Source organism: Rana temporaria, chromosome 5, assembly GCF_905171775.1.
Source record: "Rana temporaria chromosome 5, aRanTem1.1, whole genome shotgun sequence".
Classification (NCBI taxonomy): domain Eukaryota; kingdom Metazoa; phylum Chordata; class Amphibia; order Anura; family Ranidae; genus Rana; species Rana temporaria.
The window spans coordinates 322,835,287-322,957,182 of NC_053493.1; the positions used below are offsets into that span (position 1 = coordinate 322,835,287).

At 42.9% G+C, this 121,896-nt stretch overlaps 2 protein-coding genes and 1 long non-coding RNA gene across 10 annotated transcripts; 1 reads left to right on the plus strand and 2 right to left on the minus strand.

Moving 5' to 3' along the window:
* Positions 1-12,412: 12,412 nt before the first annotated feature.
* On the minus strand, positions 12,413-42,901 carry TMEM68 (transmembrane protein 68). 5 transcript variants are annotated; one of them, XM_040354218.1, is made up of 8 exons: positions 42,742-42,830; positions 34,612-34,758; positions 31,828-32,205; positions 27,628-27,795; positions 24,318-24,511; positions 21,263-21,323; positions 17,981-18,120; positions 12,413-12,818 (listed from the first exon to the last, which is right to left on the minus strand). In XM_040354218.1, exons 3-8 carry the CDS (start codon positions 32,150-32,152, stop codon positions 12,714-12,716), a joined length of 993 nt encoding a protein of 330 aa, XP_040210152.1. In that variant the 5' UTR covers positions 32,153-32,205; positions 34,612-34,758; positions 42,742-42,830; the 3' UTR covers positions 12,413-12,713. The 5 variants fall into 5 exon arrangements, with proteins under 5 accessions (XP_040210152.1, XP_040210153.1, XP_040210154.1 ...); XM_040354219.1 differs by lacking the exon at positions 42,742-42,830 and adding an exon at positions 40,671-40,698; XM_040354220.1 differs by lacking the exon at positions 34,612-34,758.
* Positions 42,902-42,974: 73 nt separating this feature from the next.
* Positions 42,975-117,390, plus strand: TGS1 (trimethylguanosine synthase 1). 4 transcript variants are annotated; one of them, XM_040354214.1, is made up of 15 exons: positions 42,975-43,397; positions 49,379-49,473; positions 53,599-53,706; positions 57,369-57,433; positions 61,858-62,033; positions 68,442-69,201; positions 71,223-71,337; positions 71,459-71,545; positions 79,602-79,773; positions 82,417-82,834; positions 85,593-85,763; positions 87,813-87,956; positions 94,625-94,841; positions 97,246-97,324; positions 115,799-117,390. In XM_040354214.1, the coding sequence occupies exons 3-15, from the start codon at positions 53,603-53,605 to the stop codon at positions 115,907-115,909; spliced, it is 2,619 nt and encodes an 872-aa protein (XP_040210148.1). In that variant the 5' UTR covers positions 42,975-43,397; positions 49,379-49,473; positions 53,599-53,602; the 3' UTR covers positions 115,910-117,390. The 4 variants fall into 4 exon arrangements, with proteins under 4 accessions (XP_040210148.1, XP_040210149.1, XP_040210150.1 ...); XM_040354215.1 differs by having other exon boundaries at positions 49,379-49,449; XM_040354216.1 differs by having other exon boundaries at positions 42,975-43,208.
* On the minus strand, positions 88,741-89,640 carry LOC120941006. Its single transcript, XR_005749503.1, has 3 exons — positions 89,578-89,640; positions 89,144-89,326; positions 88,741-89,052 (listed from the first exon to the last, which is right to left on the minus strand). It is a non-coding gene; the product is annotated as an uncharacterized LOC120941006 (long non-coding RNA).
* Positions 117,391-121,896: the final 4,506 nt, after the last annotated feature.

A 121,896-nucleotide genomic window follows, 5' to 3' on the forward strand; every position in this document is an offset into this window, starting at 1 on the left:
CTGGAGGGCGCCTAAACTTCTCCCTGCAGTACAGCTGGTTTACTGAAACAGTGTCTCAGACGTGGGACGCTTGCATGTTCACCCAGGGAGAGCGTCCTTTCTGATAGGCTGATCCACCCTGTGTCTCCAGCAGTCACATTTATCGGGTCTGTGAAGCTTCCATACCCGCATAGGAGAGAGCTTAGGATCCCGGACATTGTTACATCAGCCAGGAGAAGGACATTCGATCGATGTGTACATCTGGCTGGGTAATGTACTGTGCTCACCATTTGCACTAATGATGTCTTGCTAGACAGCCCACAAACTAAAACCGCAAGCTTTAACCATTTGAAGTCTGAAGAGGGTGCTGGTCTGATGCAGACATTTGGAAAGTTTTTTTTATACTTTTTTTATTATATTGTGTACATTGTGGAAACTTTCCCTTTTTTAACCATATAAAGGACTGGATCTTCCGAAAATTAAAGTGTTAATGTATGTTTTTTTCTTCACAAACATTAAGTGGATTTATAATTGGTGAACTTTCAGGAGCGCAGAGTTTTCCTTTTTGGTGTATTCAGCAGAGGAAACTTGAGCTTGCTCATCAAAAAAAAGAGTGAGAATACAACATCGCTGGTTACCTAATCTGCCTTCTTTCAGAGTTTAGAGGCCCAGGCAACTATATACTGTATGATACTTTGGCATCATGCATTGCCAAGTTCTACAATTGCAGTTCAAAATAGATGTTGCATTGATTCACAAAACAGTGGTAGGCCTAGGGATCTGCCAAGATGCATAGCAGGGGAGATAGATGTAGTATGGAGGCTGCGTAAAAATCAGACAGATGTAGAGCATTTACAGCATAGACAGTAGTCAACCTCACTTGCTAATATCTTTTGTAGAATCCAAAATAAAAATCCAAAATAAAGACTGGCATCAGTATGTATTTCTATTGCAAGCAAATAATATAGTGGAGAGGGACAAAGCAGATCAGATTTTGATTCAAGTGCTCACCAGTAAAGATGTAACGGAATATAGGTGACAAGTGTAAAGTTAAACAAACACACAATTTTAAAGAAAACTTGCATTTTGCCTATTTAGGCTTGGTTCACACTATTGCGAATTGGATGTGGTATCACCGCATCCAATCCGCAATAGCAGGAGATTGTGAATGGCTCTCTGTGGAGCTGGTTCACATTACTCCGATGTGGCTCCGGTGCGAATTTGCACAGAAGCCCTGTGTGTCTTTTTGTCAATTTTAGGTCCGAATTCAGCCCAAAATTCGGGCTGAAATCGCACCTAAAATGGTGAACCAGGATGCACAGGACCCCTTGCTGGGAGCCACATGGGCATGCAGTGTGAACCGAGCCTCAGAGAAAAGTAATAGTCATGCTTAAGAGCAGAAAGGGTATGGTGTACAGGCTTTATTTGGACTTTTATATTTTGCCTTTTTCACCTGCTAGAGCCCCCCACCAAAAAAAATTACTTTGCGAGTTCAGACGCACAGAGCTGGACTAGAGCTTACACAAGGCTAGGAACAATGCCCCCATGTGACGGCTCTTGGCGAATCTAGGAGGCACATCTCTCTATATCTGAAAGTAGCATGTATATATTTTGCTGCAATTGGTGACCAGATCAACAGGGGAGAAAATATAAAAAGTAAGTACTCTTTACCATACCTACTCTAAAGTGGACCTGTTGCTATGCCTGAGTTAGCAAATCACAGGTTTGCCTTAAAGCGGAGCTCCACCCTAAAGTGGAACTCCCGCTGATCGGAACCCTCCCCCCCTTCGGGTTTCACATTTGACACCTTTCAGGGGGGAGGGGGGTGAAGATACTTGTCTAAAGACAGGTATTTGCACCCACTTCCGGCCACACAGTCTCATGCAGACTGCGGGCATGACGTCACCTCTCGTCTCCCCCCCCCCCCGTTTGTGTTCTGGGAACACTCGGCTCCCAGTACACAGCTGGAGCCAATCGGCAGGCATAGCGCGAACGGAACCGGGCAGTGAACCCAGAGTGCTTCACTTCCTGGTTCCCTCACAGAGGATGGCGGGGGGGGGGGGGTAGCAGAGTGACGAGCGATCGCTCGTCCTCTGCTGCGGACGGCGCTGGACTCCAGGACAGGTAAGTGTCCTAATATTAAAAGTCAGCAGCTGCAGTATTTGTAGCTGCTGGCTTTTAATATTTTTTTTCAGCGCACATCCGCTTTAAGCATTATCAGATCTTTGCAACATCTTAAGTAAAACATTCCCTCAAAAGACTAAAACTTATAGTGACAATGTTCTAAAAGTATGAATTCAAATCCAGTGAGAACTACTTTAAAAAGTAAGCCTTTTCGTAGGTTATTTTCCTCCACTGAGAAGTTTTCTCTGTTTGGGTTTACAATTAAAACTTCAAAAGACACACTGCTCATGAAGATTACAGTCTAATATAAAGAATTCTGCTCTTTAAAGCTTACAATGCAATATCACAAAGGCAACCTTGTCCAACAGAGACTGGATTTTGTTCAGAGCAAATCTACCTGCAAGAACAAACAGTCCTTTCCATGCAGGGAATCCTTGCTTATAACAGCAATCTTTTGAAACATACATAATCACTGATATCTTGCTAATGTGTTTACAGTCGAATGAAATGTATTCTACTATCAAAGCTGTCAATCTTCTCACATAAAGAAAAACTTCATGCAAGGGAGAACAGAAAACTAAATTTACTGGAACATCGTACGATTCTGATCACTACAGGTTAACTAATTAGAATCTGGTGGGTCTGTTGATCCAGGGGTATCCCCAAAATCCTTAGCACTAACAATTTTTGTTGCTGCCATGGCAACTTATCATACTTCAAACAACAGTTAACAAACTGACAGATAAAAAGAAGCTGCTTTACGCAGGGCTTCAATTGGTGGGTGGGGCCAAATTCCACTAGCAGTGGGAGGGTTTTCAATACTATGAGTGTGTTATGCACAGAGTGCAGAGTTAAGGAGTGCATCATGTACATAATGTAGGGTTTAGAAGTGCACCACATACAGAGTGCATTGCACACAAGTGCACTACATACAGAGTGCAGAGTTCAGGAGTGCGCTACGTACAGAGTGCGGGGTTTGGAAGTGCCCTACATATAGACTGCAGAGTTCAAGAGTGGGCTATGTAGGTTGCAGGGTTCAGCATTGTGCTATGCACAAAATGCAGGGTTATAGGGATGCATAATGTACACAGTGCAGGGTTCAGAAGTGCACTACATACATAGTGCAGGTTTCAGAAGTGCAGAGTGCAGAATTCAGGGGGTGTGCTATGCACATAGTGCAGAGTTCATGGGTGCACTAGACAGAGTGCAGAGTACAGGGGTTTGCTACATATAAAGTGCAGAGTTCAGGGGTGCGCTACACACAAAGTCCAGAGTTCAGAAGTGAACTAAACACAGAAAGCAGTTCAGGGGTGCACTGCACACTGAGTGCAGTGTTCAAGGGTGGGCTACGCAGAGTGTAGGGTTCAGGATTGTGCTACGCACAAAGTGCAAGGTTCAGGAGTGTGCTATGCACAAAATGCAAGGTTAAAGGGATGCATAATGTACAGAGTGCAGGGTTCAGAAGGGTGCAACATACAAAGTGTGGAGTTCAGAAGTGGACTACATACAGAGTGCAGGGTTAAGGAATGTGCTGTGCACAGAGTGTAGGGTCCAGGAGTGCATTGCATTTAGAGTGCAGAATTCTGGGGTGTGCTGTACACAGTGTGCAGAGTTCATAAGGGCACTACACACAGAGTGCAGAGTTCAGGGGTGAGCTACACACAGAGTGCAGAGCTCAGGGTGAAGGCTCACACACAGTGCAGCATTCAGGGGTGCGCTAAAAACAGAATACAGAGTTTGGGGATGCACTACACACAGAGCGCAGAGTTCAGGGGCACACTACATACAGAAAGTTAGGTATAAATAAAGTGTAAATAATAAATGGAAGTCCATTTATCTTCCAGAAAGGACCCTAATCTTCCTAGTGAATGACTATGCAGGGGGCATGTCAGCACAAATCTTGGCCATTGAAGAACAGAGAGGCTGAGCTGCCAGCACAGCCGGAAAACTGACCACACTGGGAAAGCACTGTTTCTATGCCTGGTGTTGTCAATATGAAATAGGTAAGCAGGGTGACTGGCAGGATTACTGGCTTCTGTGTTTACAAGTGAAAGTGGTGAGCAGGGAGCAGAGGACCAAAGTGTGTGGTGTACCCAAGTTCTACTATGTTTCAGCTGAAAAAGCCCTGGCTTTAGGTGGGTATGGACAATAATTGTGCAGCAATTTCCATGTCTTCTATCTGTTGCCAACTAGCTTTTTATCTTTCTTTATTTTTCACCATCCTGACAAAGTCTGTGGGGGTCAGAAGTAAAAGTATAAAGTCTATGCATGCAGGAAGCACCTGTGGATTGTCATGATATCCTTGACTGCAGTGTCATTGATGCACCATAGATCTTCGGCACTGAATATCAGTAGGCTAAGGGCTTTCCTCTGGATTGGAGTTTGAGTTTATGAAGTACCCAGAGTATTCACCTGGAGCCTCTGCTAGTAGGTATGGAGTTAGCCAAGATATTTCCATGATTTTGTGTCTCCAGTTTGTCCCTCTTGACGGTGACAGGGATACAGGCAGGGAGAACTTGCAGCAATGAAACATGCCAAAAAGTCACGGCAGGCAGCGCAACTGTTGGAGAGGCTACGCAATCCAAAATTCATGAAGAAAAGGTATAATTAGAAATAGGCAGCAAGCAAGAATGTAGGACAGATAAGGCTTATTTATAGCAACTGATTTTCAGGCCCTGACTCATTCATAAACAAGTAATATACATGAAGATACGGTGTGTAGCATAATGTGTAAAGTAAAATAGAGACTCAAAAAGGTTATAGCAGGCAGTGGAAAACTAGGAGGAAGTTATACAAAAAGAGAGAGTGATTACTAATTCATAATTAGAAGGAAGTTGGCAGCAGACAGGCCAGCTTGAAGTGGGAGTAAACTCTCTTGTATGATTTATACCTATAGGTAAGCCTATAATAAGGCTTACCTATAGGTACAGTAAATATCTCCTAAAAGTGCACCGTTTAAGAGATATTTACTTTAGATGCAGCCGATGACATCACTAGCACAATATGACCTAAACTGATCGTTACATTTTTTTTTTAATGTGGTTTACTACCGCTTTAAAAAGGTAGAATTCTCAACGCATTTTGGCTTAGGTACTGTTTCTGTGGAAGTTCAAAAAAATTGCACATACTTGATATGCCCATATACAAAACTAGCTAAAGTATATAATGTGCAAGAAATAAGACTATGAACATGATGATGAATCAGTAAGCTACTTCCTACTGAAAAAATAAAATATTAGTTTTGGGTAAACAGTTAAGAATGATTAGTGTAGATTCTCTGTCATCTGCTAGATGTGTGTTTTATAAGGCTCGATTCACAATAGCAGTTCACTAAATGTGCAAAAAACATGTGTTATTCTTGCAGTGGCATTTATTGTTAATGGCATCCCAAACGCGGTGATTAGATGTTCATTTTTTCACACAGAAAAGCACTTCGTTAAAAAAACAAGTAAAGTTTGAAGCTCGGAAAGGTGCATGGGCTATTTTACTATGTTTTTTACGTGTGGGGCAGCCCATTAAAATTAATGGGCTGCCCTATGCGCGTAGCGTGCATATGTGCAATATCTGACATTGCACTTTCTAATGTGAATTGGGCCTAAAAATAATTACGTTTTTGGCCCACTGTGTAAAAATCTAATTTATTGATCCCCCCATTCATGCCACTGGCACCAATGGACAGGCTGCAAGAGTGAATAACTGAATTGTCAGGAAAGGCAAAAGCATAATTTGTGAGCAAGCATAGTTTAGGTTGGGTGGTTTTGGGGTAGTCATATCGCAGGCATTCAGACTATAAAACAGGACAACCCCCTGCATCGACTACTAAGAAACATTCTAGCTGCCTATATTTTGCATGAACTGGAATAGCATGGTGCACTAACACATAGGGGATTCACACTTATCCAAAACAAATTAAAATCTCATATGTGTGTATGAAATCAGCAAACTGGGAGAATAATAAGTCACCCAATCAATTTACAACTAGCTACAGTGTTAAACAATCAGGACTAAAGCAAGTACACTATTTAAAATAAAATGTCTAATTTATTAAGAGAACAGGTCTACTTTTCGTACATTTAAAAATATATGTGGAGTCAAGACAAGACACCAGTTCTTTAAACACTCATTGAGTATGCAAATGAAAGTACAAGCTCTTTCCAAAACCGTCGATCTCCTGCCAGGTCTTTACACAGTTGGACAAAAAGCAGGCGGTAGCACTGACCTGAATCTTCCGTGTAGGGAAACTGAGACATGTGCCTATTATTCCAAGTCACAAAGTAATTGATGAACCCAACCAACCAACTATTGCCTGAACTGGATGGACTTGTTTATTTTTTCAACCAGACAAACTATGTAACCCCAGTATGTGTAGGAGACACATAAAGCTTCAAGAGCCATTAAAATAGTATATTAGAAATGTGTAATTCACATAAAAGAAGTGTTACAAGGAAATCAGGTTTTTCTTTTTTAAATGTAGGGGTTTTCTTTTCCATATTTTTTTTCCATTTGCAATGTCCCTTGGTATAAACATTCCCTAGTACTTACATTTGCTAGTACTTCTCCCCCTATATTAACTTTTATACAGCTTTCAGGGGTGGAATGAAAGGGGGATACTAGAGTATCATTTGTATGGCAGCTCTGAGCCTGGGGCTGCTATATTCAATAATTATATTATATTCAATAATTCACTGTCACATATATCTGAAATAACTTGAAAAGATCATACAGAAGGGATTTGGACAGGGAATATTGAATAAAAAAAGAACAACTATACTTGATTCCCAAGGCACACGTACACTAATCATATACTATCTACCTAAAATTCCATTACGTCCCGGGTGGGCAGGTATATCGATATTTATTTACAGCCACTGGTATTAAAGATGCCCTCCCACATCAAAGATTCCCGCCATGTGATCAATCTTCTTTCAGAATATACCCCTAGGGAAGGTATGTGGCTGGTAACAGTAGATGTCACATCCCTCTATACCGCACGATATGGGGTTATTTGAGGCGTGATCTGATGCACTTAAATTATTATGGAGTTATTAGAGTTTGAAGCCTTACATAATTACTTCTGCCAGTTCTTTCGCCAGGACAGGGGGTGGCCATGGGGGCCAAATATACCCCCAGTTTGGACAACTTGTTCATTGCCCTATGGGAGGAGGATGTCATCTATGCCCACCATAGACCCCAGTTGGTCTTGTGGGCACAGTACATAGGCGACATCCTCCTCCTCTGGGATGGTGACCATTCTGACCTACAACTCTTCATAGAGGACCTGAATGACAATACTAGAGGCATTTTTTTGAATTATGAGGCTAGGCAGAGATAAACTTTTTAGACCTCAAGATTTCAGTGCATTTGAAGCACAACTGTACCGATAGGGAAGGGTTCTTGTTGCAGGCTGAAACTCTAACAAAAGAGGTTTGAAAAAGGTTATTCTACTGACTTTCTGAAAAATACACTTGAGGAAATTACACTCATGGACAGAGTGGACCTACTTGGGGAAAAGCCCCCATGAGAAAACAGTGTCTACTGTTCCTTTTGTTACCACCTACTCTGTACAACACATGAATGTAAAGAACCGATTAAAGAAACATTGAGTAATGATCAGGTATTAAATACTATCTTGCCAGATAGACCTCAGATTATTTAAAAGAGAGCTTCTTCTCTCAAAGACAGAGCGGAACCGAACATCCTTAACCCTCCATCGATCAAGAGGGGGTTCTTTCAGAACCTCACTGGTTTTTACCCATGTAGGAGATGCTGTGTGTGCTCCTTGAATGGATGCACACACAGAAGAACCCAAAAGTTAATTTCATCTAGTACTTCTATGGAACATGAGATAGAGCCCTTTATTACATGTTCCAATGAGGGAGTCGTATATCTGCTCCAGTGCCCTTGTGGGCTCCAATATGTGGGTAGGACTAAGTGTCCCCTTTCAGTGAGACTGAATGAACATATTACAAACATCAAAAATGGCTTCCGTAAATTCGGTTTTCGAAACATTATCTAGAGGCCATAATAGAAATCCCTCAAAGACTATATTCCTAGGAATAGATAAGTACCGCCCTCGTGAGAAGCATATCTAGGCTGGAAATGTCCCGGATACACAGGATCAGATGTTATGCCCCATTTGGACTCAATGTGGACGTTGACGTGAATGCATTCATTGAGAACTCTTAGAGATGTTTATATTCATCGGCAACTCATAGAGGTGCTTTTCATTGAATAATTTCATTTTGTGATGTGAACTCGTAAATCTGTGGTGACAACATCTTTGTCAAGATCAACCCACATTTTGTGCTAATTTATTCCGCCCCTTTGTTCTTGTTACTATTAGTTAGATTATGCTCTCCTTTATTCTTTGTTCCAATATGTCCATATCTTGATCATCGAGATCTAGGGTCCATTATGTAGGGATGTGTATGTGAATATTAGTTATTTTGAGGTAATTAGTACATTTACCACTAGGGGCATAGAGGAGTTATGCTCTGTTGTCCCCAAGCCTTGATTGCAGCCCATGTCTGGGAGGCAGCAAATGGCATTAGTTGGTGCCGATTCTTCCAGATGTGGGCTTGGCAATGATGGTTATGTCCCACAGGGTCCCTTATGATAGGCAGACTCGTTATTAATCTAAATATATTTAGAATCTTTATACTTATAAAAAAAAATTGTCTAGATTGCTGTGACCAATATGCAAATGTTGGCCACGTCTGGTGTAATACTATATTCCCCTCACCGGGGGCACTGACGGGCTGCCTCAGATTGCTGTGACTAATATGTTGATAAGTTAATATTGGTCACATTTGATGCAGTACCTTTTTTCTCCACCGGAGCATGGATGGGTTGCCTCTCCATGTCCCTGATGGCCACAAGTGGATACACACCAGGGAGTTGGTCCTTTCTTCTCCTTTGTTTTTTTGGTGGCAACAATCAGTGTTGAGTACTGGTTTTTACCTTTTGTTTGGTCTCCAGTGTTTTTTGTAACATTCCTGTCCCATTTGACCTCTAACATTAGTGTTTATAATTGTTGCCAGTCTTCAATATGGAAGATTAGGTTTTGCCACTCAGACTCAGATCGGGGCGTGGCTTTTTCTTGCAACCTACATAGCGCGATGAGTCAGTGCGTCGCATCCTCCCCGCCCATTGATTACAAAACTATAGAGGAAGGGCTATGGGGGGGTTATTATAAAAGATGTTTGCTTCACATGTAAATGAATCACTTCATTGGGAGCATGGGATCTGAGGGGCAGGACTCTGTTCACATTGGTCAGCATATATAACTGAGCAGTAGAGCTGCACGATTCTGGCTTAGAAGATAAATCATGATTCTTGCAGCGTAACATTATCTTTCACATTAAAACAAAAAAAAAAAATTGGGCTAACTTTACTGTTTCGTTTATTTTTTTATTCATTGAAGTGTATTTTTTCACCAAAAAAACTATTTGAAAGACTGCTGGGCAAATAGAGTGTGACATGAAATACTGCAGCAATTTCCATTTTATTCCCTAGGGTCGCTGCTAAAATATACATAATGTTTGGGGGTTCCAAGTAATTTTCTAGCAAAAAAGATTGATTTTAACTTAAGAAAGTGTCAGAAAAAGATTGTGACTTTAAGTGGTTAAAGTTTGCTCTAAGAAGGAAGTTAGTTACAATGTTTCATGCTGTTACAAACTTGGCAGACTGCCACACACACACACAGAAGTTTATCCCTTTGATCTAAGAAGGAAGCATTAGTTGCTTAGACTTAGACTGCCCAGTTATTTTCTTTTGACAGTGAGTGAGCAGATAAAGTGTCTCCACTTGTTATCAGAAAGAATCGGCAAACTCTACATTGGAGATCGTCAGGGGGGTTTAATCGAGATCACGATTAATTGTGCAGCTCTACTGAGCAGGATTAAATTCTAATCGTGATCCATTCCATCCTGCCTAGCAAAAGCACAGCTAACTATCATAACAGGCTGTGTATGAAGGAGTTTCCTTTTTGAAGAATGCTGTGAGGTAGGACTTGAGCGGTCTGAACTCTTGCTGTAGGTGTGACTGAAATGCCAATTAGGATGTATTCAATCCCACCCACCATCAGAGCTGTGAAGCAAGTTACATACAGACTCTAGCTGCTGCAGGAAGTGGCTGTGAAAGGGGAGAGTCTATCAGCAGGATATAAAGTGTTACATGATGCAAAGCCACAACTAAACCCAGAATATCAGGGGATTTGCAGACAACAAAGCAACATGGTACAGAGGTGTTCTCTATGCTGGGATTAATCATTCCATTCAGTTTTCGTGAAAATAAAGTTGGAATTCAGCTTTAAGAACACATACTGACATACTGCAGCCCTTTTCAAACACATTGTTGAAAAAAAAAAATCACCATTTAAATCATTAATAATCCTGCCACAGGGACACGGCGATTCTTTTCATTTTTTTTTTCTTTTCATTTTTTTTGTTAACAGACCAAAAAAAAAAAAAAAACTAAAAAAAAAAGGTACAGCATATAAAAAAAAAAAAAAAAAGGTACAGCCTCAAAAACCTGACCATTAAGGCTGAACCTTTGGCCCTTTTGATCATTCTTGGTGCTACCAAACACGATTTCTATTGGCTCATTACTAAATTGGGCCGCCTCACTGCCAATAAGAATGCTCAGGATACAGAAAGGGGTGAGCGAGCAAGCAAGCTTTAATGTTCTCAGGAAGTGCTTGAGATTTCCTGTTAGAATAGCCTGGGATTCAGTCATTACTGAACAGTTTTGGAGATTTGTTTGTACCGACAGTGTCTCTAAGTTTAGCTGTTTTTGAGTTACATTTTTAGGCTAGGTTCACGCTATACCGGTTGCCCTGCTGGGCAGAATAGTTAAGACTAGTGACCTTTTCTCTACCACATTTAGGAAATCCAGCTAGGTTGTTTTTCTGCCTCCAGCACGTAATTAGAAATAAAAGAGCAACTGCATACTGATGAGCTCATCCTTGTTCTCTTTTCAACTGTCAGCAAGTTCCTTGTCAGTAACTGTGTGCGGCACACCCAATTGAAAAGCTGAGATCGAAGCCCCCGTAGCCTCCCTAATTTTCAGGTCTGAGGAACTCCTGCTAAAACCAATTGAGGGTCAGTGGGAAAAAGGTCTCTTGGTGGCCTGTGGAAAGAATGCCTCCCATTCAAGGGCCACCCTTACACATCTTTGGTGTCCTGCATCTGGCTCTCCCAATCATCGTTGTCCCCAGAACTATGGAGACACCATCTAATTTAATGGTCAGCCACCCACAACTCCAGCAACCGCTAGCAACCTCTGGAGGAACCCTAGATGGAAATATTTGGTGTTAATGTTTTTTTTTTCTGTATTAGCCAACTTGTATAAATATGTATATGGACAATTTTAAGGGTTAGTTCATCTTTCTCACGTTAAAATTTCTGCTGCAATTTTACTTCAATAGGTGTCAATCAAAATGTACAAACTAATTTATCTTAAAAACATGCTTACCCCTTAAAGTGGTTGTAAACCTTACAGAACACTTATACCTACAGGTAAGCCTAGATTGAGGCTTACCTGTAGGTGCAACAAATATCTCCTAAACCTACACAGTTCAGGAGATAATTTTCAAAAAAGAAAGCACCTATGTCTACGGCACATGTGCGTCGTAGACAACCGCGCAGGTGCACGGAGATTGCCGTCAATGAATAGGGTCATGCCGTTAGTGACGGCATGCGTGGCAGTGATGTCATCGTGGTTCCGGCAAGTCACAGCGCTGGAGCCACGATACCTGGAAGTCACTCCGGGAGACATGACGGCAACAGAGGAGGTGAACGAGGGAGGCTACGGGGGCTTCGATCTCAGGTAAGCACTTTATAATGAGCTAGTATGCTATGCATACTAGCTCATTATGCCATTTTCTTACAGGGTGCATTTGTTTTTTTTAAGGAGGCTTTACTTCCTCTTTAATTTTGTAATACTGTTTTTCAGGCCTCTTCAAAAGATGCAACCCACAGCTACATTTCTGGGTTTGCATATGTTTCTGACTTTGAACATGCATTGAATTGTGCATCATGTAATCCAATCATCAGTCACTAATGTTCAATGCTAAACAACACAACTGGATGAGCCAGACATATGACTGGATTATAGCATTTGTTTTCACCCCTCAATGTTATGTGTGTCCTAGTTGAATTGTAGGAGAGTGTAAGTAGGCTGACTGCAACTTTTATGACAAGGAATTGCTGAAGGTGTGGCTGACCAGGTAGGCATTTTTGTTTAAAATGTCATCAGCACAACGAGTTAACTTCCTGAGCAAGTTTTAATATAAACATGAACTAACCCATTTATTCCACATGAACCTGAACTGATTTTATTGTCTGTACATAAGCGGATAAACATTTTCTACTTAGAAACAGGAAAAAAATACGGCAATGACTCAACTTCTTAGAAACCTGATAAGAAAACATTTCAAGAAATCTTGAAGATAAGTATAATTTCCATGCTTGTGTTACATGAAAAAATTTGTTTCAGTAATCACATAAGAAGAAGTCCATAGAAAAAAAAAAGTAAGGTTAATAAAATTAAGTTAAAATCTATAAAACAGACAACATTGTGCTTCTGAAGGTCTAAATACAAATTGCACTTTAATCTTCTTTATTTCTTCTGTGAAACCTTTCCAGCAGGGCACGAAAAATATTTCCAGGGATCTTTTGGTGCGTGTCTATTAGTGACTGAATGCCACATTTTGTCTGAAAGAAAGACAAAGGTTTACTAGTAAGCACAAATGCCACGTTTATGACACTGTGTACAAATAAATCATTTTGCCATACATAGCCATTTATTTAGCTAAAGTTTTGTTTGTAATCAACCTTTACAGAAATCAGTTTATACCCGTCAGGAGCGTGTAGAGCTCCCGTTTCATGACAGCAGCTATTCTCATTCCAGCCTCCTGGTTTTGGCTGTGATGCATTCTCCCAGTCTGTCTACCTACAAGGCGATTGATGTAACCAGTCTGGGTGGGGACCAAACCAGAATTTAAGCCAGCCAAGCCTGCAGTCTCATGCTTGTAAAAGTGTGTTTAACACGTGCTTCACGCTCCCTGTTTGTCTGCCCTGCTCTGCTGTTTGGATTCCCCCGTTTATGACCTTGGATTGGAACTTGGATGATACTCTGAACTCTACCTGCCTTGGACTATGGATTTGACCCTGACTATCCTGAACCTTGCCTGTCTTGTACCTGAACTGCCATTGAACCACTCTGTCTGCCAATGGCAAGTAGCTGTTTGCTGTGCGAAGTTTGTGTCTGCCCCGACATGGTAGCCAGGCACTATAGCATTGTGTATAAGACATGGGCAAGGCTGGTGCAAGGATTTTTGACACCCTAGGCGAAACTTCATTCTGCCCCCCCCCCCCCTTTGGCTCCAACCCTAACTGCACCCCATTTGTCCTGCCCATGTATACCCCACCTTTCTTAGATTGCTACCATGTTGTTGTTTTTTTGGGGGGGGGGGGGCAGTCACTGAACCTGGAGGTGGTGGGTGGCATCAGTACGGCACCCCTGACTGATGTGTGCTCTAGGCCGGCGATATGGAGTGCCACCTCCATCAGTGCAGCTTATCAGTGGGAACTCCTCATTATGGGCACAGCAGGTGTACGGACCCAGGAACTCAGCACAGGGATGGTGGGAACCCCTCACAATTGGCACAGTGGGTGTACAGACCCCAGAACTCAGCACAGGGATGGTGGGAACCTCTTATAATGGGCACAGCAGGTGTACAGACCCAGGAACTCAGCACAGGGATGGTGGGAACCCCTAATGGGCACAGCGGTTGTAAAAATACAGCCCACTTCTAGTAAATGCTGCACCCCCAGGCTGCACTAGTATCAGCAGTAACCAGGGCAGCAGCCTGATCTGTAGGCAATGTCTTCCATGGGTGATCACCAGCAGAAGAAAGAAACATAAAGAGACCCAACACACTGACCGCCCTGCACATCACTAATATCAGTAATAACATGTGTAGCTGGACAATAATCACTCACCCACCCACATCCTCTGCTTCCAAAACCTGCCATGCTGTGACCTGTGCAATGTGACCAGGGGAGGGGGTGGAACACTCCAAGGGGCTTGGGGTTATCAAGATAAAGAGCTGAACTGAAGACTGGTGTTAACCCTTTCCCCGTCAGTGACATTTATACAGTAATCAGTGGCTACTTATAGTACCGATCGCTGAATAAATGTCAGTGGTCCCAAAAAAAAAAAAAAAGTGACAAAAAAAAAGTGTCCTATCTGTTCGCCGCAATATCACAGACCCGCTAAAAATCGCAGATCGCCACCATTACTATTGAAAAAAAAAAAAAAAAATAATAAAAATGCAATAAATCTACCCCCTAGTTTGTAGACACTATAAAACGTTTGCGGAAACCAATCAATATACGCCTATTGCAATTTTTTTTTTTTTTTAACCAAAAATATGTAGAATACATATTGGCCTAAACTGTTGAATACATTTTTATATACATTTTTTGGGATATGTATTATAGTAAAAAAACAAATTATATATCTATATCTATATCTATATATCTATCTATCTATCTATCTATCTATCTATCTATCTATCTATCTATCTATCTATCTATCTATCTATCTATCTATCTATCTATCTATCTATCTATCTATCTATCTATCTATCTATATCTATATATATATCTATATATATCTATATCTATATATATCTATATCTATATATATCTATATCTATATCTTTTTTTTTTTTTAAATTGTCGCTCTTTGTTTATAGCGCAAACAAAATAAATAAAACAAATGCAAAGGTGATCAAATACCACCAAAAGAAAGCTCTTTTGTTTGGGTACAACGTTGCATACTCGCGCGATTATCATTTAAAAAGGTTAATATATAAATAAATAATGGGCTGTGTGTTCCCATCCACACAGCAAGCCTACTTTTAATTAAAAAATATTTCTTAACTTTAGCGGTTTCTCCTGAAGAGGTGCCATGGCTGACTGCAAGGTGCTCTGAACAATGTTAAGCTGGATACACATGGGCGAATGTCGGGACACATTTGACGGTTAAAAAAAAGGCCCAAAAAATGTCCGACATTCTGCCTGTGTGTATGTGGGTCTGTACGGCAGAAGCCCGCACATGCTGGAAAACCAGCAGCTGACAGACTCCCGATCAGCGCTCTCAGCCAATGGCAGAGAGTGCTGATCAGTCTTTCTGCCAAAACACAACAGCTCAGCGAGGGAGCTGGACTAACCTTGCATTGTTCGTACAGTATCTCTGATCGGAGTGGACAGAAAAAAAAAAACACAACACACACAATCAGGAGATATCCATTACCATTTACCACCAAATTAAAGCCCAATTTATCCCGAAAAAAAAAGGTATAATCCATCTGCATGCACAAAGTAGTTGTGATATGTACAGGTTTACTAACACATTTCAAAGTTGCAAAATTGGGCTTGGGCATTAGGATTTGTTTTACCCCTAGGTGCAAAGGGGTTAAAAAGGTATGTCCACCTAAAATGTTGTTTTGTAGTTCACTGGCTAGAGAACACTTTAATCTCCCACATGGAGATATGCTTTACATTTATTACTTTGCCATTTGCAGAACCATTCCATCACCAGTCACTGCTATACTCTCCAAATGAGTTCTCGGTGTACTCAACAAGGTCCAGTTCACATCATAAATCACAAAAAAGTGAAATGTTCTGAACAATAATTTGGCTGCAGTAAAAAATATATGTCAGGATTTCAAGATTGGGAGTACCCCCATAAGGGTTTCCTGGAATTTTCCAAACTGTGTGTGATAAAATCCTTTAGAAACCCATCAAAACAAAGTGCAACTAAAAGCAAAAAAACTTTATTTATTTTTTAGTGTTGGAAAGATTGGAGAGGCATTAGAACACCTGTCATTTTTTTTTTTTTTATTGCTGTCTGTGCCCCTGTTGGGGAGATTCAGCCTTTGTATTTGTCCTGTTTACCATAATTACCAAAAATGAAGGCAAGGCCCCTTTTTCACACTACTGCAACTTCAAAGTCGCGCGATTTTAACGCAATTCCGCGGCTGCGATTTTGCCTTGATTGGCAGTCACGATTTCAGGGAATGCCTGCTTAACTGGCATCAAAGTTGGACCAAAGTAGTGCAGGGACTACTTTAAAGTCGGAATGACTTGAAGTTGTACCAATATGAATGGTTGTCATTGGAAAACATGGGGAACGACTTGTCATACTACGTTGCAGTCACAAATCATGGGACAAGTTGTACGAGTGTGAAAGGGGCTTAAAAGAAAATCCCCAAATTTTGAGTTGTTCCCAAAACAGGGACAATCAGGGATTCCCCACTTTAGATATATTTCCTCTCGGTTCCTGTGTTGTCTATGGGACGGGAAGGGAAGTGGAGGGTAATTTCCCCAATGGAACACAGATGGAGGCTTATAACACCTGTAAGGTTTTATTTTTACCCCAACTCTATCCAAAAATGGGAAAAAAAAAAACGTGTTGCCTTTAGTTCTACTTTAAGAAATCCATTTGGACTACCAGTCACCGACAGATTTTACTCTAAGTCTCTGTGACAAATACATGTGCCAATGCCCATGAACACAGAACTGAAAGACAGGAGTGCATGCAGCTTTGCTGGTGACCTTTTCATTAATAAAATGTATTGATGCATACTACCAACATTCACTATAAAACCAGTGTTTCCAACTGTCAGTATTTTTAATGGTAGCCAGTAACTGGCACTTTTCTCCTGCCATTAAATGCCAGTGACAGGAAAAGGTTGCCAGTAAAAAATATGGCAGCGACGCTCAGCTCAGAACTGTGCATGAGCAGTTACAGTCCGGAACTGTCCGAAACCATCTGAGTGCCTGCTACAGTGTGTTCAGGTGGCGCCAGCGGGGGGTGGGTCTGCCGGAGGCAGTGCCTAAGCGTGCCGTGTGATGTCATGGTGCAAGGGAGCCAAATGGAGCGGCAAGAGTCTTGTGTGCAGGACTGTCAGTACTGTTGGGACCAGCTGGCGTAAGGAGAGACTGTCACTGTGACTCAGAAGGGCACGTGTTGTGTCAGTCATCTGTGCTGCTGCACACTGCTGTCAGTGTCACTGTGAGTCAGTTTCAGGTGTGCGTGCCTGCCCATTCTAATTTCTTAGAGAAATAGAGTTACCGCTCCAGGTAGATGTGTAAAACAACATTCTGAGTGCACTTTTCTATATGGTAGCTATGACCAAGCACTAACTAATAGTGTGAAACGCGTCAGCTGCATCCCCCATTTTGCTGTGATTTGTGGTGTTTACTGGTCTTTTTTTTACCAATAAAGGCAACCAAAAGGTTTTTCTGGAGTGCAGCTGTCCATACATTCTTCCCATTCTAATTTCTTGCCCTCCTGAGTCCTGTCCCTGAGCTACTTCCATATCAAAAATAAAATAGGAAATGTTTTTTGCCCTAATATTTACCATAAATGACTTTGCCAATTGCATACTGTACTTGTTTGTAGCCTAAATACTGAACTTTGCACTTAAAACTGTAATTTTGTAGCTTTTGTAAATGCCAGTAAAAATGTGGCACGTCAGTAAATTTTATTCTGGTAGGTTGGCAACACCCTTTATAAAAGACGTACTGTATAATCATGGTGTGTACGTGGTGAAAGAATTGCTTCCTCTTGAATAAACTGGGTGAAGCTATAAACTATCTTCTACACACAGACAGCATGTCTCATAATGTTTTTAGCTTATTAAATCATTTGAACTGTACATTAACACCAGATAAACATAAAATGCAGTACATAAAAAGGCAGCAGATTTGAGGAAGGAAACTAAATCGCTTTAGATGGTGCAGCTTAGCGAGGCATAATCTTCTGTGGAATGTCTTGTATAACAAGCTCAGAAGATTCTTACCTTCTCAGCCAGTTCACTGGCTGTTATACTGGGATCATAGTGGATGGGATCACCAAGATAAGTGCGAAATTTCACTGGAAAACCACCATAAATAGGAACCAGAGGAATTTTAAATTTCTCATATATCCATCGAAAAATTGCTGGTAAATAAGAAAAAGAAAAAACAGCACATGTAACATCTGCAATAATGAAGAATGTATGGTACATCAAAGCATGCAATGCTCTCGTGTATAATGGCTCAATTTGCTGGAATAGGAGGCTGGACAACCAAGGGGAAATTTTACGTGGGTTGAGCCACGCTTCACTAAAAATAAACTCGGCTTAGGGTAATAAATGGTAAAATTTTCAGCAAACAGAATATCAAAAAGACTTTATACAATTGTTGACGTCTCTTTACAAAAACCGACATACGGGAAAGTTCCCCTTTGGTTGAACTATGGAACGCTTTTCTTGCAGCTTTAGGGCTACACGGAGTTGTGAAATAATTTCATGTCAGATTTAGATCAGTTCACGCTTTACATTCATTCCTCTATAGAAGTCACCGAGTACATGATCCTGAACTGAATCACTAGTCTATGAGCTTGTTTGAGGGTGGAAGTGACAGCAGAGGAGTTTTAACCAATTCAATGGAGCCAATTGGAAGGAGAGATTTATTGATAAAGCCCATGGATCTTTGAGGAGTAAATCTGGAGAGCACATCACCTGTGGTGGAACTGTGCTATCTGCTAGGTGTTTGGTGTGCTCCTGCACCTTTAAGGAGGGGTGGCTCCCCTTCAGTCCACTGCCCTCATCTATCCATCAGAATGCATGTGCCTCCATTGTGGTGACACTCATATTTTAGTGTTAAGACCACAGATTACAGGGTGCCTTGGTGTGGCTCTTGCATGCGTTTGCAAATGCGTGCAGACAAAACCTCTGTTTTTAACGCATACTGTTAGAGGTTATTTGGTTGTTCTGCGAGCTGGTCGGTAAGTAGGCTTGGTTTTTCCCTGGGCATTCCCCAGGCTTTGTTGTTACCTGTGGTGGAACGCCTAACTGTAATATTGGTTATACACATTATAATAGATTTGAATGTGAGAAGTGGTGGATCTGAAGTTTTTTTTACATTTTTAAAAAGGGATATTAAAATGGTTGTAAACCTTTTACAATAACTTTTTGACTACAGGCAATAAGGCTTACCTGTAGCTACTGTGTATTTCTCCTAAACTTTCATAGTTTAGGAGATATTCACTGTACACGCATGTGCCGATGTCAATGGCACATGCGCACTGAAGAGATGGCTCGTACATGCCGTTTCTTCAGCTGGTGCGCCAGTACCGGAAGCTCCTGCGCGCATGCGCGGGATTGACATCATCGCAGCTCAGGCCAATCACGGCGCCGGAGCCTGCGATACCGGGCAGTAACTCCGGAAGACATGTCACCGGCCAAAACGGGGCGCCGGGATCGCTGCCAGGCTTCGATCTAAGGCAAGTATATCATAATGAGCTAGTATGCATACTAGCTCATTATGCCTTTGTCTTGCTGTTGTTTTTTTTTTGCCTGGGTTTACAACCACAACTATATTAGGTTTTTGTTTTTTTCTGGGAATTTTCTACATTCACTTTGGAGCGGGTGAGGAAGAATACCCAACTGTGTGAACACAAAAGGAATGATTCTACAATTGTATTCACACTGAAGGCTTCTTTATGAAGTTGGAGGATAAGTATATAGGAAGAGATCACATGGGTGGATTTGTAAGGAAGGATTTATTTTTAGTGGAACATACTGCACTAAAACATATATATAAAAAATTGGAGATTTTTCACCTGGAGAAAGCGGGATCAGCCTTTAAATTGATACTTCATGATATAATTAAAGGAAATAAAAAAAAAAAAAAGCACTAGACTTTGAGATTTCACATTTGTACTTTATTGGACATGGGATTGTTTGAGCAATATTTTGAACACTTCCGAGGATAAAATATGTGCCTGCAAGTGCTTGTTATGAATATACAGTAAACTAACAACTCATCATTTTGTAGTGTGGCTGACTAGTTGGCATTCTTGCCTTTAAGCTCTGGGTTATGGGTTCAAACCCCACCTAGGGCAAGCTCTGCATATTGTTTTGTGTGGGTTTTCCAAAACGATCTAAAAACATACTAGCAGGTTTGCAGGCTTCCGCTAAACTGCCAGAGTGGGTGGGGTAGTTGTGAGCTCTTTTGGGGATAGACTGTTGTGAATTTTTGTACTATGGAATATGTTGGCACCTTATAAAAATTAACTACTTTCCACCCACATGACGTCATATAACTTGAAGTGTCCATGTCTGGATGATGACTGCAGCTACAGTTATCATCCAGATATCTTTTATTTATTTTTTTCAGCTACAGATTCCCTACACTGTAAAAGCCATCCTAGTGGCGGAATAGCCGCTGGATTGCTTTTACAGGCAGCGGAAGGCGATGTCCCCCCTCACGCTGACCATCTGCACCTCCCCAGTTCGATCGGGAAGCCAGAGATCTGATCCAGTGATGGCGTCCAGTTACCACAGAGTTGACAGAGGACCCGGATGGTCATGATGTCACTTACAGTTCTGGCCTTTAAACAAAAAAAAGTTTAAAAGCACCCCTATCCCCTTGCGCTCGCATATGGAAACAATGTTTGCACCACACATGTACTAGCAGGAGCAATAAATTGTAGCACTAGACCCCCTCTGCAACTGTAAACTGGTAACCTGTAAAAATGTTTAAACCATCGCCTTTGGAGATTTTTGAAAACCGTAGTTTGGCGCCATTCCACAAGTGTGTGCCTAACATCATCTTTCATATTTAAAAAAAAATTATATAAATGTGTTTTGTTGTATTAAAATTCCAAAGTTTACATTTTCAGAAAAAAATGTAATACAATTGCTGCGTAAATACCGTGTGACATAAATTACAATGACCACTATTTTATTCTCTAGGGTCTCTGATAAAAATAAAACACATATAATGTTTGGGGGTTCTGAGTAATTTTCTAGCAAAAATAAAAATAAATACAGATATTTACATGTAGGAGGGAAATGTCCGAATTTGCGTGGGTGGAAAGTAGTTAAAGAACAGTATGCACACACAAGTGGAGGAAGAAGAGATTAACAATATGCTTGGGTATAGAGTTTTGCATGCTAGAATAATCACTCCTGATGCTAGTTGCAATAAAAAGCACCTATTCTCCTAAATTGGTTTTATATCAGTTCAAGCACAACTACATGCAAATAGGCTACATAAACTGCCCCATAATATTATGCCAAAATACTACATCTTACGTAGGCATCCAAGAGACCGGAATCCTTCCCGGACATTTTGTGTAAACATTGGAATGATGGGCTAAAATAAAACAAAATTGTGATCATTTATTACAGGAATCAGTTTCAAACTCTGAGAGGAATATAAAGTGCTTTTATAAATTTTTCCTTACTTTATCATGGTCCCAACTAAATATAAAAAAATAGTAACTTGTTAGGTCAGATAACTATGGAATCTTGCATATTTATATTTTATATGTAAAGCTAGGAGTCGCTGGAGTCAAAGCTTACACAGAACTGGGGACAATCCATGTGACAGCATTGAGTGGGCCAGCACTGTCACATGTTATTCCATATCTGTAAGTGAAAGAATATTTCTTTATCGTACATAACTACATAGCACGCCACCTATAGATCAATCAGAACAATCAAACAGGAAGTCCTCCCCTATATAACCCCTCCTACACAGGAAGCAGTTCAGTTTTTTTGCCAGTGTCTGTAAGGTAGTGGTCACTGATGTGATACACGTGCTTTTGGAGTATACTTGGAGGTCTGTACACATGATCAGTTCATCCGATGAAAACGGTCTGATGGATTTTTTCATCACATATCCGATGAAGCTGACTTTCATCAGTCTTGCCTACACACCATCAGTTAAAAAACGATCGTGTCAGAACGCGGTGACGTAAAACACAACGACGTGCTGAGAAAAATGAAGTTCAATGCTTCCGAGCATGAGTCGACTTGATTCTGAGCATGCGTTTATTTTTAACCGATGGATTTCCCCACAGACAATCGTTTTTTTCCCCATCGGTTTTTTATGGTTCAGATAAATTTTAAAAACAGGGTCTACGTTTTTTCACCGATGGGAAAAAAAACTGATGGGGCCCACACACGATCGGTTCGTCACGATCGGTCCATCAGACCGGTTACTACTGAGCATCAAGGACTTTAAATCAGATCCATTTGAAAAAGCTGCCAGCCAAAATGGATGGTACCCGAGCCTCATAGGAAGGAGAGAAGATTCCTCAAGGCTTGCCTGTAATGCAGCCTTACGGCGCTGGACCCCTCGTAATGGAACCCTGTGCAGTGCTTTTTCTGACCAAGGTGCTTTCCTGCAGGGTGCTGTACAGGTCCAGGGGAGTGAACCCCACATTAAGGGGGACCAAGTCCCTGAAGGTCTTTTATGACAAAGCCTGCCGTGATGGGTGAAGATTGGACTCCTGTTATGCTCAGAGTCCTGCAGCAGGAATGTTAAGTCTGCAATTTTTTTCAGTTTCTCTTTTTATTAATCTGGTACCAAATGGAGCAAAAGAAAGTACACACTGCTTGGAAAAGGGGAGGAAATGCAAATGTATTGCTTTGCCTGTATTGGCAGCCATCAGAATTAAAGCTGACCTTCAGCTTTTTTGATCCAATTAATAATATCAGAATACCGCTTAAAGCAGCCATAAATGGTTTGAACCTCAGTCAGTTCAGTCACCTATGGGCAGGCCATGTACCAAAGTTGATTTATTGATTGGATAGCTCAGGACAGTGCTTGAGCTTGGAGAGGGTAAGTGATGCTCAGGAACTTTTTTTCCCCTATTGTAGAGTTTTATTTAATCTAAAAAGTCATTTTTTCTTTACTCATCAAAACGATCAGTTCACAGACAAATGTTGCATATGTGTGCATTTTTTTAATTAGTTTCAACTGTCTATTTTGTGAAGTGATATTATCTTTTTCATAAACTTTATTTTAGCACCACCTCAACTGACTTCCTATCTGCTTTCATGAACAGACACACAACATTTAAAGCCAAATTTGAATCAAGCTAAAATTTTATGGACACAACCTATGCAATCATTTTTATAAAAATCTACCTTTACATCCAACATATGCCACAAGGTAACCACTTTCCCACCTGGACGTCGTCATATGACTTTTGAGTGGTGGTATCTGAATGATGCCTGCAGGCATCATTGAGATATCGCCTTTTACAACTGCCGATTCCCGTCACCGTAAAAACAATCATAGCGCAACGTCATAACATCGCGCCCCGCCTCCGAAAGGCCTTAGATTTCCGGGGACCATCTGGCCTGCAGGATTCTCTGTGGCCAAATTCCTGCTTCCTACAGTTTGCAGATCTCATGGGCAAGCAACTAGAAGCACTGGAGGGTGGCGGTAGATGTCCCCTTCTGCTGCCTGTAAAAACTATACAGTGGCGTCACTAGCACAACTGCCCCTACCCTGGCGGTGTGGCACCAACACTAACAGCAAATCCCCCCCCCCCACTGTCTGCCGGTCAGTCCTTACCCTGGATGCGGGCAATAAGAGCAGTTGGGTCTTTATGGAGTGTGGAGCTGATGTAGCCATCTCCCAGGGTGGTCACCCCTGTCCTTAAGCGTGGCGGGCTCGGGGAAAGCTGCTCTGGTGTCCTTTCCTGGAGCAGCTTCCGTGGTACGTCTCCTCTCTGCTCCTCCCGGCGCCAGGCATCCAATAGGTTCGCTTGACGTTTTGGCCAATCGGGACACAGGTTTCATATCCGCTTCCCGATTGGCCAGGAGGAGGATCAGTGTTTCAACAGCGAATTTTAATTCGCTGCTGCAACACACCTGGGTAAGCTTGGGATGCAATGCTCTGCGCCATGAGCCCACCCTATTTTGAAGCCCATTAGAGCCTCGGCCTCTAATCAGGTACTTTGAAATACACACCCCCTGCCTATTTCCGCAATTGTAAATGATGCACCCGATGTCCTGAAAGGAGGCGGACGCAAAATTAGGGAGGGCGAAGGCATGTTAGGTATCTATTTACATCTTTCACATTATACAAAAAAAAAAAATTGGGCTACCTTTAGTGTTTTTTTTTTAAATGCATGAAAGTTCTTAAAAACACATTAAAAAAATTACTGCGCAAATACCGTGCAGGACAATAAAATTGCAACAACCACCATTTTATTTCCTAGGATCTTTTTACATGTAGGAGAGAAGTTTCAGAATTGGCCTGGTAGGCAAGTGGCTAATGAAACATGAAATATGGGATACATTTACCTGATCCATGCAATAGAAAGTGGATTACAGTCATATTCAAACTCACCACTTGCGCATCAATTGCAACCTCTGCAAATCCTATACGATTCCCCCACATGATGGTGTAGCTTTCATCACTAAACAAGGCCTCCCGTACCCCTCCTGGGGAAATAGCCAGTAGGTGGCCATTCCTGAGTGCTTTCACACATTCTTGCTTTGGTCCATGAATGACACTAAATACTTCAAGGAGTGGTTTAAAACCTGAACGAAATAAAGAGATTGCAAATCAAATTACATGAAATAACTAGGGATGAGATCAGGTGTGTTTGGATACTAGTCTGAAACCACCTAAACAGTCCCGCCAGGAAGCTTTCATTGAAGATTGCCAATCATAAGTGACTGAGGCATTCCATGCCCCACATATACACGCCCCTTGTACATGTGAGAATGCAGGACGGGGGAATGCTTTGGTCACTTATGATTGGCAGTCACCAGCGACAGCTTCCTGGTGGGATAGCTCAGACAGGTTCAGGCTAGTATAGCCAAAACACACCTGAGCTCATCCCTAGTTATTTCATGCAAGCTCATCTAGTAATAATTTTGAAATTATTGCATTAAACTTTTTAAATAATTAAATCTGAAATTATAAACAAATTATTAAAAAGCTGCGTCTGCCCGGAAACAACCCCCACTATGGGGGCAGACATGCAGGTTCAATACCGAACCAGGCCGTGTGCGTTCATTGACATACACAGTGCAGCATGGGCTCACCACCTGCTTGTGAGCGCAGGAAAAGGAGAGAAGACAAGCAGATGGACATGGCGCTGGATCGATACAGGACTCAGGTAGGTATTTAGGGGGAGTGATGCAAATGGCAAAACATTTTTTTACCTCAATTTGGGCAGTGCATTAAGATAAAAAAAAATAAAAAACACACACACACACACACACACACACACACACACACACACACCCCTTTAGAACCACTTTTAAATGCAGATATTATAAAGCTGAATGTGACCCGATTCCAACTTCTTGTAATTTCCTGTATAGCAGCACTGGTGGGAGAAAGAGGGGCAGCACTTGCATGCAAATCTGCTGATGAGCAACATGCCGATAGAAGGATCTGGGCGTCTTGTCTGAACAGACACACAGAGCTGTGACTCGGCTCGAGTGCCCCCATAGCAAGCTGCTTGCTGTGGGGGCACTGAACAAGAGGGAGGGGCCAGGATAACAGAAGAGGGACCTGAGAAGAGGAGGACCTGGGCTGTTCTGTGCAAAACCAACTGCAACAGAGCAAACATGTTTTTTTTTTTTTTTACAAAGAGAGACTTTAAATCACTAACTGTAGCAGAGAAAAATAAGGTCATCAGGCCGACTGTGCCATCTGGCAGCGCTGTGTAAATCCCATGACCAAAATACAACTCTTTTGGGAGGTATAAATGTATATTTAGCAGTTTTCTGGTGTTCAGCTTCAAATGGCACTTTGCTTTTTAAAAAAACTGTTTAAGAACTGATGTTTTGTGCCCAGCTGGAACTTGTTTTTTTTAGGCAAACTGGGAGGAATAAGGGAGTAGTTAGGTGATCGCCCAAAGAGGAAAAGTGGATTGAGTTAAGTGAGGCATACACAGGTGCTTCAGAAATTTCTGAGCTCACCTCAGGAGGTACATGTAGGTCAATTAAGAGGTACCATCTAACTAAAAAATAATCCAGACAAGCCATCTGTTTAAGTGGCAGGCTCGAAAAAAAAAATCAGGTTGTGCATATTTGCAGTCTTATGGCTTCTACTAAAGGCCCTATGGTCTCTAGTGACCAGACACGCCCTGAAGAAGAGAGAAGTGTTAAACAAAAAAAACAAAATTGTATATGTATGAAGAAAATTGTTCTCAATACAGAAGACACTGAAAAACTTTTAGCTGCTACGTGAGCCATCTTGGACGTTGTTAATCTTCCAGAAAAATAAAATAAAAAATAAAAACGTATACTATTAGGGGCGAGATACTGGAGGTCAAGGTATTCCCAGTTGATTAGAAGCATCACAAGGCAATTGGGCATAAAGGGACCCTGGGCCTACATTTTGAGTTCTGCTTTAAAGTAAACTGGCTCTAAGGCCCCTTTCACACTTGGGCAGTATGTGCGGTGGTTTTCACATTAAAAATGCTGGGGCAGGAGTATTTCAGGCGTTATTTATGCGCCATTTTTAGCGCTAAAACATCTGAAATACGCCTCAGTGTGAAAGGGGCCTTACTTGCCAATTACATACAGGCATTAGTCATTGTATTACAAGATAGAGGCAATAAGGTGGACCTAGTATCCACCACAGGAAATGAAGACAAGGCTGGAGTAGAAGGTGAGTGTTGACCCCTTATGCTGTATGCCATCAGCTGCTGTTTTTATTACAGCCAAATGTTTGCTTTAAAGTTACACAATGAACAGGTAATTTGGTTCTTTACCTGCAATAAAGTACATGTTTCTATGAAGAGCTACTAAAGGCAGTTATTTAGTGCAGGGTTTGACAAATTTGCTTGGAATCTAGGAGCCAGCTAAAAAAGTTAGGAGCCAGAAAACGCACCCCGTCCCGACGAGCTTGCGCGCAGAAGCGAACACATAGGTGAGCAGCGCCCGCATATGGAGGTGTTCAAACCACACATGTGAGGTATCGCCGCGATTGGTAGAGCGAGAGCAATAATTCTAGCCCTATTCCTTCTCTGTAACTCAAAACATGCAACCTGTAGATTTTTTTTAAACGTCGCCTATGAAGATTTTAAAGGGTAAAAGTTTGTCGGCATTCCACGAGCGGACGCAATTTTGAAGCGTGACATGTTGGGTATGAATTTACTCGGCATAACATTATCTTTCATAATATAAAAAAAATAAAATGGGGATAACTTTACTGTTGTCTTATTTTTTAATTAAAAAAAGTGTAATTTTTTCCCAAAAAAGTGTGCTTGTAAGACCGCTGCGCAAATACGGTGTGACAGAAAGTATTGCAACGATCGCCATTTTATTCTCTAGGGTGTTAGGATAAAAAAATATATATATATATATATATATATATATATATATATATATATATATATATATATAATGTTTGGGGGTTCTAATTAGAGGGAAGAAGATGGCAGTGAAAAATAGTGAAACATGACATTAGAATTGCTGTTTAACTTGTAATGCTTAACTTGTAATACCAACGGCTCACCACCAGATGGCACCAGCTAACAAAAAAAAAAAAAAAAAAAAAAAAAAGAAGAAGAAGAAGATGGCCCACCTTCCAAGCCAAGTCGCCAGGACACCATTTCTAGTCGCCACCTGGCACCCGAGATTTGCCGAGCCCTGATTTAGTGGATCATGCTTAGATGCAGCATGTGAATATTTACCTGGTATTTTGAAGAGAAAGTGGTCCCCGACTGAGTGACACATTCTGCCTTTTAGAAGAATGACCTTTGCTACAAAGTAATAGTAGTCTACTGGAAGAGCGCCATGATAGTACACAATTAATGCAGGGCCGCTATCGGGGATCTTTTCCAAACCATGAATTTCATAACCTGCGCAGAAAGGAACACAACACAGGCATTAAGGTATTAACACACCATGCAGCTCTATAAATGCATTATAAATATATGTACCATAAATATATGCATTTAAACCACCCAGAGATATAAAATAATCCCCCCCCCCCAGCCAGTTAACATGAAGGGTACCTAAGAAAACAAACTTTAAAGCCATTGTCACAACTACTGTTCTGCATTCAAAGTTTACAAAGTTTCCTGCCGAGAGAGCATGAGCTTTACCGACTGCAGAGCAGCAGTTGCCCCTGCTCTCATCTTCAACCTGCTGGTCATACATTATACAATTTTCTTATTTAATTTCCTTTAGATTTATCTTTAACAATGTAGTGCAAGGGCCTGCCCGATTGCATACAATTTGAAATGCAGCAGTTTTGCCAGCAAAGAAACTGTTGTAATATTCCTGCATGTTTCTTAAAGTTAGGAGGTACAGATAACATAAAATAATGGGGTGGATTTACTAAAGGAAAATAGACTGTCCACTTTGCAAGTGCAGTTGCTCTCATTTTCCCCAGAGCTTAGTGAATGTGGTAAAACTCTGCCGATTTCCACAATCAAAAAATGTGCAAGCAAAAATGCCTGGTTTACCACATTCACTTAGCTCTGGGGAAAATTAGCGCAACAGCACTTGGGAAGTGGACAGTTTATTTGCCTTCAGTAAATCTACCCCAATGTCTTTATTTTGTTGGCCTTAATTTCCCAGCAAACACATTGAGATGACCATATTCAAGCTCCATGGATCAACTAGTAATCCTAATGCCGCGCACACACGATCGGTCAAACCGATGATAACGGACTGATGTACCGGTTTTATCGGACCAAACTGATCGTGTGTAGGCCCCATCGGTTATTTATCCATTAAATTTAACCGATGGATACCTAACCGATAGAAAAAAAACGATCGTTTGTAGGCACGTCCATCGGTTTAAAATCCATGCATGCTCAGAATCAAGTCAAGTCGACGCATGCTTGGAAGCACTGAACTTCGTTTTTTTTCAGCACGTCGTTGTGTTTTACGTCACCGCGTTCTGACACGATCGTTTTTTTAACTGATGGTGTGTAAGCACGACTGACCGGTCAGCTTCATCGGTTAACCGATGAAAACGGTCCATCAGACTGTTCTCATCGGATGGACCGATCGTGTGTACAGGGCTTTATAGTAGCCTTAAGAACTGTAAACAATGCTCTCTGAATCTTTCAGCCCAGAAAACACCTGCTGTGCCAAGTCTAGAGCTTCAAACGGGCTAGCTTTAGAACTCTAGAAAAAAAAAAAAATTGAGGTTTCAGGGAACCCCTTTCAAAACAGATTCATCTGAAAAAAAAAAATCACAACATATCATTAATCAGTGAGAAAACAGCCCCCATTATAGTGGTGGCCAGAATGCTACTCTTACAGACAGCTAAAAAGATCATTGGTGCCATGCCATTGGTTCCTCTAGGTGGCAGAAGAACTATGCTGGCACTATCAGATAGGAGGTCATTCAGTCACAGCTCAAGGACTTCCCATCAACATATGGAGGAACCCTGGTTGAGAATGACCAATCTACTCTTTTCACTTTGCAAAACTGATTAGAACTGTAAAGCAGGCAACCTGTCTCAAATATGTCTTCTAAAATGGGCATATGACTAACCTAAAAAAAAAAAAAAAAAAAAAAAAAAAAATTCTCTCTCTCTTATGACATTTTAAAGTTGTTTTGAGCAATTATTTTATCTAGTTTGCAGTAGATGCAACTGCAAGATAGTAAGCAAACACTGTACATTCATAGGAACATCAAAAAATGTTTTCTAGCATCCAAACAATGAGAGTTTTAGCACATACCCTCATAAGTCCCCTGAACTGGTATTTTTTTCCTCTTTTGGTAGATATACTAACAAAAAAATCCAATGGTGGATTAGCTTTATGCATTCTTATTTTGAAAAAGATTTTAACTATAATACCAAAACTTGTTTGTACTGGAAAACAAACTGACTGCACGGGATTTGCCACTGTCAGGTGGTGAACAGTGCAGTCAGATACAAGATAGAGGGGGAAAAAAAAAAACATTAAAAACTGGAACTGCAGGGAACCATCAGACTCACGTGTGCTGTATTGGTCACCTCTTAGTCAGAAAACAACAACTGAGGTAGTCACGCATTATCAATCACAGCAAAAAATAAAATAGACATGATACCCCAATGAGTTGTAAAAACTATATCCAACTAATCAAGTTCCTTCGTCCTGAAGAACTAGGGTTAACCCGCGAAACGCAACGACAGACTGAACTTTGGCTTTGTGTATATTCAGACCTTATATTTTGTACTCTTCTCTATGGATCTTTATACGTGTCAGCAGTATAGCCAATGATGAAGTTTGTTCTGGTCTCACCCCAAGCCATATTATTATGTTACATAGATGTGCTGATGGTTTTTACGATGGTACACGTTCGGGAACTCACACACAGTTTGTCTATTTTGTATAAATAAATATAACATTATTTTATGCCCCCCCCTTTTTTTTCTGGGTGCTGCGATTGATAATACATGATTGCCAGAGTAGTTCTACTGTTTTCTGAACAAGAAGAGAAAATGTATTTAGGTTTTATATGGTCACTGTCTCAGTTTGCTGTACAGTTTAGGCCGATCATTCAGCGGTAAATTCCTCATGCAGGAAAAAGAACAACAGAGGGCCAGATTCTGGTAGATTCTGCGGCGGCATAGCGTAAGCCATTTACACCACGCCGCCGCAACTTATTGGAGCAAGTGCCTTATTCTCCAAGCACTTGGTCCGTAATTTGCGGTGGCGTAGTGTAATTGGCCCGGCGTATGGCCGCGGAATTCAAAGGGGGCGGCTTGTATTCAAATTAAGCGCGCCCCCGTGCCGATTGAACTGCGCATGCGCCAGGCTGAAAAATAGCCCAGTGCGCATGCTCCAGCTCACGACGGAAAACGTCAATGACGCCGACGTGTGCGTCATTGACGTAAAGTCGTATTCAAGAACGACTTAGGAAAACGACGTAACCAACGGAAAAAGACGACGCGGACCCGACGCCATACTTAACATGGCATACGACGGACTGGCGTAAGGTTACCCCTCATATAGCAGGGGTAACCTTACGCTTACGGAAACGACGAGTACGCAACGCAAATTCCTTCGGGATTCGGCGTATCAGGCTCATTTGCATAGTCAAATAAGACCTGAACGTAAACACCACCTAGCAGCAGGCGTTGCATTACATCTAAGATCCAACGGTGCAAGTGACTTACACCTGTCGGATCTTGGCCGTATCTATGCGAAAATTATTCTAGGAATCACTCGCATAGATACTCGGGCTCAGAAACAGAGATACGACGGTGTTTCCTGAGATACACCATCGTAACTCTTCTGAGAAACTGGCCCTTAATTTGTACTGCAAACTATATTGTATCTTAAAAAAAAAAAATGCGCACACACACACACACCTCATAAAATTTACTTTTTGATGATAGTCTAATTTCAGTAATCATCGCATCTGTTTACAATATGAATTTCACCAGTTAAAATAGTTAATTTCAGTAATTAAATTCATGAGGTGTGTGTGTGTGTGTATATAAAATACACACACACCCCCCTCATAAAATTAGAATATCAAAAAGTTAATTTCAGTAATTAAATTCAACCGGTGAAATTCATATTTTAAACAGATGCAATAATTACTGAAATTAGAATATCATCAAAAAGTTAATTTTATGAGGTGTAGGCATATATATTATACAAACACACACTGCTTCTGACCCCTCTGTCTGCCAACATGAAAGATGATCTCTGATATGCACCTTGTACACTGTTGTCTAAAGATGTCCATTCATATTTTCCTGTTAATAAATCTCAAGGAATAAGCCGCAATATCAGGTTTCTCATACAACAGCACTGTGTGTGAAACCTGACCTTGTGGTTTAAAGCCCAACAAAATAAAATGATTGTACTGATACACAGAGGAGCCTATAGAAGGGCTCCAGGGGGTAACAGAAGTAGCACTTCTAACAATGTTTTACCATGCCATATTGTAGCATGCCCATCCCACAGTGTTGCCAATGTTTTCCGGGCGCCATCCCATATACTGTTGGAATAAGCTTCTTTCAGTTCATTTTTGCGCTTGTATACGTGGAGGAAGAGGATGGAGAGGTAGAGAAAAATGACAATGAGGAAGGGTAGTATGAATACTATTATCAGTGGCGTGAAGACCCACATGAGGTAGTCTAAGTAGTTCAGGTAATCTTCCAAATTCTCAAGTCCTAGCCAATCCAGAAACATCTGCACGAGGCAGGTCAGGTAGGTCACAGAAGGGCCTGCAATGCATGTCTCATTTTCAGCTGTCATCTTCAGTGCACAGCCTCAAGCACAAGATCCCCTATAGGTTTGTACCTTCCATCCTATGGCAAAAACCAAAGTGTAAAAGATTAGATTACAACCAAACACAAACAGCAATAGATTCAGAATATGAATTCGCTTACTTTAAATGTGGACTGCTAATGCGCCCAAGTGCATAACCCAGGGAAATCTGACAAAACAGCTAGCTCAATTTATTTATGCTTAAAGCGGTGGTTCACCCTAAAAACGACTTTCCCCTATTACACTGCCCCCCCACATTACAATACTATTATGCCTATAATTTTTTTTTTGCTGCTGTACATACCTGGGTACAGCTATTCACCCGTGTCCTCCGGGTTGCGAGTCCCGCGGAAGTGGGCGTTCCTAACATGGCGGTGATTGACGTTTTGACAAAAAAACGAGCTCCCCGTCGCGTAATTCGCGTCACGATTGGCGAAAGGAGCCGAACGGCGAGTCGGCGCTATACTGCGCATCGCCGTTCGGCTCCTTTCGCCAATCGTGACGCGGCATACGCGACGGGGGGGGCAGGGGGGGGGCGCTCGTTTTTTTGTCAAAACGTCAATCACCGCCATGTTAGGAACGCCCACTCCCGCGGGACTCGCAACCCGGAGGACACGGGTGAATAGCTGTACCCAGGTATGTACAGCAGCAAAAAAAAAAATAATTAGAGGCATAATCGTATTGTAATGTGGGGGGGCAGTGTAATAGGGGGAAGTCGTTTTTAGGGTGAACCACCGCTTTAATGCAACGTTCTGTTTTGATTTCATTTTTAGACATTTAAAAAAATGTGTTCAGGGTTAGAAGCAGAGCTTTTTTTTCTCAGAAAATAGGTGCAGGAACTCAACCACGACCCCGTTCAGTTTTCACAAACAGTAGAAGGGTCTTAAAGGGGCATTAAATACCAGGATTGCATTACATACAGAATGCAGAGTTCAGGGGGTTACACACAGAGTGTAGAGCTGTCACTTGTAAACACAAAAACCGGACTTCTGTGTTTACAAGTGATTGTGGTGAGCAGGTACCACGGCTCAGTGTCTGAATGGACACAGGGAGCTGTGGCTCGGCTTGGGTGCCCCCATAGAAAGCTGGTTGCTGAGGGGGCACTCAACAGGAGGGAGGGGCCAGAAGCACCAAAGAGGGACCAAGGAGAGGATAATAAACAGTGGATTTGCACAGAGCAGACAAGTATAACATGTTTATTTTTTTAGCTAAAAATAACACCACACACTAGCCTTTACAAATCACTTTAACCACTTCCCACCTTGCGGCCGACTATATACAGCCGCAAGGTGTCTCTCATCTGCCGGGAGGCCGTCTATATATGGGCTACGGCCGCACGCCACTGCGTCATTCAGGTGCCGATGCGCGTGCCTGGCGGCCACAAAGTCCGCCAGGCACCTGCGATCGGCAATCACAGAGCCAGGGACGTGGAGCTCTGTGTGTAAACACAGAGCTCCACCTCCTGTCAGGGAGAGGAGACCGATGCTGTGTCCCTTGTACATAGGGACAACCATCAGTCACCTCCCCCAGTCAGTCCCCCTCCCCCCACAGTAAGAATCACTCCCAGGGTACATATTTAACCCCTTGATGCCCCCTAGTGTTAACCCCATCCCTGCCAGTCACATTTATACAGTAATCAGTGCATTTTTATAGCACTGTTCGCTGTATAAATGTGAATGGTCCCAAAAATGTGTCAAAATTGTCCGATGTGTCTGCCATAATATCGCAGTCGTGACAAAAATTGCAGATCGCCGCCATTACTAGGCTATGAGTAAGCACTGAGTATCAGTGCGAAACGTCAGCTGTGTATCCCGTTTTCACCTTTTTGCTGTGAATTGTAGTGTATTCCATTTTACCATTAAAGGACAATTCAGGAATCTTTTCCAGGAGTGCGGCTGTCCAAATATTTTATTTTTTGTTTTCAACCATTTAAGCAGCCAGAATGTGAAGTTCTCAGCTCCTTTTCACATTTTCTGCTTTTCCCTATCACTTATTGTAAAAAGCCAGTTATCTACAGAGATCAATAGCTCAGCCTGAAATGTACACAAGTGAATGAGTCAGAGGAGTGATTCACCCAAAAGATTCATCTGAGATTTCAATGAGAAACACCAGGCCTGAAAAAAGTAAATGTGTGCACGCCGTCTCTTTGGCTAACCCATAGGGATCTGGGAATCCTTTGTCATGTTTTAAATGTTTAATTGTGAATTTACAGCATAATAAAAAAAAAAAAAAACAGATATAAGCCACTGGTTTAAAAAACAGATCCAAACTAAAATGTACTCCAAACCATTATAATTTCCCTCCAAGTTACTGTACTAGATTTATCCATCCTTTTGGTTGTGTGTGTATAAAATGTTATTTATTTTTGTTAGGAGTTACTTCCTACTATGTTATATATGAAAATCTAGTGATTTGTAGCTGTAGATGAATATTGAGGCAATACCTACCAAAGTGCACTTGAGGGGCTCATGTGTGCCCAGTCGAAACCCCATACACAGCTAGGCCATTTTCAGTACCGTGACACAGCACTGCAGCTTTGGGCGAACATCTCTGGTAGGAGGCGACATCACAAGCCAGTATAAGACATACCTAGTCTAAAACAGAAAATGTTTTTTTTTTTAACTGCAAAATCAAACAAACACATACAACACACACACACACACACTATAAAACTCAAACCTCACTCAGAACAAACAACAATAATGCAATTTTTAGTGAGGAACATTACATACACAAATCCACTTAAAGGGTCACTAAAGGAAAACATTTTTTTTTAGCTAAATAGCTTCCTTTACCTTACTGCAGTACTGGTTTCATGTCCTCATTGTTCGTTTTTGCTTTGATGTTGCTGTAAAACTGCTCTGATCTCCACACTTCCTGGTTGTCTGGCTCCTTATAACCATCATACTGGGAGATTTTCACGATGGTCTAAGCTGTCATTACTGTGTGTCTAAAACTTAACAGAACCAATCAGATTCATTTTAAAAACAAAACACTGCCCTGGATTTGTTTGTTTTTGTTCTGTGTGTCTCTTTACTTCACATAAACATGAAACCAGTTTAAAAACGAAAGTGAAACTACAGGCACATTATATAATTGAATTTAATCTATTTTTAATCATTTTTAAAAAGGAATCAGTTAACTTTTATGTCTCTATACCCTGTAAACAGTCATTTCAGCAAAAAAAATGTTTTCCTTTAGTGATCCTTTAATGTTCTAATTCTGATACTAATCTCTCGCTGAAGCAATGAAAAGACGCAATGACAGGGCAGTGAATAGGAAACCAGGTTCAATCCCCAAAACACATTGGCCTGGATTCACATACATCGGCGCATATTTATGCCGCCGTAGCGTATCTTCTTTACGCTACGCCGACGCAGCGCAGAGGGGTAAGCCCCGAATTCACAAAGCACTTGCCACCAAATCTGTGCTGGGTTTCTTAGGTGCAAGTCCTCGTAAGTGGAAGTGGGAGTGAGCCATGCAAATGAGGCGTGACCCCATGCAAGTGATGGGCCGAGCGCCATAAAGATACGAATAATGAACGGCGCATGCGCAGTCCCGTGGATGCATCCCAGTGCGCATGCTCAGAATCACGTCGGAACTACTCCCTAAGATACGACGGATCACTGCCTACGACGTTAACGTAACCTACGCCTAGTCATATTCAGGTACTACGTAAACGACATAAGATACGACGGCTTGTGTTCCCTGGTCCATACCTTTGCATGGGTTGCGCCTCATCTATGGGAATAACTTTAGGCCGGAAGTACGACTTACGCAAACCGCGTATATTATGCGCCGGGCGCAAGTACGTTCGTGAATCGACGTATCTCCCTCATTTCCATATTTAAATAGGAAATCAATGGGAGCGCCACCTACGTCCAGCGTAAATATGCGCCCACGATACGCCGGCGTAGGAAAGTTACGTCGGTCGGATGAAGCCTATTTTCAGGCGTATCTTGGTTTCAGAGTCCGGCGCATAGATACAACGGAGCATATTTACACTTACGTGGCGTATCTCGAGATACGTCGGCGTAAGTGCTTTGTGAATCCGGGCCATTGTTTTTCCTATCAAATAATGGAAAAGCCAAAAGGTTTACTAGATGTAATCATGCTTTGTGGTGTTCCCATCCCAATACTCTACAGACTTCTCCAGGGACATTCTGGAATATCCCAGGGTCCCTGGGGAGCAGCTTCTAAATCGAAGATTTTGACTTCCGATTATTTGTCAACTCTAGAATCAAACACCTCATTACCACATACTAGAACTAGGGGTGTAACGGATCGTCATTGATCCGTGATCCGCACGGATCAATGACTTCGGATCGGCACACACGTGATCCGTGGCGTGCCGCGGGACTGCAGAGCAAAGCGGTAAAAAAACACATTGAAATTGTCTCCGCTGTTTGCACACAGCCCCGCCTGCTCCTAACCACGCTGTGATAGACAGAATGCGTGTCCAATGCGCTGATGTGTTTTGTCTATTGCAGCGTGGGCTTAGGAGGAGGTGGGGCTGTGTGTGAGCAGGAGTGGAGACGTTTAAACATACGGGCGGTGAGTTCAGTTGGTTTCTAGCAGAGAATGTTCTGCTGCCGTCCATCCGTTCCCCCCACACTTCTCCCTGCTGGCTCTGATAACCCCCCCCTCCCGTCCGTCCGTTCCCCCCCCCCCCCTAGCTGCAGTCCGTTCCCCCCCTCCCTCCCCCCAGCTGCCGTCCGTCCGTTACCCCCCCCCCCCTCCAGCTGCAGTCCGTCCGTTCCCCCTCCCCCCTTCCCCTCCAGCTGCAGTCCGTCCGTTCGTTCCTCCTCCAGCTGACGAGTCTCCTGTCCTTGCTGCAAATAGCACACAGTGAGATGGGTAAGCTATGCTCTTCCCATCTCAACTGTGAGGACTGTTTTTGGAGCTGACAGGGTTAACAAAGAGAACCTGTCACCTTCAATTGCTATGACACAGGGAATTGTTTTCTCTTGTGTAATAGCAATAAAGTTAAATGTAAAAAAAAAAAGAAATAATTCAATTAATAAAAAAATAAGTAATTAAAAAGTAAAGAAGAAGAAGAAAAATATTAAAAATAAGAAAATTATACAAAAATTAAAAAAGTAAAAACGACAAGCTACAAAAAAAAAAAAAAAGTGATAATGTAATAAAAAAAAAAAAAAGAAGAAACAAAAAAATATTTGAACTAACCGTGCCGCCCCTGCCATCCAACTGCTATTCTCCGGGGGGTGGTTCGGTTGGTGGGGAGGGGGTGCATTGCAAAACCTGGCCTTGGGGTGGCAGGGAAAGGAAATCCAGCCCTGCTGGCTGCCCTCTCACTTCTTCCACCCTGGCGAGGCGGCAATTTGGGGCACAGTGAGGCGGCAATTTGGGGCACAGTGAGGCGGCAATTTGGGGCACAGTGAGGCGGCAATTTGGGGCACAGTGAGGCGGCAATTTGGGGCACAGGAAGGCGGCAATTTAAAGCACATGGAGGCTGCAAATTTTTTTTTTTGCCGATCCGAAAAATGATCCGATCCGTGACTCCTGATCCGAGGAACGATCCGAACCGTGAGTTTTTTGATCCGTTGCACCCCTAACTAGAACCAAAACAAAGTGACAGTAGGGCAAACTCTCACTATACCCTGCTAGAAGTTCAGTTCTAGGTGAACTGAACCTTTGAAATTGACATTGTTGCAAGGACAGCAACAATGAGGACCCCTCTGGATTGCAGGGCATCAATTTGGAACCATGCGCTAATGACCGTCAGCGACACCATAAGTTCAGTTTACAAAGCTGACACAGCATGATAAAGACACTTCTGTTCAAAAAGTGACAGTAATGCCGCATACACAACAAATGTTCGATGTGAGCTTTTGGTCGGATATTCCGACCTTGTGTATGCCCCATCAGACATTTGTAGTCAGAATTTCCGACAACAAATGTTTGAGAGCTGGTTCTCAATTTTTCCCAATTAGTCGGAAATTGCGATCGTCTGTATGCAATTCCGACGCACGAAAATTCTACGCATGCTCGGAATCATTGAACTTCATTTTTCTCGGCTCGTCGTAAGTGTTGTACGTCACCGCGTTCTTGATGTTCGGAATTTCAGACATTTGTTGGTGTTGGACAGCTGAGTCCCGCCCACCCCGACATCAGTCCAACAGCTCCATTCTCTATCTCCTTAGTGTTTCACACACACACACACACACACACACGGCACTGCTCTGCAGACAATGTGGAGAAGGGAGGGGGAACCCCATGTTCCTCCTTCCTTCTCCACACTCTGCTGATGCAGATCTGCTAAATATCGGCCACATTTGGATAATAATCGGCCGATGCCGATTTCTCCAAAATAACTGAATATCGGCCCGATATATCGGTCGACCTCTAGACAGCACTACAAGTCACAGCAAAATAAAATAAAACCTTGACCCTGACGCGTTTCGCACTGAAACTAGTGCTATGACTATGCACTAGTTTCAGTGCGAAACGCGTCAGTCAAGGTTTTATTTTATTGTGACTTGTAGTGCTGTCCTTTTAATAAAAGTCTACAATTTGTTCAGAGTGCGGCTGTCCAGAGACAATCTTTGTTCCCGCATTGCCTGCACCTGAGTTATCTGCAACGGAGGATATTCATCTGGGTTCCCACCTGGAGCGGCTACTCCCTTTCCCCTTACTACAAATGTTTACAGCTAAATTCTGGGATAAGCAAATAGTGTCTGAAGACAAGAGTCAAGTGAATATCACTTGAATCTTGGCTTGCTTTGTGTCTTCTCTCAGAACTGTGCAGTACTCCAGTGTGAAATTTTGCCACTACGAAGGATCTTCCTGTAAGGCCTCGTTCACTAGAACATACACCTTACAGAGGGGGATACACAGTAGTTTCATACACCCCTGTGCAGGTAGTCCAATTCAATAGGGACACAGCCGCTGCTCCCAATTTGATAGCCGCTGCTCCCAAATGCACACTGTTTATGTTCAAGGACGTGCATCTGCATTGCTGCTGAATTGGAAGCACTGGCTGTGTCCCTGCAGTCACTACGTCCTAATTGAATGCGACTGCCTGCATGGGGGTGCACAAAACACATAGGGGTTGATTTACTAAAGCTGGAGAGTGAAAAATCAGGCTCACTTTAGCATAGAAACTCCGCTTCCAGGTTTTATTTCCAAAGTTTAATTGGACAAGCTGAGGTTAGAAGGTGATTGGCTACTCTACACAATGCACCAGATTCTAAGTGCTCCAGCATTAGTAAATCTACCCCATAGTGTACCTCTGTGAACAGGACCTAATAAAGACCGGTCACTGCTGCTCTCTCTCCCCTTGTGCAGGGTGACTGCTCTTGTTTCTGCCATCTCCTCTAGAGAGCCTGTAGTGGGTGGAGCAGCGAGGCCCCTCCCACAGGCCACAAACCGCACAGTGATGAGGTCACTACTACATTTACAAAGTAATATCAGGATTTGCAAAGGCATTTGATGCACATATAGTGGATTTATATCATTTGTGGTTTTAAAGGAATATAGTTAAAGCCTTTCCTGTGCCCAGAATTCAGCTTTAAAGTGGATGCTTTTTTAAACTACTGCCATAGTGCTGACCTATAAGGATATAGATGCCTCCTGCATGTATCCTTACCTGTCAAATGTTTCCCCTCTGTCTGTTATTAGACCCAAAAAACTGCAGATTCTGTGGGTGTGTCTGTTGTCTGGAGCTTGGTGGGTGGAGTCGTGATGTCAGTAGACTCCCCGCCCTCCTCTACACTCCCCTTGTCAACATGCATTTTCTCTTGTGTATTCCTTACACTGAATTCTGCTATGATCACTAACATCCAGTCAAAATCCAGAAAAATAACCACATAACTTCAGAAAAGGAGTGGGGGTGGGAATTAAAAAATAATGCCCGTCTCCAGGCTAGTGTATGAGATATGTAAATAACCTGATGTTGCAACTGTGATCAGGTGACTTTAGACACACACCCTGCAATATAACAATCAGATCACTCAAGCTTCTCCTCTGCCCAGCTCTCACTAGATACATCTAACCTAAATCAGATCACGTGTCTGTGTAGATACTGCTTTCTGTTCTGTATTTTCACTGCAATATACATGCATTTCCTCGTCACACTGAACTGTGGATCACACCCCATGATGAGAAACATCCAGTCAAAACACGGTAAATGCAGCCAATCCTGGGAGGGGGATGTGAATTGTGAACTTTTTACACAGGATTTGCCTCTGTCTCAGGCTAGTGCATGAGATATGTAAATAACCTGTCACTCACAGCAAGGGGGCGGAACGGACTAAGGTTTTTCTCTGTAAGTCCGTTTTATTTCACTGAACAGTAAAAGAGGATTGCTCAGAGCTGGATTAACTGTGTGGCAAGACTGGGCACAGATGATAGGAAATCTTATACCCTACATTGTGACATCAAAAAAAAAAAAAAAAAAAGCTGAAGTGGTTCTAAAGGCAGAAGGTTTTCTAACTTAAAGGGTCACTAAAGGAAAAAAATGTTTTTGCTAAATAGCTTCCTTTACCTTACTGCAGTCCTGGTTTCATGTCCTCATTGTTCATTTTTGCTTTGATGTTGCTGTAATTCCTCTCTGTTCTGGACACTTCCTGGTTGTCTGTTTCCTGATAACCACAGTACTGGGAGCTTTCTCACTGTGGTGACTAATCAAGGAGCTGTGATTACTGTGTGTCTAAAACCCCACAGCACCAATCCAATTTCGTTTTACAAACCATCACTGCCCTCTATTGTCTCTGTGGCTCTGTACATCAGAGAGACAGGAAACAGCAAAAAACGAAACTAGAACTGTAGGTACAATATATGATTGATTTTTATCTATTTTTAATATTTTTTAAAAGGAATCAGTTAACTATTATGTCTCTATACCCTGTAAACAGTCATTTCAGCAAAAAAAATTAATTTCCTTTACAACTCCTTTAATGCATTCTACGCATTAAGGTAAAAAACCTTCTGGTTGTAGCTCCCCAGCCCCTCTATTTACTTACCTGAGCCCCCATCTCGATCCAGCGCTGTGCACGAGAGCAGCGGCTCTCCCAGGTCCTCCTCTCCTCAGCGTGGGACGCGATGCGAGTGGCTGGTGTTTGCGTGCACGAGAGCCAGCACCGGGTGTGTGTGTGTGTGTGTGTGTGTGTGTGTGTATAAAAACACAAATCCCTGTTCTGTTAGGGCAGAGTAGACATGTCGTTTTTGTTCCTACCAAGTAGAAACAACGATATGTCTCCTCTCCTAGTCAGTCCCCCTCACCCCCAAAGTTGGAACACACATTTAACCCCTTGATCGCTCCCTAGTATTAACCCCTTCCATGCCAGTGACATTTACACAGTGATCAGTTCATACTTATAGCACCGATTTCTGTATAAATGTCAATGGCCCCCGAAAACGTGTAAAAAAGTGTCCGATCTGTCAGTCGCAATAGCGTTAAAAAAAAAAAAAAAAAAAAAAAAAAAATCGCAGATCACTGCCATTAATAGTAAAGAATTTTTTATTTTTATAAAAATGCCAAAAATCTTTTTCCATAGTTTGTAGACACTATAACGTTTGCGCAAACCACTCAATATGCGCTTATTGCGATTTTTTCTTTTACCAAAAACATGTAGAAGAATATATATATTGGCCTAAACTGTTAAAGAAAAAAAACCTTGGGGATATTTATTATAGCAAAAAAATTAAGTTTATTTTCAAAACGTTGTTTTTTTTTGTTTATAGTACGAAACATAAAAACCGCAGAGGTGATCAAATACCACCAAAAGAAAGCTCTATTTATGGGGGGGGACACAAATTTTGCATGGGTACAATGTCGCACGACTGCGCAATTGTAAGTTAAAGCGGCGCAGCGCCGTATTGCAAAAAGCGGTCAGGAAGGAGGTAAAATCTTCCAGGGGCTGAAGTTGTTAAAGACTGCGAGCAGGCCAGCTCTTTATTACAGAAGAGACAGACACGGTCCCTTCTGCAATAAAATAAATCTTACTACCTACCTGCTCGCTGTCTTTCTTAGAAGACTTTGTGATCCTGTGTGCAGCGATAACGTCATCCTGCGACAGCCAATGAAAACACCCGCAGCCCGGGAGAAGCTGGGTAGATGATGATGATGTCAGCGAGAGTCATTGTTGGACTGTTGAAGGAGAAATAAACATGGTGGAGTTTAGTTTGGCTTTAACCCACACAGTGCTGGAAGTTCCCTGCTGTGAGGAGGGCCCGGTATGACTGATGGAGGGTTTCCCCAGTAACCTATAGGAGGGAGGAGGACACACGTCATTAGAGGGAAGTGCTGTCTACACAAGAACTGGTTTCTTCCTCAACTATGAGCATTGTGAAATGAGTAGAAGACGTCCTATCCGGTGACATGATGTACAGGGAATGTGATCACTTTCCACACACTGACAGACTCCTCTCACAGCACAGCCCAGGGTATTACACGTATACATGTGCTGGGTGAGCCTGGATACACCTCCACCATACACTCTCCATGTCTCAGAACACCAGTACCTGACACTCTGTGTGTGGAGGGGAAGAAATACACAGGTCAGAGAGGGAACAATATGGCTTCATTATCAATACTAGGAGTACTGTCAGCTCACCTCCCCACACCAATGTCACAGCCAAGTCCCCTGGAGCTCTGCAAGAGAAAACTACATTCCCCGACCTGCACTCCTCCGCCTTCCTAGGGTCAGTCACATGACCATATACAGGTCCCGCCTTCCTTGTACAGTCACATGACAACATACAAGTCCCGCCTCGCTGTTACAGTCACATGACCACATACAGTTCCCGCCTTCCTGGGGGACAGTCACATGGTTGCATGAGTGACTGTAAACAAGTCTTGCCTGGGGACAGGCACGTGGTGTCATGCATGTCTCGCCTTCCTCGGTACAGTCACATGACTGCATTCACATGAGTCACATGACTCCCCCCTTCCATCCATGTGGAGGAATTGTGTGACGTACCCCGAGCAAATGACGGGAAGTGTAGTTTCGGGCCCAGCACCGGGAACTCGTACTCCTTAACTCCGTGTTGGTGTATGTGTGGCACGGATCGGGACGGTGTGGTGAGCCAGGAACTGTACAGGCCGGGGGCATGTGTCCCCAGTGTTTACACACCACGAGGGCGGGCGGAAGCGCAGAGCATGCCGGGAGTTGTAGTAGTGTGAGGTGTAGGAGGAGAAGGTGGTGTGAGCAGCACGTCTTCCTGATGGAGCCCTGAATGAGGATAGGAGCCCTGGCAGTGTTGTATGGAGGTGAGGGGGAACTTCAGGAGGTGTCATATAGTCCAGTGCTGGCAGTGTCGGGCCATGTGCGGGCTCTGCCTCATAGTACCAGCACAGGACATGGGGGGAGGAGAGGGTCTTAAACTGCACTAGGCTGCAGTTCTCCATCATTCAGACACCTGGAGTCAGTATGCAGAATATGGTGACACCAGTCTATACACACACAGGGGGCAGGCACTAAACTGACCTATCAGTCTTGTGCCATGTAGATGGCATTTGCTCCCCTTACATTGTGGGCACGCTCCCTCTGTGTCTGGGGCGGCTGGCGCCCAGGGTGACTGGCTCCCTGTGTGCCTGGGATGTCTGGTGTCCAGGGCGACTGGCTCCCTGTGTGCCCGGGGTCGCTGGCTCCCTGTGTGCCCGGGGTCGCTGGCTCCCTGTGTGCCCGGGGTCGCTGGCTCCCTGTGTGCCTGGGGCGGCTGGCTCCCTGTGTGCCTGGGATGTCTGGTGTCCAGGGCGACTGGCTCCCTGTGTGCCCGGGGTCGCTGGCTCCCTGTGTGCCCGGGGCGGCTGGCGCCCAGGGTGACTGGCTCCCTGTGTGCCCGGGGGTGTCTGGCGTCCAGGACGACTGGCTCCCTGTGTGGCTGGCGCCCAGTGTGACTGGCTCCCTGTGTGCCTGGGATGTCTGGTGTCCAGGGCGACTGGCTCCCTGTGTGCCCGGGGGTGTCTGGCGTCCAGGATGACTGGCTCCCTGTGTGGCTGGCGCCCAGTGTGACTGGCTCCCTGTGTGCCTGGGATGTCTGGTGTCCAGGGCGACTGGCTCCCTGTGTGCCCGGGGGTGTCTGGCGTCCAGGATGACTGGCTCCCTGTGTGGCTGGCGCCCAGTGTGACTGGCTCCCTGTGTGCCTGGGATGTCTGGTGTCCAGGGCGACTGGCTCCCTGTGTGCCCGGGGGTGTCTGGCGTCCAGGATGACTGGCTCCCTGTGTGGCTGGCGCCCAGTGTGACTGGCTCCCTGTGTGCCTGGGATGTCTGGTGTCTAGGGCGACTGGCTCCCTGTGTGCCCGGGGTGGCTGGTTCCCTGTGTGCCAATGGAGAAGTCTAAAGACCGGCACCCAGAGAGACCATGTCGGCAATGTGAGGTGGTGGGCAAATGCCGTCTACATGCTGCAGAAGTTGGTGACCAAGTAGGTGAATTTTATTGCAGAAGAGACATTGCACATGTAGGGGCTGCTAAGCGATGTGGCCCATCTGTCACACTGCCCAGCCCGGCATTCACTTCCCAGTCACTTGAGACAATGAACAGTCCATGTGCTTGTTTTATTGAGGGAATTTAACTTGGATGGGGTGAGGGAAATATGGGATGCCCGGTGAATTGTAAAACAATCAATTGGTGGATTGTATATTAATTGGGACAACTATATACACTTCTCTGTACAAGTTTCTACTTCACTCTCCTGCAGCACTTTTCTTGCTTGCAGACTATTCTTCCTGCTGCACAATTCTTTACTCCGAGGACCAGCTAGCACATTTAAAGTTAGGCCTGACACTGGCTCAGCCAGGCCTTAGCAATTGCCCTTTGCAGGCAGGGACTGCGGGCCCCTATGGTGTAGCAGGAAGTGAAAAGCCTTTAGTGCTAGCTGACCTACTGGTGGACTACTGCTCCCAGTCAGCCCTCTTCGGCCCTGCCAGCCTTTCTGGCTGCAGCTGCCCAACTCACTGCCCATGACATTGCAGTCCTCACTACTGGCTCTGCACCCATCTCTGACTGCATGCTTCCAGTCCTCTCTTGCATGCCTCCCCAGTCATCCTGACTGCACATGTCGCTCACCAGCCCTCCTGGCTGCAACTGGTGGTTCCCTCCTGAAGACTTGCCTGGCTGTCCAGAACCTTAACGCTCACCCCCCCCCCCCCCCCCTCAAGTTTTTCCACCCAACAACTTCTCCCCAGCAGGGCTGACTCTAGGTATTTAAAGCGGAGGTTCACCCAAAAAACAAGTATATTACATTCTGTATACCTCAAACATGTACAGTATGCTGTTTTTTTTTTGTTTTTTTTTTGGGGGGGGGTGTACATATGGTATTATTGCTATTTTTCACCTGGCTTCCGGGTACTAGCTCCCGCAGGAGTAGGCATTCCTATGCAGTGGCGCAATCTCCTCTGGGACTTCGCCCAGATGATTGACGTGCCTGACAAAACCCCCCCGGCAGATAAGGCGCGTCACGAGTTTCCGAAACTAGCCGAACTGCGAGTCAGCTCTATACGGTGCCTGCGCACCGACTAGGAACCGTGTAGAGCTGACTGCGCAGGCACCGTAAAGAGCCGACTCACAGTTCGGCTAGTTACGGAAACTCGTAATGCTCCTTATCCGCTGGGGGGAAGTTTTTGTCAGGCACGTCAATCATCTGGGCGAAGTCCCAGAGGACATTGTGCCACTGCATAGGAACGCCTACTCCTGCGGGAGCTAGTACCCGGAAGCCAGGTGAAAAATAGCGATAATACCATATGTACACCCCCCCCCCCCCAAAAAAAAACAGCATACTGTACATGTTTGAGGTATACAGAATGTAATGTTATATACTTGTTTTTTGGGTGAACCTCCGCTTTAAGGAGGCCTGCCAATCCAGGTTGGGGATCGGTCAGGGCTCCCTAGAACACCCCAGGCAGCTCCACCTCCCTACTCCTCCTAGAAAGAGGGAGGTCTCAGTGAAGCTTCCTGTGAGTCACTAGCTGCTAAACTCTGAGCCACTCTCAGCCCACACAAACCAAAACAAACAGGCCTGCCTAAATTTACCTACATTACAGAACAAAAATCCTAATTTAGAACCTACCTATGTAAAGGGTGCTACACACATCTTTAGCCTGCCTGCTCGCAGTCTTTAACCACTTCAGTAATGGGCACTTTTTGTTCAATCTTATTTTCTTGAGCAACCAATTATAACATACATAAGAGTTAACACAATAAAACAGAATCATCAATCAAATAAAATACGAAAATGACAAATCCACAGAGGTCAGGATGGCCTTTGTTTTTGGTTAAACAGGTTACAAAGTGTAACAGGGAAAGGTATAAACACATTAATAGTTGGCACATAAAGACATCAGTATCATAAGTGTTATCAGAATGTATTGTTAACCACTTCTAAACCGCCGTACGTCTTTATACGGCCTAACTTTAAAGATTGATATCTCGGTAACGGCAGCAGCTGCTGCCACAACCGAGGTATCAATCTTTAGTGTCAGCGGTTCTCTTAACGATAACGGCGGTCTCCGCGGCGGATTCGCCACGAGATCGCCGTTATCGGCGGTGGGAGAGGGCCCCCCCCCTTCCGCCGCTTACCGTAGCGGCGGAGGCGATCGGGACCGTTCGGCTGGTGACTGGGGACGAGACTGAAGGAAAAATCTCCTTCGCCCGTCCCCATAGCTCTGCTGGGCGGAAGTGACGTCAAAACGTCAGTCCCGCCCAGCCTCTTAAAGAAACATTTTTTTTTTTGTCATTTGAAAAAATGACAGTTTCAAATTTTTTTTTTTTTTTTTTTTGCATTTTAGTCTAAATATGAGATCTGATGTCTTTTTAACCCCAGATCTCATATTTAAGAGGATCTGTCATGCTTTTTTTCTATTACGAGGGATGTTTACATTCCTTGTAATAGGAATAAAAGTGATAATTTTTTTTTTCCAGTGTAAAAAATAATAAAATAAACCTATAGAATTTTTTAAACGTCGCCTATCGAGATTTTTAAGGGTAAAAGTTTGACGCCATGCCACGACCGGGCGCAATTTGTAAGCGTGACATGTTGGGTACTATTTTACTCGGCGTAACATTATCTTTCACAATATATAAAAAAATTGGGCCAAATTTATTGTTGTCTTATTTTTTAATTAAAAAAGTGATTTTTTTCCAAAAAAAGTGCGCTTGTAGGACCGCTGCGCAAATATGGTGTGACAAAAAGTATTGAAATGATCGCCATTTTATTCTCTAGGGTGTTAGAAAAAAATAAATATATAATGTTTGTGGGTTTTAAGTAATTTTCTAGCAAAAAAAACTGTTTTAGTCTTGTAAACGCCGAATCTGAAAAACACCCAAAGTAGAGAAGTGGTTAAACAATAAAGTAATGTGTATGGTAGGGAGAAACTGATGCAGAAAGCAAATGCCAGAAGGATCCCGTATTGCACTGTAGGGAGGGGAAGCCTTACATAGCATATGTTCAATACTGGGCACTTTTACCCCCTTCCTGCCCAGGCCAGCTTTCAGCGCTATCGCTCTTTGAATGATAATTGAACAACCATGCAACACCATATCCATATCAAATGAACATTTTTTGACACAGATAGAGCTTTCTTTTGGTGTTTTTCTTAATCAGCACTGAGTTTTTACCTTTTTTTTTTTTGCCAAATAAACAAAAAAAAAAAAACGTTTTTCTTAGTTTCTGTTATAAAATAAAGCAAATAAGTAATTTTTCTTCACTGATGGCCGCTGATAGGCTGTTCTGATAATCGGGGGAATGATAATCTGTGTAAACAATGTACTGACAGGCTTGCCAGGTAACGGCTCTCCTTTTCTCCCACAGACACAACGTGTTAGGAAAGGAATGCAGATAACTGGCAAGTCTGTTTGCATGAGATCAGCTGTGATTGGACACAGCTGATCACATGGTAAAGGGCCACTGTTATCTGTAATCAGCTGTGTCCAAAGGACAGAGTGGTCACAGAGCGCACCCAATGCATGCCGTAGGTGCCTGGCGACTTGGCTTGGAAGGGGGGCAGCTTGGCTTTTTGTGAGCTGGCGCCATCTGGTGGTGAGCCGTTGGTATTACAAGTTGTTACCACCAGATGTGTAAGCTGTCGCCATCTGGTGGTGGCCGTTGGTATTACAAGTTAAGCATTACAAGTTAAACAGCAATTCTAATGTAATTTTTCACTGCCATCTTCTTCCCTCTAATTAGAACCCCCAAACATTATATATATTTTTTATCCTAACACCCTAGAGAATAAAATGGCGATCGTTGCAATACTTTCTGTCATGCTGTATTTGCGCAGCGGTCTTACAAGCGCACTTTTTTGTGAAAAAATTACACTTTTTTAAATTAAAAAATAAGACAACAGTAAAGTTATCCTCATTTTTTTTTAATATTATGAAAGATAATGTTACGCCAAGTAAATTCATACCCATCATGTCACGCTTCAAAATTGCGTCCGCTCGTGGAATGCCGACAAACTTTTACCCTTTAAAATCTTCATAGGCGACATTTAAAAAAATCTACAGGTCGCATGTTTTGAGTTACAGAGGAGGTCTAGGGCTAGAATTATTGCTCTCGCTCTACCAATCGCCGTGATACCTCACATGTGTGGTTTGAACACCGTTTACATATGCGGGCGCTACTCACGTATGTGTTCGCTTCTGCACGCAAGCTCGTCGAGATGGGGCGCGTTTTCTGGCTCCTAACTTTTTTAGCTGGCTCCTAGATTCCAAGCAAATTTGTCAAACCCTGGTGTATATACATAAAGACAAATGTTTTGAAACATTGTCATTAGTGCCCTTTCACACAGACTTTTTCCAATCGGGTCCCCCTGTCAGTTTTTCAAGCAGACCTGATCAGAAGCTCCAGGCAGCTCTATGGACATGCGGATGTAAACAGATGTTGTGACGCTTGCCTACTTGTCTATCCAGGTCTGGAAAAAAGAAGAGGACTATGTCTTTTTCCAGACCTAAATGTGACGAACTGGAGGTAGCCTGATGTAAACGGACACAAGTCTGTTTACATCCGGTTGCCCACATTTTCGCCGGATCCAAACTGAATGGACATGGATGTAAACAATCTGATAGCAGGGGATTTGCTCATGAATCTGCTGCTGAGCGGAGCAGCACCGTGTAAAAGAGCCCTTGCCTAGCTGCCTTTGTTTACCATTTCAGTTATTCAAAAAAATTTATAAAATTATTGACTTTTCTGAGCGAACAGTGCAAAATAATCTGTGCTATCAGGACTAATGTTGGCTTTTTTTTATATTTTAGAACTCGGAGCTCTGAAATCACCATAACCAAGAAGGCTCACTCTCCTGTCTAAGGAATCTGTCATTCTACAGGTAACGGCTGGAAGTTCAAGGACTGTGAGTATAGAAAGTACATATAAATCCATGTATACACTGTCAGATTTATTTATTTATCTGATGACGGCAAGAAAAACAAATAACAGCCAGTGTGTTGGGGAAAATTATTGTGCAGGTAAAAAAGAAGAATAAATACACACAAATTGTGTGAAAACATATAAAACAAATTGCTGCTCTTTACAAACAATAATGAAATAGTGAAAGAAAATTAAGTATAAAACAACAGTCTATAAGGTGTTTCTATATGTGGATAAGTAGTAAATACAGTGTATGGAAAGAAATTCTTGAAGACGTGTCCAAGAGAAAATGAATGAACATTCACCTGACTGCACCCTCACTGTAGTTGTGTAAGATGTACGCTTACCAGATCCCTGGACTTCACATTATAATGTCTAGATAGGCATGGAATTACGAATCGTCAATCATGGCAAATCCTTCCATTTGAATAAGGTGGCATTAGTATCATGACAGACCTGCAGATCCCAAATCGCTCTCATGGATCTTCCATAAAGAAGAGAAAAGTATCCACATACTGTAAAACCGTATGGTGATTTATTAAGAAAAAGATCTGCTAAAAACTTACACGGATCCAATAAAAAGGCAGCATATACCGGTAGATACAAAGATTCCCGGGCTGGGATCCACTGGTACAGACATCAAACTTGCGTAGTGTTGACAGACATATACTCCGCCCTACATGGGCTTAGTGAAATAGTGGTATTTCAACTGTCAACACCTGAACAGGTGTGCTGACAGTTCCCGCATCCCTATTCTTCACTAATTTACTAAGCCCAAATAAAGGGTGATATTTAGGGACCCGGAACATAGTGGCTATTTTTTATTTTCATCACTGTCATCAGATGAACAATTAAAAACTTTGGACTCTCAAGGCTTTTGTAGGGCTGTCTTATTGACCTGACCTACACATAGGCTTCTCAGTTTGGGTGATGCCACCCCCTTCCTCCCAAAGGGGCCCCTGTTTTTAGTTGCCAAACCCAAGCCATTGCATTCAGGCAAAAAGCCACTCGCTACCTTTTTGGAAATATCTGTTTCTTACAGCAAAGCAGGTGATCACACAGAAATGCATCAGGATTTAACTTCAATAAAGGAATGGGGGGGGGGGGGGGGGCTATTCTTTTAGGTATCGCAAGTTCTCACATTTCTGAAATGAAATTGGAAATATTAAAGTGGTTCTAAAGCCAATACATTTTTTACCTTAAAGCATTGCCTGCATTAAGATAAAAAAATGTCCTGGTAGTTGTATTGCTGCCTCACCTCCCTATCTACTTCCTATCGGTCCAGTTTTGACTTGACACACTTTTAAGATCCTATGTGCAAACCCCTAGGAGCAACTTGCTGATGCATTTTTATTTTTGCATTGTCCACTTCTTTTATTTGGTAGCATAAAGTTTTTAATTTTAAAACAATTGTTTGTATGTATTACAATCTTTCTGTTTACTTACATTAATAGTAAACGATCCCATTATAAAACAACCTATTCAGTTTAAAATAGAAATAAAAGGCAAACATTTTTGTATAGATAAAAAAAATAAAAAAATATCATGTGCAGCGGGGGCATATCAGGTCAAGTCTGATCATTGCAGGAGAGCAGGCTGAGTTCCCAGCATACTGTAGATGGGGAACTGCACATGATGAACTCTTCTACTTAATGTGGTCAGTTTTTAGTAGGAAAGCAGAGGGATCACATAAAGGAAGCAAATGCTTTAACCACTTTTTCCTAGAGTAGTTCTGAAATTTCTTACATATATTTAAAAATCAGCATTTTTGCTAGAAAATTCCTCCCAAACATTATAGGGGAAAGGGGAGCTTTAAATTTGTTTTATTTCTGTTTATTTTTTTACAATGTACATTTTTTTTTTTTTTTTTTTAATATAAACTTTATTGCTATCACAAGGGAACATCATCCCTGATAGCATGGACCATGATGGCTTCTCCTTATGGAAAAATCTGGGGTCTTTTTGACCCCAGATCTCTCCTCTGGCCTCTGGAAATAAACAAACTGAAATCCTAAGTGACTAAATCCTTGTTACTTTCAGTTTGCGACATCACCGAGGTGGAGGAACAACATCAGTCCCTCTGTCTATGCAGTGCAGCCAATGCCGGCAGTCAGCTCAGTCCTAGGCTCCCCGGTTCCGTCCGTCGCCTGTAAAAGTGATCGAGCAGCTTTTTTGCCACTTGGGTCACCTTTTCCTGATGGGGAATTGCTGGCTGAAGAAAATAGTACCAGGATCATCTTTGTCATCTCAAACACGATCGCGGTTTAACCACCCCAATACTAGGCTATATATATCCAAAACTAGAAATATAATTTTTTCAAATAGAGTTTTGAATCTATATCAGGGATATGCAATTAGCGGACCTCCAGCTGTTGCAGAACTACAAATCCCATGAGGCATAGCGAGACCCTGACAGCCACAAGCATGACACCCAGGGGCAGAGGCATGATGGGACTTGTAGTTTTGCAACAGCTGGAGGTCCGCTAATTGCATATCCCTGATCTATATTATATGTTACATATACGCTTGTTCCAAACATATTATGAGGTAAAAAACTATAGGAAGGCATATCTGAAGGCATGTTAAATTCAGGATAAGCAGACCACATTGGAGTGCTTAGGCTAATAATTGGACATTCTCAGTTGAGAGAAAAAAAGGTGGAAGAGAGACACAAAAAAATAAAGGGGGGGAGGGAGATGGGGTTTTGTAGAAAAGAGGAATATCACAATATTTGTTAAAGTGGATGTAAACCCACTCATCCATTCTAAACTACTGCCATAGTGCTGATCTATAAGGATATACATGCCTCCTGCATGTATCCTTGCCTGTCAAGTGTTTCCCCTGTCTGTTATAAGACCTGAAAAGCTGCAGATTCTGTGGGTGGGTCTGTTGTCTGGAGCTCGGTGGGTGGAGTCGTGATGTCAGTAGACTCTCCGCCCTCCTCTACACTCCCCTTGTCAACATGCGCTAAACACAACACTAAATTCTGCTATGATCACCAACATCCAGACAAATTCCAGAAAAGTAACCACATGACTTTAGAAAAGGAGTGGGGGTGGGAATTAAAAAAAAATGCCTGTCTCCAGGCTAGTGCTTGAGATATGTAAATAACCTGTCACTCACTGCAAGGGGGCGGAACGGACTAAGGTTTTTCTCTGTGACTTGCAGTCCCACTTTCATCTCTTCAGCCCAGCAACCGGATTTGAATGCAACTTACCTGTTCTCCATGTGAGTGGATGTTGTTGTTTATTAAATTACTCTTACGATGCATACTCAGAGGCGCCCCTCTTCTTGACTTTTAATAATCAGACACTCACCTGTCCCACGGTCCAGCAATGCGGGTGCAGAAAGCCTCACTCCTCTCCAAGGCATCGGCATTCTAACTGTGGGCGCCTGGCTTTGGCCTCAAAGCTGGGCGCGCAGGCCACGCTGCACAGGCCGCCCTGCGCACTGTGAATGGCTGGGCAATCTTCCGGGACCTGTGACGTGCCCAAGAAGATTGCAGGGGGGGGGTGAACTTCCGGCACTGCCGGGCCAGGGGAGGAAGTGAGAGCTGGGTGCCTGTAAAAACTGGGTACCCACTCCTCCCCCCAAAAAATGTGGCACTTAAAGCGGAAGTTCAATTTTTGGGTGGAACTCTGCTTTAATAAGGTTAACCTTGCTGACTGGGGTAAGGGAAAGTGTTTTCCAGGACACATATCTGGGAAAAGAGCATAAGTAAAGGAGATTTGTTAAGTCGCCAGGGAACTACCCATTTCTATCCCAAGATATTTAAACTTGTCCACCCAGCAGAGCAGGGAATGCTTTTCTGGTTTGGTGTTCGAAGTACTGAGCGTGAAGTTTGGAGATTTCTCCCAATTAACTCTTATTTGAGAGAAGGTGCTAAACGTGTAAATTATCTGTAAAGCAGCTCACTTAGGGTGCTAAGTGAGTAAGACATGTCTTTAAGATATAGGAGCATATTGTCGGCATACAAGGACAATTTGTCTTCAATTCTACCCTCCTCAATCACCTTTACTGAGTCTATATATAGCATATATTTAGCACACACAAAGCAGACAGTGTTTTGCTATTCATGTTGTATGTTGATTGATTTTCCCTTTCCTAGGATTATGCTGTGTGTAGAATGGAATCCAGTGGCAGAGATGTGCCTTTACCCGGATGATCTGAGTGAAGAAAGTAGAATATTATGTCTTTGCTCCAGAGCTTTTGTTAAGTAAGTCCCTATGTACAGATTTATTCTTTCATTATACTAATTTTAATATACACCCAGTCAGCCAAGAATACAATGCTGTTATTTAATAAAAGCTAGAAGTAAGAGAGAATACGGTTGTTACCTTTTATGCTTTTGGCTTTTTATGTTTATAGAAACAAAAAACTGCTGCCACCAGGTAGAACGACTCTTTAATCCACAATAGCAGAGGTGGTCGAGTTTTCCAGGCCTTGCCTGGTCTTTCACCTCAAGTACAAAAATCAGCAAAGAGGTCCACAGTGCTTACTGTTGATCTGAGATTTGTTAATCTGATGAAAGGCAGTAGCAGCACAACATCCCATGAAAGCCTTAACTTGTTTTGGAATGATGTTTTTTATTCATACGTTCAACTTATTGAGTAAGCAAAGCACCTGAAGGCTTTCTTGTGATGTTCTGTTGCAAGTACCTTCCATATGGTAATAGCTCTTTGATCCGCAGCAAGGAACATGGACCTGCATGAATGAATGAATGAATAACTTGTATAGTGCGGCACATGCGACCTGTGGTAATTTATTTTGTGCTGGTTTAGTGTGCATTGTCTTCAGTTTATCAATACAGGAGGTCTTTCCTGTTAACTTACAGTGAGGTTTTTACTAGAGGTCGACCGATATGGGTTTTTCTCTGGCCGATATGTTAGGCCGATTCCCCCCCCCCCCCCCCCCTTCATCTCATAAAATTTCACACTGGCGCGTTTTCAGGCGCTTTTGGGCTAAAAATAGCACCTGTAAAGTGCCTGCAAAACTGCTCCCCTGCAGTCTCAGTCTGAAAGCCCGAGTGCTTTGACATTGAGGCGGTGCGCTGGCAGGACGTTAAAAAAAAAAAGTCCTGCAAGCAGCATCTTTGGAGCGGTGTATACCGCTCCTCCACCACTCATGCCTATTGAGATTCACGCCTGCAAAGCGCTTCTGCAGTGGCGTTACATGGGAGCATTGAACCCCTTAATCGGCCGCTAGCTGGGATATAAGTGCCCCGCTAGCAGCCAAATAGCGCTGCTAGAATGATGGTCCAGTGTTTAGGCAGCGGAGTTCTGCGGAAAAAAAATTAAAAGTCAACAGCTACAAATACTGCAGCTGTTGACTTTTAATATATGGCCACTTACCTGGCCTGGGTGCCCGCAATGCTGGCACCCGAAGCCGATGTCTCCCTCGGGTGCTGCCGCCACCATGTTCGGTAAGGGAATCAGGAAGTGTGAAGCCTTGCGGCTTCACTTCCTGGTTCCCTACTGTGCATGCGCGAGTCGCGCTGCGTGATCCCACTGGTCCCTGCTGTCTTCTGGGACATGTGCATCTCCCAGAAGAAAGCTGGGGGCGGATTAAGCTCCAGATGTGGTGTAGGTCACCACAGTCACTGCAGTGATCTATGCTCAGAAGAGGGAGCAAATACCTGGGATTACACAGGTATCTGCTCCCCCCTACCCCTGAAAGGTACCAAATGTGACACCAGAGGGGGGGAGGATTCTGAAAAGCGGAAGTTCCATTATTGCTCTCCTAAGTAATACAGAACATTTCTTGCATTTAAACACAACAAGCAAACACACAAAAAAAACAGTAAAGTTAGCCCATATTTATTTATTTTTTGTCCAAAAGTTTTCATTACCTGTTTTTGTGTATTAGATTTTATATATATATATATATATATATATTGCACAAAAACAGGTAATGAAAACTTTTGGACGGAAAAAAAAATATGGGCTAACTTTACTGTTTAGTTTTTTTTTTTTTTTTTTGTTAAAGCATATTTTTTCCCAAAAAAATGTGTTTGAAAGACCGCTGCGCAAATACCGTGTAACATTAAATATTGCACCAATCGCTATTTTATTTCCTAGGGTCTCTGCTAAAAAAAAATATATATAATGTTTGGGGGTTCCAAGTGATTTTCAAGTGTCAAAAAAGATTTAGCCTTTAAATGGTTAAACTGAGAACTCTCCTACACGGAGTTCAGTTCATTGATAAGTAGCAACATTGTATTCTTTTCTCAAAACTTGGCAGGCTGCCCAGGAGAGAGAAGTCTTCTACAGGAAACTTCAGGTAACTTGCATTGACTTCTATTACAGAAGCTTTTTGCAAGTTGCGGTGCTGAAGTTTAAATCGTTTTTTTTTACAGCACAAATCAGCCGATGCCGATTAATTAAAAAACGCCAAATATCGGCCGATATATCCGCCAGCCGATATACCGGTCGACCTCTAGTTTTTACAAGGGTTGTCCCGATACCGGTATCGGGACCGATACCAAGCATTTCCCAGAGTACTTGTACTCTGGGAAAATGCTGCGATACTTTACCGATACCTGACTTTCCCTGTATCCTCCTCCAGTTCCCCCATCCGTTCTGCTCTCTCCCTTCATGCTCCTGTGTCCCCCCCCTCTGTGCCGCTGCCGTTCTGCTCTCCCCCTTTATGCTCCTGTGTCCCCCCTCCGTGCCGCTGCCGTCCTTTGTTCTCCCCATGCTCCTGTGTCCCCCCTCCGTGCCGCTGCTGTTCTGCTCTCTCCCTCCATGCTCCTGTGTCCCCCCTCCGTGCCGCTGCTGTCCTGCTCCCCTCCGTGCCCCTGCCGTTCTGCTCCCCCCCTCCGTGCCGCTGCCGTTCTGCTCCCCCCATCCGTGCCGCTGCCGTTCTGCTCCCCCCCTCCGTGCCGCTGCCATTCTCCTCCCCCCCTCCGTGCCGCTGCCGTTCTGCTTGACCCCCCTCCATGCCGCTGCTGTCCTCCGTTCTGCTCTCCCCCCTCCATGCTTCGTGTCCCCCCTCCGTAATGCTGCCGTTCTGCTCTTCCCCTCCGTGCCGCTGCCGTTCTGCTCTCCCCCTCCGTGCCGCTGCTGTCCTCCCTTCTGCTCTCCCCCTCCATGTCCTCCTCCGCCCCCTCTGTCAGGATGGAGAGCGGCGGTAGGAGCCGCTAAGTCCGGCTCCTACCTTTTTCGAATGAACAGAGTCAGTGATCACAGACTCTGTCCATTCACATAACTGAGCATTGTAAACTGTGTCTCCTGTCCATTCATTTCCAGTGCAGCTGAGAAAGGGGCTGGGGAATCTGTGTCCTTAGTCCCTTTCTCTGTCTCAAAGGTGAGATGTCAGGGGTCTGTTTTGACCCCTGATATCTCACCAAAGACCCCCAACAGGGCTAAAAAAAAAAAATTGTAAAAAATAATACATATTAAAATAAAAAACACACAGACACATCCATCCCCCCCCAAGAAAGCATTGTAAAAAAAAACAACAAAAAATTGTGAAAAAATTAAAATTGTAAAATTAAAAAAAAATACGGACACATGACAAAAAAAAAAAAAAAAAAGTATCGGTACTTGTACTCGGTCTTAAAGTGGTATCGGGACAACCCTAGTTTTTACTCATTGTACTTGTGGCTGCTGGGGGCCGGGGGTTTTGAATATGGACTGAAGTACTGTAAATGACATGGGTCTACAAAGGAGTAGACAGCCCTGTATACGTTAGGGACACTATACATGGGGACTGTAGAAGCTTGAACTCTGTGCCAGCTAAACTGAGCATAGTAAGCACTAAGCATAGAAAGTGAGAGATGAAGGTTCAGAAGAGCACTGCTATTGTAATTACTAGTCTTATACCTTGCTTCTGTCATTCTTTGCTAACAAGTGTCTCTTATCTTTTTTTCCTTTCTAGTGATCGACATTTGTACTGTTTAGGTCTAAGGGGAGTTTATAGGACTAAAACGAATAATGAAAGAGGTAATGTGAGTGCGTGTGATCCTCTATATTTGCATCTCTTCCTCTATATTTACGTGATCAGGTTAAACTGTACTTATAGTCACTGACTGTGGAAAACTATCCGCTGATTGCTTTAGCGGTAATCTCCAGGGCCTGCACCTAAGGGCACTTGGTCTTCTAAGAATATACAAACCCATGTATATTGTGCTCATTGAGGAAGACATCAAAAAGTTTTTTATTTGTCAACATTCCCAGCTGATACCACTACTTGAGAAAGGGAGGTCCCTCATTTTTTTAAATCTCTACCCATAAAGAACCTTCTACGGAATTCCAAGCGGTGTCTCCTTTCTTCCAGTCTCAAATAGTGGACAAGTCGATCTTGGGTTACACAACTTTTTGTTATCACTACAGTCATCGGGCCAGATTCTCAAAGGGCTTACGACGGCGCAACGCCATTTGCGCCGTCGCAAGTCCTAATCTGGCCCGGCGTATCTATGCGACTGATTCTTAGAATCAGTTACGCATAGATATCCATTAGATCTGACAGGCGTAAGGCTCTTACGCTGTCGGATCTTAGATGCAATTTTTTTTCCCGCCGATAGGTGTCGCCGACGTTGTTTTTCCCGTCGTCTATGCAAATTTTGCTATTTACGCGAGATTCATGAACGTACGCGCGGTCGACGCAGTGAATTTACGAAGTTTCCGTAGCATTTGCGACACGTAAAGTTGCCCCTGCTATATGAGGGGCAACCAATGTTAAGTATGGCCATCGTTCCCGCGTCAAAATTTAAAAATGTACGTCGTTTGCGTAAGTCGTCCGTGAATGGCGCTGGACGCCATTTACGTTAACTTCGAAACCAATGACGTCCTTGCGACGTCATTTAGCGCAATGCACGTCGGGAAATTTTAGGGACGGCGCATGTGCAGTACGATCGGCGCGGAAACGCGCCTAATTGAAATGATCCACGCCCCCTACCTGGATCATTTGAATTAGGCGGGCTTGCGCCACGCGCTACGCCGCCGCAACTTTACAGGCAAGTGCTTTGTGAATCAAGCACTTGCCCGTAAAACTTGCGGCCGCGTAGCGTAAACGAGATGCGTTACGCCCGCATAGTTTTACGCCAGGATACGAGAATCTGGCCCACCGTTTATTCATTTGTAGATCGTGATCATATGTCCTCTTTAGCGCCTTATCTCTAAGAAGGCATATCATTTGCTTAGTCGTTCCTCATGAAGATGAGGCCTAACCAGGGGTAAAAATATCAATTTATTTTTTTAATTAAATACCCCTTTTATGCTAGAAATTATTCTCCCTGCTTTATTAGCTGTGGCCTGACATTGCATTTTTTTTTTTCTAAGTCTGTGTTCTACCAGGACCCCCAAGTCTTCTTTTTTTTTCCATCACTGATTCCCCCAGTGTACCACCTTTGAATTCATTTTTTGCAAGAAAATATTTAGTACCCAAATTAATAACTTTGCATTGTAAAATAGTAAGTGACCGGATTTATATTATAAAAACGCAGGATGAAAGGACATGCATTTAAAAAAATTGTGGTTGGAACTCCGCTTTAATTTTGAACTCGTTTTAAAGTATGCTATTGTTTTTTGTGTTTTGTGTTGCAATTTGTTCTTACTAGACTTCGCTCAGTGCGGTTCTGCTGCGATAGTCGTGTGTAAAATCGGGGGAAACCGCATAACACAAAGAAGCTCCTGATCCTATTTTGGCAGACAAGCTTCACGCAGTGTGGTTTGCTGCAATTGCAGCACAATTTATCGAGCCAGAACCAGACCGTTTTTAGGTGCCATTAAAATGAATGGCATCTGAAATGTGCATTGTTCGATTTGTCCTTTTTAGGAGAGCGCTTTGAAATCACGGGCAGAATCGCAGCGTTTCGAGATTCAAAATGGCCAGGTGTGAATGCAGCCCACTATCCTCTTTCTTATGTTTCATGGAGTGTAAGACCATTTTAAATCCATGATAACAAATGTCCTTTATAAAGACAAACAGTAGCCTGCTTTCAGGAATAAAATCTTTAGTTCTATGTCTAGTATCCACTGCTGAAAACTCATAAGACACCCAGGTGTCAGTTATTGTGATGGAAGCCAATGTCCCACTGCCTTTTAAATGAGTTCCCTCTATGATTTAAACTTCTCAGTCTGTCACTTGCACATTCAGAATTGCCTGCAGGTCTGTTGGTTTTGGTTTCAACTGCGTCTTTGTTATGCAGGCTGTTTGTACAGAATGCTTTAGTATCTTGAAAATAACATGTTGCTGGATCTTGGAATGACTTTTAAATTCATGAGCCGTAAATCTTAAGATTTACTTTGTATGTTTTGTGTGCACTGCATTCCTAATTACAGCATAACTTCATATTTATAGAGCACTCTCCATCTTGAAAGAGAAAGGGAAGCCCAGCAGCACTGCAAGGGAAGGTGGTGCACAGGGGGCCTGGGCAGCAGGGGGAGTTGTATAGTGCACAGGGAGGGTGATCTGTTTGGTGGGGGCAATTACTGAAACCGATCCCCCTGTACGGCTCTCTCTGTAGCAGCTGAAAGCCAATGGCAGAGAGAGGAGCTTACAGTATAGTTTGATTGTCAGCCATATGCCTAGATTGCATTGTTATTGAGGGTGAAAAGACATACAAATTATATGCAGGTAGCATACTACTGGTGGAAACCGATACCACAATGCTGCATGATTGAAGAGAAGAAGCTGGGACAGCCGCACTCCAAAAACGTTCCTTTTTATTAAAACTGGTCACAGAACATCACACGCCACAGCAAACAATCAGGAAAAGGCTAACGTGTTTCTCACTGTGCTTCAATGCTTATTCATAGCTATGAATAAGCACTGAAGCACAGTGCGAAACGCGTTAGCCTTTTCCTGATTGTTTGCTGTGGCGTGTGATGTTCTGTGACCAGTTTTAATAAAAAGGAACGTTTTTGGAGTGCGGCTGTCCCAGCTTCTTCTCTTCAATTTTGCATTAATTGCATTGCCGGCACCCACGGTTTGGATCCAGTGAGTAAAAGTTCCTTGGTTCATCTGAGCGGTTACTTTTCTTCTCACATTGCTGCATGGCTACAGTGATAAATGCATGCCTTCTGTAGACCTCATCCCCCCTTCTCCTTTAAAGGGTTCCTGACTATACTTAGAAAAATATGTAGGGTGCAGACCCCCCTTCTGGAAATATTTTGCTCTTGCGTAAATGCTAATTGTCTGACTGCTTTTAACTTTAGTACTTTGAGTGGGAAAAGGAAAAGGTCCTACAACCTGCACATTCCTGCAGGACACTGTAAGTGTGTGTATGACCGCCTCAGCCCGGGCTCTAGCCAAGCCATAAGTGGCTTGTAGTACCTTTTCCTATTTGTATTGCTGGAGCTGGGATGAGCTCCGTCCTTGCCTGCTCTTCATATATATCGTAGGAGAGGACCCGGTTGGAGTCTTGAGTGGCACCCATCATTGGGTTTTTGGTCACATTTAGTACTTTTGGAAAAAGAACAGGTCCTACAAGCCGCACATCACTGCAGGACCCTGTAAGTGTGTGACGGACAAGCATCCGAATGGGCTACAGCCAAGCCACGTTCGGCTTGTAGGACCTTTTCATATATGTATTGCTGGAGCCGGAATGAGCACTGTCCTAGCGGCGTATCATTTGCGAGGACCTGGCTGGAGTCTCAAGGGGCACCCACCATTTGATTTTTGGTCATGTCACGTTTAGTATTTTGAGTAACTGACTTGACTAAGGCCCCTTTCACACTGGGGCGTGAGGCGTGGTGGCAGTATAGTGCCGCTAAAAATGGCGGCGCTATACCGGCGGAATTGTCGCGGGATTCGGTCGCTAGCGGTGCAGTATTAACCCCCGCTAGCGGCCGATAAAGGGTTAATGCGCCTCTGCAGAGGCGCATTGCGGGCGGTATTACCGCGGTTTCCCATTGTTTTAAATAGGAAGGAGCGGTATACATACCGCTCCAAAGATGCTGCTTGCAGGAGTTTTTTTTTCTCTCCTGCCAGCGCATCGCTTCGTGTGAAAGCCCCCAGGCTTTCACATTGAGAAGACTGGGCAAAAGTTTTTCAGGCGGTATTTAGGCGCTATTTTTAGCACTGTACCGCCTAAAAAAATTCCTCAGTGTGAAAGGGGCCTAAGCGTGCAACAAGTGATATTATTGATATGCATACTTGTTCTGCATCAATGAGTCATAGTATTGAAATAATTGGATAAATATGATACCCAGACAGCTAGCATTTTTGGAAGAAGAGGGCAGCTAGGTCAGGCCCCCATATTTTTTTTCTGTACAAATTTTTAATAGGTGGCATTTAGTTATTCTTGATACATTTCTTCTTTTAGACGCAACAATAACTGAGATCCAGCAAAAATAAAACTGCAGTAGCATTTGGAGATCTTTTTATACCACATTATTATTAAAATGTATTGATCTACCCACAGATTATGGAGAAGATGAGGAAGAGTGCGAAGAGGAAGATTCTTCAGATTTACTGGCAGCGTCTGAAACTTCCAAAGCCTCCATTGTGGAAGAAGAACTGGACTCCGAGACTGAACTAATGTTACAAATGGGCCTTCCAGTAAAGTTTGGTGGATCATCATATAAGAAAAACTTTTCGGTAAGATCTTCTGCACCCCAAGAGCTTTCTCTGAAAGTTTAAATGGTTGTGAGATATTAACAAAGTGTTACATTAAATTTGTTTTACCATTACTTTATTAGTGCTATATATATTTGAAGACAGAATCATTAGAAAGCAAATAATGGCAATGTGAGATCTATCTTGCTTTTTACTATATTTGGTGTTGAAAGTCAATATAAAAAAGCTAAAGAGAATCTGTCAGTTTTTTTTTGTGATATTACCAACATTATAAAAATAATTTGTAACCACGTAGCCAGCAGTTCTAGAAACCTCTCTGTTGCTTTATTCTTCGGTATGCTCCGTTTGCTCAGCGGGATCACTCCGTTGATCCCCTCTGAGCCGGCGGATGACAAGGCGGTGCCCGCACACTGTGCAGGGACCGCCCTGTCTTTCCTCCGCTCTCCCCTATGGGGGGATCGGATGAACACGGAGCGTATGTCCGTGTTCATCCGATCCGCTCTGCAGACGGAAGAAAAAATAGGGTTTTCTTCCGTCTGCAAAATCGAATCTTTCCGTAGGCGGACGATTACGGGTGTCGGCGGATGTTCATCCGCTGACACCCGCAATCTCATTGGGACCAATGTATGTCCCTTTTTCATCCGCAAACGGATGGATGAAAAAGCGGACATACGGTCCGCACGTGTGAAAGGGGCCTAAGGCTTGACTCAATGCCAGGTTTGTAAGTGAAGCTTATTATTGTTCATAGAGTTGGCTCGTCTTGCTAATCCATCTGTGGCACTTTCCTCCCAAGGTGGAAGAAAATTCCCAGGGTTTCATTGCATTTACTGAACCATTCAATTTCGTAAAAAACAGCAGAAATTTTCTTTTTCATTTCTGTCTGCTATAAACCAATGATAGGGTCCATAACTTCCATCCAAACCCTTAAAAATACACCCATCTTAGATCCCAAACATTATGACCACATCCATGCCACATTCCAACCAGTAAATTATGAAGTTTGTTTCCCTGGAGACCCCCTTGTAATATTGTATGGTTATTAGACTTATAGGTCTTGATAGTACTTTCATGCTCATTAACCCCCTTCCTGACCAGGCCATTTTTGTTTGTGTTACGGTACTGCGTTACTTTAACTGACAGTTGCGCTGTCATGCAATGCTGTACCCAAATAAAATTTGTGTAATTTTTTTCCTGCACAAATAGAGCTTTCTTTTGGTGGAATTTGATCCCCTCTGCATTTTGGGCTATAAACCAAAATAGACTGACAATAAAAAAAAAAAAAAATACATTCTGCTATAAAACCTGTCCAATTGGAAAAAAAACAAATGTCTTCATAAATTTAGGCCAATATGTATTCTGCTACATGTTTTTGGTAGTAAAAATCCCAATAAGCGTATATTGATTGGTTTGCACAAAAGTTATAGCGTCTACAAACTGGGATATATACTGGAATGTCTATTTATTTTATGTTTATACTAGTAATGGCGGCGATCAGTGACTTATAGCAGGACTGCGATATTGCGGCAGACAGTCTGACACTAACTGGCACTTTGTGGGAATCAATCACACTAATACAGTGATCATCAGTGCAAAAAATATGCACGGTCACTGTACTAATGACACTGGCTGGAAAGGGGTTAAACGTCTAGGGCGATCAATGGGTTAACTGTGTGCCTACACAACCCAGCTATGACTCAGCATCTATCCATGATGTGAAACATGTTAGCTTTTTTTGTCCCCTATGTCCACTTTTTACCATTGATTGCAGTGTTGCGTGAATTTTTGGATGTTATACAGCTTTGGATTTTATCCTTTGTTTCAATAAATCGCCTATCAGAGTGCGGCAGTCCAGGAACATTTCTTTTTTTCCACGGATCAGTGCAGAGTCTGCACCTGTCTGTACTACAGGGCGGGAGCACAGCATAGGTTGCAGGGCTTGGAGCGGTACTCCTTTCCATGAACTGTGTGCCTAGCCAGTGTTTTACTGTACTCAGTGTGCCGCTTTTAATTAGAGGAGTGATGGATTTTATTCCCTGCCTACCAGGGACACAAAATCCACCCCGCCCCATCAGAACAAAAATCTGCCCTGTTAACATAGGCAGATCTCCGCTCTGTGTCTCTGCCTGACAATTGGTGGTGGTGGCGGACATCCGGTGCCTGGCACCCACAGACTGCTGTGAGGAATATTGCAGTTGTGGGTCAGTATGTGTGCTAAATTGCTTAGTGTGTAGACACAAAACAAATTGGCCCAGCGCTGTCACATGCAGCGAGTCCCATGCTCCTCCAGGCACACAAGTACTGAGCCTTTCTTTTGGTTTCCAGGATGATCAATGATAAGGCAGGGGCAAGGGATTAAAGCAGAACTGTTTCCTTGCCCTGAGTGGGAAAAAAAGCACAGGTTTGCTGTATGGCCTTGCGTACCTTCAACCCTTTCAGAACTATTATTTTATTCAAAGGTAATTCTCATATATTGAGTAACATTTTCTATATAATATATATATATATATATATATATATATATATATTACACACATACATACATACATATACACACACACACGTTTTTTTTTTTCTGGGGGAACTCAGTTCCACCACCTCTGGCTCAGACCCTTTGGTGCCCGCTCACCACAATCACTTGTAAACACAGAAGTCTGGTTTCTGTGTGTACAAGTGACAGCTCTGCACTCTGTGTGTAACCCCCTGAACTCTGCACTCTGTATGTAATGCAATTTAATGCCCCTTTAAGACCCTTCGACTGTTTTTGAAATCTGAACGGGGTCGTGGTTGAGTTCCTGCACCTATTTTCTGAGAAAAAAAGCTCTGATATATATATATATATATATACAGTGATGAAAATAAGTATTTGAACACCCTGCTATTTTGCAAGTTCTCTCACTTGGAAATAATGGAGGGGTCTGAAATTGTTATCGTAGGTGCATGTCCACTGTGAGAGACATAATCAAAAAAAAAAATCCAGAAATCACAATGTATGATTTTTTTAAACTATTTATTTGTATGATACAGCTGCAAATAATTATTTGCACACCTGAGAAAATCATTGTTAATATTTGGTACATTAGCCTTTGTTTGCAATTACAGAGGTCAAACGTTTCTTGTAGTTTTTCACCAGGTTTGCACACACTGGAGGAGGGATTTTGGCCCACTCCTCCACACAGATCTTCTCTAGATCAGTCAGGTTTCTGGGCTGTCGCTGAGAAACACAGAGTTTGAGCTCCCTCCAAAGATTCTCTATTGGGTTTAGGTCTGGAGACTGGCTAGGCCACGCCAGAACCTTGATATGCTTCTTACAGAGCCACTCCTTGGTTATCCTGGCTGTGTGCTTCGGGTCATTGTCATGTTGGAAGACCCAGCCTCGACCCATCTTCAAAGCTCTAACTGAGGGAAGGAGGTTGTTGCCCAAAATCTCGCAATACATGGCCCCGGTCATCCTCTCCTTAATACAGTGCAGTCGCCCTGTCCCAAGTGCAGAAAAACACCCCCAAAGCATGATGCTACCACCCCCATGCTTCACAGTAGGGATGGTGTTCTTGGGATGGTACTCATCATTCTTCTTCCTCCAAACACGGTTAGTGGAATTATGACCAAAAAGTTCTATTTTGGTCTCATCTGACCACATGACTTTCTCCCATGACTCCTCTGGATCATCCAAATGGTCATTGGCAAACTTAAGACGGGCCTTGACATGTGCTGGTTTAAGCAGGGGAACCTTCCGTGCCATGCATGATTTCAAACCATGACGTCTTAGTGTATTACCAACAGTAACCTTGGAAACGGTGGTCCCAGCTCTTTTCAGGTCATTGACCAGCTCCTCCCGTGTAGTCCTGGGCTGATTTCTCACCTTTCTTAGGATCATTGAGACCCCACGAGGTGAGATTTTGCATGGAGCCCCAGTCCGAGGGAGATTGACAGTCATGTTTAGCTTCTTCCATTTTCTAATGATTGCTCCAACAGTGGACCTTTTTTCACCAAGCTGCTTGGCAATTTCCCTGTAGCCCTTTACAGCCTTGTGGAGGTGTACAATTTTGTCTCTAGTGTCTTTGGACAGCTCTTTGGTCTTGGCCATGTTAGTAGTTGGATTCTTACTGATTGTATGGGGTGGACAGGTGTCTTTATGCAGCTAATGACCTCAAACAGGTGCATCTAATTTAGGATAATAAATGGAGTGGAGGTGGACATTTTAAAGGCAGACTAACAGGTCTTTGAGGCTCAGAATTCTAGCTGATAGACAGGTGTTAAAATACTTATTTGCAGCTGTATCATACAAATAAATAGTTAAAAAATCATAAATTGTGATTTCTGGATTTTTTTTTTTTGATTATGTCTCTCACAGTGGACATGCACCTACGATGACAATTTCAGACCCCTCCATGATTTCCAAGTGGGAGAACTTGCAAAATAGCAGGGTGTTCAAATACTTATTTTCCTCACTGTGTGTGTGTATATATATATATATATATATATATATATATATATATATATATATATATATATATATAATATATATATATATTACACCAGGGCTCAAAATTTCAAGTCCTGAGCCACAAGCCAGGCCTCAAGGCGTACTCGCCACCAGTTGCCCCGCCCAACCCCTACCATGTCCCGCCCCCTAATACCGCTCCTAGACACGCCCTCATAAATCTCATGAAATGACACTTAAATTTGACAATCCTGGGATGGGTGATCTGTCTATCAAAGTTTCCCGGCCAAGGGGGAGGGGCTGTATATGACGCGCGCGGTGGGGAACACAGCTATTGAATTGAAAGCGGCGGCTCCTCTCCTACCCAGCAAAGGTTTGCTGCAATAGTGTGGGGGGGACCAGGCGGCGGCAGCGGCGGCGACTCTCCTCCCCTTTCCTTGTTCGCCCCCCCCTGCTCCCAGGCAGCCCACACTCGCCAGCCCTCAAAATTTACTTTCAAAATGCGAGCAGGCGAGTGTAAATTTTGAGGGCTGTACTACACTGCATGTCAAACTAATTGTAATGCTTTCTATTTTATGTGTAAATGTATAGAGAGGCTTTAAGCCCCATTCCCACTGTTGTGTTTTTTTTTTTTTTTTTTTTTCATTTTACATGGGTTTTGTATGCTGTTCTATTCTAATTAAAAACGCTGTTTTTGGAAACTGTGTCAAAAATGCAATTTAGGGACAATGTGGACTTGCGTTGTGGTAATACATGTTACATGCATTGCAACATTTTGTGCAGTTTGTTTCTGAATATTTTGGTGCGTTGCCAGCCCATTGATCTTTTTTGTTGTGCATTAACACACCGCAATACTGTAAATGTCACCTTAAGGCGGAACCACACTGCATCTAAACACCACAAACCAAAAGTATTTTTTATTCATTCTTAATATTCAAAGCAAACTCACCCATCCATACATGTCTCCATGCTTTATCTTACTGGGAAATCACTTCAAATTTTCCCCCCTCCACACTACAGCACATCGCACTTTAAATACTTGTCAGGAATACTCTACTCAGGCTTGACATTTATGTCATCTAGGAGTGTTTGCTGTTTCTTTCTTCACTGTAAGCTGCAGCATCACCTGTCAGATATGTTCTAGATCAGTGGTCTCCAAACTGCAACCCGGGGCCAGATGAGGCCCTTTTCTTGCCTTATCTGGCCCTTGGGGCACTATTGCTCTTACTGACACTAACAATGGGCCATAATTCCTGCCACTGGCACCAACAATGAGGCACTATTCCTCCCACTGATACCAATGATGGGGCTCGATTCCCCTCGCTGAAACCAATGATGGGGCACCATTCATCCACTAACCACCATTAGGGGAATTATTCCTGCTATTGATAGCAATAATGGGGCACTATTGCCCCCCACTAACACCACCACTATTCCTCCTACTGGCACCATCGATGGGGCACTATTTTTTCCAATAACACCAGTGATGGAGCACTACTCCTCCCACTTACCACCAATAAAGGCACTATTCCTCCCACTGACACCAATGATAAGGCACTATTCTTTGCACTGACTCAAATGATGGGGCACTATTCCTTCCAATGACACCCATGATTGGGCACTATTCCTTCCAATGACACCCATGATGGGGTACTATTCCTTCCAATGACACCCATGATGGGGCACTATTCCTTCCACTGACACCAATGATGGGGCACTATTCCTTCCACTGACACCAGTAATAGGGCATTATTCCACATATAACATGTGGCATTGTTTAATCCCACTGTAACAGCTCAATTTTCTACTCCCACTGGCCACGGTGCAGCGCCCCTAAAGTCTGAAGGACAATAAACTGGATCGTTGTTTAGAAAGTTTGGAGACCCCTGTTTTATAGATGACTGTTGGGTTCTGGGGACCATCGGAGAATGATCTGCTAGGTATTCAGAAAGTAGTAACTAGGGGTAATAATTACTGTCTATTTTCAGATACCAGATCATTCTGTGAAACCACCTAAAAATAGAAAGAAGAGCCAGAGCAAGCACCAGAAATGTCAAAATGAGAGCCGTACAGAAGCTGTGGTAGAGGTGACAGGAGATATTGAAATTGAAGAAGATGGTAGTAAAAATCCTGATCAGACTGAAAAGCGAGAAAGCCCATTAACAGTCCCTGAGAGCGGAGATGCTCTGCAACCCAAATCTGCAGATCCCAACGTGGAGAAGAGTTGGGAAGATTATTGGAACCAGTATGGACAAGGGCTGCTGTGGCAGGATTGGGTTGTAAAGAACCCAGAGAGTCACTCCGAACCCTGGAATTCTCCTGAAACTTTAGAAGCGTGGAATAAACATTACAATGAATCCTACTGGCATTATTATGAGCAGTTTCAGTACTGGACACAGCAGGGATGGACTTTCGACAAGCCAGATGACGATGCCAAAAATTCAGCTGAACAAGTTATACATGATGCAGAACTCCTAAGCTGCTCTCTGCAGTTGCCGCCAAGTCTGAAAGAAGACATTGATCGTGTATGTGATGACGTTGTGAACGAGCTGGAGAATATAAATCTTAATATAAAGGAAACTGAGCAGGACTGTGAACCTTTAAGTGTTATTTATGAGAGTCATCAGGCACAGGACACAGAGAGCCCTGAAACGCATTGTCCTTGTGATCCTGATCACTGTGATCGCAGAGACGGTGGTTCCGGGGAGACAGATGCACCATCTGCACGTTCTGCATCCTGTCAGCCAGGTCTGTAAAATTAGCACTTATTGATTGTACTAATGGCTAATTTATTGCCAATATATAACAGGAGATGGCCTTAGCACTTCTTTTATTAAAGCAATTTATAAATGGGAAAGAAGGCTTGTGGTGATTAACTGCTGAGCTTCTGTTTTCCTGCAAGCCTGATGATTTGTTTAAAAGTACAGTCCTTAGTGGATAGTATTCTGTAAATATTAATAGCTCCAATAATTGAACATCTGAAAGTAATAGAGATACAAAAAAAAAATGATATGACAGACTTTTTGTATGTGATCTATTTAAACTGTAAGCTTTGATGTCAGTGGTGGCAGTTGTAAAGGTGTAATTATTTTTTTCCTAAAATAATAACATGTTAAACTCACTGTTCTATGCAATGGTATTGCACAGAGCAGCCCCATACCGCCTCTTCTGGAGTACCCCACTGGCTTTCTCTGCTTCTCTTCTGAGTGCCCCCATAGCAAGCAACTTGCTATGGGGGCACCCTCCCTCCTCACAGGATTTGATTGACAGCAGCAGGTAGCACCCGCTACTGTCTTTTTGCCTTTGAGAGAGAGGGAGAGAAGAAAAGCACTGCTGCAAACGGGCACAGTGCTAGATTGACAAGCAGCCAGATAAGTACTTGGGGGGCGGGGAAGCTGGTCATGGAAGTTTTTTTACCCTGATGTATAGAATGCATTAAGGTAAAAAAAAAAAACTCATGGCTTTGGAACCACTTAAGCCCCGGACCATTTTGTTGCTAAATGCCCAGGCCAGGTTTTGCGATTCGGCACTGCGTCGCTTTAACAGACAATTGCGCGGTCGTGCGACGTGGCTCCCAAACAAAATTGGCGTCCTTTTTTCCCCACAAATAGAGCTTTCTTTTGGTGGTATTTGATCACCTCTGCGGTTTTTATTTTTTGCGCTATAAACAAAAATAGAGCGCCAATTTTGAAAAAAATGCAATATTTTTTACTTTTTGCTATAATAAATATCCCCCAAAAACATATATAAACATTTGTTTTCCCCTCAGTTTAGGCCGATACGTATTCTTATACCTATTTTTGGTAAAAAAAATCGCAATAAGCGTTTATCGATTGGTTTGCGCAAAACTTATAGCGTTTACAAAATAGGGGATAGTTTTATTGCATTTTTATTAATTATTTTTTTTTTTTACTACTAATGGCGGCGATCAGCGTTTTTTTTTTTTTTTTTTTTTGTGACTGCGACATCATGGCGGACACTTCGGACAATTTTGACACATTTTTGGGACCATTGTCATTTTCACAGCAAAAAATGCATTTAAATTGCATTGTTTATTGTGAAAATGACAGTTGCAGTTTGTGAGTTAACCACAGGGGGCACTGTAGGAGTTAGGGTTCACCTAGTGTGTGTTTACAACAGTAGGGGGGTGTGGCTGTAGGACTGATGTCATCGATCGAGTCTCCCTATAAAAGGGATCACTCGATCGATGCAGCCGCCACAGTGAAGCACGGGGAAGCCGTGTTTACATACGGCTCTCCCTGTTCTTCAGCTCCAGGGAGCGATCACGATGGGGTGGCTATAAACGAATAGCTGCGCCGTCGTGCCGCATCGCTCCCCACGGGTTACCGACCGCCGCATGTACCGGGGGGGGGGGTCGCGATCGGACCCCCGACCCACGGAAAGGCGGGGACGTACATGTCCATGATAAAGAAATTAGTAATCACATATTTTTATCTAGTCTACATGTGCTTGCACATACTTTATTGTAGCCCAAAGATTCCCTTTTCCCCCTGGGAGACATGACACATGGGAACCTCCGTATGCTCTTGTACAAGGGAATGAGTCCAGTTCATACGATGAGAATCCAGTTTGAATGATGGCATGATGTATCTAGCACACAAACTGAGATTTCTGTCTCCAACTTCATATAAACAAAGCTTGTTTTTTTTTTAGTTTGCTCAGGTGACAGAATGATTGGAAAGAATGGTTTAGTATTCAGTGTGGACTTGGAACCCTTTGAATTATAATGATTTTTTTTTCTAAATTAGTGTCACAACTGAGTCAAGAGAAAACTGTACAGAAAGGGCGAGCAACAATCAGTAGGGATGAGGATGAGGATGAAGATGAACCTCCAGAGTACAAACAAGCAAAAATCAAGAGAAGGTAAGTGTAAGATCTGACCGGCCAGAAATATGGTCTGTAATGTGCTTCCTTTTCATGTGCAGCATGTTTTCACATTTTCTGTGTATTAATAAGTGGATTTTTTGTTCTTTTTTTTTAATAGTCATGAACTGGATGCCGAGGAGAACCCATTGGAGGTGTTTGCTGAGTCTTCCACTATCCTTGGGCTGAAGCATGGCAAAGGACAGAAGTAAGTATGCATTGACAAAGAAAATAAGTGAGTAAGCATATCCAGACAGCTGGTTTTGGTACTTTTAAACTCCAACTAACCTGACAGTCAAATGTCTTTGGAAGCCTTAAAATAAGCACAGATAACCAAAGAAAAAGGTGATATAAAGCAGTTTGATATAGCCACATTAAAGAAGAAATGTTGTAATAAGTGATATTTTTATTTACTATACAGTGGAAAATGTATTATTTTATTCCCTGCAGATTTTGTAAGTTTGCCCACTTACAAAGACATGAAGGGTCTATAATTTTTATTATAGGTTTTTTTTTAAACGATCGAGTCAGAATATCAATCAAAGTCCAAAAAAAACACACAATACAAATGTTATAAATTGAGTTGCAATTCAGTGAGTACAATAAGTATTATCTGATCCCCAAGCAAAACATGACTTGGTACTTGGTGGAGAAACCCTTGTTGGCAAGCACAGAGGTAAGATGTTTCTTGTAGTTAGTGACCAGGTTTGCACACATCTCCGGAGGGATTTTGGTCCTCTCTTCTTTACAGATCTTCTTGGATGTCACTTGGCAACTTGAAAGTTTCAGCTCCCTTCCTAAATTTTCTATAGGATTAAGGTCTGAAGACTGGCTAGGCCAATCCAAGAGCTTTAATGTACTTCTTCTTGAGCCACTACTTTGTTGCCTTGGTGGTATGTTTTGGGTCATTGTCATGTTGGAAGACCCATTCATGGCCCATCTTCAGTGTTCTGGCTGAGGGAAGAAGGTTCTCATCCTAGATTTTACAGTACATGTCCCCGTTCCTTGGCTCCTCAATGAGGCAAAGTCGGCCTGAACCTTTAGCAGAAAAGCAGCTCCAAATGGTGTTCTTGGGGTCATAGTCGGCTTTTTTACTCCTCCAAACATGGCAAGTGAAATTAATGCCATAGAGCTAGGTTTTGGTCTCATCTGACCACAGCACTTTCTCCCAATCCTTCTCTGAATCATTTAGATGTTCATTGGCAAACTTCAGACAGGCCTGTACATGTGCCTTCTTTAGGAGGGGGGACCTTGCGGGCGCTGCAGGATTTCAGTCCATGGCGGCGTATTGTGTTACCAATGATTGATTTAGTGACTGTGGTCCCAACTGCATTGAAAACATTCACAAGCTCCTCCCATGTAGTTCTGGACTGATCCCTCACTTTTCACATGATCATCCTCACCCCATTAGGTGATATCTTGCATGGAGCTCCAGACCGAGGGCAGTTGATGATTATTTTGTATTACTTCCATTTTCAAACAATCACAGCTGTCTCCTTCTCACCAAGCTTCTTGCTGATGGTCTTGAAAGCCCATTCCAGCTTTGTGTGGGTCTACAATCCTGTCCCTGACGTCCTTTGACAGCTGTTTGGTCTTGCCTGTGATGGTGAGGTTTGAATGGAAGAAAGAGATTCTGTGGACAGGTGTCTTATACGCATAATGAGTTGTCATTCGGAGAACCTTCTTAAATAGGAGGTCCAGCCTGGGTAAAAACAAACAAACGCCCCCCTCTTGGACTATACCAGGCCACATGCCCTCAACATGGACCCACCCCATGCTGATGAGGACAAGGGCCTCTTCCCCACAACCCTGGGCGGTGGTTGTGGGGGTCTTATCGAAATCTGGAAGCCCCCTTTAACAGGCCCTAGATCCTGCCCCCCCCCCCCAAATTTTTTTTTTTCTTTATCGTACATCACGGGACACAGAGTCTTAATCATTACTATCTGGGTTATATTCCACCATCAGGTGCTGGACACTGGTGTAATCAATTAGAACAGGAAGTTCCCTCCCTATATAACCCCTCCCATACTGGGAGCACCTCAGTTTTTTCACCAGTGTCTAAGGTGTTGGTCACGAATTAACATGTGCTCTGAGGAGCTCCACTGGAGGGATCCATGCTGGATGTAAAAAGCCTCCATAAAATCCGGATCCGTCCAAGGTGCTTCATAGCCAAAGTGGACGGTACCCGGGCCTCGGTACGAAGAACGAGGTTTTGCCTATAATGCTTCTCTCTGAGAGCTGGACCCTGGGTTCCAGTACATTGGTCGATGTCAAAGACCAAATATTTTTTCTGTTGCCAGGGTGCTATATAGGTCCAGGGGAGAGGTGACCTGCTATGGACCCCAGTCCCTGAAGGTCTGAGACGAAGCCCGCGTTGAGGGGTGAAGGCTGGGCCTCTTGCTTTGCAATACCCTGCAGCGTGGAAAGGTAAGCGGAGGTACCTACGGGACTTGGTCCGACAGTGGGTTCTCCATTGGGGATTATGGGTCTCGCCTATTTTATGCTTCTATGCATGGGCAACTTAACCACAAAGTCTTTTGAGACAGGATGGCTCTGGCACCCATATACCTCCCCTAGTGGGTCCTAGTCCTCCGCTGAAGGGGCTATTGGGTCTTGCCTATAATGCATGTGTGCCTTGGCAAAGAAACCACTATGTCTGTTGAGACAGGATGGCTGTAATACCCATAGATCTCCCATTCAGGAGGTTGGTACCCCTACATGAGTATGTCTTATCTGTTTTCCACGAAGGGCCCTAAGAGGACATGCCGGGTGTTTCGCTTGCCATGCTTTCCAGAAACGGAAGCTCAAGGTTAGCTGATCTAGGGTGCGGCTTACTGCCTCCGCTTCAGGCTCTGCCACAATGGGGGGGGGTCCCTCATAGTCTCTACGGCTCCTTGGGGGATCTCCCTCTCCCCCCGCCTCCACCATTCCCCTACGCGCGCGTGCGTGAGAGGGGCGCGCTTTGAAGGCGGGGGGACGATGTGGTTGCCGCTGGCGCACGTGCGCCGGCTCATGGTGCAGACGCAGGGCGGCCCCTTCAAAAGGCCCAGACGTCAGAGAAGCCAGGGGGACACGGTAGCTTGAGCACGTAAGCACCTTGTGGAAATTGGATACAGATTCATTTAAGACACCTACTCGGCATCTAGCTGTGTTAGCAAGCATTATTTGCTAGACTAAGTTCAGCTGTTGATGCACCAGGGTTAAAGTTCCTCTGCTTTTTGCTTAGGACTCTTTTGTCTCCCCGTAAAAGAGGGTTCAGGGGTAGGAAGGGGTATCACCACCTAAATCTGGTGGCCTTTTTTTATCATGCTTGCATGGTACTATCCTCCCCTGTAGAGACTTAAGATAGCTCACATAATTAGCTATCAGCCCTGTCAGGCGTGAGCCTCCCCCAACATTGCAGCACTCTGCATATGTTTTGTTGCATTGCATGTATAGGTCTATAAGAGGTTAACTGCTATATTCACAGCAGCCTCACAAGCAGAAAACAGGGCGTGTCCCTTTCCCTGCTCTAATTCCTCAAACAAGGGATTGAAAGACCTGAGGATGAAGGTTCACTGTCAGTGAACAGATAACAGGTGTTAATGAGGAGAAAACTATCAGAAGCCCCAAAAGCTCTGGTTGCAGCTGCAGTCTTTTCAGAGATCCAAGCTGCATATAACTTCACTTAGCCTAGACGGCCAGAGCCTCTGTCTCTTTAAAGTCCTCATCCTGGTGTTGGCTTCAGGCTAACCGAATGCACAACAGGGGGTGTGCACATTTTCTGCTGTGCACATGGCTAACGTTGCAGGTTTGCGGAGACGCACATCTGCAGAGCATAACTGCCTCTTTACAGTCCACATGTTTGCATGAAGTACATGAGTTTGGAATGTTCAAATGCATGTGGGGTAAAAACCGGTAACAAAGCATGTTTTATTGTTGATCACATAAAGAGACATGTTATTTTGTTCGTATGATTTTATATGTTCACATAAGGGTGTTTAATCACAGCAAAGTGCCTAAAATCGCATAAAAATGCTTAAGTGCATAAAGATGCGGGATCTCACATGGTTACCTGATAACCCAGGTCCTTGATTACCCAAAGTTATTTAGGTCAAACAGAGAGGCTTGTTTCCACAGGAATGCCTAAAATCGCATGAAAATGCTTAAGTGCATAAAGATGCGGGATCACACATGGTTACCTGATAAACCAGGTCCTTGATTACCCAAGGTTATTTAGGTCACACAGAGAGACTTGTTTCCATAGGCATGTCTAAAATCGCATGGAAATGCTTAAGGGCTTAAGGATGCTACATCACACATGGTTATCTGATAACCCGAGTCCTTGATTATCCAAGGATATTTGGTCGTACGGAGAGGCTTGTTTTATACAGGAGTGCCTGAAATCGCATAAAGATGCGGGATCACACATGGTTACCTGATAACCCGAATCCTTGATTACCCAAGGGTATTTGGTCACACAGAGAGGCGTGTTTCCACAGGAATGCCTAAAATCGCATAAAGATGCTGGAGTGCATAGAAATGCGGAATCACACAGGTTTACCTGACAAACCACAATCCTTGATTACCCAAGGATATTTGGTCACACAGAGAGGCCTTTTTCCACAAAAAGGTCTGAAATCGCATAAAGATGCTGGAGTGCATAAAGATGCGGGTTCACACATTGTTATCTGATCACCCGAGTCCTAGATTACTCAGGCATATTTGGTCACACAGAGAGGTTGTGTCCGCAAAAATGCCAAAAATCGCATTAAAAGGCTTAATTGCAAAAAAAAAAAAAATTGCTGGATCGCACAGTGGTGCTCGATCATACAAGAATCCTTGGTCCCACAAGGGTACTTGTCCGCACAGGAGTGCTTAAGATGCATAGATGTTGGATCGCATGAAAATTTGCTGAATCGCATAAGAATGCATGTTTGCCTAGAGTTTGACTTAAAAGGCATTATAATTAGGTTTCCTTAATTATACAGGATTCCTTGGCCTTACATAGGCGCATACTTGCTTGCAGGATGCTTGTTCATAGCTCACATGCTATATGTATGCGTGTATACAGCACGCCCCCTTTTTTGTGTGCTTGCGGAAAACATATTCTTATGAACTCACGCTTCTATGAACACACGCTTCCATAGAGGCATATGGCTTTAAAGGTTGCCACATGCACATAGGGGGAGCTATTTGCATGTGTGTTTATTTACAAGGCTGCTAGGGCCCGCCTCTAGCAGGGCTAAAGGCCCAGAGTTTAGCAGTAATGTCATTCCGAGGCAAACCCGTGCTGACAGATCAGTCAGTAGCATGGCTGGGCCTAGGGGAGTCCAGCATGATTAATTATCTGGAACTCCTGGGTTGGGATCCCAGTCTAGAGGGAATATGCCGTCTTTATTCAAACACAGTTCCCTATGCTCAGTTTTATTCAAGGCTGATATAAACTTTGCTCTGTCGGCCTGGAACGAGTGGATCCTAACTTAGCATTATCCTAGGAGTCTTGTCCCAGGGATATGCTGGAATTTCAGTTTAGGGTTCTTGACTGAATGATTGGCAGAAGGGAATATCCTTCATACCCGTTACCTGGGAGCAGGTTGCGAGGACTGGGCCTCTAGGGATAGAATCCAGGCCTGGAAGAGACCACGGCACAGGGAAGGTGGTCAAGCTCCTAGGGAGCCTTATCTGCTAGCTTTATAGAGCTACGGATGGAGCATCCGGCTTAAGGACCTGAACGTTTAGGTTACAGGGTTGCTCTGTCTGAATACAATCTGACTATGCCTCTCTAGTGGTTTACTTTGGTTACCAGAGAAGAGCTTGTGCCTTGCCTATTGTCAATTGTCATTTCATGGAATGCTAGATTGGCAGGCGATTTGCTGGAGCCATCAACAATCGGGTCCGGGAGATTGGCCTCTACACCCCGACTTTTTTCTGACCAAATGTCACAGAAACGTTACCCTGCACATAAAGGGTGTTGACGTCCAGGTTCAACAAGAGGTTGAACAACTTTGTGTCAAGGCCAAAGGATCCACCCGCATGCGGGACAGATTTTTTAGTGACCCTGGGGGCCCAGTTGTCGCTGGTTTATGTGTTATCTCCCCCCAGGGCCGCAACCTTCGTGGCTTCCATGCTACATCAGAAGAGAACGGAAGCTGGCTTAATTGCTCCAGCATAGCCCATACAACCTTACTGCGCAGGGACAGCAGAACTGATCGTAGAGGACCCAGGGTCCCTTACAGCTTGTCCAGGCCTGCTTTGCAGGGTTACATCCTGTCTTGCATACATGTGTATTAATGGTCTGGCTGTTATAGCCTGCATTCTTGAGGATCGGGGCGTACAGAATCAGCGGCAGTTACCTTGATTCATACAGGACAGCTGGCCTCCAGGACCAGATATCCTAGGATATGGAAGGCCCATATTCCTGGTGTGAAACCAAGGGGTGGAATCCTTGGTAGTAGGTCCTAGGTAAAATTCTTACCTTTCTACATTGGAAAAGAGATGGAGCTGGCCTTAAGTTCCATCAAGGGTCCGATCTCGGCACACTCTTGATCTGGGCCGTTATACAAGGGGTGACAGGTATAAGTCCGCCAGTTAAGGCGCCCTTGTGCTCGGAGGATTGGATCCAGTATGCTGGCTTACAGAGTCAGCACCTTGGGCTGATGCACCATAAATATTTCCCTTTATCCTTCTAAAGAGGGAATTGGTGTTCTTGGTTGCGGCTGCCTCCGCAAGAGAGTATTGGCAACTTTCTTTGTATAGAGCCATACTTAATTATTTGTACAAGAAGGGTGATGTTAAATACTCACCCAACCTTATTGGCTAGAAGGATCCAGTGTTCACTTGAATTAAGATATTCTTGCCTTCCTTTTCCTTTTTTTCAGGACCTTGATCCGCGGAAGGAGAGGTTATTGCTTTCTCTTAATAAAGATAAGAGCAGTTAAAGATCTATCTGAAGGCTTCAAATATAGAAACCTAACGTTTTGTTGCCAGAAAGCCCCTAGATGGGGCGGGCAGTGTTCAGATCGGCTATTAAAATGGCTATGCTCTCTCTCGTTATAGTAAGAGAGGTCAAGACCTATCTGAAGTGGCTGCTCGGATACGGAAGACTGATGTTGGTGCGCTACCAGGAGGCCCCAGCAAGGGGCAGGCAGCATCTAAATCAACTATTGTCAAATGTTGATTCATCAGGTTATTATTCAGGCTTGTGGTTTATAGAGAGGGCTTCCCCCTGTTTCTTTTTGGGGTACACCCTACCAGGATAGTAAGCACTTCATGCGGGGTGCATTACCAAGCCTTTATGACTCAGATTTGCCAGACCTGCAACTTGGTCGTTTGTGCTTACGTTCACTAAATCCTATCAAGTGAACATAAGACGGCAGGAGGATGCAGCCTTTTTTTGTTGGCACAATATGCGGCAGGCAGCATTAGAATTCCTCGTGTCTGATGGCAGTCTGCATTGTTGGTGTCTCCCTCCCCTCAGTAAGCATTGCTTTAGGACATCCCAGATAGTAATGATTAAGACTCTGTGTCCCGTGATGTACGATAAAGAAAATAGGATTTTTATAACAGCTTACCTGTAAAATCCTTTTCTTGGAGTACATCACGGGACACAGAGTCCCCACCCCTCTTCTTTGGGGATATTGGGACACTTATTGCTTGGGACAAAAACTGAGGTGCTCCCAGTATGGGAGGGGTTATATAGGGAGGGAACTTCCTGTTCTAATTGATTACACCAGTGTCCAGCACCTGATGGTGGAATATAACCCAGATAGTAATGATTAAGACTCTGTGTCCCGTGATGTACTCCAAGAAAAGGATTTTACAGGTAAGCTGTTATAAAAATCCTATTTTTGCCTATAGTTCTGCTTTAAACATAAGCTGCCTGCAGTACAAAAACGTGCTCAGAATAGTGCAAGTAAGTGAGTGAGTTAGGTGGGGGGGGGGGGGTTAGGTGGGGGGGGGGGGGGGGGGTGGGGGCAAAGGGGGTTTTTGAGGAACCTAGGTGTGGCGCAGAGGGGCTGCTTGTAACAATAGTTGTTATAGGTAAAGAAGTGTAGAATCATACCATGCTGGGAGGAAATGATCTATCTTTGGTTGTCTGTAAAGATTTTTTTTTTTATGTACTTCCTAGCCTTGACCTGAGAGAGTGTAAAATATCCTGAAGACTCTGGTAATAAAAGGGCTTATTGTTATAATGTAGTAAGATGATACTCCAAATCGTGCATCATGCTTTGCATCTTTGTATGTTCATTAATTCATATGTGCTGCATGTGTACCTGTTCTAGATACGGGGGAATGCCACACTTCAAACATCGGACTCTGCGCTATCTGGATAAAGGAGTCAAGCACCGCTCTCATTTCCTGGATATGCACCGGCGTGTGAATGTTAAGAACAGCCATATATTTTTTGCAGATGACTCCGACGTGAAATCCACACAAAATAAAACATTAAAAAAGGTATGGCTTTTTCAGGTACAAGAAGCAATGGCCTGACTTTTCTTTATCAAATCCTTGGACCAGTCCTTCTCTGTTTAAACTTCCACAGTAATTGGCCCATTTTATGTACCAAAATGATCAATAAACTGGTAAATCTTAAACAGACTTTTAAACGAAACATGGTGAAAAAAAAAAATCTCCGATTGGCTATCAAAGCCATTCTGTCATTTAATTACCGTATTTATCTTCCTATAGCGCGCACCGGCGTATAGCGTGCCCCCCCCCCCCCCAACATAGAAGGAAAATTTCAGGAAAAAAAAGAAAATACTTAGTTTGAATGCCCCTCGTCGGTGTCTTGCCTGGCGTCCATCGGCGGCCTTGTCCGGTCCGGCGTCCGTCTGCGTCCTTGGTAGTGTCCTCCCCACTTCTCCCGCGCTGTTTTTAAGCCGATCCCCGCGCTGTGTTTGACCCTTGCTGCCAAAATATACCGAGCACAGTACGCTCGGCTCCTCTCGCATAAAGGCGAGGAGGCGGCACAGGGCGTGACAGCGAGCAGAGCCGAGCCTGGCCGAGTGTACTGCGCTCGGTGTATGTCGTCGTCGGCGGCGTTCAAACACAGCGCGGGTATCGGCATATATCGCGCACCCACGATTTTCCCTAGATTTTAAGGGAAAAAAGTGCGCGGTATACGCCGATAAATACGGTATACTGAAAAAAAAAAAAATCATTCAAGCTATTCTGGATCCGCACGTACAATTTCTTTTATTCCCTTTACCCAGGTGAACCTAATTAAAACTCCACAATAGGCCCTACTGGGAAGACGGGTGAAGGGGGAACCGGGACATGTGAGACAGTTAGTTTATTTTATTTTTGCAGCAGCCAGAATCTCAATTGTGAGATCCTAGAAATCTCCCTTAATCCCGTTTGATCTCTTGAAGGTCAAGTTGACATGGATCATGATAAATGAAGGCTTGTCGGCGATTCTACATGACAGATTGGCCGCCTTTGATAAAATCTGGGAATCCTGGATAAGTTATCTTTCAGATTCTTCTTGAGGGGGACTGAAACCTGTGTTCTGGCAGTAGAGGGTGCATTTTTTCTCTTCTCTTTTATTTTTTATTAACATTGTTTTTCTATTACTTCTTTCCATTCTCTTCATCTGTTTTCTTGTCTTTTGTTGTTTTTTTCCATTAAATGTACTACAAGTACATTAGCTTTAGCTGACAAGGGTTGCGTAGTGTGTCGTAGGAGAAAATATGTTCTATAAAGCTGGCGTGACACATACTATAAGCGAATCCCCCAGCAGGGGAGGTGCATTTGCCCCACCTTTCTCCTGGATAGGGGAGTGTAGGTTTACGACATGGTTAATATTTATTGATGTAGCCATATACTTCTCCATAGTCGAATGGAGAGGCTACTTAAAGCGGTGTTCCACCCAAAAAATGGAAATTCCGCTTTTTGGAACCCTCCGGTGTCACATTTGGCACCTTTTCAGGGGGGAGGGGTGTGCAGATACCTGTTTAAGACAGGTATTTGCACTCACTTCTGGACATAGACTCCCGTGGGAGTCACAGACTTCCCGCCCCTGCAACACTTCACTTCCTGATTCCCTCACTGAAGATGGCGGTGGGGGCAGCCCAGAGACAAGCGATTGCTTTAGCCTGAGCTGCCAACATCGCAGGCACGCTGGACAGGTATGTGTCCATTTAAAAAAAAAAAAAATTCGGGTGTACCTCCGCTTTAAAGGGATTCTCTTCTGTTGTAAAGTTATCTCTTGAAGCTAAACGTATTGCACTACAGATTGATATTTGGCCTTTTCAGCCACATGTTTTCTAGTTGCCATTCATACTTTCTTAAAAATACTTAAATTGTAATGAAAAAGAAAAAATATTCCATTATAGTCTACAGTCAATTTAGCTTCCTTGCTACAATATGGGCAATTTTCAAGCATTGTGTGTTCTGTGCAGGGCACCCTCATAAATCCTGCTCATGGGATTGGCTCGGGAGTTTTTGGGTTTTAGAAGGCACAATCTCCCTCTTGACTCCCTCACCTCCCTCTATTTCAGTAAGTTAGTGGAATATACTGGTTTGGTGTTTACAGAACAGAAGCAGGAAAGATTCTGCAATGAAATTTGCTGTGTACATATTCAGAGTGTACAAAACTGACCTCCACAAAAGGAAGGAAAAGTTCCACTTTCAGGCTGGGTTCCCACTAGTCCGGTGCGAATTCCAGCGCCGTTTTCCCTGCGCAGAGAAAAATCAGTTGTTCAGCATTTCACGCCAGTTTTTGATCAGTATCAGGTCAGGTTTACATCAGTATCAGGTCAGGTTTACATCAGGATCAGGTCAGGATTTTATCCTGTTCACAATGGAACACATCTGCAAATCAGATGTGTGCTCATAGAAGATAATAAGCCTGAATTCGCACCTGAGCTGGACCACACTGCCTAGAAAACGCACACTTTTTTGGGCAATGCAGAGTGCGAATGCACCAAAGATATGTGAACCAGCCTCATTCAAATAAATGTATTGTAAAATGTCATGCGAATAGGATGCTGTGTAAGTCACATCCAGTTCGCATAGGTGTGAACCCAGCCTCAACCCTACAGATAATACATGGTCGTTTGAATAAGCAGTTATTTATTTTTGCCATTTATTTGTCAGGTGCAGACATTCCTGAGGAAGGTGGAAGGGCCCTCTGAGAATGAAATGAATGAAGATTTGCCAGAGGTGGAGAATTCTCTCAGTAGTTCTGACTCTGAAGGACTGGACACTTCAAATATTAAATCACCTGCTGACGTACACAAGGAATCTTGCCTCCAAGAAGCTTCTGAGGAACATAGCCATCCTGATATCAATGACATATCTGAATTACAAGGTGCTAAAATGCAGTCTGACCCGCTAGAAGACACCAGGGAAGGCAAAGAGACAACTTGTAAATTGCCTTCTAATGCCATCTGGTGTTCAGAAAATGAAAATTCGGCTCTGCAACAATCAAGGAAAAATGCAGACGCCACAAGACAGCTGGTCTCGCTAGAAATTCCAAACTATCTACAGGTTGAAACAGAAGACACTGGAAATGGTTGGTGGATTTCTTTCTTCAAACCTTTTATTTAATCAGTTCTTTTCTGCTAATTGATTTGGATACCTTAGGCCCCCTGCTACTTATCAGTATTGAGGAGCTAGTAATTTAACCTCCTGGTAATGCTGCTTAACTGTAGGCTTAAACTTTATTCTGGTCAGGGTACTAACAGTATAGAGTTTCTGTGGACATCTTTGCTGATATAAATTCCCTCTGGGTTCTCTCACTGGTATAAGCAATCGTAATGTGGTAAAGATCACTTCCTCAGAGTAGTACAATGTTACTTTGGTAACACTGTATTGCTGTGGTCACAGCGTATTAAAAAATAAAAAAATATCATAATGTTTTTTATTTTTTTTAGTCAGTGTCATCCTGATCACCGTCACACCAGTTATGTGATGACGCTGTACTGCACTGGTGACAGTATGTAAAAAAAAAAAAAACTACAAATTTCTTCAATTTCCCAAAAATTGTGCCAAAAATGAAAACTTCAGAAAACTTGCCATGTTTCATACTAAATACCCCAGACTGTCTACTTTCCCAAAGGGGTCATTTGGGGATATTTGTACTGTCCTGGCATTTTCGACATTCAAGAAATTAGAGAAATGTCAGTACATCAGGATTGATCACTTTTCAAATATATATTGGGGAAAATAATTATTTGATCCCCTGCAGACATAAACCCATATATCTTTATAGCCTTATCGTTGGTTTACAGCTCAGATTTTTCATTTAAGACTACTCATATAAACTAGGAAATGAAAAATAAGAGAAAAAAAATAAAAATCCATATATAGTTTCTTTGTGCTGTCAAGTGGTCCTCGTAAGATAGTATTTGCCCCATATTAAGGCAAAACGAGAGAATAGAAAGGGTATAGAGAGGAAAAGGGGGGAAAAAAAAGAGAAGAAACAACATGAATTCTTACACACATAGATACCTACCTACACGTACATTTCTAACTTTATATTTTTGGGAAGATTTTGTAAGTTTGCCCACTTACAAAGTCATAGGTGTACTTTAAACAATAGACAGACTATCAAAAATCGAGAAATACATAATACAAATGTTATAAATTGAGTTGCAATTCAGTGAGTAAAATAAGTATTATATGATCCCTAAACAAAACATGACTAGGTACTTGGTGGAGAAACCCTTGTTGGCAAGCGCAGAGGTAAGATGTTTCTTGTAGTTGGTTACCAGGTCTTCACACATCTCTGGAGGGATTTTGGTCCACTCTTCTTTACAGATCTTCTCTAAATCCTTTAAGGTTTCTTGGCAACTTGGAGTTTCAGCTCCCTCCATACATTTTCTATAGGATTAGGGTTTTCAGACTGGCTAGGCCACTCTATGACCTTAATGAGCTTCTTCTTGAGCCACTCCTTTGTTGCCTTGGCGGAATGTTTCGGGTTATTGTCATGCTGGAAGATCCATCCATGACCCATCTTCAGTGTTCTAGCTGAGGGAAGAAGGTTCTCATCTGACATTTTACAATACATGGCCCCCGTCCGTTGGCCCCACAATGCGAAAGTCAGCCTGTACCCTAAGCAGAGAAATCACCCCAAAGCATAATTATTCCACCTCTGTGCTTGACTGTAGGGATGGCATTCTTTGGTTAAAGTCAGCATTTTTCTTCCTCCAAACGCGGCGAGTAGAGTTAATGCCAAAGAGCCCAATTTTGGTCTCATTTTACCACAGCACTTTCTCCCAATCTCTCTCTGAATCATTAAGATGTTCATTGGGAAATTTCAGACGGGCCTGTACATGTGCCTTCTTGAGGGAGGGGGACCTTTCAGGCGCTGCAGAATTTCAATCCATGGCGGCGTATTGTGTTACCAATGGTTTGTTTGGTGACTGTGGTCCCAACTTCATTAAAAACATTCACAAGCTCCTCTCGTGTAGCTCTGGGTTGATCCCTCACTTTTCATGATTATCCTTACCCCATGAGGCAAAATCCTGAATGGAGCTTCAGACCGAGGGCGATTGATGGTTATTTAGTATTTCTTCCATTTGCGAATAATCACTCCAACAGTTTTTCTCCTTCTCAACAAGCTTATTGCTGATGGTCTTGCAGGCTATTCCAGCCTTGTGCAGGTCTACAATCTCTTTTCCTGATGTCCTTTGACAGCTCTTTGGTGTTGCCTGTGATGGTGAGGTTTGAATGGAAGAAAGAGATTTTGTGGACAGGTGTCTTTTTAACCATTTATTCAGCCGCCAGCCGGGGTTAAAAGTGGACGAAAAGCGCTGCTAACGCCCTACCCGCCCCAGTGTGAAAGTAGCTTTATAATTGGAAACAAAGCTTCCAATTCACACATCGCTTGTAAAAGTTTTCTTGTATGTCACTAGCAAACGTATCAAAAAGCAATGTCTGTTGCAATGGGGTGATAGAAGTACAGGGAAATTTCACATTGTTTCTTGTCTGTAAGAGACGTTTCCACCATGTATGACCACCCTAAAGTAATGTAATATTAAATATTTTTTTTCTATATTCTTATTGATTTTTTTTCCAACAAACATAAAAAGACATCTAAATGCAAAACAAACCACATCCAAAAAAATACCTAAACTTTACAAATTTAAAATAGTACACATTTTAATCTTCTCTGATCCATAAATGAATATATAATGAAACATAGCTACAGATTGATATTGAACCCAAAAATACTTGTGTGTAAATACAGTTGGCGTATTTTATATAGATGTACTGTATATAGAAATGTATAAAATTGCCTAAAGTGTGTAACCAACTGTGTTTTATAGATTCTCGGGTGACTTCTACAGACAGGAGCAATAAAAAGAAGAAGAAAAAAAGTAAAAAGAAAATGTCTTTACTGCCACCAGAAATTGCTGCTGATCCACACCTTGCCAAATACTGGGCCCAGCGCTACAGACTCTTCTCTCGCTTTGATGAAGGAATAAAACTGGATGAAGGTAAAGTGTGACAGCAATACTACTACATAATACATAATCTGCCTCTGTGTGTGGGCAAAAAAACAGGTTAGGTGGGATCACCCATGTGCTAAATCCACATTTCAGCCAAAGCCCCATATATTGTAAGAACATTAGACAGCAGCTTGAAAAAACAAAAAAAATATATAGAAATATATTGTGGTTGTTTAGTAGAACTATAGGTAGCAGTAACTTCAGTGTGGAGGAATATGCAACCTTGCCAAAGTTTTGTTCATGCTGGGTAAATATATATTGAATTTCTAGTACATAGGAAAAAGCAAGCAAGCCAATTGTTAGCCGGAAAATGCACAAACCAAGCTAATTAACTTGGCCTGAGCAAGTTTAAAAAGAATACATGTTGTTAACACATTCTTGTTTGCATGTTCTTAATACTGTGCTTAATTACTGTATTTGCCAATGACAGGAAAAAAATTATGCTGACAGCAAATTATTATTCTGTATTTCGTATAGTTTATCCAGGGCAACCCCTTTTTTGTATTTATTAAAGTCTTACTGTGTAATTTCAAATAATGAATACAAATGGGTTTAGTTTTCTATGGATGACATTATTTTTAATAAAAATGACCTCCAGGTATGATCTTTATTGAATTTTTACAATTGTCCAGCTTGGGCTAATGTATGTATGCATATCTCATAGCTGAGGGGCCACTGGAGTAGCTGACAATCACGGTAGTAGTTGGGGGGTGTCAGTTGTTTGCACTGCCACCATTCACAGAACGTATTTTTTTCAGTGAATAAGTGGAGAGGAGGGGTGGTGATGGTGCAATTACTTTCCAGATTATATGATATCTAAAAAAAATATATTCTATCTACCGTATTTACTCAAGTATAAGCCAAGTTTTTCAGCACATTTTTTGGTACTGAAAATGCCCCCCTCGGCATATACTCGAGTCACCTTTTTGCACCTGATCTCAACGGCTTTGGGACCCGGTACCCCTGGACCCCAAACGTGGCACACATATAGCCCCACTCTTCCTCTACAAGTGTGCAAAGTTTGTTGTCTGGGGGACTTATTGCTGGGGAGCACCGATTTTTCAAAGTCGGGCAACCCTTCCATAGGCTCCCATGTTAAACCCGAATTTCTCAAGTAACTTTGGGGACCCGGTACCGGCCGTAGGTCCCCTGGACCCGGAACTTGGCACACATGTAGCCCCAGTTCTCCTCTACAAAGTTTGCTGTCTGGGGGACCGACGGCCAGGGAGCACCGATTTTTCAAAGCCGGGCACCCCTTTTATATACTCCCATGTTAAACGCAAGTCTAGTCATGGGCACAGTGAGGCATGCAGATGGATACCCTAGGCTTATACTCGAGTCAATACATTTTCCCATTTTTTTGTGGTAAAATTAGGTGCCTCGGCTTATATTCAGGTCGGCTTATACTCGAGTATATACGGTATGTATCTAAATTTATGTGTCTCTCAATGGACAAGAAGCAGAATATGATGTTTTTACTTAATGTGAAAACCTTTTCCTGGAGTCTATTGAGAGACACGGGTCCCACCCCTCAATTTTTCTCTTCATTCCCATGGTATTGCTAAGGTATAATGGGTAGAGGTATGGGTACTGGCTTACAATTTTTCTTTTTGCCAATGACCATTCTTCCTGTAGCTGAAGGTATAACCCAGCTGTATCTAAATTTCTGTGTCCCTCAATGGACTCCAAGAAAATAATTTATCAGTAAGTACAAAAATCCTATTTATTATATTAAAATCCTTTTCTTGAAGTCCATTTAGGGACACAGGTCACACTCTCTATGTTTATGATCCAGATCTCCGTACTGCTGTTGATACAAAACTGAGGCATACTAGTAGTGGGAGGAGATATTTTTTTGCTCAAGGCAAAAAATGTTTTACAAATATCCTATTATTATTTTCCAATTCATTTTTAAAGCAGTCATGTCCCTGAAACATAAAAGCTGTAATCCAGTATTTATTATTTTGCGTAGGTTATTAAGCCACAGGCCATTGACATACCACACGGTATAATACAATTCCTTTTCTATACTTGTAGAAGGCTGGTTTTCGGTAACCCCAGAGAAGATTGCAGAGCACATCGCACAGCGGGTCCGCCAGTGCATTAACAATGCTGTTGTAGTGGACGCTTTCTGCGGCGTGGGTGGAAATGCCATCCAATTTGCTTTAGCAGGCATGAGAGGTAAGCCTTAATTAGCGTTTAAAACATAGTATTTTAACATTGTACAGTTCAGTTAATGCTGCTTTTCAACCTAAGATTAACAAATCTGTGTGGATGATCCAGCCAGTTCAGTTCAGGAGCTTGCAGCTAATATGAACAATTAGGGGAATGTGCTTTCAATGATAAGATGAAAGGGCTCAAATACAGTTAATTTTTTTATTTTAATTTTTTTGGCATGCATTTATTACCAGTCTTCTGACATTTTTCTTTGTTTATTGGTCAACTATAGCAACCAGCGTTGTTATATATATATATATATATATATATATATATATATATATATAATTTTTTTAGCTAGTTTTAGTCATCGAATTCCTGTTGAAATTTTCGTTTGGTTCTTGGTGTCAAGTCTATTGCAACCCAGGAGAGTATAGCAGTACTTACATAACATACAGTTATGAAAGGCCTTAGTATGAGCATAGGAGGACAAAAATATTGGTGTATAAAGAGGCACAAAGAAGTAGTTTCCTTGCTTCCATGGTACTTTTTTTGTTTTTATTGGCCAGTGTGAACCAGGAAATCTGGAGAAATTACAGGATGATGCACAAAATACATATGTTCTAATACAAAGTGGGCGGGGGGAGGGTTGGTTGGGACTTTAAATGAGGTAATGGGTCAATTACCTCCATCCCTAATTAGGTATAGAAAAGAGAAACAAATGCGGGACTTTAAATGAAGCATGTGCGGGAAACTGTTTGCAATAAATGGGGGGAATGAATCAAAGATAATAAATCTGGAATAGGTTTAAATATTTTATTACTTTCACATAATGCACCGTCCATGACTATATTGCACTATTGAAGAAATAGATAAACATATATGTTTCACAGATTAGTTGGGGGACAAGGTACGTGGGCAGTGACCCAAATATATAAATGCAATGAGTACAGCGAGCTGTACTATATTATTGAGACATAAAATAGATATCACATATTAAAATGGAAATTACATCGCATGACACTGCAGTGATAATACATTAATGCATGAGGTATAGAGCTCTACGCGTTTCGCGACTGTTGGTCGCTCATCAGGAGCAGGCATGCATTACATTGGTTATCTGGAACGACATAAGCACATAGCTGGTTAAACGGGGCATCCAACATTGGTGGGGGCTGAGGACTCATCAAGAAGCCCCAGATGGTACTCACCAGGTTGCCGATTGCCGCCGGCACTAGAGTGAAGCTCCGGATGGACCCCAGGATTGGGGTGGTCACTGCCGGGGACTAGGGCTGGAGAATGAGGGGTGCAGGGCCCGTCAGGAGAGCGCACCCAGGTGGCACAGGCATGAGGCATGGTGTATTGAATGCACTGTGGTCGGTAAGGAATGATGGCTGTATTGGAAATAAATGAAGAATGTATTATGTTTGAATGGGATATGGAGATATGATGAAAAGGAAAAGGGGGGAAGGGGGGAGGAAAACAAGCAAAGGAGAAGGAAAAGAGAAAAAAGAAAAGGAAAGAGAAAAAAAGGAGAAAAAAGGGGGATGGGGAAGAAAGACAAGGAGAAATGGGAATATAAAGATAGTAAAGTGAGGTGAAGGTACTGGGTGTGGTGAGGTATAGGAGAGAGGAAGAGGATCACCTGTGAGTTCCGAGTGTGCTGCATGGAGTGATGACATGTGAAGAGCCAAATGCCTGTACCTGCCATAGGATACACCCTCTTATAGGGACCACCCCCCCCAATGTTACCCGCCCAGAGACACGCATACGAGCACATAAAAAATCTGTGTCCATACCTATAGAAAGGCCTTAAATCAGAGGTCTCCAAACATTCTAAACAAACGGCCAGTTTACTGCCCTTCATAATTTAGTGGGCTGAGCACTGCCCAGTCTGAGTAAACGATTCCCCATCTTTGGTATCAGGGGGAGAAATGGTGCCCCAACATTGGTGTCAGTGGGAGGAATTATGGCTCATCAATGGCAGGAATAATGCACCTAAAGGGCCAGATAAAGGCAAGCAAAGGGCCACAGTTTGGAGACCACTGCCTTAAACTATTAGAACACATACAGGCCAATAATGGCAATGAATGATTTTCCAAGCAATTCAAACAAGAGAAAACGGCAGCTTTAGAGGGCTAGTAAAGAACTGTCCAGACTGCTGTAAAAAGCAAAAAGACTGCCAAATAGGATTTTTTTTTAATGATGACCTGATGTTCAAGTGTTTTGACTGTTGATTAGTGATAATTGGCACATTACCATTGTCATTCTTTACTCAATAAGGGCATCATGTCGCTCAATTTCATGCCATGACTCAGGCCCCGTACACACCATAGAATCCATCCGCAGATAAATCCCAGCAAATGGGTTTCAGCGGATAGATCCTATGGTGTGTACACGCCAGCGGATCTTTTTCCGCGGATAAATCTCCCCTGGGATGGATTCCAGCAGATCGGATATTTGCTGACATGCACAACAAATCCATCTGCTGGAATCCATCCCAACGGATGGATCCGCTGGTCTGTACAGACTCACCGAATCCATCCGTCCGAAGGGATCCCCCTCATGCGTCGTAATGAATTGACGCATGCGTGGAATTCCTTATATGACAGCGTCGCGCACGTCGCCGCGTCATAATCGCGGCGACGGCGCGACACGTCATCGCCAGAGGATTTCGGCGCGGATTTCAATGCGATGGTGTGTACACTCCATCGCATGAAAATCTGCCGAAATCCACGAGAGGATTTATCCGCGGAAATGGTCCGCTGGACCGTATTCGCGGATAAATTATATCGTGTGTATGGGGCCTCAGTCTGTGGATTATTTGATATCTTCTCTCCATTCTTGAAAGTAACCCCAAAATATGGCAAACTGGGAACTATTGATCATTGGAGGGAAAGGGAGATTTTGATACCTAGCCATTCAAAGAGGGTTATTTTGGTTACCAGGTGTAAAATAAAGGCCATTGAGTCTATTAATCTAACACCAAACTAAGATAAGGTGTGCAAGTCTCTGGATTTTTTTGCTGAAAAATGAATTGTAGGAGGAGTGGAGTTAACATTTCCCTATGTTTGTTTTTTCTCCAGGCAGTGCAGCGAGATTTTGCATTTGTTTTGGCAGAAGGCTTTAGTATTGCAATTTAAATGTAAACCTGTAATAATAAAGAGGCTAAACTGGAATGTAATGTAGGCACACATCTGTCAGCAGATGTGCCACATATTATACAAATATGACTTCAGCTAGATTGCTCCTTGCTCCTCTCTATTGGTGAGCCATGTGAGTTGCCTTACTGCCCATGAAGGAGAAAGAAGTCCAAATCTCTTATTCGAAATCCACATTTACATTTTATAGCAGACTTTCTCATCCTTTTCAACACAGAGGAACCCTTGAAATTTACTTTCTGGTCTCAGTGCTAAAAATGACATATCTACAAATCATGATACATTATTGTGATGGTCAGTGGGAAGAATGCTCTTTAGGCCCGGTTCACACTGATGCAAAACCTTCTAAATTCGCAAGTCATCCATAAAGTCCTTGTTTACATACGTGCGTTGCGATTCCTCTACAAATTCGATGCGTTGCGATTCCTCTATAAATGCGATGCGATAAACAAAGGGTCTTGTGCGAGTTTACAGCGTTGTGTTGCGAATTTAATCTCCTTAGACATCAATGTAAATCGTTCTAGAATTGGATTGATGGTTCACATATGTGCGAATTCCACCACACTACTCTCCACAATAAACAGGATTTTTTTTTTTTTTACATTGATTCCATTAGCCAGAATCAATCGCAGAATGTCCAACTCCTGAAATTTGCGGTAAATTCGCACCTCACACAGGACAAAAAAACGAAACAAATTTGCAGCGCAGCAGTGTGAACCAAGCCTTTTTAGGGTTTCTACAAAGCGAAGTTTTTCAGCCTCTAGAAAAAACAAAGTTTTTTTCCAACGTCATCATTAAAACGACGTTGCCCACACACGATAGTGAAAAAAAAATGCTCTAGCAAAGCGCGGTGACGTACAACACGTACGACGGCACTATAATGGGGAAGTTCTATGCGGTTGACGCCACCCTTGGGGCTGCTTTTGCTGATTTCATGTTTGTAAAAGGCGATTCGCGATTTTCTGTCTGTTACAGCGTGATGAATGTGCTTACTCCATTACGAATAGTAATTTTACCAGAACGAGTGCTCCCGTCTCATAACTTGCTTCTGCTTTTGCGGGTTTTTCACGTCGTTAAAGCCCACACACAATAATTTTTTACAACCCGAAAAACAACATTGTTTAAAACGTTGTTAAAAAATAGAGCATGTTCGATTTTTATTTTTTTTTGTCGTTTTTCAGAACCCGAAAAATGTTTTGAAGCCCACACACGATCATTTTAAATGACATTTTTAAAAAACTTTCTTTTTTACAACCCGAAAAATGATCGTGTGTACGCAGCATTACACTTGTGAAGATCATTGGTGTCAGCGGCAACTTATCTGAAAGGCAACAATTTGTAATTTGCTCAAGAAACCCCTAGCAACCTTTGGAGAAACCCTGGTTGAGAAACCCTGTTGTAGAGCGACATCTGCCGATATGGGCAGTCACCTCTAGTTGGCAGTTACATTACTAGTTCAGTAGATATAGAGGTTTATTTTATGTGTCTCTTTATTCCATTTTAAAGCATGTACTGGAGGGTTTAAAAGGATACATTCTCAAGAGATTAGTCATTTTTATTTTTGGTTGCACTGGTTTTAAAAAGTGTTAAGTTTAATGATAACATTTTGCATCCTTTCCAAATCTCATTGCATATAGAAAGAACATACATACACATTTTGCATCATAAGGCAAACTTGTGTGCACCCGTTAAGGCCTTTTATAGAAAAAAGTTAGTGTTTGTCAAGGCTTAGGGTTTTTCAGATTTAATGCGTTCCATATAGGGCTGCAACTAACGATTATTTTCATAATCGATTAGTTGGCCGATAATTGTTTCGATTAATCAGATAATAGCCCAATTTGTTAATGGGCAGATTACAAAACACAAATTGCCACAAAAACACATGACATGCTTTTCTGCAGCTTCTCCATTAAAGTATATTGAACAAAAAAAAAAAAAAATAGCACCGTTTTGCGTTAAAAAGTCCTTGCCCTTTCCAAATACGCAGCAGCTGAAAAAAAATCATGGATGTGAACGTGTCCCATAGGAAAACATGTAAATGAACTGTAGTGTGTTTCTGCGAAAAGCACAAAAAAACAGAGGTGTGACCCAGGCCTGAGATGTTTAGTAACATAATGGGGTTAAAAAAAGTACAAAAGGAGCAAATAATCGCTACTGTAAGGGGTTCATTGTTTTACTGTGGGACAGTGAAAGTAATATTTACAGTAGCGATTTGCTTTTTTGTGCTATAAAGCAGTGGTCATCAACCCTGTCCTGCAGGGCCCACTAACAGGCCAGGTTTGCAAGATAACTGAAATACATCACAGCTGATATCACAGTGATTGCAGTATTCTAGACTGCATCTCCCCAAGGTAATACATAAAACCTGGCCTGTTAGTGGGCCCTGCAGGACAGGGTTGATGACCACTGCTATAAAGGGCTAATTTTAGTTTTTTTAACCCCATTATGTTACTGGCCGATTAATCGATTAGTTGTTTCGGCCCTAGTTCCATGCATTACTATCACTAACAGTGTTAACCACAACAGTAAAACAGTCTGTATATGCAGTAAAGCATGTTTGTTATACTTACTGTGGAACCCAAGAGGTTCATCCTCTGTGTTAAAAGGATGTTTGATCCTGTCTTCTCTAATCCTCCCCTTCTCCCACTGTCCCCAATCTATCTTTTGACAGTACAGAGCCTTGGGGGCACTCTGCCCATGCTCAGTGTGTTGTGTATTGCTAGACAGTTTTCCTTTTTTCTTTCTTTTTTTTTTGGAGAGTGTGCATGTGATCGGCACAGTGCCAATCAGCACTGTCCATACAGAGGGACAGGGCTCCTGCAGTCTAATAGGACAGTCAGAAGAGAATGAAAACTCCTCCTACAAGCTTTAACCAGTGCTCGGCCAGACACTGATAGAAGTCAAGACTGCTGATGAGAAAGGGTATTTAGCAGTTTACATTTATAAAAAAAAATCATGTACTGTGGGGGACCAGATATAGTGACTGCAGGGTCCTGGGTCAAGTAACACTTTAAGGTAAAAAACCTTCTGTGTTGCATGTGTCCCCCTAGCCCCCCGTATCCTTACCCGATCCAGCAATGTGCACGAAAGCAGAGGCTCTTCCTCCTCACTGCACATGCGTTGGCGCCCACTGCTGTCACTTAGATTCTGTGATGAGCGGGGCCAAGCCACCCTGTCTGTGTCAATGGAAGAGGCTTCCTATGTGGGCACTCGCCGAACAGGAGAAGCCAGAAGCGCCAGTGGGGGACAATAGAAGAGGCGAAATGGGTCTGATCTTTGCAACACCATGGCACAGAGCAGGTAAGTATAAAACGTTTGTTTTATTTTAAAGGAAAAAAACCCAAAGGTTTAATTTTACCTTAAGAATAGCCAGAGTATAACATTTCCAAGTAGGAGCACACATGCATTTTATTTTAAAACAAGCATACTAATTCAGCCTGTGCTTGTAAATGGTACATTGAACTTCTGTACAATATGTAGCTAATATGCTGTTTATATTACCACTATAATATTCTTTTGTCTTTTCTCTAGTAATCGCTGTAGATATTGACCCTGTAAAATTGGATCTGGCTTACAACAATGCCCAGGTGTATGGAGTAGAAGATCAGATCGAGTTCATTCGTGCAGATTACATGTGTGTTGCTGCTGACTTGAAGGCAGATGTTGTTTTCCTCAGCCCACCATGGGGAGGTCCTGACTATGTCAGCGCTGATATTTTTGACATCAAGACCATGATGAATCTTGATGGATATCCTTTACAGAATGTCTTTATATTCTAAATATAAATTTACTGTCACACTCCGAAACCATTATATTAGATACCCTTATCTAGTACCAGATAAGCCAGAGATTTTCTCTTCATGGATTCAGCAAGGTGATGGAAATTTTAGGGTGCTACAAAACGAACACATTTAATTTAAGTATGTACAAACGTAAAAAAAACATAAGTCGGGTTTACTAAGATATATTTAACCAGCTCCAGCCTGGCCTATAGACAAATAATGGCCAGGCAGGACATACGTTGTTCCGGGTGTACATCATTTGATGTCCTCCCAGAACTCGCCTCGTGGATGAGTGACCAGTGTACTGGCTGCTGTCGATACCATGTGATCGTTTTGACCAATCACAGCTGATCACATGGCAATTGTACACAACAAAATGGCTTTGATTTATGCCATTCATTGTGTACAATTATGTTGAGCTCTGGGATTGGTCACAGTTGATCACATGGTACAGAAAGGCTAATCAGCCCACCTGTACTATGTTATTAGCTGTGGCCAAGCACAGCTAATCACAATAGTAAACACAGAATGAATTAATTTATTCAATATAAATGGTTGCTTAAGTGAAATTCACTGCTATAAGCCATTATAATGTGTAAAAAAAAAAAAGCTTGAACACTTCCCCAGAGTAGTACAGTGTTGCTATGGTAACAATGTATTTCTCTGGTCACTGTGTGTTAAAAAAAAATGGTAAGAAAAACAAAAGTAATCTAAAATCTTTTTTTTTACATACTGTCTGTCACCAGTCAGTGTCTCTGATCACTGCCATGCCAGTTAGATGATGAATGTTGTACTGCACTGGTGACGGTATGTAAAAAAACAAAAAAAAAAACACAAATTTATTTTCTATTTATTTTTTTATTCACTTTCCAAAAAAGTTTGACAAAAAAAAAATCAAAAACTCACCATGTCTCTTAATAAATACCTTAGGCTGTCTACTTTCCAAAAAGGGGTCATTTGGGGTATTTGTACTTTCCTGTCTCTTTTGTGTCTCAAGAAATGTGATATGGTGTCAGTACATCAGGATTGATCAGTTTTCAGATATATTCCATAGTTTGTGGACTCTATACCTTTCATACAGACTAAATAATACACACTGTGTTGGGTTATTATCACCAAAGAAATGTAGCAGAATACACCTTTGCCTAAATTTATGAAGAAAGATTATATATTTGCCAAAACAAGTTTTTTTTATATTTAGTCTTTTCTTCATTTTATTTGGCAAAAAAAAACACAGTAGTGATTAAATACTACCAGAAAGAAAGCTTAATTTGTGTAAAAATTAGAGGTGCACCGAAATGGAAATTTCAGAACCGAAATGAAACCGAAATAAAAAAAAATGTCAGACCGAAACCAAAAATGACTTTTCTTTTTTTTTTTTATAATTGTATGTTAAAACACCACCCCCCACCTCCTGCCACCATCACCTTCTGCCCCACAACCTCCTGCCACAGTGCCACCATCACCTTCTGCCCCACAACCTCCTGCCACAGTGCCACCATCACCTCCTGCCACAGTGCCACCATCACCTTCTGCCACCATCTTCTTTATTACCTTGAAGCTGGGCTGGGCTGTGCTGTCACGGCTCCGTCCTTTGCCTCTGTCTATGGCGAGTGTCACTGCCAAAGTGTCCCTCCTGAGTTCTCCTGACTCGATCGGCTATTCAAAAATGGCGCCGGGTGGCGCCATTACGTATCTGTGCATGCGTCGCGCGGCCGAGCGGATACGAGCTTGTATCCGCTCGGCCGGGCGGCGCATGCAGATGCGTAATGGCGCCACCCGGCGCCATTTTTGAATAGACGATCGAGTCAGGAGGGACACTTTGGCAGTGACACTCGCCATAGGCAGAGGACGGAGCCGTGACAGCCCAGCGGCCATCATTTTTATGGACACCCGATGCCCATATGGGCAATTTTTAAGCTGTTTCGGCATGTCGCCAAAGCAGCCGTTTTCGGCCGTTATGTATCGGCCACCGATATATCGGTGCATCCCTAGTAAAAATAATGGATTTTTTTTTCGGTACAGTGTTGCATGACAGCGCAATTGTCAATCAACAGCGCTGAAAGTTGGCCTTGGCAGGAAGGGGGTGAATGTGCCCGTTATTTAATTCGATGATATGTGGATTCTTTATAAAATATGATGAATTTTATAGTTGTAGTAGATTCAGCAATATTTCATTCTGATCTTCAGCTTGATGAGCTTGTTTCACATGTGCGACTTTCATCTTCAGTACTGTACAAATCAGTACCGTTTTTTGTGTTTATAATTTGTACCGCTGTAATGTGTTTTAAGCACATCTGTATGATAGACTGACAAGCACTTGTATTTAAGACTGCCAACTGTTCTTGCTTTCCTTAACACTTCTGATACCTTTGAAGTTTTCCAGCTTTCCCAGAAGATAACAAAAAACGTTATCTATTTTATTCCACGTAACACTGATGTTGAGCAGGTAAGCTCTATTTAGAATTCTGAAATATTGTGTGAAAGGCTGTATATCCTTCTCAGAACACAACTGGGGTATTTGTATGTTTATTGCAAATATACATTTTGGTTTTTGTATGAGTGTATAGTATATTTGGCTATGTGCACGCATCCTCCTTTGAGAGTGAGGTCTATTTAGCAGATTATTGGCATGTGTATTTGGTAAAATGCAGCTGTGTGATTATGGTGAAGCCTTATGCCGCTTACACAGGATTGGAAATTTTCGACAAGAAAACCGTGGATTTTTTCCCAACGGAATGTTGGCTCAAACTTGTGTTGCATATACACGGTCACACAACATTCTGACAGTTCAAGAATACGGTGACGTACAACACTTCAACGAGCCGAGAATAATGAAGTTCAAAGATTCCGAGCATGCGTGTGTTTTTTTTTTTTGCGTGTCGAAATTGCATACAGACGATCGGAATTTCCGACAAGAACTTTTCCCGTCTGAAAAAATGAGAATCAGCTTTCAAATTTTTGCTGGCGGAAATTCCGACAGAAAAAGTCAGGTGGAGCCTAGACACGGTCGTAATTTCCGACCAAAATCTCACATCGGACTTTTCTTGTCGGAATTTCCGATCGTGAGTACGCGGCAATAGTGTTGTTCTGTCATTTCTAATTACTTCTAAAACACTGCTAGCCACCTAACAAATGGAAAGCTTAAAGTGTATAATAACCCCAAATATTATTTTCAGTATCTTTTGACAACTGTATAAAGTTTTCCTAAAGTAGAACTATAGGCAAAACTTTTTTTCTCTATCGTTCATTGACAGACAGTGCTCCATATTCCGAACCATAGGGTTATATCGCCCCCCTACAGGAGTAGGAAACTAGGCAGAAAAAAGTATTTTCTACATCTATTGGCAGTCCTAGGTGGTATACATCCCCCTCTCTGCTATAGGCCTTCAGTTTTTTTTTTATGCCTAGTCAGGAGTAAGGACCTAGTGCCCTGCCGGGATCTCTGGACCTGACATTTTTTTTCCTTTTTATATGGCTTTTTTTTCTCCTGTGTTTTGTTTTTTTTTTTCCTGTGAGATCTACAATCAACTGCCAGACTGGGCGACCGGCTGGATATCTAGATCCAATGGTCCCCCCAGTCTGGCAAGCACGTGCAGACCAGAGCTCTGTGCTTGGTCAGCAGCGACAGCCCCACTGAATGGCAGCTGACCTGTGAGTTAAACGTCTTGCGAGGTCGCATACAATTCGATTCAACTAGAAGAAAAAACTGCATCTAGCAATACTGTACAGGATAGAGAGCAATTACGCTCTTTATATAAACTTAGAGATGTCTACGAGAAAAAGTCTAAAACATGGTGGAACATTATAATTCTTTTTAATATTTGGATGAAAGATATATCCAAAAGGCTTGAGGGTACAGGTTTTTCCTAAAATTAGAGAGAGAGACCCACATTTTAAGAAAAGATGGGAAGACAATCTACAGCAAGTTTTTCCTTTTAGTACTTTAAGCAAATTGTTTTTCATTCTAGTCTATTAACAACCAGTTCCGGTCTGGGCCAATTCTGACATTCCTCTCCTACATGTGAAAATCTACTTGTTACCCCCAAACATTTTATATTTTCTTCAATCAGAGGCCCTGGAGAATAAAATTGTGGGTGTTGCATATTTTATGTCACATGATATTTGTGCATAGGTTTTTCAAATCCAATTATTTTTTTTAAATACACTTTCATCAATTATAATGCACAAAAACACAATGTAATACCCAATTGTTTGGTAAAATATGAAAGATGATGTTACCCCGAGTAAATGGATACCTAAGATGTCATGCTTTAAAGTTGTTAATGCCCTTGGAAGGGCACTCAACTCTACAGTACCTAAAGCTCTCCATAGGCGACATTTTAAAAGCCTTTACAGGTTACCAGGTTAGAGTTGCACAGAAGGTCTGGTGATAAATTTATGGTGCAATCACCGTTTACATATGTGTGTGGAACCTGCGTGTGTGTTCGCATGAGCATGGGGGGGACGGGACGATTCCATTTTATTTTTTTACTATGTATCTTTAATTTTTTTATTTTTTTTTGCAATCAACTTTTATTGCTATCACAAGGGATGAACAAGGGCCACAATAGGTCATCTCTTTGGAGAGATCTAGAGTATATTAGACCTCAGATCTCTCCTCTGGCCAAAGCATCTGATTAAACCAAGATCGGTTTGATCAGATGCTTTCACAAGCCAGTAACTGCTTGTTTACACAAGACCGAAACCAGAAGTGGCGAAATCCTTGTCGCTTCTGATTTCTGACTTCACAGTGGCAGGACCAACATCAGTTCCGCTCACCGTGTGCCACAAAGTGGATGCCATCAGTCGCATCCTTACTGGGCACCCCGATCGGACTGGAGAGGCTGGTAAAGACAGCATCGGGGGGGAACCCTTCTGCCACCTATAAAGATGATACAGGGGGGCTCTATAGCCGCTTGCATCACTTTTGCTTTGTAGGGAATTATCCCCTGAAAAAAAACATACCAGGATCAAGTGGTTAAAGGACACAAGAAGTCTTACACCTTTGGGTTACTTCTGCCTTCAGGAGCATTGGACACTGGCAAACAAAAACGGTATAAATCTACTTAATACAAGCATGCCTCAGATTTTTGCTAGTGTCATTTATAACGTCTGCTGTTATAAAGACTAATCTGTTATTTTACTAGTACTTTTTTTCCCCATTCGTCTTCCAGGACAGCCCTTGAGAGATGGATTCCCTCCCATCGACACAGGAAACACATTACCAATCAGTTCAAAAGGCTGTCCCTCAGATCCCTGGTCAGTCATTGTGTTTCCTCCGTCGGAGGAACGTGTTGCCAGAGAAACATGGAGAAGGACTTCATCTCTCAGGGTCTGCCTGCAGGGAAGGGAGACCGTATAGGAGGACTGGGTCCTATCCGTTTCGGCTCCTAGGAAGTCTCACCTTTTTGGTGCTGGGGCTCGGGTACTATCCAGCAAAACCGGAGCAGACCCGCTTTCCTCCTCTTCCCGGTGCAGATGTGAGCCAGTGGACAGAATGGTGTCATCACTGTGCACCGAGATTTTGGGTTCCAGGTCTCTAGGGCGCGTGGAGGAGTGAAAAAGCCTGCACTGGGCTACTCATCCCTGACCTGCGTCCAACGGTACCGGACTAGCGGCGGGATACAGAGAGACAAGGGGGCACCATGGAGGCTAATCCCCAGGACACTCCGGAGGATGTAGGCACCAGCTTAAACCAGGTAGGCTGCTGGGCAAGCCCTGTACTGGTGATGTTTGTATGTTAGGTGTGGTGGCTGTGTATAGTTACTCCATGGTGGTGGATGACACTGTTCCGGGAAGCAGCAGTGGGGGTGGCAGCATGGGTGTCTCTTAAAAGGAAAAAAGGGTTGATTTTAAGTCCATCTTCCTTTTCCTATTGCAGGCTAGGGAGGCTTCAAGGGAGGACAAGTCAGGCCGCAGGAAGTGCCCTAATTGTGGAAGCAAACTATTCTCAGGGTCTGACAAAACCTTATGCAGGCAATGTATTGCACGCTTGTTGAAATCTGAGGCAGACTGCCCCTTGGCCAAGTTCCTAAGCTCATTTAAGGAAGAGATGGCATCAACTTTTAAATCCCTTAGGGCAGGCATGTCCAAAGTGCGGCCCGGGGGCCAATTGCGGCCCCCGTTCCAATTTAATGTGGCCCCCCTGATAATTTGGATATATACTGTATTTATCGGCGCTGCCTCGGAGGGGACAGTGAGAGGGGGAACGAGTGCTGTCAAATTACATACAGGAGAATCTCCTGTTTACTCAGCGACATCTGTAATAGGAAGAAAAAATGGGAAAGCAACTGCGCTAATGTATTGGGTGGTAGAAAATAAATACTACTGTGTGACAATCAAATGTGATAAAGTGAAGCTGCACCTTACTGGATATATACAAACAGTGAAAACATAGAGAAAAAACAAGATGCGCTACACATAATATAAAAATGTATAAATGTGTCCAAAAAACAAATAAAATAAATCATCCGTGAAAAATATGTGAAATATAAATGAACAACAAATTATCAGAAAAAAGTCCTTGATGGAAGCAAAAAAGTCCTTTCACCAGTGAATATGAAAAGAAAAGTCCGTCTTAAGTAAGTGACAATCCAAAAAGAAGAGACCTCCACCAAACGAGTAATGAATCTGCTTACCAGATTCCCGGTGGTCTCTTAGTTAAAAGAAGACCCCAGGTAGCATGAAGATTTTAACTCTGCGGAGTAAAGGCTTGTAGGACAATCCGAACAACGATCTCGGTTGCACTCCCGTGTTAGAGGATACGGTGACCATACCACATAAAAAACATAGGAGGCCACAATAGTGTAAATCCGTAAAAAATTGATTTATTTAAAAAGTAAGACAAAAACACACTTACAATTTAGCAGTGTTTGACAGGCTTATTAAGTTAAAGCTCCGGCCGGAAGCAGACCAAACAGCCCATCAATGGTGTGGAAAAATGCAGTCAACGGGGGGTGATACCGATGTAGATGCACGTTCCGCCCGACCTGGTTTCGCGACAAATTGCTTCCATCAGGGACTTTTTTCTGATAATTTGTTGTTCATTTATATTTCACATATTTTTCACGGATGATTTATTTTATTTGTTTTTTGGACACATTTATACATTTTTATATTATGTGTAGCGCATCTTGTTTTTTTTTCTATCTGTAATAGGAAGTCCTGTCTCCTGGGCTGCCATTGGATGACTCCTCTGTCTATCATAGGAGGCGGGAGAAATTGTATTAAAGAGGCTGCTGTGTAAATTCTCCTGTATGTAATCTGTTGGTGCTCATCCCCCCCCCCCCTCCCTCTGAGGCTGCAGATGGACATTGATCAGGCTGCATTCATGGCAATGGAGAGGCTCCATTCAAGGCAATGGCGAGGCTGCAGATGGGCACCGATTAGGCTGCATTGATGGGCAATGACCCTTATTTTGCTTCAGTTTTTTATTTACAGTTTTTTTTTTCCCTGAAACGTCCCTCCTAAATACTGTATATCCAAATAACACGCCCAAGCTCATCTCTTCACCACACACAGCGACAAAGGCAAGAGAATTATTGTTGGGCAGTGTATTAGTTGCTCGAACGAACACACGAATTTTAATTGTTCAAAGAATGTCAAGCAAAATGGTCGGCCCTTACGCATGTTCACTTCATCAAATCTGGCCCTCTTTGAAAAAAGTTTGGACACCCCTGCCTTAGGGACTTAATTTCAGATGTTAATGTGTCTGCTTTCACCAGTAACGCAGCTGCAGTTTCCCCTTCACCAAGCCCCACAATACCTAGCTCCGGGAAACCCCTAGAGTAGGGGAGCATAGCCCCGGTTAGTTAGGCCTGAATCTTCTGACTCTGACTTAGACCAGGAGAAAGATCTGGTCGCAGCTAACAAAATCACAAAATATAAATTATCTATTGAGGTAGATGAATTATTGAGTGCTATCTATGATACACTGGAGATTGAGGAGGAAGAAGCTTAATTATCCAGGCATGACAAGATGTATGCTGCCCTGGGCAAAAAGAAGGCCAATGCTTCAATGGCAGGACTGAAACCAGCATTGGCCACTTCCTGTGTTGCTAGGAACTTAGAGTTCTGGTTATCACAGTTGGAAGAACACCTCCAAGCAGGCACTTCTAGGGAAGAGCTCTTGAAGACGTTTCCAATGCTCTTCAAAGCAACTAGCTTTAACTCAGACGCTGTAACTGACGCTGTAAAATTTACAGCTAAATCGGCGGATCTTTCAGTGGAAGCCAGAATGTCTGTCTGTATGGATGAAAACATGGGGTGGTGACACAGCATCTAAAACAGGAAAAGAGTTCAAACCCAAAAAACATTGGACAGGGCAAAAAGGGAGAAGGGGCATATTTTTTAACCGCCCCAATCAGGATCCCTAGCCACACTGATGTCAGGGTCCCTGTGGGAGGAAGACTAAAGAACTTTCTTCCACAAGAAAAGACAACCTCAAACGAATTAGTTCTAAACATAATCAAAAGAGGTTATACACTGGAATTCCACAGCGAACCACCATCCAAGTTTCTGGTGACAAAACTACCAAGTCACTCAGAAAAAGCCTGGGCTTTACCCCTACTAATAGGAGAATGGTGGATCAAGAAGTATTGACACCAGTTCCTATTCACGAACAGGGGGAGGGTTTTTACGCGCACATTTTTGTAGTAAAAAAGCCGTCAGGAAAGTTCAGACTGATTATGAACCTCTCCATCCGTTATAACAAATTTCGGATGGAGTCAATTAATTTGATAAAAGATCTTCTACATAAAGAAGTATTTATGGCAACCCTGGATTTAAGCGATGCCTATCTGCATATCCCAATAAGGAAGGAATGTCAGAAATGTATTCGTATGGCAATTCAGATAGAATCAAAAATGTATCATTTTCAGTGCAGAGCCCTGCCCTTCGGTCTGTCGTCTACTCCAATAATTTTTTCCAAAGTTCTTGGGGAAGCGTTGGTCCCGTTGAGATTCCAGTCAGTCTCAATCATACCATATCTAGACGACTTACTCCTCACAGCCCACTCAGAGAAGCAACTCTGCCAGGATTTAGAGTTAACACAACACACCCTGAGACACTTGGGGTGGATTGTCAGTCTAGAAAAATCCAAAACGGCTCCAACACAGAATATTCTGTACTTGGGTTACAAGATCCTATCTGTAGAACAAAAGATAGTCTTGCCGGAGGAATAGATATCTTGATTCAGAGGATGTATTTTCTTCAAACCAGCCACAATTGCACAGTAAGGGAGGTCATGTCAGCACTTGGTCTGATGACGGCAGCCATCCCGGCTGTGCAATGGGCCAGGTTCCACCAGAGAGACCTACAGAGATTTCTGTTGAAACAGGTAAAAGATAAAGGTCTAGAGGAATCCATCTCGATCCCCACCAATGTGAAGCGTTCTCTCTGGTGGTGGAAGGACAAAGAGAACCTAAACAAAGGGGTTCTCTGGGTCCTACCTATCACATCCACTCTGACCACGGATGCAAGCAGTTGAGGTTGGGGAGCTCATCCCCAACGCATTCGGGGCACAGGGCAGGTGGACACCAGAAGAGAAAGTGTTGTTCCAATTGGAAGGATTTAACGGCAATCCTAAGAGCTCTACTAGCATTTCAGGACAAGCTACAAGGTCACCACCTTCAAGTCCGATCAGACAATATGATGGCGGTAGCTTATGTAAACAAACAGGGAGGTACCAGAAGTCCTTGTCTATTGTTGGTAGCCAAACATATGTTTCAATGGACAGAAGCCCATCTAAAATCTATCTCTGCAATACACTTGAAGGGCGAACAGAACAACACTGCAGACTTCGAGTCGACAACTAGTTTCGAATCAATAATGGTCTCCACATATGGAAGTTTTCAACCTCCTAACTCACTGGGGGATCCCAGAAATAGATTTGTTCGCAAGCAAAGAGAATGCAAAATTCCCAATTTCTGCTTGCTATGCCCAGGAAATCAACCCTTGGAGGTAGATGCCTTACAGATACCCTGGACCTTCAGTCTGGCCTAATGCATTTCCACCGCTTCACCTCATTCCGAAGGTTTTGGCCAAGTTTCTGGCAGAAGAAACATGTTTAATACTAGTGGCACCTTTTTGGCACAACACAACACAACATTACTGAAGTTGACAGATCAACCACCTTTGAGGCTCCCATGCAGACAATACTTCCTGTCACAGGGACCCCTCTTGCATCCTCAAGTGCCCATGCTGAAACTTTCAGCATGGTTACTGAGGAAGAGATTTTGAGGGACAAGGGGTTATCAGAAAAAGTGATTAAAACCCTGCTTCAGAGCCGAAAACCAGTCACTCAAGCTATTTACAGTAAAATTTGGGAAAAATGTAATTTCTGGTTGGTGGATCAGGGAAAACCTAACAAGGATATAACAAATATCTTGCAGTTTCTACAGGAAGGATGGGGTAGACAAGGGGTTAACCCCAAGTACTATTAAAGTACAGATAGCGGCCCTAAGTGTATACTTAGAAAGACGCTTGCAGGAAGATCCTCTTATTTCTAGGTTCTGTAAAGCAATCACTAGACAGAAACCAGTTAAGGTCAAGGTAAATCCAACTTGGGACCTGTCGGTCGTCCTCAAAGCCTTCTTTAAGACTACTAACATTACTCCTTGTAGCAATCACTTCAGCCCGCAGGGTCAGTGAAATCCAAGCTCTCTCCATTAGAGAGCCCTTCCTTCAGATCCTTAAAGACAGAGTCATCTTAAAAACAGATCCTGGGTTCTTGCCGAAGGTAGCATCCAAATTCCATAGGTCTCAAGACATTGTTCTCCCTTCTTTTTGCCAGAACGCCTCAAACAACAAAGAAAGGCAGTTTCATCTATTAGATGTAAGAATGTGTATGTGTATCCTAGGGTACTTGGATGCAACCAAATTTTTTAGAATGGCAGACTCTTTGTTTATACTTTTTTCTGGACAGCGTAAGGGACAAAAAGCTTCTAATGTCACTTTAGCTAGGTGGATCAGGCTAGCTATAGCAGAAAGTTATAGAATACTAAATACATACCTTCCTGGGGGTGTTAAAGCCCATTCCACAAGGGCACTTTCGGCATCCTGGGCTGAAAAAGCTGGTGCCCCCCCCGGAGAAAATATGTAAAGCAGCCTCGTGGTCTCTCCACCATTTACAAGGCATTATAGACTAGACTTAATGTCCAGTCAGGATCAGAGACCAGTGAATGTCCGTTCTCTGATCTCCCCTACTTAATAACCTGGAAGTGAGGTGTATTGCTTCCCCATACTGTTGCTGGAAAGAAGCTAATGGATGGCTATTTACATCAGGGTCCACCCCTTTCCTTTTGAGGCTCCCTTTATTAAATTGTGCGCTGCTGCCTAGTCGTCTGTTCATACGTTTTCTAAGTGGACATTTCGGCACCATCTGATGCCATCTTTAGGCATAAGTTCCTTCAGGTGGCTCTTAAAGGCCAAGTTCACCTTTTGGAGCATCTTGCACTCATATATAGGGTGTATCGTGTAACCTACCCCCGATTTTCCCCCCTCCTCCTGGTGACAGCCGGCAAGCTGCATCATTTATCCACAGTGATCTGTGAACAGGAGAGCTACAAGTCCCATCCTCCACCATAGCAGATGGCTTGGAGCGCTCAATGGACCATGAACGTGTAGCTCAGCTTGCTCGTAGCCCATTCACATTGCCTGCAGCTCTTTAACAGTAAGCCCAAAGGTGTACGGGAAACAAAGCTGCAGGCAATGTGCGCAGGAGCCTGACACTGCACCTGTGATCCACTGATTGCTGGTGCAATGCTCATCAGGCTCCTGTGAAAAAAAATAATAAATGCACCTCTTTTCCTGCAAAAATATGTGCATTAACAAATTTTTTTAAAAGGTGAACTTCTCCTCCTTTACCATCAGAATGGGAACCTTGAACGTTTGCCATATTGTTTGTAATGCAATTGTTGACACTGATCTTCAGTGCCATCTAGTGGCCATAATGCAGTTTTTTCCTAAAATACCACAATCAAGAGATCACAGATCACAACATTCATACTGCTCATGTGAATGGTTAAGCGATCCGCATAGTGAATGTTTTATACATACATAGCCTGCCGTATGAGTTCCTTCAGCTATTAGACGGCCCAGCAGAAGGTGAACACACAGCAGGCTGACAACTGTGCTGCTAATTACTAGGCAGAAGCCATTAACCTATAGCCCTCGTTCACATTGACTGTGGCTTTGAAATTGTGCGACGTCATCTGAAATTGTACGATTTCAAAACCACATGTCAATATGACTTAGAAGACATCTGTACAGCTTCATGCACCGATGTCTATTCAAGTCACACCCGAAATCGCCGAAAATAGTGCAGGAGCTACTTTTTCAAATCTGTGCTACACTGCAAAGTTGGCAACGCACCGATTTGAACAGTGCGGTCGCCGGCAATAGGGTGTGAGCTGTCAAATCGCTCTAATAGGAACCAGGGCTTAAACTGGTAATGTATTACTTTCAATTTTCTATCTGTGGAAGCTTGCTGCATTACATGTTATCTTCTACGGGAAAAACAAAGCTGCGCCACATTAATATAAACACAAAATGAATTAATAATAGCCAGTACTAGAGTGAATTGATAATCCAGTCCATAAATAAATGGCATCAGCTTAAAGCGGTCAGTATGAATCCTGTAGTAGATACATTCATGCAGACAGTTCATGGAAAGCCACATCACCAAAGTGACAAGTATAAACATCTGAAATGATCTCTTCACCGGTAAATGAGGCCGCTTACCAGAGGTCAAGCAAAACTATGCGTTTGGCTATAGCCCAGCCACGGCCTTTAATTCACAGGATCCTGGGAGAGAAGCAGCTCTCAGGAACTCGATGCGAAGCACTCTCCAATTGCTCAGTGTGAAAATAAGAAAAACAGGTGCACCATAGCGTAATTCCGTTGTATAAGGAACATTTATTAAAAATAGAATGTACTCACAAACGTAGAAGTAAAAACAGGGTATCGGTATAAAACAGAGAAGTGCCGGCTGGCAGATACAAGGATCCCTTCCTCCTTAGCTGCATGTCCTCCCAGCCGCGTTTCGTCATCAAAAGGACCCCCATTGAAAACATCCTTTTGATGACGAAACGCGTCTGGGAGGACACGCAGTGAAATGGAATGTTTTCTGAGTTTTGGATACAGTAAAGGAGGATTTGTAACCTCTGGCAGGGTTTGAATGCAGTGTTCCTGTTGGGGAGATTCATTCTCACTGTTTGTGCTGATGAGAGTGAAGAGAAATCTAAATCTACAGACAAAGTATTTACATCGGTAGCTTTGATGGCTTATTTATGTATTCACGGTAAGTATTAGGCTGGGCAGTTACTTTAGAGAAGTATTCTGTTCATTTTTTTTACATTTCACATTGCAGAAGGTCAAAGAGTAAAGGTTTGTTCCTGTTTTCTGGTGGCCTGATAGAACATGTTGTCAGTGTGTATTGTGAAAGTTGGAGTGCGTGAAAAGTTCATTGTGTGGTCTATAATCTGCAAAACTGAACAGCTGTTTAATGCTTTTTTACACTAGTTCATAAAATGTTGGCAATCCATGAATACAGTATTGACGCTAGAGGCTGGTCTTTGGCAATTTTGGAGATATCTGCATCGGCCGATTATTATCCAAATTATGCCGATATTAAACACCTACCGCACAAGCTCTCGTTCCTCCTCCCTTCTCCACACTCTGTTTGTCAGAGCAGTGCGGGCGCTGTGTGAAACAGACATGTAAAAGAATGCAGAGAGAGAGAAGAGCTGTCAAAATTGAGCAATGATGTCGGGGTGGGCAGGACCAAGCAGCTATACAAAACCAGCCAATAGGATTTGGATCTAGGCGGGCCGCTACATGTATGTGGTTCTGCCCCCTTTCTTAAACAGCCCAATCATTGGCTGGTGTTGGATAGCTGCTGGGTGGGTCCCGGTCCCGCTCACCCCCGAAATCACAGATGAATTTCACAGCTCCTCTCTCTCTCTCTCTCTCTCTCTCTCTCTCTCTCTCTCTCTCTCTCTCTCTCTCTCTCTCTCTCTCTCTCTCTCTCTCTCTCTGCATTTAGTTACATGTCAGTTACACTATCAGCTCAGTGTGAAACCTGCCAGTGCATATTAGTGCCACCTGCCAGTACCAACCAGTGCCATCTGCCAATCAGTGCCATTTGCCAGTGAAAACCAATGCCCCCTGCAAGTGCCACCCAGTGCAATCTGTACTGAGGACATAAAGTGTGTGGTAAAGTGACAAGAGCAAGCAGGGGGGAGTGGAGTTGGTGAGTTTGAGAAAAAGGAAAGAAAAAAAAAACGGTCTAAAATATTGGCCGCAAAAATGGGCATCATATATCGGCCATCCCGATTTCTAAATATCGACATCGGCCAGAGAAAAACCCATATTGGTCGACCTCTAGTTTAGATGCACTGTGGTGTATTTCTGATGTGTTTAGTTGCACTCTGGTGTATTTTTGATGCGTTTTAGATGCACTCTGGTGTATTTTTAACCTCTTTCCGCACGACTATTTAAATCGGCAGAATAACAGTGTGAAAGGGCTCTGAAAGCACTCTGGCTTTCACATTGGGATTGCAGATGAGGCTCCTTTCAGGCGCTTTACGGGCGCTTTTTTTAACGCCAAAGCACCTGAAAAACGCCCCAGTGTGAGAGGGGTCCAAGTATCATTTCTGTCTACTGCCCCGTTCCTCTATCAGCATGAATCACTTCTGACAAGTTTTCTTGACATCAAGAGAATTAAAGGTGATGGGGAGGGACCTCCAGCACACAGCCTGTGAATGTCCACCTTAGCTCTGTTCCTGTGTGCTTTTTGAAGCTCTCTACCCCCTGTTTTTTGACAGCTTGGACAAGCTTTATACATTTTGGTCTTTGAACAGATGTAAAGAAGAGAAGATAAACAGGCACAGCTTATGCAGGAGGATTTGTTTAATCTGTGTATCACCTGAGGCAAGTCACCCTGCCTTAGGCGTGCTCTGTGACCGTTGTGTCCTTTTTGGTAAAAGCTGATCACGGTAAAAGGTCAATCATAGTGGCTCTTTACCATGTCATCAGCTGTGTCCAATCACAACTGGTCACATGTAAACAGACAGCCTGTTCCTCGCAAGCTGTCTGTGTGAGGAAAGGAGAGCAAATAACCGGCAGGACTGACAGTACATTACGTGTTTACAGTGCTAATCAGTGCACTGATCATCAGTGTACACGAAAGCAGCCATATCAGTGCCCATTAGTGCAGTCTCATCAGTAAAAAATAAAAATTATTTGCAAAATTTTATAACAAACTAAGAAACTTTTTTTTCTTCAGTCTATTTTTTTTGTTTAGCAAAAAATAAAAAAAACTGTGGTGATTAAATATCACCAAAAGAAAGCTCTTTCTTTCTAAAAAAAATGATAATTTGAGTACTGTATGACCGTGCAATTGTTATTCAAACTGCGACAACACTGAAAGGTAATTGGCCTGGGCAGGAGGGAGGTGAAAGTGCCTGTTAGTGAAGTAGTTTGTTGTGTTGGCTGCCTACCCTTTTTAGATATTTAGGATAAGCGCAATATAGTTTATTTTATATAGTTACAGTGGGTTGGTGCTGAGGTCCTTATATTATTTTGATGGTTTGACATATTTGGATAAGTTTGTGTAACAATACTGTAGTACATAATTTGAGTCTTCAGTCTGAATGTTTCCTGAATCTGTAATTGCAAGTTCTTAGTAACCATCCACTTGAAACTTGTTATCTATATTATAATATTCATGCCAAATGGTAATTTTATAAATTCCAGTGAACTGATGACTTTTATCTTTAGATCAATTTTTTTTCCTGCCTATATATATATATATATATATATAGATAACAAGTTTCAAGTGGATGGTTACTGTATCTTTTGTAAGTGAGTAACATTTAAAGGTAAAACTCCAAGCAAAACAGCCACATACACAGCAGGAATAAATATTTTCGAAAAATAAAAAATACTGCGCTATCTTATATACAAAAAGCCGCTAACACAGCAAGAGAGATCAAAAAAATTGCTAATAGAAAATGTGTGGAAAAGTGTAGCGCTAATAATGACACAAATAATGATAATACAATAAAGATTAAATCATGCAACACCACATGTGAATGAATGGTATTAAAAAGTCCATAAATGTTTGGATAAATCGGTGAGTCGGTTTCTTTGAGTAAAACAGATACACAAAATCCAGTGCATAAAGAAGTGAAAAGTCCACCACCACTTATGACAAGGGGCTTACCGGATCGATTGGACCTAGACAGGGATAGCAGCAACTCTCAACAGATCACTCAGAGGGCATATCAGTACTCCAACCGATAAGCATGAAAAAGAGAAAGCAAGGCGCACATAGCGTAATTCCGTAATAAAAATCGTTATTTATTATAAAGAGAAAAACTCACATTTTGCAATGGTCATTTGAGCTTATAGAAAAAGGGTAGCAGGAACAACAGTAGTCCATCCCGACATGTTTCGTTACAAAAAGAACATCTTTATTTTACCTGATTTCCTACTCAGGAAATAGTGTTTGTATACAGCCAGTCTCCTGATTTACGTACGCCATCCCCAATAAATAGCTGGCAAGGTTTGCTATTTCACCATTGCTGATCCTTGTGTCACCTGCCTGCTCACTGGACAGCCAATCCAGCAATGCTAATATTTCTAATGAACAGGTAGGTAATCCGGGGAACAATGAACCAGGAAATAGAGCCGTCCTCCTTATGGTAATATAGAGTGATGAAGGGCATCCCTTTGGGGATCATTCAGAATTAATCGACAGCTGCATTTGATCTTTGACATGCTTCAAGTGAGTTTTGCATGCCCCTAGACTTACATGGGATTGCAAAACCTTTCTAACACACACAAAAGCCTGTCAACGGGGACCCTAATAATATGGAGTGAAAACAATGTACAAATCCTTTGACAATAAAAAAAAGTCAAATGCATGTACTTTAGATGTGCATATAAATGTTTGTTTGGAGTTCCACTTAATGAAAACATTTAAAAAAATTCAGAGGTGCTTGTGTGGTTTCTGGTGCTTTTATCAGCCGTCCTACTTACACTTATTTGTTATTTCCGCCCTATCAGAAACTAACAAAAGAGGAACTTTTTGGTTTATTTAAATAGACCTGTACATGACAAATATTCCTACCAGCAGACATTTGGTGCTTTTTTTTGTTTTATGCAACAGGCTGCAGTATGGAGTTCTAGATTCATAGACTGTTCACGTAGCCCTTCTCAATCTACAACAAGTTATACACATGGGGAATTTACTGTACCTGCTGTTCTGTAGGAGAAAATATGGCCCTGCTTGTGTCTAGTGGTAGATTGCTTTGTCAATACTAGGACTTGGATTCATTGTTGTTAAAGGGAAGAAAGAGTGCCTAAGCCATCATAATGCCTTGCTTGGGGAAAATAAATTGTGCACCTGTATATACCGTACTTCATACCTAAAGCTAAGCTCCAGGCTTAAAAACTTTAAAATACATTCCTCAATAGCCACAAAAGATAAAGATCCACTAGTTTGTGCGCCACAATGCCTACGCAAACCCGGATGTTATCTTGTAAAAGTAGCAGCAAATTCATCGCTGTGCTGTACATAACCTGTGAAAAGAGAAGAGCTGTGGTAGGGACCCAGAAATTCATCACATTACATGCTGCCTACAGAAAACTGTAGGGGGGGGGCAGATACAAGACCAGTTACCCTGCACAAGGAATATGATCAGCAGTGACTGGTCTATATTACAGGAAGCTCCTGCACAGAGGCAAAGCTTAAAGGGTCACTAAAGGCAAACTTTGTTATTTAAAAAAAAATAAAAAAAACATGTTATACTTACCTCCACTGTGCAGCTCGTTTTGCACAGAGTGTCCCCTAACCCTGTCTTCTGGGGTCCCTCGGTGGTTCTTTCGGCTCCTCCTTGCAAAAGCTTTCCACCTTCATGCGAGTGAGCTCGCATGGTGGAAAGCTTTTGCGAGCGCGCTCCCGTGATACAGCGGCGGGCATAGCCCCTGACTGTATCACTTGACCCCCGCCCCCCGGCGCGCCACATTATCCGCTGTAAATTAACAGCAGAGCCAGACAATGGCTGCACTGCTATCAATCCGTCCAGCCTAGCCAATCAACGGCCAGGCTGGGAACCGAAGAGGATCACGTGGGACTTTCGAGGGGTCGGGTAAGTAAAACGGGGGTTCGGGGCGGTACAGTCGGATGTTTTTTTTCACCTTAATGCATTTAGGTGAAAACACATTTACAACCCCTTTAATACTAGATTACTGTACAGATCTGGAAGAAATACACAGAGCACACCCAAGTAAGAATAAACATGGCACTTGTCTTTAACCACTACCCGACAGCCGTACGACTTTATACGGCCGCGGGGTGGTTCTGAATCTCTAACTGGCCGCGTTTTTACGGCCTGCGCGCGCATCCGGAGGCGGCGCACGCGTGCTCGCCGCATCGCTGAGATGCCGATGCGAGTGCCTGGCGGCCGTGATGTCCGCCAGGGTCTCGGGATCGGCGGCTACAGGGACAAGACGTGGAGCTCTGTGTGTAAACACAGAGATCCATGTCCTGTCAGGGGAGAGAGGAGACCGATCTGTGTCCCTTGTACATAGGGACATAGATCGGTCACCTCCCCCAGTCACCCCCCCTCCACCTACAGTTAGAACACAATTTAGGGTACACATTTAACCCCTTCCTCACCCCCTAGTGTTAACCCCTTCAATCCCAGTCACATTTATACAGTAATTGGTGCATATTTATAGCACTGCTCGCTGTATAAATGTGAATGGCGTCAAAAGTGTTCGATGTGTCCGCCATAATGTCGCAGTCACGAAAAAAATGCTGATCGCCGCCATTAGTAGTAAAAAAAAATTATAAAAAATAATAATAATTCTGTCCCCTATTTTGTAAGCGCAATAACTTTTGCGCAAACCAGACGCTTCTTGCGATTTTTTATTTATTTTTTTCAAAATATGTAGAAGAATACGTATCGCCTAGACTGAGAAAAAAAATGTTTTTTAAAAAAAATTGGGCTATTTATTATAGCAACAAGTAAAAAATATTGTTTTTTTTTTCAAAATTGTCGCTCTATTTTTGTTTATAGCGCAAAAAATTCAAACCGCAGAGGCGATCAAATACCACCAAAAGAAAGCTCTATTTGTGGGGAAGTTTGGGAGCCACGTCGCACGACCGCGCAATTGTCAGTTAAAGTGACGCAGTGCCACAAGCTGAAATTTCACCTGGTCAGGAAGGGGTATATGTGCCCAGTAAGGAAGTGGTTAAGCAATATTTACTTACCCTGGAGTTCATCTTTAAAGTGTAACTCTGCATTTCTAATACAATACATGTTGCAAGGCATTATGGTAAACTTTTAAAAGTTGGATCTGTTACCTACAGTATCTTGTTCCTTTACATTGAGGGTCAACAATCCATCAATCGCAGGCGGATCATTGGTGGAAAAGTCCAGGCAATTGGTACCAGGGAATGCTGCCCTCCTGTTCCTCTTCTTTCTGCTGCCTGGTCCCTGTGTGCTCCCATAGTTTTCCTTACTATTTAGTTAGGCCTCGCTAGTTAATTTCTTTTAAAAAAACGGAGCTGAACCCTGGTGATTTTTGATTTCTTTTATGCTGTTCAGCTTCTCTTAAAGGTTGCCTACCTGTGCTCTACATCCTTTCAGGCTTCACGTACTGATTAGTGGGAAATATTCCCATTTAGCTGGTAACGATGACCTACAGTACACATTAACAATATGCTTTATCTACAGATAACAGATTGTTCATATTGACATAGCATAAAGTCTGGTACACACTAATAGTTTTTTTTTTCCGTTCAATCCAGCAGGTTGAATGGAAAAAAACTGACAGCTCCGGTCGGAGCCGCTGTATTAACGATCTGACATTCCCAGCTGAGCTGTTGTGTCGTCACCCCCCCCCCCGCCAGAACACTTTGATCAGAACTCTCAGCTATTGGCTGAGAGTGCTAATAGTAAGCCGGTCGGCTGTTGGTTTTCCAGTTTGGCATTAGACTGCGAAAGCAATACCATTCCCCCCTGGGACACTATCAATAATTTTAGAGCTTGCATCTATATGGCAGACAAAATGGGCAATAACCATTTAAAAAGTTGATTTTCATTTTACAGCTTCACAGTATGAAATTGATCCGAAAGGTGTTTTTTCATTAAGTGTTTTATCACACCTACTGTAGGTGTTGTGCTAATGCATGATAAAACCTGTGCCACTGTGTTGCTGAGCCCTTCATTCCAAATGGCACTCCAGGGCACAAGTACAAGATATGCTGGAGGACCTTTTCTGCAGTGTGTTGCGTTTTAATAATTTGCTCTGTCCTGGTTTATTCTCTCTTGTGATCTATTGGCAGCCCATTCAAAATACATGGGTTTTCTTAAAAGAAAAATATAAAAGCTTTTCTGGCCATACTTACTTTTTGCTCTCCTGTGAGCCAAGCAGCTTGTAACGGGCTGTTGCCCACTGTCAGCTGACACGGCGAGCCGTTCTAGGTATTGTTGGATTCCACCCATGTGCGTAATTGACAGCTGTCGGCACTCCGCTAGAAATCGAAGCCAGCTGCACCCACCCTCTCTCCAGCCCAGCATTCCGATGAGAACTGGAGGAGCAGAGTGGAGAGCAGTGACTGACAGTTACTGCTCCCCACTGTGAGCAGACAGGGAACTGAGCGATCAGCAGTGATTCGGTCTGTCCTCTCTGTCACAAGGTGTAAATAATATATAACCAAAAAATAAAAAACAATCAATCAAATGCAGCCACCGCATTCAAGTATTGGAAAACTGTAATTAAATGTTTGTTTTTTGGAGTTTCATACTGCTTTGCTAATATTGAATATTTAAAATCTGTAAGTCCATTTATGGATGGTTTTCTTTGTATATACATGTTTGTTGTAATTTGTTCTTATTTGTTCTAGGTGGCATCCCTGGCTGGCCCTGGTGGACATGTTGAAATAGAACAGAATTTTCTGAACAAGAAATTGAAGACGTTGACTGTTTATTTTGGAGACCTAATTCGGAAACTGTAGATGTGTTTGTTTTTTTGTGTGTTTGTGAAGGTATATCGGCAAAAAGGGAATTCCATATTTTTGTGTCAATTGTTCTGTATTAAAATTGAGTCTTGGATTATGTATTACAGGCTAAGAAAAAGTTAGGATGTTCTGAACGGTTATCCTTTTTTGAAAATGACACTCAAAGCTTTTGATGTTCTATTTCAAACATCAATGTAACTTTTGGTTCATTTATACAAAAGTAATTGAAAGTGTGTTGTCGGCCTAGAGGAGGCTATCCTAACAAATGTGCGTTACTTTTGGAAAATGCACATCTGGTTGCTGTGGGCAAAACCACCTTTACCCCCGTAATCCGTAACATTTTATGTGGCTCCGCCATGCAGTTTTGGAGAGAAACTATTGCTGCTGGTATATCTGTTATACATCATCTTGAAGGTCTGCAATGTCTCTAGATTAAGCCATTACCACCACCCAGAGAAAGGCAACATAGTGATAAATTTAGTTTAAAAAAAGGCATGTTGGCCATTACAAAAGTCACTTGTTTACTTGGTTATAATATTGAGATTCATATTTTGTGCAGTAAACAATACCCTTCTTATTGCTGAGAAGACTGGCAATGCCTTGCTTTCTTGCTTGTTAAGGCTTTTATCATGTTTATATGATGGGGAATCTGTATTTTGCACAGCCTTTTAAAAACAGTCCATTTCATTACCCTTCCTCTCCCTCAAAAGCACAGATTAGGTAGATTCACCTTGATCTGTTACAAAACAAGAAGAAGAGTTTTATAAGCTGCACATCCCTACAAAGCCTTGTATGTGGAAAGTGAAAACAGCCTTCGCCGAGGCTCCATCCAGGCCACCCCCCAGCTTGGTCGTAGGGATCCCCATGACTAAGCCCAGTGGGTGGGGCAAAACATGTTGGGGTGTGGCCTGGGAGTTTTCACTTTCCCCATACAGGGCTTTGTAGTGATGTGCGGCTTCTATGACTCTTTGTATTGGTATCCACGGAGCTGAGATGAGCTCCGTCCTTGCCTGCACTCCGAGCAGTTGGCAACCAAAGGGAGACCCGTCCAAGTCTCAAGCAGCAGCTGTAGTTTGGCATTGGATCACCTTGATCTATTATCCGCGGCCTACCTACTCTGAAGTAAGCAAGCATACTTATTATGCCCAGATTTGGGTGGTATAAGTAAACTTTACTTGGAAGTATACTTAAGGGTCTACTTAGAAGTGTTCTCTTCATAGCCCTGCATACCTGCAAATAGGACAGCATGGACATGTATGTGAAAGGTTTCATCCTGTTCCCGACACTTGTTTTTCCCATTCATGAGAATTTAGATAATGCTTTATAAATGTGCCCTAGGAGATTCTTATAGAAAAGCAGTGGTATGACAGAGGTTAGATTTTATAAATGGGCCCCCTATTCTTTAAGCCATCTTGATTGTAATGTAAACATTTTATATTTAAAAATGTATTAAGTGAAAACGGTTATATTTGATAATAAAAAAAAGTTTTGCATTGATTGCTGGTAATCAGAGATGTGTTTTTGTTTTTAATCCAAACTTATATATATATATTTTTTTTTTAATGAAGCAGGGAAGGTTTAGGGCCACTGTCGATGATTTATTTCAGCTTATGTCCCAGATGGGGGGAGTCCGCTCTGTTTTTATGCACTTACTTTTCCCCAAGAGAATAAAGAGTACAGTCTTAACTATCTTTTTATATTTGGTTGGAGAGCAACTCTGTGTTTGGTAGAAGCTGGAGAGACAAAGCTGACAAAATTAGCAAATCGTGTCTTCATATAAAAGACCTGTATGTTCTTGGTGTGCTTTATTTCATATGGATCTGTGCAGTTATCCAGTATGTAATGTTTTCTTTGTGTAATATATTCCTGCCATTAAGACCAGTCACTGCTTCTCTCTCTTCTTGTGCAGGGTGACTGGTCTTGTATCCAACCCCTTTTATTTAGTTTTCTGCAGGCAGCCTGTAGTGGATGGGGTTGTTGGGTCCCTCCCACAGCTCTACTCTCTATACAGGCTATGTATAGCACAGTGATGATATCACCTCTTCTTTTACAGGATATATGGGCCTGAAAAGACAATTGTTTCATACAGTGGATTTATATGCATCATAACTATTGAGGAATTTATTTTTAAAAGGGGTTTTGTGCCTGGAGCTCAACTTTAAAACAACCTTTTAGTCAGTTGAGATAGGTGTATGTGACGGTATTGGAATGATATCCCTGTCAAAGTCTTCCCTTCTCCCCATAAAGAAAATCACCCAATATTCCACGAGGGGGGATATTCCTGGAATCACCCAATAAGCCACACATGGGTCATGCTTACTGCTGGAACAAGACAGACTTTAATGGTACAACACACAGCTTATATGTAATTTACAAAACTGTTACAATGACAATCTCCACCCCCTTAAACACAGTGGGGGCTCCCATACAGATTATAGGCAGACACTTCGGAGTCGACCCTGAAGACATTTCTTTAGATAATGACATCAGTGGAGTTAATTACTAGTTGTAACAGAATACATTATCTAGACAGCCTGGCCCTGCATATAGAAGAGATAATTACCACAATGAAGCAATCAGAATAATTAACATGAGCCACTTCTAATCACAGTAAACGGTAAACACAGGTCTCCATCACACACACAATAGATCAATTACCCTTTGAAATAGGACTGGCTGAGTAAGGGTCATTAACATTTCAATCAGCCTGTTAGCAGAGGAGTGAGTCACACCTGAAATAACCTTCCCTCTAACACACACACACAGCATTAAACAAGCAGGGAGAATTACACTGAAGCATATGCTTCACAATGGCCCCCCTTTTTCTCCCTGCTCCGGCAACCCGGTTGGACCTTCCCTGGTCCAGTAGGGTTGACAGGTTCAGAGCTTTTAGTCCGAGGTTAACTCCGTTTGGCGTGACTGACCTCCCTTGGCAACTGCTTCAGACTCAGGTATGCCACTGGGTCGTCAGATCACACGCAGTCAGTCCCCAAGTCTTTGTGCGATCTGCAGAGTCACCAGCAGTCAGTGTGAAGACGGCGAATGGGTCTGTGCGCCGCCGTCTAGGTGTCCCGGTATGGGAGGGGGCAGGTTATGGCTCTGAAGTGACAATCACAGGAGATTCATAAAAAAAAGAAAAAGTTATATTTGTTGAAATGCTGTAGCACTGGTGCTCAGAGTTCGGGGGGGGGAATCAGTGCCCCATAGGGTCAGCCACCCCCTGCTCCCTCCGCAGCCGCCGGTTCTCCTCTCTGAGCTTCTCCATCTCCAGTTCATGGAGCCTGGGGGGGTCAGCCTGCTGTGACCTCAGGTGGTTCTCCTCCATGCGGCTTATGCACTCCTCCAGCTCCATGTACTCACGGATCAGCTCCTGCTTGCTCATGTCCTGCAGGCTCTCCACGTGGTCCTTCATCATCAGGAACTGGGTGGTGGTGTAAGGGGCCACCGGTGGGCCCTTGGCGAACATCTCGGCCCGCATCTGGGACGCCCGCTGCGACTCCCTCTCCTCCAGTCGCTTCTTCTCCTCCCAGGTCAGCTTGTTATACGGCTTCCAGGACCTCTTCTTCTTGGAGGGTAGCCGGCGGTGCCTCTTTTTCCCTAGCTCCCTCCAGGGCCCCTCCGGCTCATGGCTGTCGCCCATGACCAGCTGACAATGGGGTTCCCTGTTGTCCGTAATAACAGATTGTACCATGAGGGCTGCGTAAGGGGTGCCCAATGGTTCTTCCCGACCCAGCTCCTGGGGATCCCAAGCCGAGTCTACACAATGGGCTGCTGCTGGTGGGCGGTACCCAGGTTGAGACCAATTTGACCTGGTGTTGTCATTCAGGGGGCAATTTTGCTTGAAGTGACCCAGCTGTTTGCACCGGAAGCAGCGTTGTTTGTTGTCCTCCTGGCGTGGATAGCGAGGGCTAGATGTCATCGGTCTGTTAGGAGGTTGGTATCTAGCGGCTGGTGGGTGTGAGGGCACCGTTGGTCGTGGAGGTTGTACCCGTGGTGTGACCTGGTTTGTCTTGCGAGTATCCGCATATTCATCCGCCAACTTCGCGGCCTCTGGTAGAGTCATGGGCCTGCGATCTCTCACCCAGTCTTTGACGTCCGTCTGGATGTGATTGAAAAATTGCTCCAGGAGCATTAGTTGCAAAATTTCCTCTGCGGTGGTGGCCTGGCTGCTGTTAACCCAGTTAGAGGCCGACAGGGATAACTGGCATGCCCATTCCGCTTAAGAGTCTTTCGTGGTTTTGCGTGAGTCCCTGAACTTCTGTCGGTGGGACTCTGGGGTTACTGCATAACGAGCCAGGAGCACTTCTTTAACCCGGGCGTAGCTATGGATATCCTGATCTGGCACGGTCCGGAAAGCATCAGAAGCTTTGCCTGACAGTTTACCTGACAATATTGCAACCCACTCTCCTCTAGCTATTCGGTGCAGGTTACATTGTCGCTCAAAATCTGCCAGGTAGTTATCAATCTCGCAGTCCTTTTCATCATAAGCTTTAAAAGCGCTAAACGGAATCTTCCTTGCATCTACTGTGCTGTACTCGCTGTTTGGAGAATGTGCGGCTGCTTGTTGGACTGCTGCCAGTTTTAACTGTAGTTCTGCATCTCTTATTTGTTTAGCCTTCTTCGCTAACAGGTCCATCACTTTCAGCACCACATCCGCCGTTGGGTTCGGACCGAACCATGCTAGCTTCTCTCTCATTGGCTTGTTGGCTGGTGATTCCTCTTCCTGAATCACTGGTGTCTCCATCTCTTGTACTGCTGGCGTTGCTGCAACCAAGTTCTCCTGGTCTAGCTCCATTAATTCTGCTATGATGACCCGCTTGGTTTTGTTGCTAGCAATCCTTCCACGAACTTCCAGTAGTTCTTCCAGTGTCTGCTTGGAATCCGAGTGTAAAGGAGAGTAGAAGGGAAAATTGCTGCCAACCAGTTGTGACGGTATTGGAATGATATCCCCGTCAAAGTCTTCCCTTTTCCCCATAAGGAAAATCACCCAATATTCCACAAGGAGGGATATTCCTGGAATCACCCAATAAGCCACACATGGGTCACGCTTACTGCTGGAACAAGACAGACTTTAATGGTACAACACACAGCTTATATGTCATTTACAAAACTGTTACAATGACAATCTCCGCCCCCTCACACAGTGGGGGCTCCCATACAGATTATAGGCAGACACTTCGGAGTCGACCCTGAAGACATTTCTTTAGATAATGACATCAGTGGAGTTAATTACTAGTTGTAACAGAATACATTATCTAGACAGCCTGGCCCCGCATATAGAAGAGATAATTACCACAATGAAGCAATCAGAATAATTAACATGAGCCACTTCTAATCACAGTAAACACAGGTCTCCTTCACACACACAATAGATCAATTACCCTTTGAAATAGGACTGGCTGAGGAAGGGTCATTAACATTTCAATCAGCCTGTTAGCAGAGGAGTGAGTCACACCTGAAATCACCTTCCCTCTAACACACACACACACAGCATTAAACAAGCAGGGAGAATTACACTGAAGCATATGCTTCACAGTGTATACCTATCACGCCAGCAGCCTGTGTCTCCTACCTTCCCACCATTCCGGCACTACTGAATCAGCAGCATTGAACAAGTGTCAGATGCGTACGAACTCCTACATAACTACAAGACTATGTGATACTGTGGACAAAGGCATCCAAAAGAAGATTCTCCCAGGGGCTGTGGCACTGGAACTGGTAAGTTAGGAGACACATGCCATGGCAGCTTCTATTGCAGGTTGCTTCAGGGTCCATGAACAGTAGCCTGTAGAAGCAGCTCAATGTTATCCTATATGTTCATGCACATTAGCAGGTTTAGAGGCATGTTTTAAGCTCAGCATTCAGAGGCAGAAAAAAAACCTTCTGGTTTGTGTTATTGAGGGGAGTTTTCTGGCAGCTAAAGGCTCTTAAATGTCAGTACAAAAACATTCTATATGAGTGTTTTTTTTTCTTCCAAAACAACT

What these genes read in the sequence shown, in the direction of transcription:
- TGS1 (XM_040354214.1), top strand. Translation starts at nt 53,603, where the DNA reads ATGCTGTGTGTAGAATGGAATCCAGTGGCAGAGATGTGCCTTTACCCG. An exon ending in CAAGCAAAAATCAAGAGAAG is followed by an intron (nt 71,338 to 71,458) that starts GTAAGTGTAAGA and finishes TTTTTTTAATAG; the next exon opens with TCATGAACTGGATGCCGAGG. An exon ending in TGCTTTAGCAGGCATGAGAG is followed by an intron (nt 87,957 to 94,624) that starts GTAAGCCTTAAT and finishes TCTTTTCTCTAG; the next exon opens with TAATCGCTGTAGATATTGAC.
- TMEM68 (XM_040354220.1), bottom strand. Translation starts at nt 32,152, where the DNA reads ATGACAGCTGAAAATGAGACATGCATTGCAGGCCCTTCTGTGACCTAC. An exon ending in TTGCAATTGATGCGCAAGTG is followed by an intron (nt 21,324 to 24,317) that starts GTGAGTTTGAAT and finishes GTTTTATTTTAG; the next exon opens with CCCATCATTCCAATGTTTAC. An exon ending in CCGGTCTCTTGGATGCCTAC is followed by an intron (nt 18,121 to 21,262) that starts GTAAGATGTAGT and finishes CTTATTTACCAG; the next exon opens with CAATTTTTCGATGGATATAT.